This window comes from Platalea leucorodia, assembly GCF_965183815.1.
Source record: "Platalea leucorodia genome assembly, chromosome: 1".
In the NCBI taxonomy this organism is placed as follows: Eukaryota; Metazoa; Chordata; class Aves; order Pelecaniformes; family Threskiornithidae; genus Platalea; species Platalea leucorodia.
In genome coordinates this window covers 66449955-66594133 of record NC_138823.1, presented here as the reverse complement: position 1 = coordinate 66594133, position 144179 = coordinate 66449955, and the positions used below count along the sequence as shown (strand labels likewise).

General features: G+C 44.3%; 3 protein-coding genes across 8 annotated transcripts in view; all 3 read right to left on the bottom strand.

Moving 5' to 3' along the window:
- The window catches only part of GLIPR2 (GLI pathogenesis related 2), a 39928-nt gene extending 1359 nt beyond the window's left edge, over positions 1 to 38569 (bottom strand). The window contains exons 1-6 of one of the 6 annotated variants that reach the window (XM_082304875.1): positions 38482 to 38569; positions 35225 to 35357; positions 14002 to 14110; positions 10425 to 10528; positions 1942 to 2019; positions 1 to 873 (exon numbers count right to left, since the gene is read on the bottom strand). The exon at positions 1 to 873 is cut by the window's left edge and continues 1358 nt beyond it. In XM_082304875.1, coding sequence (XP_082161001.1) covers positions 713 to 873; positions 1942 to 2019; positions 10425 to 10528; positions 14002 to 14110; positions 35225 to 35288 — 516 coding nt within the window. In that variant the 5' untranslated portion in view covers positions 35289 to 35357; positions 38482 to 38569 and the 3' untranslated portion in view covers positions 1 to 712. Of the gene's footprint in view, positions 1566 to 1941; positions 2020 to 5721; positions 8489 to 10424; positions 10529 to 14001; positions 14111 to 20368; positions 20479 to 20662; positions 20751 to 22037; positions 22244 to 25305; positions 29003 to 35224; positions 35358 to 38481 lie in introns of those variants that run through there. The other 5 variants (XM_082304874.1, XM_082304873.1, XM_082304872.1 and 2 more) reach the window with 5 other exon arrangements.
- BLOC1S4 (biogenesis of lysosomal organelles complex 1 subunit 4) lies at positions 35645 to 44878 on the bottom strand. Its single transcript, XM_082304925.1, has 5 exons — positions 44646 to 44878; positions 44207 to 44278; positions 43063 to 43164; positions 42181 to 42315; positions 35645 to 38735 (listed from the first exon to the last, which is right to left on the bottom strand). The coding sequence occupies exons 1-5, from the start codon at positions 44850 to 44852 to the stop codon at positions 38637 to 38639; spliced, it is 615 nt and encodes a 204-aa protein (XP_082161051.1). The 5' UTR covers positions 44853 to 44878; the 3' UTR covers positions 35645 to 38636.
- Positions 44879 to 47773: 2895 nt separating this feature from the next.
- Positions 47774 to 115309, bottom strand: PARD6G (par-6 family cell polarity regulator gamma). The gene is made up of 3 exons (XM_082311151.1): positions 115196 to 115309; positions 101419 to 101641; positions 47774 to 48702 (listed from the first exon to the last, which is right to left on the bottom strand). The coding sequence occupies exons 1-3, from the start codon at positions 115265 to 115267 to the stop codon at positions 47843 to 47845; spliced, it is 1155 nt and encodes a 384-aa protein (XP_082167277.1). The 5' UTR covers positions 115268 to 115309; the 3' UTR covers positions 47774 to 47842.
- Between the last annotated feature and the right edge of the window lie 28870 nt (positions 115310 to 144179).

Sequence of the window (144179 nt, the reverse complement as noted above, 5' to 3'; positions counted from 1 at the left end):
CTTGAAATACACTCGTCTCAAATAGATTTTAAATATTAGCACCTAAAAGGTAACGCTAAGATTTGAAAATTTTTGGTAGCTTTCAGGTCCTGCATTACTTTTAGCTTGCTTGACAGATACAATTTCGCTAGCAACATTTTAGTGTTCCGTGAGAGCCTCTTAATAAAAAGATATAGGTCTGAATGACACTACATTTTACACATGTACCTTTCATACGGGAAGTTTTGCATATGTTCCATCTGCAGAGAGCAGGCCCCGCAGTAGCAGGAGGTATAGATAGAGCAAAGAAGTTACAGTTATTAAAACACACTGGAAAACTGGGAGTATGTGATATAATTACAAGCTGGTAACTTCAGTTTGCAGAAAGCTATAAATTTACTTGTTTAAAAAGAGACATCCAACATGTGCTTACTCACATGCTGACACAGAGTTCATGCAAACTATTAAAAAAACAACAACTTATACATTTTACCCTTCAGAAATGCTGCATATACTTCATCCTCAAATAAACTGAAGCCTCCTCAGAAACAACGGGGACCTAATGTGCAGATCGACTGAAGCAACACGTAATTGCTTCCTCTGTAACGAGAGGTGAACTGCAGTATCAAACAGGAAATTTCATTGAATTGTACTTCATTTCAAACACTGTTAAGTCCAAATCCAGGTTCACTTGTCATTAAGCAATAAGACTACCTTTTAAAAAAAAAAAAAGTTATTTTCTTGGAGGAAGGACATTTTCTTCATAATAGCCTGGATTTACTACATTTCCAGCTGGATCATATCTAGCCACCACAAATGTTGAGCCATCACTAGCAGATGCTTTTCCGACCCCCATCTTTTTTGTGTTCTTCCAAACCATTGCTGTGAAGTGACCTGAAGGTAGAGAGAGAAACGTAAGTATTCATTTTAGGTACTAAACCTGTAACGTCCCCTTTAACATGGGCGGGCGGGGGGAGAAAGAACAATACAAAACTGTTTCCTTCTTTAACAGGAGAACAAGCTAAGGACACGAAAAGAAAACTACATCTAGTGTTTTGTCTTGAAAAAGCCTGATCTGATCTGGTTCTACACTACTATTCCCATTTCCATGTCCTATATCCAAATAAGAATACCTCGTAAGAGAATAGTGAAAGAAGTAGTTTGATGAATATCCGATATAAAATTCAACAGAGAAGTCATGGTCTTCACTCCCTGCAGTGCGAATAGCAGTTCTGACAGCGACAATTATTCATTTGCTTTGACCATCTCATACTCCCCCATGTGTCTGCATGTGCAGCTATTCAAAATAACATTGGGTTTGTGGCTTCTTCTGCCTAGTTGTAATAGTCGCCCCTGCATTGTGCTGCTCCATCGGATGGACCCTCTATGCATAGACAGACCCCATGGAAGAAGAACATGATTTTCTCCATCTGAAACAAACTTGGGTTATCATCTCTTGCTTGAGCATTATTCAAGGAACAATGTTCTTATGTTCATTCAACACCAGATTGTCAATATGCAGCCAATGGCCTGTGGCTGATCTCCAAATTCTGTCTGAAGTTATCTCTGTGATTGGAGCGATATAACTTGGAAGAAGACACATGTCAATGTAAACAACAACACAATACATTTAGTAAGACACCTATATGATTCCAATTTAGTATTTTCTACAAATAAATTTCCCTTAAAAACACATTGCCTTTTAAAAACTTTGGAGTCCGAGGAAAAATACAATATTAAAAGAACCCACAAATTGTGCTTACTTCCTCATTTCCCAGTTTCCCTTTACCCTTTTGTGAATTTCTAACATAAAACTTTGAGGAAATTCTAATATTTTTTCCCTCTATTTTTTTTTCTAAGAAATAAAGGTAGTTTTTTGAAAAATACCAAAACAAGTTGGCTAGCCAATTTCTTAAAATAAAATCTGTGTTGTGGAAGAAACAGTCCCCAGTCTGAACTTACCTGTCCCGGAAGAAAAACCTGGGTTTTGAAAGCTGTAATTTTTTATTTCACTGTACCATCTGTCAGCCACATCCTTTCCTGAAAGACAAAAGAAATTGCAGCATAGACACAGAAGTGTAGCTCACTTACAGCCTGGCCAGCAAGATCTTCTGTTCATAGCTGGCAAGAACTTCTAGAATCATGGAGAAACAGTCTTTTTACTGAAAAGAGTTTTTGAAATGTAGGTCACATGTAACTTAGCAAATATTTATTGTTTTGCAATAGCTGTTGCTACTCAGTTACTAATTAGTCCGATGCTTTTTGTTAAGCACCTCACGCCATCAGTGCCATCAATGACTTGCGTTCCTCTCGACGCAGACAGAGTCCGTCAGTTCCTCCGCTGGAGCCCCAGGGACCGCGTGGCCGGCACAGCCTGGCTCAAGGCCTGGGCAGGCAACCCACGAACCAGCCGTAGAACCAGGTAGAGTTCATCCCCTTCAGGGAAGATCTCTGCAGCAAGGCGCTCGTCTGGTAGGACAGAGCTGATGAAGAGCGCTATACTATCACCAGGAAGAGCGCTATACTATCACCGACAGATCAGGAACCGGGACCACCCACCAATTCTTGCCTGCGGTTAAAACTGAACGCTGAAGTCAGAAGAAACTTTGGACAAGAGAGGTCTGTGCGGCACAGCATTTGGATTGAGTTGGGGCAGAAATCCCTTGAGTCCGCAAAGAAACCATCTGGCAATTTAACACATTGAGTTTACGTTTTTTTCTGCCCACAACCTTCTGTAACTTTCAGCCTAGAAGGTAGTGAAGACACATCTCCCCCACCCTGGATCAGTGCTCCTGTCATTAGGCTTCTACATGCAGCTTTCAGCAGCTCCTCCCTCTTGGAATGTGGTTGAAAAGACTCAAGGGAGCCGTGCCAGATTTTCTGAGCAAAGGGCGCAGGGACCTTTTCTACAGGGAGGCCTCCCACCTGTGGATGCAGGTGTATGAAGATATCCCCTTACAACTCCAAGCAAACCAAAGAAAAATGACACTTCTGACATCCTCTAGTCTTCCACGTTCTCGTCAGCATTTAATACTTCAAATTTCTGAACGCATTTATTTTTAGTGGTTCTTACTTAGCACTTGAGCCATGGTGGATGTCCACTTTGAGGCACTCTAACTTGGGGTACTAGAGTCAGACACCTCAAATATACGTGCCAAGGAGCTGCTGCTAGGTGGAAGTCCTTGCGTCCAGTGCATTCATCACAGGCTTTCACTGACCACAGCTGTATAAGGACTATGACTATGGCCAGGGATGTAGCACTGCATGCCTGTGGGTCTCTCAGGTTGATGTTTGCCAAAGGAATAATCCCTCCATCTTTTCTGTTGAACAGTTAGTTAAGGAACCTGAGAGAAAGGAGGAGATTCTGATACTCTGCAATGGATCCGGTGGAACAGGCAGCACAGAGGGCAGGAGCTCACACCAGAACTTGCGGATGCTATGTACTCAAAAGTCAAATGTTACTTCTTTTCCATTACTGGTTGTTAGGAAATTCTTGTGTCAAACGTTGCGGGGGAAAAGGGGGCAGGTTTTTCCCTGAGCTACATCAATAATGAAATTTCTGCTTAGCATTCCAGGAAGTATAACGCAAGGCCAGTTGATTTTATAATCTGTTAAGCCTATGGTCATGAAGAATGCTGGTCCCTGGTGGACCGTTGGCTGCAGAACAGCAGTGACTCATGTTTTGCTATTTTGCAGCAAAAAGTCTTAAACTCGCCCTGTTCTAGAAGCCGGACACTGAGCTGTTAACTCCTTCAAACTTCAGTTGCTTTATGAGTGCAGCCTGCTAAAAGGGTGGTGTCGTTAGCCTGGCAAGCTGGCTGTCAGAGCTGTCACTGAAAAGAAAATATTGAATGAACTGCCATCATCTCCTGAGAGGTCTGTGAACTGAGAGTACTCTGAACTTATCTGTGCCACACTGCTTGTTAGGAAGGGTGCTCTCTTAGGAGAGTCAATTTACATTTTCTACATAAAAAGGTAGCAAAACCTCTCTTGCTTCCCAAAGTAAATGTGTCAGGAATAACAGTAGGTTGCTGCTTTCCCTGCTCTCCCTGCACCAAACAGCAAACCCTGTAGACCTGCTTTATGGCTGAAGTGTGTAATGCAAATAAAATATCTGTTCATTTGTTACTCACACTAAAGCTAAAATGAAGACTGAAAAGCATGCAAAAAGAGCAGTCTTTATGCAATTCAAGGGAAAAAGAAAAAGCACATAGTAAAAAAAAAAAAAACAAACCGAAACATCATCCTGTTCCCCGCTAGACTTCAAAGCTATGAAGGATTTAGGTGCATTTGTGGCAAGCTGGGTGGAACAGAAGTACAGAATGTGACTGCAGACATGTCAGATCTTACGAAGCACATGTATGTCATGTGTACAAGTGCTTAAGTGACTCTGTTTTTACAGATGTAGGACTGCACTCCCACCGCTGCCGGCACTTCAGTATATCAGTGTGACATAGCATAAAGAGCAGTTCAAGAGAAAGTCATCCCCAATCTGCTTACTGTAGCTCTAAGAAGCGTACCCAGGCTCCACGTGACATGAACTTAAAATCTCCACAATGGAAATGTTGCAAGACACGTGGAAGTTTTGACAAACACAGTATCTCTTCATAATTTTTTTTTTTTTTAAAATTTAAAGAATACCATCATATGACAATTTCGTAACAGTTTAATTGAAGGGAGATGGCAATGGCATCCCTCAGTCCTGTAGAGGGAAGACAACAGGCATAGTTGGGTAGCACAATCTATGATGTGTTAATTCCCAGCCCTCGGGGATGAAAGCTTGCAACTTATTGCAGCCAGGCAGTGAAAGCCTAGAAGCTGATAGCTATGCTCCGTTTAGTCATGTGCAGGATCAGGTTATCATTATAAGGCATTGCTGTCATCCTCCCTGAATGAAAGAGTCATTGCATCATAGGCTGCGAGAAATTAAAGACTGACTTGTTCCCAGCAAAAAAGGTGGTGATCAAAGGACTAGGCAACTTTTGACAGACTTGGTCTTGAAATCATGTTGAAGAAGTGTCCTGGAAGTGAAGGGGATGAATTGTATCTGTCATAAGCTGCAGGACGTGAGGGGGTTCCTACGTGGAAGCTATTACCACGCGAGAAGACGGGCAGCTACCTAGTGATTAAACACACTCTCTTTCCTCTGAAATACTTTTCTTCTGCTTCTTTGCCCCGTGGGGAGCAGTACACAATGCAGTGGTGGGACACAAGCCAAACCAGCGCTGAAAGTGACAGCTGATACACGGGCGACTAAGGGAAAAGTCTGTTTTGAGCCCAGTGAACCCCGGGCTTCCCAGGGCCTGCAGAAGATGACCCCAGAGAGAAGAGCAGAGGGGTCAGCAGAGCACTGAGCCCACCTGCTTTAGCAGCAACTTGCATGCTCAGACCTGCTGGTTCAGAAAACTCTCCACAGTATTTTCATTTCAAATTATTACGGAATATGTGGTGCAGTTATATTTAGTGTCCGTTTCCCTTGCATTTGAATGTTTCAGTGAAAACAGTTCCCATTTCCCCAAAAGCCCAACCCCCCCCCCCCCCCCCAAACAGGGGTTGGTTATTGTTCAAAATGCATTTTAACCAGAAGGAAAGAAAAGAAGTCTTACTCCCACCCCTCATTTCCAGTTATAGCAGAAATGATTGAAGTTTACTTCTATCAAAAAGCATGCAGATCTGTCCTACAGTCAGCGCTGCAGCTTCTCTTCTGTTGCTCCCCTTGCAGAACCGATTAGTAGGTTGCTATTTTTTTAAAATGTCCTTCCTGTTTGCATTGCTGTAAACCACATTCACAGTTTCAACACTTTCTCTATGGAAACATAGTTTGACTCCACCCTTCTCCTAGCGATGGCTGCCTGATGACCTGCTCTGTTAGACTTACTAGATGTTCATTTCGGAACAGGCTGAATCTTGCTCTAATGAGTTTCATCAGTACCACGGCTCTCCGGACATATCTGCATTGCACAAAAACTTGGCAAAACAATCCTTGAGTGAGTACCCAAATATAGTTCTGCCCAAGACTAGGTCCACAATCAGCATAGTGATTTTATTTTATTTACCCAAGCCATGAACTAGTAACGTGGCCACACTAACTGTGCCTCAAGCCGCCTCATATGGTCAGAGGATTGACCATATGAGGGCAATCCATACATAGGACTAACAGTCCTGGTGTAAAGTTCTTCTGCTGATACCACTCTCGGAAGGGTACAGAGATAAAACGGGGCCACTGCGTGTAAACAGGTGTCAGCGCTCTTGCCTGGCCATGCCCTGCATCTCATCGGTCGTCCTGGCGTCTCATTAAATTTCACTTCTAACTGTTCTCCGGGGTGAGGAGCTCTATTCTGTGTGGAGGTGGGGGGGCGGTTCTGAGTGCCAACAACTGGTACAAGACCAAGGGTTGCAGGGACCTGGGTGTCTGTGGTGGCCGCAGTCGTGCAGGTGCAAGTGTGAGCACCAGCAAAGCGCAAGCTGGACTAGCTGGCGAGCAGGTGAAGTGGTCTGGAAGGAGTCGCCACAGAAGTGTATGGCCACCGCAGGGACAAGGGGGATCCTGGCCGGCGGCCAGGGAGCTGCGTGTGTGCGAGAGGCACTGTACCAGCAACTGGAGTGGAAATGCAGCCTCAGGGGTTTGTACGTCCAGGTGCCAGCAGCTGGGGAGACTGGGATACAGGGGCAGCACTGGGCAGACTGAGTGTCTGAGCCCAGCTGCTGCAGGGATCCACACTGGAATTTTACTTCCATTACTGAAATATCTATACGTTATAAAAATGTACATTTTATATATATGAATACATTACTGTAAAAATATGGTTTATATGTATATATTATTTTATTTACATATATTGCAATAACAGACTTCATCACGATCAGCCAGAAAGGGGAAGAGGATGAGGCCGCTGGTGCTGTTTATGCGAATGCTAACTGCACCTGGCTGTGCTGATCTGTGTGGCCACCTGCATACACACGCATGTGCATGCTGTATATGTGAGTTTGTGTGTGCAAGCCTGGGGATACGCTCTCAGCCTCACTCCTGGGGGCACAAAACTGTGGCAGCCCTACTACTGTATTCAGCTCCCCATTAATATTTAATTTCTCTGGGCCCAGCCTTACTGTTTCTCCTCATACTAAAGAATCCTTAAATCTTCAAGTAATCCTACTGAGTGAGTTTCTAAAAACATTCTAATAAATCACAGGACATATTTATGTGTGAGGATGGGCAGCAGCATGGCAATCTACTTAAAAACTAGGTACCCCAAACTTCAGAATTTTCCTCGAACGTTTTTCTAGCTTTTGTTATCACAACCTTCCTTCCACCAGTCTGAGGGGAAAGAAGGTAGAGGTAGATTTAAATTTGCCTCAGAAATAAAATATCTACCTAGATTGAAGTCATACTCATGGTTTTAGGAAGTAATCCTCTACTTCCAGCATTCCTCATGCAGGTCCTCATTTTATTTTACTTTATTTTATTTAACAGTACTGTATAAGCCTGGTGTTAGACAGCACGAGATGTGTGAAGGCAGGCTCTCAGTCAGGGCATGCTCCTCCAGGGCCGGGGCAGAGGGTGTCTGTGCCGCTCTGCCCATGAGTCCCGACCTGGAGGCAGACCCAGGTTCCTCCCGTAACAGATTTGGGTGATAACACACAGTGAATTTCTCCTAGAGTTATGAACTCCTCTCTAGAGTTCATAAGCTGCAGTGATTTCACAGGCAACACAGCACGTTCTTCACGACCACGCCAGCCGTCCCAACCAGAATTTAGCCATCCAGTGCTTGCCTTCCGCCTCCCGCCACGTGAGAAATGAGCCGAGGCATCCTGAGAAGCCTGACATACTACAGCTGCCAAGGCAGGCTGCGGTCTCGCGCATTAATGGCAGATGACGGCTCACTTATTTGAACACAGACAAAGAGAAGTCTGCCACAGAGCAGTTCCTGCAGGACTGGAGGGAGGAAACAGCTGACAACTATTTCTTGGATTACAGGGATAAACATATTTCCAGCGACAGCTTTAGGCTATGTAACTCTAAAATCCTGAATACAATTCAAGTTATTCTCGTACCAGGAGAGGGGTCAAACTAGAAGGCTCTTATAGTTGAAAGCTTCAATCTTCTCTGAAACAAAAATACATCTTCTGGCATTATTACAGAACTCGGTAAGAGCCAAAATAAACAATAGCATCACTTTTTTAGAAAGAATACAGAGTATGCTGGAGGTTATTGAGTTTTGCTTTATCTGGGAAAGAAACCGGAAGAGACTGCCTGCCTTTGTTAAGCCCTTGAATGGATGCCTTAATACAAATTTCAGCCTCATTGAGCAGGGTACAAATTAACTATCCAAAGGGAACTATATGAGAAAGAGAGGAAGAATGAACCAGCTCCACAGACATGAAGACTAAGCCCAGACAAGAGAATAACTTTCTTTGAAGAACTAGTTTTCTCATTCTGGTGCTTTGAATGAGAAGTGTTTTACAGAACAAAAGAGGACGTAGCTTAATTTTCTCACCAAGACATTCAATCCTATGGAGAAAAAAAAAGCAACAAAATTGCTCGAATCTGGCAAGTTATGTATGGAAACAGTGCATTGAAGACAAATGGCATCCAGAAAAAGATAGGCATTCGTCTTTTGTTTCCAGCTCTCTAAATGGGAATTCTGTGACTTTAACCTCGGGGGAAGGAGCACAGGCCATTAACACAAACAAGAAGGAAGAAGTAAGCTCAGTCAGTGAGTCATAGCCACGAAGCAGACTTTGCTGTACATCTGTGTTTTCCCATGCTGCTCTGAACCCTTGCCTCAGACTCTTGCAATGGACAGAATGCCAAATATGAGCAAATCAAATTGTATTTTTCCACCCCGGGTTTCTTTTTCAACATTTAAAAGTACCCATTAGGAACTAGAGCTGGCCCTTGCAGAGGAACCGAGCAGTGTCCCTGGGTCTAAAACTCACTAAAATTTCCAGGTCCTTCAAACAGGGCCTCCAGCTTGCAGAAATGAGCTTCTGTCTCCCCGAGACTGTGCTGGAAATTCCAGGGGTAGATGGGAATAAAGCAAGCAAGTGGTCACTTTTAATACATCCCACCTGCTGTCTCGGCAGGCTAAGGCATGAGCCCTGCCCGCTGGAGGAGGCAGGAGGGAAGAGCCTGCTGAACATCGCTCCGACTGAGGGCTCTGTGCTGGGTTTGGCTGCGATAATTTTCTTCACAGTAGCTAGTGTGGGGCTGTGGTTTGCATTTGTGCTGGAAACAGTGTGGATAACACAGGGATGTTTTCGTTACTGCTGAGCAGTGCTTACACAAGGTCAAGGCCTTTTCTGCGTCTCACCCCACCCCACCAGCGAGCAGGCTGGGGGTGCACAAGAAGCTGGGAGGGGACACAGCTGGGACAGCTGACCCCAGCTGACCAAAGGGACATCCCACACCGTGTGATGTCATGCTCAGCATAGAAAGCTGGGGGAAGAAGAAGGAAGCGGGGGGGACATTGGGAGTGATGGCGTTTGTCTTCCCAAGTAACCGTTATGCGTGGTGGAGCCCTGCTTTCCTGGGGATGGCTGAACACCTGCCTGCCCATGGGAAGCAGTGAATTAATTCCTTGTTTTGCTTTGCTTGCGTGTGCGGCTTTTGCTTTACCCATTAAACTGTCTTTATCCCAACCCACGAGTTTTCTCACTTTTACCCTTCCAATTCTCTCCCCCATCCCACCGGGGGGGAATGAGCGAGTGGCTGTGTGGTGCTTAGTTGCCGGCTGGGGTTAAACCACAACAGGCTCACTGCAGGCTGCCAGCATGGCCAAAATTCAGCTCCTCAGGCATCTAAAGCGAAGGCTGCCAGTTACGTGTTACATTTATGAACAGAAAATATACGAAGTATTTTTGTCTTCAAAGTGAAGGCATGGAAAAGGGCTCAAAGCCTGTTTGCTGACAGAGCAGAAGAGACTAGATGTCTGACACATTAGCCTCTGTCCCTTTGGTGTCCACCCCCCCCAGTTTTGCCCCCACAAACAGGAACTGCTGTGCAGCATGCAATGGCCGTTTTTACGCATTCCTCACCACAGGTGGCCTGTGGTCAGCCCTCTCTTTGGCTGGGACACACTAAGGATAAAGGTGAGGTACAGGGCAGTGGCGGCGTCCTTCTCTCCACAAGTAGCACTCAAGACAGCTCCACAGTTAGGACATATGGAGCAGGCTAGCTGCCAAGTCCTACCTCCACAGGGACATAGCACACCACCACAGTCCCTTACCCTTTCTGTACCTACACGGGCTCCTTGCTCTCAGTACACGTAGGTGACTGCAAACCACCACCCTGTCCCCATGGAGCCTGAGCTGGGCTGGGCTGTGGTGGACACATTTCTGAAGCAGAGAAAATGCCAGTACTCTTGCAACCAGACGCTCTGAGCCCAGAGTACATGAGACGAGCCATTTACCCAGTGTCTGTGAGACAACGAGAGAAGAAAGCTTACCTGGTTGGTCATAGGATGCCCATGCTAGGTTTTCTCCGCATTTTCCATTAGCAGACTCGGAGCTGTGTTTGAGGACCCTCGTGGTAGCCAGTTCTTCTGCATACCTAGCAAAGGAATCCACACGTTGAGTCACGGACCACGGCCACAGCGAGCAGAGAGGAGGAGGAGCAGGAGGAAGAGAAGGAGATGCAAGCAAGGAATTTTGCTGGAAGATGACGGTTTAAGCCAAGTTACTCAGCTGCAAAGCCCTGAAGGCAGGGATGCTTTAAACTCACATAGATCTAGGAGTTAGGCAAAGGGAAGGCCTAGAGGCCACTTCCCCTGTCTTTCATGAGCATCTGTGTCACTGCTGAGAAGGGCCTAGAAGAAATCAATGGGCAGATCTCCCCACACCATGTTTTGCCCAGCACCTGGGAATCCACCGGGCATCCTTAGATGCAGCTGCTGTGGGAAAGGGAAGTACCTGCAGCAATTGCTACTGGTGTCACCTCCTGACATTTCTAGGCCCCTCACGGGAGTAACTTAAATGTTCTCGGTGAGATGGAAAAAACACCGAAGTGGGGACTCATTCAAAGCAAGTGTAAAAAAACCCTACATTTACAAACGAAAAAAAAAAAGCCAAATGCAAAACAAGAGCAATGTGCCAGGCAACAGTACAGAGGAGAAGGGGACCACACGGAGAACCTGAGGCAACAACTGTGTATACCAACACAGGGATAAGCAGCACTGTTTCTATAGAACTCAACATGTGTGACAGCGTGGGATGTATTTTATTGTCTTACGACAATAGGGTTAAGAAGAACATCATGTGTAAAACAATTACTCTCCTTATTCAACATTGGGGAGGCTTCAGTACAGAGACAGTGAAATTGGAAAGACGATTTGTTATTTCTCACGGCACAAGAAATAGGAGGCAACACACAAAATCATCAGGTCATGGATTTAAAAGTCAAGTAAGACAAAGCACTTTTTCCACACTGTGCAGCAGAAGTCATCGCCACAGGACAATGCAGACACCGAAGCACATGTGGGTTTGAAAAAGAGCTAGACAAATTTGCAGTGTGTGTGGGAAATCTCCAGGAGTTATTAAACAATTGCAACAAAAAAACGAGGATACAACCTACTGATTAGGAAAAACATAATTTCCAGGAGAAATCTGTAATTTCTGGGAGAAGATAATGGAGGAAGGATCATCACATTTGTTTTTTCCTGCTACTCCTTCCCTAACCATGAATTACTGGCATCTGCCAGATAGGAAATTTGTCCAGCTGAACATTTTGGCCCAAGCTAGTACTTCAGTCATTACGTTCTCATTTCCTTCTGTCCTACTCCTCTCTCTCTCTCAAAAAAAAAAAAAAAAGGGGGCATTTAATTACCTCCATTAATTTAGAAATCCCGAAAACTTATCAGTTGTCAGTCTGCTAGATCCTGAACTAGAGGATCTGTAGATGATTTTTCACGCCCAATATCACTACAGTCCTGTAATTTTTCTCTTCAAGGATTCCCACATCCCAAGCAAGAGAGAAGAGTGGAACAAAGTACACGTTGCACACAGACAAAGTTGCCAAGGGTTTGAGACAAAGGGTGATTAATTCACTCTAGCTCAGGCAGTTGAAAGCATGAGATTTGCATCTGAGATCATCACCCTATGCTTCATTACAGTCAGAGATAAACAGACACCTGCTGAGGGTGAATCATCTCATGCTAAAGCAGGGATCCAACAGTGAGTTCACCTAACCTGTCGCAATTATTGGAACTGAAAATAGTAGGAAACAGACCATTTTCAACACAGATAGAGAAGCATGGAAAAGTACCCAGAGACAGACCAGGTATATAGCAACAAAAATATCAGATATACCTAAAAAAAAGGTGAAGTCCTTCTTTGAATTTAAGATTATGCAAATTCTGTCTTGACAAATAAGAGATTTCTTATATTTCACATCTTCTATTCAGATCAAACCATTTCTAGTTCTTGCTATCAACCAGTTTCACCAGTCTCCGAACATGTGTCTTTTAATTCTTACAAGTTAAGTTACAGACCGCAACCAAAGGTTTCCTATTGTTATTCATCGCAGCGGGGAAAGTCAGCTGAGACCAGAGAGGACTGCGAGGAATTCCAGAAGGACCTAAAAATACCCAGCAAGGGCAATAGCACACTTAGAGATAAATGTGGAGCGATGCATATTTGACAGAATAATCTAAACTATTCATAGAAGTTGACTTGTTCAAACCAACTGTAGCACTTTGGAGACCCAACAAATGTTATTGGAAAGTCAATGAAATTTCTTCCTTGTTGTGAGGCATCATGTAAAACAGAAAAAAACCCAACCCTTTGAAGAACAGAAGGAAAACCCCAGCAGATTACAAAGGTATGTGGATGAGTCACTGGCATTCCATCTCTTAGAAATACTGTTTCCAGTTATCATGGTGTCTCAAGAAAAAAAAAAAAGACAGAATCAGATTTTGCTTGTTGCCAGAGGGTGTGTCCACACGCCACGTACATGGTGCATTGTACAGCACAACATCTGGCGGAGATCTCTGGTCCAGGAGTGCGGGAGCTGGTGCATCTGTGTGACAGCGCGGCACCGTGCTAGGGCAGTAAATCAGGTTCTGGAAAGGCTACAGCCTCACTGGCTCCCAGCCAGCCGGCATGGAGAAGTCTGCACGGTTATGGTAGAAAGCCTAATGGGAGATGAGATCTCATGTCTGCAGGGGTCAAACTGGCCACTATTTAGCCGTTATGGAAAGACATTTATTTTCTGAATAGTTTAATCAGCATCTGCTCCTTCAGGTATCTCCTTTGTACTGTGAGGATCAGCCTGAAAAAATTGAAGATTTTCAAGTCTACTTTGAAAAAGGTTGCTGTAAAGGGAAAGGAAATAATCTGGTTGTCGTGTCTACAGCGAAGAGGACAAGCAATATTGGACTCAAATTTCTGTAAGGAAGACTTAAATCAGACAGCAGGAAGATGGATCCACTGTACGTTAGACTGACAAGAAGCTGTGCAGTCTTCAGCACTGGAGAAGAGGTAAGATGTGTCCCTCCTGACAGACTAGAGAACAACATATACTGATTTTGCTTTTGGAGCAGGGAGATAGACAACTTGATCTGAAATTACTTCCTTCGGATTCCATTGATCTTAGACCAGTCATCACTTCCTACCATAAAAAAGTTCTTTTCTCACTATTTCAGCAGCAGTGGATATTCTCCTGCAGATGACAATCCATCATCTGACAGAGGTGGTGGCAAAGCATGTTTTAGGCAACAACCCTCTGCAGAGGAGACGTACCAGTGTAGACAGAGGCAGCCCACATCTGGAAAAGGGGGCAGGAAAGATTTAAACAGTTGTGACGACAGAAGTGTCCATGTGACCAGCTGGTGCTATGTGATGGAGAAAGAAGGGACGAAAAGGGTTGGGTAGGGAGACAGAAAGAGCAGAGTCTCTTACTTTCCACCCAGTAAGTCTTCACTGAATATCAGCACATCAAAAGGCAAATATTTTTGCAGTATGCACAGTCAAACCTAACAGATAAAAGTGTCACAAATCTCATTAGAAAAAAGAAAGGACTGAACTCACTGTTGGGCTCCTCTGTTTAACTTCTTGCAGAGTTTTAATGGGGGGACTCCGTGTTTCTTCCTGTAGTCATTGTGTGCTTTCAAGACTTCTTCAGCAAATTGCTTGGAAGCTGAAATCACATCAAAAAAATTGGAAAGGTCTGTCAAATACAGACATTAGTGAAGACAGAAAAAGCATACCCTGTAACTAAGACGCTGGTGCAGGCTGGACTGAAGAACAGAAGAATACCACGCTTAATACCTGGGAGCAGAATGAAATGAACCGTTAATGCCTTCCATCCAGGAACTAACTCTAAGAGACACTCCCATTGGGAGGGTACAGACTCACTAAAGGTTGAAGAAAAATGCAAACCTTATTCCTTTCCTCAGTAGCAAAGTGATTTAAGGTTAGTTTGACTGACTTTCATTTTAAGATTTCAGTGCAATGCATCACCATTGCAAAGAAGTCTCAGAGTAAGCAACAAATAGGTCCCTTGAGGAGATGTACTAAAAATGCAAATTATTGTCACTTCATGCAAGAATTTTCTGTATTAGTCAAGACACCACCTAAAGAAAATGGAGATACTAAAATGTGTAGAACTATGCATATACTTTGAAACACGCACCATTCTTTTTATTCATTATATAGTACAAATTAATAGAAATCTCAATATGCACCTTTATTTGGCTCAAGACAATTATTCACAAACAGCAAGTGGCAAGGAAAGAAAGGACTGCTGGGGATGATTTTTTTCCCCTGTGCTCGAGCGCATTCGGTAAATATCTGAATTTCAAAGTTACTGCAAAGCTTTAAAAAAGCTCCTGCTTGTACCCTGATAAACTTGGGACTTTCAGCAGCACAAGGCAGAGGACAAGCAACACGTCACAGTGCAATTCACCTTGATGGCAATTTCATGTTACCTCCTTTTATGACTTTGCTGATTTTTTTCCCAAGAATCACAGAAAAAAACCCCAACTCTTCCCCAGCACTGGTCACCCTGTGGAATTTGCTGCTTTAGGAGAAATCTGGAACCTGAAGTTTACGTAGACAAAGACCAACAAGACATGGACAAAACTGAGTTTCTTCTAGCCACGGCAGGCACTGCTATGCTGTCCCTAGAGAAATTCCATCCTCCCCTTCCCTCAAAGGTGGCTGCTATAGAAACGCTTATCTACCATGACTCAAGCTCATGTGCTAACTGCCTCCCTCTGCACGGCTTCTCCTGTGCATGCTGATGTGTGGAGAGGGACGCCTAACTGCCAAATGTATTTCAGATTTGTTTTGGAAGACATGTTAAGTTTTTCCATTTTAGCAATGTTCCATACACGGAGAAGCCAGACTTTAAAAGTGAGAGTTAACGGGAGTTTTCAGGCTCCCACCCAAATGGGAACAGCTTCCCAAACAGCTTTGGAGACGTACTTTTTTCCCTTCATGTAGGTTGCTTAAGCTGCTAGAAAAAATTATTTCCTACTGCCAGGAAGTTAGGTTTGGTCATGAATCATTACACAGCTTAATAAGTAAAACAACTAAAGGTATTAGATACAGTTGCTTGCTTCTCATTATTCAATTATTTACCTCTATTTCGGATTCTTCTGGAACATTGGCTAAGATAATGACAGCATGTGACAACAAATTTCCAGGCTATGATGTGGTACAGAGCACACCTTACAGTTATGTTTTTGGACTTTTAGTTTCATTGGTCAACTTTGTGTGACCACAGAAAAGTAAGCAGAGGCACCTAGGCTGCCTTTTCCCATCAGATTTGTTTTTCTGAGTATTCTGTTTCTCCATTCTCTTCCTCTCTCTGAACAGTGCCAATCTATTCAGTCTTTCTCAAGTGAAGAGCTCTTCATGCCCGAATCCTTCCTGCCTCTTCTTTGAACCCTGTCTTCTCCTGCTCTGTTCTTCCCTTAGTTTGGACATCAAAACAGAAGCAAGTTTTCTGAACGTGTCTTCCACAAGACTACCTGCTCTGTATCATCTTTGCAGCCGTCAACTGGACCTGCTCCACTGGTCTTGCAGAGCTGCAAGATCATACGCGGAAAGAGTTACAGTAAAATATTCCACAAAAAACAAACATGAAACCTCTCCACCCAATACCTACACAACAGAAATGCTGCGGGCAGCCCTTATGTCACCACTCAGGACGCACGAAATTATACCAGGCATACACTTGACTAGCAAAAAAGGCATACTTTTTCTATGACTAACCATCCACCCCAGTGATTCGAGAAAGAGCATAGTATCAATTTCTAGAAGTATCATTGTCTTCTCAGTGTTCTCTGTCCTATTGTTTATGGATTTATCTTCACTGGCAATTTCGTACTTTCCATACATACTAATTTTTTCTGTTTAGCCTTCAGAAAATTCACATATTATGCAGTCAACAAGAAATGGACCTGATGTAGAATCCTACACAGAAGCGTACCATTATGTTTGTCTCAATCCCTCTTTGAACCATGACAGAGGCCTCAACTCCTCACCCAATGCGTGCATTACAGGTAAGTGGAGATAATGACCTCAGCTTTCAATTCTGCCCCAAAATAAAGAATTAGAAATGTCCTCATATAATGGCTAGCGCAACATATCTGAAGAAAGCTACAAAATACACTTCAAAGGACCCACCCTTTTGGAAAGAGGTAAACGCAAAAGCCTGATACCAACAACCTTGGCAATGTGACTCACGACCCAGGATACTGCCTATTACTTCCACACTCTTTCCTGCCCAGAACACAGGGAGGAGCATTAGTTACCCAGGCAGAAAGAAGCCAGGCACCAGAATACATGGAGAGGACACAAATGCAAAGCGGACAGGAAACACATAGAAAGGTAACCGGGTAACCATTTGAACACTGAGTACAGCTCTGCTTTAATACTGAAAGCCCTTCAGTCTCCCTTGCCTCTGCAGAATTGCTCTACCTTACTCTCATAGCAGCAATAGGGAGTGGAATCAGAATGCAGCAAATACAACTTTTAATATGCCCAACAACAGCTTTGTGAAAAAAATTCATTAGAGGCTTCACGGAACTGCAAAGTAATTACATCAAGAAGTCCTTCATTACTGTTCCAGATAACTGAAGATGCCTCTATTTCGGCAAACTTCTCAAAGTATATTAACAGATTGGAAACAAACAAAATTCTTGAGTAAAAGACATCCCAGCGTCTAATGAACACATTTTCATCTAGATCTTTCTAAGAGACCTGACATATTTATTATTAATACTCTTTATTAATAATCTTTGTCCTCACTTGAAATGTAATTCCCTGGAAACTAGCCCCAGCTGAATCTTTCACACTCTGAGAATAACGTTCCTTCAATGGCGAAGTGACAGATATTTAACTGATATGAGAAACGTTAAGCGGACAGTTATGCCTCTACTGCATTTTGACTCAGCACTTTGAAGTCCCAAACACTCCAGGATGGTCTTATACTGGCTGGCCTCTGCAGTGCCACAAGGAGGGAATATTCCGTGTGTCTTTCTCCGTGTATTTGACCGCACCTTCTTGCTCCCCACTTGGGACAGTAACGTCTTCAAAGACTGGCCCTTAATGCTATTGCTAAATACGTCATTTGGGAGCACAGATCTGATGCTCCAATTCGTGAATCACTTCCAGCCATAAAAACTGACTTCCTTCGGTGCTAAACTCCCCTGTACTCTAACAAAGCTGGCTGCTTGCTTGGAAACATACAGAAGAAATGAAATCGCATATGCATCCTGGAGGGAAGGAAAGATAAAATGATTGATACTATATTCAGAAAGCATTATATCCTGGGTGGGGTTTCTTTGTCTTCTTTTACACCTTTGAACCAAGAATTCGATAAAGGGGCAACATCTCCATCCCATACGATTGGCATTTATGGGAGATACCATAATTGTTGGTACACTATTTCGCTTCCAACCTGAATTATCCTATGACCCTACTAAAAGTTAGAAGGGAAAGTATTGCTTATGGGAACGAAAGGAATTGGGGGTTATAATTAGACATGAGTTTGAATGGCAATAGTTTCCTGGAACGTTGTTGTGTTTATCAGGCTGCTCAAAATAGCTTTCCCTTCAGCTCAGGAGATCCCTCTTCAGGGAGGAGATTCTCTGATGTCTTTCAGCATTCAGTTTTGACTGAACTTTTCTTACACACTTGCTTATCGCTGGGGTGAGCTGCAGGACAACAGTAAGATGTCTGAGTTAATTGAATCTGATGGACAAAGTCCCCACTCATTTTATTACCCGGGTTTCCTCTACAGCAAACTGGCGACTTAATAACCTTGCATTACCTGTGCCATATGACGTAGCACACTATTTTCCCCCATACCCAATTTGAGGCATATTGCCTGAGAAGATGAAGCCGTCGGTGTAATAATGTTTCAATGACATTAGTCGTGTCACTATTTGATTGCAAATCCTATTCTTGCTATAATAGACAGTGTTGATTACTTCCTCACTTAAGGCCTTTTATAAACTGTTAGGCAATTGACTGCCCTGATTAAAAAGGAACACCTGGTAAACTGGAAACTGCACAGCTCTAAGAGGCAGCAGAGCCTTCTGTGATACAAGCATTTAAAAAAAAAAAAAAAAAGGCGACACTAATCAGCAGTCTTGAGCACTGACAGAACCAGGTTCTCACTTTCATCGGAGGTCAGGGCGGGGGAAGAAGTCTTCTGCTTGCAGCCCCTCTCTCCTCCAAATAATTAGACCAATGAGCCTGTCAACAAGCAGTCACTACCCTGGAGTGGTCATCTTGCATAAGGTTGGAACTGACTGCTCATTATATCTAGAGAAGCCAGTGCTGGCTTTGCATGAGAGACAATCAAAAGTATTCTTTTTATTACTGTTCTTCTATGGAGGACAACTAAATATTGTAATCACGCCACACACCTACACAGACAACCCTGGCAGACAGTTAATGAGTAAGCTGCTAACCCTTTTAAAAAGGCTAAGGATACCCTCTCATTAGTAAGGCCTTGTATTCTTAAATCTAATTGCCACACAATTCCTAGGGGAAATACGCTTCACAATACAAAGCCCCACGCAACCCCCATGTGTTAGAACTGACCACACAATGCAGGAGGAGAAAGTGAAGCAATCCTCTCCATTTCTTCTCTTCCTCCCTCCCCAACACCATATCTGCTTAGAGTTTCTAATTACAGTTATTTATGAAGAAAATAAGGTGCAATTGTATTCACTAATGAGTAACACCAGAAATCAGAACTTCCCTACTACCAAATCTGAGCTTCAGCCATTAGGCTGTGATTCCACCTTGTAACGATTTGCATGACAGCAGCATGATACTATACTCTTCACCAAGTAACAACTCTTCTAAGCTCTCAAGTCATTTGCTTGTCTAACTTGAGTAATTTTTGCTGGTCACTTATTCATATTTTGGATGCTGCATATTCTCGTGCTCTGTGGATGTGGTGCTTCTAAGGGCAGCAACAGAGAGAACCCTGTTGGTACCCGGTGCCAAGTTCATTTTACATAGCACAGTTAGCTGTCTGGTGCCAGCCCGAGTCTTTGCAAAGTGAAAAATTTTGCAAAGAAGAACTGAAGAAAGGTAGAACTATCTCACGTCTCCTGGGATATGCTCTGCCAATTTATACCTCTACTATTTATGTTCTCCCATTGCTTGGGGCAGCCATACCTGAACTAGCTTTCATCTCATTAGCTCCAATACCCTCCCACCTTGCTTTTCTGCCAAGGACATCCAAGCTAGCTGGGGCAATGCTCAAATTATGTTGATTTATGCACCTCCCCGAGGCATGGAAATATGGACATGCACATTTCTTCTGATCACTGATGTGTAAACTCACCTATCCAGTAGCCCAGACCAGGCAGGCAGACACAGGAAGCTTTCTTACCCATGTTTGCTATCAATTACATCATTTCATTCTCATCCCCCTGCTCAACAGGCTAAACCCCAGTTCTCATAACTCAAAATCTTGAAAAATATGGTCTTTATTTCATAGAATCATAGAATCATAGAATGGTTTGGGTTGGGAGGGACCTTTAAAGCTCATCCAGTCCAGCCCCCCTGCAATGAGCAGGGACATCTTCAGCTGGATCAGGTTGCTCAGAGCCCCATCCAACCTGACCTTGAATGTTTCCAGGGACGGGGCATCTACCACCTCTCTGGGCAACCTGTTCCAGTGTTTCACCACTCTCATCATAAAAAGTTTCCTCCTTATATCTCAGTCTGAATATAATATATTTAAAGGATCAAATAGGCATATTGCCCCCACACTGCCCCCTGGAAGGTAAAATTCCACCTAAACCCCAGAATCTTGAAACCTCTTGATTTCGATGTTCTTTCTGCAGCTCCTGTTGCTTATGCACTGGCCCAGTGCTTGGGAGCCAAAGAAAAAAAGAGACTGCAGTACATGCAAGGAACGTACCTGCATGCCTGCACCAAGGGACCGCAGTTCCAAAGGGAAGCCCTTTGCATCTCTCCAGAAGGCCGGTGCCACACCTACAACGTTGTGTGATGGACATCCCCTCCTGTGACCTGCCATGGGGGCATTTGCATTTACAACAGGGCACGGAGACTTCAACAACATGTGCAGCCCCATTTCAGCTGTGTGACACACAGGTGTATATCCAAGGACAGCCCTCCCAATCTAGGTTAGAAGATGCCTCCCAAACCCCACCGCTACAACGGTGGCATGGCAAAGCTTCAGAAGGACAGTTACCTTAGCATTTCATGCAGCTCTACAGTGATCAGGCTTAAAGCTGAGACCAGGCAAAGCCCACGTGATTTCTGTTCAAAGCTGAGATTCGGTCTGGTTCCTCAGTTCAGTCAACATTAAATGATATTAAATAACGTTTATGGTGGCCTTAAACAGGTCCACATTGCCTTCCTCCACAACACCCCAGACTACTGCCGTCTCCTCGTCCCTGCTGGCACGGAGGGGTTGGCCCCTGCCTGGTCCCACCTCGCCCTCCTCTGCAGGGCCACCCAGCCCCGCTCTGGCACAGCTGCTCTTCAGGCCTTCAAAGACTGAGCAGAACTCGCTTACAACTGCCTGAAAAAACATAACATAGATATGCTCCAACTAATCTTTTGGAGAACAGCGCGGCCTCTACCAAAATAGCGATCTGAAATAGCCTTCTGGTCTGTGGAGATATGTAATAAACAACAAAGCAGCTACAATCAAGAGACTCATTTTCTCATACTTTTTGTTCTTGCATGTAGAGCAGCAACTAAGGCAAATTCAAATCTAGACAAGATAGATGCTATTGACTGCACTGAGAGAAAACTAAGGGTTTGGATGTTTTCACTGAATTCCAGTAATAAAAGCTTTCCTCCTGCTTATTTTTTTTTTTTTTCCTGAGAAAGATTTCTTGGAGGATTCAGAAAGGAGAGCTGATGTTTTTTTGATGTGCAACTCTGTGGCATGGGAAACCTCAGCAGGTATCTCAGTTACTACAGACCACCATGTTCCATCTCGTTCTTTGTGAGCCCTTCATACTTGTTTTGGTATTTATCTGCCTTGAGCAGGAGGAGCTAAGGCTACTAATCTAACAGTCAACAGGAGGAACCGCTCTTGCACGGGATGGCTGCTGCACTCTCCTCCTCTCCCCCACCAAAACCCCGATGGTTCAGCAGACAGGTAAGGATTGGGCCCAGGATGCTCTTTGCCAAAGCCTGATGCCTTCCCGGCAGATTTTTCTCTATTTGCCATTTATTGAACTTGAACCAAGTAATAGTGTCTTCTACACACAAAAACTGGCAAAGCGTGGGGTTTTTAATTAAATTGACTTGATTGCTGAAAGGCCCTTTTCCCACCAGGCCTCCAGTTCGGTTCTGATGTAAAGAGAAACAGCCAGTAACTTGTATTAACGGTGAGTTCTGCAAATGCCCCGCCGTTACCAAACACGAATGCTCGGTTGCTAGCAGTTTAGACTAATTCATTTCCTCTCTCCCCACCGGTCCTATAAAACCAGCCAGCATGAAATGCGTTGTCATTTTGGCAGCTTGCGAGCATCGCATTTCTCAGAAAGCAAACAGCTCACCCCTCTAGCGTACTCGTACTTGTGTTACAACCTGCTATGGCCGTCGCTTACCGAGATGCTAGAGTACAAGTCTGCGCTTCAGATCAGCTGAAGCTGTAGCTCGCTCCGCAGAAAACACGAGTCCTTTTCACTGTGCTGCAAAGGTGCATCTTAAGAGTTAAAACCAGCACACGCTTCTAAAGAAGATTAAAAACAGCACAGAAAACTGCACGGAGTTTAGTTCATGTCTCTTTTCTTTGTGTCAAAGCCCTTTCTCGGCCCTTATTTTTGTACTGACTCAACAAGCGGCGCAGTGGGTAACTCCCAGCCCTTGCTCTGGAGTCCCACCCACATTTGCAGAAGGGGAAAAAAAAAAGAAAATAAATAAAAGAAAAAGAAAACCAAACACTGTAAAAACATAGCCAATATTTACTGAGCCCGTCCTTGTCTTCAGCTGATCCCGTCTGCACCCACTAGCCAGAAGAAACAGGGCGATTCCCCTGCCTTCACCTCTGCCTGTTTTTTAGGGAGCGAGCGGGGCGAGCTCCCTTCCCCCACCAGGCAGGGCGGGAGGGGAAGCAGAAGAAATGAGACTTTTAGCAGCCTTTTTCTGCCACCATCCCAGCCTTTTCAGAGACTCCCACCGCGCAGGAGAAATCCCCGCGCTCCAGAGCGGAGGAGTGGAGCTGGCAGCCAGCCGCTTCCCCCGGCATCGCCGGCAGCTGCTCCCATGGATATCCCCTCTGGGGCGAGGGCTGCGCGCAGGACCCCGGCCTCCCACCGCGCACAGCTGCCGGGGGCTCACAGCCCCGCCAACGCGGTAGTCTCAGTGGCCAGCTCACCGTCACCTCGTTGCCCGCAGAAAATACTTACCCCAGGCTTTTCGGTTCGGGCTCTGTGGGGAGGGGAGCCTGCGCCACCCGCTAATCCAAATGCTGTCCGAAAAGAGAAGACCAGGGGGAGGGCAGAGGGGGTCCCCGTGTTTGGCTTAAGTATTTGCAGGTGTTATGGCCATGGGAGGCGTTTTTTCTAAACCTGCTGAGGGAGTTTCAGTATGAATTTGGTTTTAGCAGCCTGCAGCTTCCAAGGAAGAAAGCTGAGTCAGAGGTACCAAAGGCTTCCAACACTCAGCATTGGTTTTGCTTCACTGAACAGAGCTAAGTCTTTGTCTCTGATACTTGCGATGAACATCGCTTCAAATATAATCCAACAGCCCCTAACAACACGTTATTAGGGAGCTTTTATCAAAGAACTGAGATTTTCAACAGCAGGATTTCTTTGCCTGGGGATACTTAGGCCTCGAGACAGATTTACCAAAGATAAAAAGTTAAAGAAAGTAAAGACATTTATTCTAAAATAGCACCCCCACTTTACATAAATTAGAGCACCCTTAAATTTATACCTGCAGGTAATCTCCACCTTAATCTTTCTGACCCAGGAGAGGAGCAAGCACTCTGTCTGGAGGTCAGACAGATCCCAACCTGTTACATTTCCATACATCCTCGTATAGAGAAACCTGCCCGCCTCGTGTCCTCAAGAGCGCTACAGCAGGAACAGGAGGTATTTTACACAAAACACAGAGGAAGCAGTACTCTTTCTTTAAAAAAAATAGCTGCTTCCACCCATTCAAAGGCAAACCACACTGAATGATCTCAGAGAGGAATTTAAAGACTTCAATGCACTGGAAAGGGCAGATGGGATTTAGTCAATAAACCAATTGTCAGGACAGGATCTCAGTTTTATGATTCGTCTAAAAATACCACACGCGGCTCGAAGACAGTAGCCTGGACCCAGTTTACCATTGATTTGAAAAGCATGACACAAGTGACAGCATTTTTAGCAGGTACTTGGATCTCAAGCTCTATTTGTATAACTTCTTAGGGATGCAAACAATACACAAGCCTTGGCAAAAGCAGTTTCTGCTCTGTCGTTGCTCCTAAGCGTGGAACAACCAACTCATGTGCAGTAATAAATGCGCAGGAAATAACAAAGACAGTAATTGCCCGATGACTGTGTTAGCAATTTGCATATATTAAAACAAGAGGAGATTTTTATCATTTTGGGATTGGGAGGTGGACACTGGAATATCTCTACTGCTTTTGCCCAATTAACTTTGCTAACAGACCGTACAGCCGCTAGACTTTTCTGGTATTTGTACTTTTTAGGCTATTAGCAAGAAAGTGCTGAACTTGATACTTCTGAGCGACTCCAGGTATTTAAATTGTTGTAAGGTTATTTAGTAAATCCCAATCTGCTTGAAAACCCATGCAGCTTCCAGGACACGGGGCCAAACCCACCCACTGGCAGCTGCATGGTGCTTCGCCTGGGCTGGGTGTCATACCAGTAAGCCCTTTACAGTCACATTTGCAGACAGCTCTGATCTCATCTAGGATGCTGACCTTTTAAAAAAGAAAAAGGAAAAAAAACCACCCAGGCTGAGGCCCATTAAAGTGTTACCCACACAAAGCTTTTCCTCAAGTTTCTCTGGAAGAGGCCCACCTCTGATTTGAGTGAATCAAGTACTAGGTTTTGCCGAGTGTGTCCCACACGTGCTCTTTACACACAGGACAGACAGACAATATGCTGCTGGGCTCTGATTTCTCACAGAAATAACGTCCTAACCACAAGAACAAAAATAAACCATCCACTTTCGCAGCCGTTTCCAGAAGATTAGCACAGATTTTCACTCATGACTCTTAACAGGACAAAGATGGAGAAAGCCCCGGGCATGAGCTCTCTCTTCTTAAGGTCTCGGGCTCCTTGGCAGCTTTGGAGGAGTCTCCCCCAGCCGAGACTGTCAGAGCGGGGCACGCAGACAGCCGGCGGCGGCGGGGAAAGGACCAACAAAGCAGCCAGCAGCAGGGAGAGGCTTCACAAGTATCTGCACAGCTGGGGAAAGACTTAGGAGCTGAGCAAGGCTATTCTTGGTTAAACGGTAAACAAATCTTAAATCTAAATCCTCCCAAGGGAAAGCTTCCCCCCTCAAAGCATCCAGCTGCCTATCTGCAACGCAGGTAAGTTTTGTCAGACAGCTAGACACAAGATAAGCTTAAAGCTATAGGGCTTCTAATTATTTCATACAGCAAAGCAAAGCTACTAGCAGTTACAAAATGTAAACTGTGTATAATACCTCTACATTGTTCAGGCTGGGGACGGGGGGCCGTTTTTCTTGCTTTTTTTAATCTAGCCCTGTGTCAGAGAGAAAGCCCCTCCCAGGCGGTACCACGCACAAGTGAAAGCAGCTTTCTCTCAGGAAAGCCACTAACGCTTTTCCCCAGAACAAAACCAGGCACGGACATCGCAAGAATACACAGCCAACTGCATGAAGGCATTTGCTCACCTGATTTTCCCATGATCAAGTGGTGGGTTTGTTTTTTTTTTTTATATTTCACCCGCTGCCTCCTCTCTTCGCCGAGTTTCGCTGCCGAGTGCCGCGGACGACGCGTTTGCAATTGCAGCACAACTTCTTCAGTCGCCTGCGACCGCTGCCCGAGAACGCTCAGCAGCATGAACCCGTTACCGCCCCTTCTTCAGCACTGGAGTAAGCCTGCCCATGCCTTATAAGGCATAGGGACACCGCTTTTTTTTTTCTTAAAAAGATCCTGTTTAGGGTCAGGAGCTATTTATCCTCCACAGTAACCAAGCAGCTCCAAAACACCATATGGTTTCACATATCAATTTAGCTTAGTAATCGCGGCTCTCTTCTGATAAGAGGGGGCTGCGAAAAGAAATTCTGCTGACAAATAATTCTGCTGCCACAGTGGGCATAATCCGTGAGGTTAATTCATACAGCTAAATACTTATTAAAGTTTTACCCAGTTACTGTACGTAAAGTTGAAACAGGCAAGTGATAAGACAGGTCAAAATACAACTACGTTTTACGTTTAAAATAAATCACTTTTTCTGCACTGTTAGGACATAATCTGTAGAAGTTATTAGTAAAATGCTGCATAAGATTTTGCAGGTTAAACAGGAACTGTGCTGATGGTGTATTTCTGTAAAAAGACTTGGATGTGCGTATGCTTCATTTTATCTGTGCAAGCACGCCGTGCCACTGTTATCTTCACACTACATCGAAATAGCTCAAGCTCATCTGGCAAATATTAACTACAACCATGGCGAACAGGATACTTTGATTTAACTTCAGAAGCGCCGCATCTCTCCAAACAATAATTCAGTTACGTGTTTCCGACTTTCATCTTCTCATCATCACAGAAAATCATCTGAGGTTAACTCTTCCCAATTTTTTACAACGCCTTTGAAAGTTTCGAGGTTCTGCTTGGTTTTGTGCCAAGTCTGCTGGCTCAGCAGGTTTTAATTATCCTTCATCTACCTCTGGAGGCTGAGCTCCACGACGAGAAAAGAAAAGCAAACTCAGAAATAAAAAGATGTAGGGTGGTTTTTTTTTTCCTTTTTAAACAAGTAGCAGCAGCAGGTGGGGAAAGACAACATCCCTTTGCCAACACGCTGCTGCTCCTGAGCTTGCTTCCCTGGCAAGGCTGAAACGCGGGCCGAGGGGGCGTCACTATCTGTCTCATAGCTGATGGGATCACGATGAAGAGGTCTGGGGGCGACCGATCACCACCCAGAAGAGGAAACCGCAGGGCGTGAGATCACACTCACCTTCACAGCTGCCTGACGCTTCCCTTTGCGGGCAGCAGAGCAGGAGGTACAGGTCAGGGAGGGTGCAGAAGGAAACCGCTTCCCACTCCCTCTGCCACGAGTGGCAGCACCTGGCTGAGGAGCAGGAGAGACGGACAGAGAGCTGGTACTATCAGAGCCTTTCATCTGGAGGCAAAAGCTGCTGTTTTATTTGCTTGCAGGAACGAACAAACCATGGGCCAGTCTGTGAACCCTAGCCTCTAAAAATGCTTTGCTAAACTTGAAATACTGGGTTGTGCTACTTCTAGGACATACATCAGTGCTCAGCAACACCCTGTGCCATCCTATGGCAGTGACAAGGAGTAGAAGGGAATTTAAATTTGCATAGTTGGGAGTCTCTGGTATTTGAAATGTTCACTTATATCCTCATAGCTGATTGTTACATTATATACTGTTTATGTTTTAGATCTTTATAATATGCAGCTGCATTTAAAGCAACATCCCCTTGGGACCTGAACTGCTAGAAAGAAACCAGCATCAAGATCTTCAAAAGTGACCAGAGACACCTGCATGCCATTTTCATAACAGCCTGTGCAATCATAACTTGGAAAAGAGGGTTTCTCTGATCTGGCAAAAATCCCATGTTACCTACAGGGAAAAAATGGTGCTTTTTCTGATCAGCAAACAAGGAAATCAAAATCACTGCTCAGATATGAAACATGAAAAGTATCAGTACAAAGTAAATGCAATGAGTCATCAGAGACTGGAAAGCAATGTAAGCTGAGATAGATACACAAAAACAAAGAGGACGGGGGGAGCTGGGCTTTTTTAGCATTTTAACATTACTTGCTGAAATTTCTACACTAACGAATATTGCTGATCCTATCAGATGGAAATTTGGAGGAAGTATGTCCACTAATAATTAAGAATTAAGACTGAAAATAATGAAAGTGATTAAATAAAAGCCACTGCTAGGGAAATTTGCAGACTGTAAATCATTCATATCCTTTTACCAGTTTCAAGTAGTAACAAACATACTGGAATTTGAGTGGAAACAAACAGGATTTCCCATGTGCTTTATGATGTATCATCAGAGCACCTCGATTGCATGCTTGTTTAATTACTGCGTGGTTCCTTTACACAGAGAAAATACTAGGGTGACATTGGCATTACCCAATAGTGGGCACTGGAAACTGTCTTACAGCAACAGAAAGGCCCTGAGACAATCAGATCCGAGTCCAGCGTTCTGCCTCCTATAGCAACACCTACTATACGTTTCTGGAAAAGATGCAAAAACGTACAGTGTGGACTGACTCATTTTTAATTGTTCCATCTTTCCGCCAAAAGGAAAAGAGAACAAAAACAGCTGGCTAGAAAAAGTAACACTTAACTAGTAAAGACTGGTGTAATAAATATCCTTTCTGGAAAGAGGTTATAGAGCACATAAGAAGGAAAAGTGCAATTTGAAAGGAAGTGCTTGAATCATTACAATCAGGGAGTTGGAGATAATTCATCTGCAGTAGAGATATTTCACCTGCATCCTGAAAATCTGTGGCTAAAATTTTGGTGTCGAACTGAGTACGTGGCATTCAGATGACAAAACAGATTCCTCCTCCTACCCTGTCTTCCCTTTTCTCCCAAGAAAGCAAATCCATTTCACACGTCCGCATCAACCGCTTCTCTTCACCTTGAGGTGACTGACCCTCATGCTCGCAGTCTCATAACCTCCTCTGGTGCCACCATGCGTAAACCCACATCCTTCCCCTGCTTTGCTTTCCCGTCTCTTCTGGCAGCTTCCTGCACCCCTTCCCTCCAGCGGTTTCTCTTTGCTGTCCCCCCTGTGAGGCCTGCTGTCCCCACCGAGATCAGCCCTGGGCAGCCGCCGGCACTCCTGCAGCGCCCCGCAGACTGCCTCGGGGCCCGCGGACCCGGCAAGGCCAGCGTCGGGGAACGGGCACTGTGACTTTCCAGGCCCAGCTGCGACTGTGCTGCTGCCCGTTGTCTCACGCAGCTGAGTCTTCACAGCCACGTGCTGACAGCCTCTGTTCCTCCAGTAGCTTCCACCAGCCAGCCATAGATGGCCAAGTTGGTAGAAACTCCGGACTGAACATGTATCTTTTTGATGGAGCAAGAAACCCCAGGCAGAGCCCAGGTTACCCGCTGTCTTCCCAGAGGTCTGCCTCCGCGCAGCTGAGTACCCATCTCCAGCGGGCAGGAGAACCCACCTAAGCGGGGCTCTGCACCAGCGATGTGTCTGCTGCGAGGGCCCCAGCAGCATCGTGGGTTTCAGCCTGCAGATTTCTGTTCCAGCAGCGGTGCAAGTGATGCACAGCTGGCTAGCCGCTGCCTGGGCAGATCCCCAACTGCTTGCAGGCAGGTTCAGACACATCTGAGAAGGCCTGAGATGAACCTTTTCACACGTACACGCTCTGATGGGTCCAGTTAATGCAAATGCCTGTCATCATTAATGTTTTAAATCATTAATTCATTCCATCAGTTGGTATGAATCAGGTACATTTAGGTACCCGCACAGATGTATGACAACACTGCCGTACGTAAGCCCTGCCAAGGAGGTGCGTGTGCCTCCCAGCCTTCTTCTAAACACAACACTAAGCAGTTTCTCCACAAGTCAAACCATGCATACAAAACATTTGTGAGCAATACTAAATGTAACAAATCTGTTCTCCCCAGAGGCTCTTAACAAGTGACCCTAAGGACCAACAGCATTCGTATGAATATAAATACGTCACATATGAATAACGTCATATATGATGACAAGAACCATGAGTGAACAATAAAATTATGCACCAGACTATCAATATCTACTAGAAAACTGCATATTGAGGTGAAAGGAAAACGGGGCAAAAATGATGGTAGAATATTTGAGAATATTTCTCCTGTTCCAGTTTTGCCAGGCTTTGCTTATGGGACCCAACCTGGTATTACCATTTCACCTGTAAAGTAATCCAGGTTGTGTAACAGGTCACAAAAATCCAACTTTAACGCAGCCGGAGATGGCAATTTTTCTTGCAAGAGGAGATACTCATCTCTGCTTTCTAGTTTGACCATAACTCTCAGATGCTGAAGAAAATGAAAAGAACTGAGCTGAAAAGAGCAAGAGTATAAAAGCAAGGCTGTTCCTCTTTTCTCAGCACTGTGCTGTTATCAGCTGGCCACATCCACAAAGCCCTCACACAGAAAACAGGAGACTGTCACTGCAGAGTAGTCATTGACTTTAACTTCTTCCTACACATTGCAAGATAAAAGTAGCGCGTGATTAATCACCAACAACAGTCTTAAGGGCTGGACTGAAAGCAAAGGTTTGGGGGATAAAATGTGGGAATGCTGTTGTCCAAAGGAGAGTGTGGCACAGGCACTGCCGTCCTCTCGAGAGGCCCAGCACCCTCCCCAGCTGACATTCTTCAGGCTCAGTCCTTGACCATCTAAAAGTCTGCGAGCACAAGAACACAAATCTCACCAGAGCAGGGCAGTGAAATGCCCGCCTCAGCCTCGGGATGTTCCTCAACACGGGCCAGACTACTGGGGTTCTGGCTTCAGAAAAGGACCAGAGGGAAACCCTCGGCATGGTTGCTCTCAACTAGCTCCAAGCAGGAGCCTCCATAAGACGTGTCACTTCCCACCTCTGCGGATGCTCAGAGTGCTTCTTCCCCTGCACCCTGCCGTGGAGAAAGACGTGGAGCCCCTACGGCTCCGTAAGAAGCAGGGGCCACTTCAGCCTCAAGGTACAGAGGAGTTAAGGTCAAGCAGGGGAGGAAAGGGCACCCTGGAAGCAATTCTGGCACAAAAAAGGATTTGAGGGCATTCAAAAGGAAGAGAGTTTCTGTCAGTGCTACAAAGTGTTACCTCTCTCCTCTAAGGCTGGGGTGAGCCAAACAGTACCTGGCACATGGTGCTGGGACACTTTATGGGCTCTCTGCTTCAGCACAGTACCTCAGGCTGAGGTTAAACACCATTTTTCCAGGACCGCTGCTCTGTAGCTATGATAAGAAAAGTCCACTGACAGCCCAGGTGAGCACAAATACCCAAAGGAGTCAGGCGACGCGGCCAGCTGCTGCCCTCCAGTAGTGGTATATCCATACATACATACACTGACTCCGCAGCATCTGTGGTTTTGCCACCTTGTGCACAGCCCCGCAATCTCCTACTTTTTATATCGGACCCACACACGCAGTAACCTTTGTTTTAGCGAAACCTCATCCTACTAACTTGGAAGCACCTCCTGCTTAACAGCCATATATTTAGCCATTACATTAAAATATCCTTGTATATGAACCACTTTATGAGTCAGAAAGTAAATTTGAGCAGTTACTCATGAATGAGATCACACGATTATGATGGGTCCTGAAAACATCAGTTGAAATGTTCAGAAGAAGACAAGAAAGCACATCCGATATTGGGAATAACTAGAGAAGAAACCAAGAAGGCAGCAGATTGTGGTACTGTTTAAACCTCTGATTTGCTGGTGCCTTGAATTACATGGGTAGTCCTGGTTTCCCGATCTCAAAAAGGATAGAGCAGAAGTGGAAAAAGATCAGAGGAGGGCAACAAGGGCATGGAAGCTTCACAAGCAAAACAAGAGGGCTTTGAGGAACCTGATCTAGAGGAAATTATCCCTGCCCATGGCAGGGGGGTTGGAACTAGATGATCTTTAAGGTCCCTTCCAACCCAAGCCATTCTATGATTCTTCGATTCTTCAGCCAAGGAAAGAGATCATGGAAAGGGAAATTACAGACATTACTACAAGATGACGAGCAACACAGATGGCTAATGACTGTTGATTGTGTCCTCCAATGCAAAAATTAGAGAATTTTAAAATAAGCTTCTGGGAACAAGGTTTAAAAAAAAATGGATGTGGGATGCAACAGAGAAGGTGCTTTGGCAAGGAGTTTTTATTTTTGTGCACATTGCTTCTTGTCCTACCAGCGGGCACTGCTGAGGAGTGTCCGTCTCCCTCTCCTTTGCTCCCTCCCTTCAGGTATTTATCCATGCTGATGAGATCCCACCCGAGCTTTGTCTCCTCCAGGCTGAACAGTCCCAGTTCTCCCAGCGTCTCCTCATAGGAAATGTGCCAGTCCCTTAATCGCCTTTGTGGCCCTGCACTTGACTCACTCCAGTACCTCTGTATCCTTCTTGTACTGGCAAGCCTGGTAAAGACAGCCCGGTAAAGACAGCCCAGTAAAGACGGAGGCACAGAGGGCATCGAGTACCTTGGGCTTTTCTGTGTCCTGTGTCACCAGGCCCCTGCTGCATTCAGCAGTGGGCCACATTTTCCTGGTCTGCCTTGTGCTGTTGACTTGTAGAAGCCTTTCCTGTTGCCTTTCACATCCCTCACCAGATTCAAGTCCAGGTCAATCCTTGGCTTTCCTAACCCTGCAAGATCTAACAGCAGCTCTATCGTCCCGCTGGGTCACCTGCCCCTGCTTCCTTCCATCTCCTGTACACTTCCTTATTATGTCGGAGTTCAGTTGGGAGGTCTATGTCTGTTCCTCCATGTCACTCCTCCATCCTGCCTGACCTGTACATCAGGCTCTTCTCTTCACAATTCCCCTGCATGAATTTCATTTCCATATTAGTGACCCATTCAAGTCCTCAAATACAAATTGCAGCACCATCACATCTGCATTCATCACACAGCTTTGGTTCAGTCTTTGTACTCCTGAAGAGCGCTGTTGACCACCCTGGGGCTATGCCTGTCTTAGCAAGTAGTTCAGCACAGCAGAGGCAGATTTGTAAGGAGAAACCTGATGTTCAAGCTAAATGCTTCATTTGAGTTTCATCTTGACCTAAGACTAGCTCAAGGCCAGCAGCATGGAATGAATACCCAACAGCAGCTCTAGCATGCCAGATAAACTCCTGGAGCAAGTCTCTGGCTATACTCGATCCAAAAAGAATCCATTTCACACCCAGAGGCAGTTCCATGGTGCCAACCAATGAGTGCCAGAATGCTAACTGAGATGGGCACTGGAATATTATCTAGCCCTGCTTTTGCTGATCTCTTTCTATTGCTGATTCTGTGTCCCTCTCATAATTTCATCCAACTCACTTGGCAGAGTCTTGACTTACCTCATGGTACATGCAATGAGTTTGCAACAGCACTGCTCATCTACCTCGTTAGCTAACACCATCATAGTTGATTTTCCTTAGGCAAGATTTCTCTGGCATTACTGCCTTGTGTTTCCCTAATCAAATCCAGGAAAAGTCAAGCTAATAAATCCAGAAAGAAAACACAATTTTGGTTCAACTATATTGTTTAGTATTTTTCCCCTCAATAAATATTTTTTGCCTTAACAGTCTTCCAGTGCACTGGATTTTAGATGCAACAGGCACACTTACTTCCAAAAAAATTCCCAGCAACCACTGGCACCAAGAATGAGGGCACTGCTTATCCCCAGCAGTTGAACCACTGCATTGGAGTTGATAAAACATTGCTGGAAGTAATGCGCAGGACACACAGCACACAGACATCCCTGCAATGACAACGAGAAGGCTATTCCCAATGCCCAGTTTTTTTGTTCTTCTTTCCCTCTACGCTTCCAATCAAATTGCAAAGCCATGCCTGTAGTGGAAAGGGCTAATCAAATAAGCATGAGGAAAACAGATGCTAATTCCATAGTAGGCATCTCCCGGGCTGCACATCTCCCTGGTGACACCGCCAGGGAAAGCGAGTCCCACCAGCACGGGGCTTTGCTTGCCTTCTCAGGGGGGCGGCTGGGAGTGGAGGGGAGTCACCCCCCACCCCTGCGCCGGGACATCAGTGCTGGGGCTGGGCTGCTTCGCTTGGCAGGACTGATTTTTAGCCAGAGCAGTCTAACGGTCTGGGTAACTCTACCTGCAAGTCCTACTGCTTTCGTGAAAGGGGCAGTAACGGCAACCGCGTCCAGCCTCCTTTCACAGTTCTTCCAGTACAGTTAAAGCCCCTCCTAAAACTGTGTACTTGGGAGTGGTGCATCCTGACACAAAAAAATTCAAAAGGCTCCTAAACTGTGAACAAATAACAAAATCACATGTGTATGTCAGGTCTGTTGTGGATCTTCATTCATACCTCCCAGTCTGGGGATCTTGCCCTTATCTGTTCGTGCTGCTCAAAGCTCTGTCACCACAAGTTTACGCCTTAGCATTTGCCCTGGCTTATCTCCTGGCTATGCCTCTTCCATTGCCGCATGAGGCTCTTACCATTCCTTTTTTTCTTTTTTTTTTTTGGTATGAATCAATCTGAACCAGCTTTTATGCCAGTTTGCAGTTCTCTGCAAACCTAGATTGACTGATGTTCAGAGGAACATTTCAGATGCTCCTGTCATACTCAGTGCCAACTCTCAGTTTAAAGCCCTGGGATTGCAGGAATTTCAGCTATTGCTTTCTCTTTTTTTAAAGGTTGCTTTGTAGACCACTTGCTTGTAAAGAAAATCCTGACAGTGTCACCTGTAAGAAACAGATGGCAATTAATGTATTTTTAAATAATGTAGGCATCAAGCTATTCTCAAGAAACCTACGGTTTCTGAACAGTGGGAGATGACAAATAAAATTGGAAACTTATCTTTCTTTTCTTTCTTCATTGATACTCAGCAACTGCTTCCCTCCCCCCCCCGCCCATGAATTCTGTCCCTTTGTCTTTTCACTCAGAACCCTCTAACGGAATCCTCGCTAACATTCAGTTCATTTTCCTAGCTCCGGCGGCTCATTTATATACCTGTATTTTCAATATACTTTTTTTAAAACTATTCAAGATCCTGTATAGATAGCACATTTGACTGAAAACCATATTTTATGACTGTTTATGTAATTTTAATGTCTTTTTACTACTACTTAAACTAATAGTCCATCAAATAATGTACAGCCAATATTAAAGCTGACAATAATTAAATGATGTTTTGAGTCTTACATGTGGATTTTAGACAGGATACTTTGGGTTTCCTGTCTTATCCTTTTGTCTGATATAATGCCAAAGGCATTATTTCAATTTTTCGTTTTCAAACTATATATCTACAGGTGACTGCACTCTGCCTCACCAGCGCTGTTCAGTACTGGCCATGAGCAGTACCTTCCATTTCCCTGTTTTCTTCTTTGCTTGTTACTTAGCACTTTTAAGACATTGATCATCATGCATAATTTGGATACTTGTATTGTTTTGCAAAATCACAAAAATGACCAGCATTAAAAGTCTGAGTAGATAGCATCAAGCAAGAAGGTAAAGAAGATTCCCTAAAGCTCTGAGATCAGCTGGAGCGGGAGGCCGTACTCCCACCTTTAGGCTGTGCTACCACCCATCGGCTTAAAGCAGAATCAACAAAAGCAGCGGAGTGGACAAAGCCTCTGCGCTGCTGTTGCAGCCCAGCTGCCCCATAACCTAGCTCCCACACGGCTGGGAATCCCTACGGTTGAAGACCCCTCATTCCTGATGGATTCAGCCACAGTGGCTGGAGAGATGACCAACCCCCACTATGGTCCTCTGTGACCATGGCTACATCTGACAGGGATTTCGGCTTTTCAAGGCAGGGCTTCTGTCTGGGCACAGGGGATTTTCTCGGTAGCTGCTCCAAGACTAGAATTTTTTTCTATAAAAACTGAGGGAGCTTAAAAGTGTCATCACTTAAAGATACTTTTTTTTTTTTTTTGTAAGGGAACCTTAAAATATTTACCATTTTCAAATGCAAAGCTCTCTTCACAGATGTAGATGCAAGCTATCTTGCTCTTCTTTCTCATTCTGGAAGGTGTTGCACTCACTCAGGATCACTGTCTACAACTCAAGATCTTGGTATTTGAAAACAGTTCCTGTGCAGGACAGAATCCAAATTAAGCTTGCTACCGATTTCTTAGTATTGCAGGTAAAACTACTTAACCTTGAAGGTTATTGTCAGGAGTAGTAATGAACTGCTAGGGGTTTTGATGATGTCAATGTAATTCAGTGCACCTTTAAATCTTTAAACAATTTATTCTTTTATTTGGTCAGATAAATCATCACATCTGTTTCTTTTCATGTCAGTAATGTGCATCTTTCTATAATTTCTTTAGGCTTCATAGCACCTGCAGTGGCATTGCTCAAGAGTGGAACAAAATGCCTAGGTCCAAAAATAATTAAATACAAATATCAATCTTTATGTGCCTACTTCAGGCATACATAACTAAATATTTAGGTAAGACAGATCACACTGATTTTTGTCCAGGAGCTATGAAAAATGTAGACCTCTAACATTCAGTCCATCCTGCATATCTTGTGAATGAAGCTTTTGTTGTATATACACATACATCTCACAGTAAATAGGTATCTTTTAGTATGCCGCAGCATTAGTTTCAATTAGACGCTTGCCTAAAAGGTACCTAAGAATATAAAAACTTTTAGCATTCTCTCTGCTAGGATAGCTTTAAAATTTTTGCTTCATGTCATAGAAGAAAAGTAAGCTTTGCGTGTAGACTCTTCCATTGATATTAAACATTAGCTCATTTCATACACTGGATAACCAGCCTTGAGCAGCTCAGCTCATTAAACACGTCTTGCGTTACATCAGTTCTACCTGAGGAGCTCTTCATGTTAAAAACAGGTACTGTAGTGCTATTGTTACTGGCTTCCTATCTTGGAACCCAAGCAAGAGGAGGAAGATAAACGTTGTACAGAGAAAGATCCAAGTACAGCTTTCTGGGCACATGAGGATCGGTATCAGTGGATTTTGATATTTAGATTTTATTTGCAGCTGGCAAAAACAGTAAAGATTGAGCCTAATTCATAATATAGTTATTACTGGTTTCACATTAAGACAAGGTAACAACAGCAGACAGAATAAAGGAATATTCTGTGAGTCTGTCTTTACTGAGTGTGAACGCTTGGGATCTTTTTTATGTTATTCCTGCTTGGTGAGACTGACCACGAACAAGGAGACAGCCAAGGCAGTACCAATTCAACAGCAGAGCGCATGTGTGGATCTTGTCAGTATTGTGAGAACACCTTAATTTTATAACTTTTCTAGACTATAGTTCACGGATGAACTGTGACCCTGTTATTCTCCATCCTGTATTAAAAAAAGCCACAATTTATTTATTGTCTGTACTTCTATAGCATTGCCTTAATAAATCTTCCATATACCGTCCATTATTTTCAGTAATAAAAATATTTTGGAACATTTCCAACATAAAACTGTACTAGTCCTAAGAATTGCATGATTTTTGTTTGCGGTGTGCTTTGAAGATATAACTTATATTTTTCTGTACAACTATTTAACATAAATGCCCACTTCAGAATATGTGAATTTTTTCTTATTAATATGAACAATATTGTGTGACAAATGCTCAGCTGTATAAGCCTTCTCAGATCTTTATTTTAATATTTTAAATTATATCATGCTTAAAAATAACTGCATTTTAGCTCCATTCAGCAGAGGGCAAAGTTGTTATTTGAGCAATTGATTCATTTAATTAGAAAGCTCTTCTAAAGTTACTTTAAAATTTTTTTGTAACATCAGTATTAGTGTGTTTAAGAGTATTTGGCTGTAGCTTTATGCTGCTACACTAAGTTATAGGTATGTCATTTCATTAGATTTCACTGAGGAGTGATAAGCCTTCAAGGATTATTTATGCATAAACTAGAAAGGTACCGCACCTTTTTGAAATGCAACTGTTGCTGCAGTGCAACATCCAAATAGTGAAATATTTACAAAAGCAGGGAGTATGGGAGGCAGGGGAGGGAGACCTTCTTCAAAGTCAAGTGTCTGTTCCTTTCTGCATACTGACACGTAATTATTCTTCTAGACTCTTTATGTTAAAATTCAAGTAAATCTTACATTAGAACTGCTTTTGGAGCCTACTAATTTTGACTTCACAATCTTTCATTTTTACTAAATGTTGCTTCAGGTGCTATTTAGAACCTGGTCCCTGCTGCTGTTGGGAGACAAGACCATATGGTTTTCAATGCTTTATCTATTAATATATAATCCTTGCTCTACAACTGCAGACCTTTTTCTGTGCTTGCAACACAAAAATCAGCAGACATGTTGTTTCCCTAATGCATTCCTTATTCCTCTGAAATTTGAATTTTGGGTAGTTGTAGTGAGTTATATTGGCAGTAAAACAGCAGTGGTAAAATTGTTGTTCAGAGGAATACAACAATTTATGATTATATGAGGCTGTATGCAAAAAGGTTCTCAGAAACAATGGTGCAGTTTGATACCGTCAGGTGAAACGCCAAGACCACAACGGGGGTTAGATAGCTATTAGTTTATTGATAACATACTCACACTGCAATCAGCATGGGGAGCCCCAGTAACCGCACGGAGGGTTGCGAGGGAAAAGCAGACAGTCTGGTCAGGCACCTGATCAAGGCTCAGTCCAGGGACATCCCTGCCTCAACTTAGATACTTTTCCTTTTTGACAGCAGGTTATATATATATGTCTCTCTCCCTCTCTCATGCCCACCTGGTTACACATCAAACAATACAATGCTGCGATAATTAGATGCTCAGGTCACTGTGACCTGATGATCATCAGTGGGGGCAGGATGTTTGCTTTGTGAACTTGAACTAGATCCCGTGCATTGAGCCATGACCTTGACTCCTCGCCGATCTTCCCATTCCTCCCCTTGCAACTTGTACATCCCAACGTAGTGCATTTCTCTGTACAAACTGCAGGGACTAGGTTCCAAAACTTGGAGTAGATGATTTTATGCATAGTTTTTCTTTCACCTCAATCAGTACATTAGAAAAAAAAAAAAAATACATCCTTGTGGTATAGCTATTTACACTTGCAGCAGCACAGACATTTGTGTGTTAAAAGATTTATATATAAAAGTATATTTCCATATTTAAAAAAAAAAAATCTAATGCAGAAGTATTCTTAAGTTTCTTCCCCACTAGAATCTGAATATTTATACTGTGTTTTAGGAAGACTTGAAATAATGTACACAGATTACCTGAAAATACTGCCTGAAGGAAGACAATGAGAATCAGTATGGCAATATGCCACCAGTAATGCTCAGAAACGCAGCTATTCTGAGGTTAGCATTCCTTTTGTTCACTTGGCTGTCTCTGTTCTGGCTGATTCATATCAATCCCAAAGCAAAAATCATCAATAAGGTGCTTCATTAAGACATGGAAAATAGTCTTCAGTCTTGAAGAGGACTGGAGGTTCATAGAGGGTCTGTTGCTGTCGTGAGGAAGACGATTTCTGCAAATTAGATAAGTTTATTTTTCACCTCGTTAAAAAAGCAAGTTTTAAAACAAAGCCTACACAGCTAAAATGCAAAACAAGAAAAGTTTTAAAGGCGTATCTCCTTAGTCAGGTGAATTTTCATCATAGCTCAGATGGGTCTGGCATATTCTTAATGTCAGTGAAGAAAAGCAGCCTTTGACTTTTGCCATTCTGTCACCTGAACAGATGCAGTCCTGGGAAGTGTATGACATGCCAGCTTTGCAGGAGCCAAATGGGTAATCTTTTCCAGCTGATAGTATAGTCCTTGTAACCTTCATCCTGCCAGAGCCATATACCTTTACCTTTCCTGCTCCAGCCTTCGAGTTCTCCTCAGCCGCTTCCTTTGAGTTAACCCTAGCCTGTGTTCTCAGTTACTTAGTTAAAAAAGTCTTCATATGGAAACACACCTAGCAAATGTTTCTTTCGAGAAGGTTGCTGCTCCTGCTGAGCTTCTTCATCAAGTGTATGTTAGAATACACGCACTATAACATACCGTTAACAATAACATGGTAGCGGACTGGAAAAGAGCTGTTATGCTGTTTTTCAGGAAAAGTGTACGTGTTTCTTTTAAATATTAACTGTACAGTGTTTTGCTATACCAAATGGCTCATTTAAAAAGACAACAGCGAGGACCACTACTGACTATCCTGTCAGCCTTCCTGCACGTAAATAATGCTGCACCGCCACACAGAGCAAGTGTGTGTTTTCAATATACGTGGTCTTAAATAGAAGGCTTGAAATCAAGACTTCATTCATTCAAAATTCTTTTAGACTCATGAAAAGATTTTGATGAACTATTTTGCAGAGTTCTCAGTCAGTTTGTCTGCAGTTCTTCAGGTACTTTTTTGCCTGTCTGGGGTGAGGAAATTAAGAGTCTTCACCAATAATAAAGTTAAAAGCATACCAAGTATCATTAGTATACTTGGAGTTTGGAATGCTTTTACAGTACCAACAGGAGGATATAATTAAGCATACCTACAAAACAGCTAAGTGGAATTTTTCCAATATTCAGTTGAGCTGGTATACTTGTACTCCATATGAAATAAGTACATATTCTCCTGCTATAGACAAAATTACTGATTTATGACATTTAAATTATATTTGTCTTTAACTTTACGATACCATTAATTTCTCTGAAATACGTTTCTTTTGCCATTCAAGTTGTAATGAAATAAAAAATACAAAGATCAGATCTATAAATAGCGGATATTATCAATGTTCTCTGTATCAGAAATTTTGCCAAATGTAAAAACAATCCTTGAACTCAAAGTTCTGTTTTTAAAAATTGTTTCCTATCCTGTACTGCCCTATGAGAAAACACCTTGCAAGCAAGGGCAACTAAGGTCACGGGTATTCTGCAACTCACGACACCGACTGAAGAGGCACTGTATTTGCGTATGGGCAAGAAGGGGATAACTTCAATCCAGTGAGGAAATTCATAGGCAGGCATAGTACCCACAGTTCCCTAAGTACACATTTGTGAATAGTTATTGTTGCAGCTGCTTAGCAGACATTTTTACCTTTTGAGAGAGTCTACATCCTTAATGATATTAGAAGTCTTACAGTACTGTACTTTACACTGCCTGGTATTCACAAGGGAAGAACTTGGGGCAAAATCTGAAAGCGAGATTACAAATACACAGCTTAAGAAATACAAAAGAGATCCTTTGTGTAAAGAAGCAGATACATTTAAATGGGAAGATAGTGAGAGGACTTGACTGAATTAAAATTGTAGCAGGAAAACGTGAACTACAACTACAGTGAAAATCATGACGCTGGTATAGCCTTCTTTTCTAAAGGATTGATAAATTGAGTGAGCTAATTGAATGTCAGACATGAGGAGAAATCTCTCTCGGTAGGCATTTGCATCCAGACATGCTTGTGTTTACTACTGAAAACAGCTATTTTACTGTGCAATACTCAGTACCGCTATGGAACAGTGACCTGCCTTTTAGTTAATCAATTAATACCAGTAAGCTCTGAGGGGTGATTTCATTGCTATCCATACCCAAACTAAGAAAGCACCGGACATGCCAGGTTCAGCCTCCTGACACTTGCAAAGACTTTTCCACCTTCTTAATTGTGGAAAAACTGCTAAGCTGACAAAGTGTTCCCATGCAACACTAAAAAAGCACTTTGTCTGAACCTTCAAACTTTTCAATTAAAGATTATAATTCTCTGGTTGACAATTGGTTTTAGCAACAAAATGGAAAATACTGTTGAATATGCTCCAAGACAACTGCTGCAGTTGTTTGTTTCTGCAATTGGCCCATAAATAGCAGCTTTGTTTTTTGGGTTTGGCTGTTGTTTTTTTTTTTTTCAAAGAAAAAATGACATCACTTTAAAATTCAACACCAAAGAAAATGACAGAATGAGAAGCTCACTAACTTAAAGACTGCACAGGAAACAGCAGTGAAGAACAGGTTTCCTGAACTGAGTCTTACCAAGACAATACATATTCTTTTTACAACCATTTTTCTCTGCTGCCACATGTGCTTGCAATATGTAGGAACACAAATACTTCAACAATCACAGCCATCTTCTTCTCCTGCTCTGCAAACCTCCTTTATTTCAGCATTCTCACCAGTATTACGATACAGAAACCTGAGCTAGTACAGGATGAATACAGGAAAAGATAAAGAAAAGAATCTGGGAGCTGACAAGACACAAGGAGGAGTACTTATAAATGGTGTATCGGCAGGTGATGCCAAGAAGCATCAGGTGGTTCAGAAGATTAATTTCTTTTTTTTTTTAAACCAGAAGGTTATTTTAGAACTAGGGCATAGTGCCAGTATTTAAGGCTAGGTATGGAATCTCTTTGAAACACACTAGAGAGAGCACTTCAAGTCTTCTGCAGAGAAACAGTCCACACGCAGTAATGAGGAAAGGTAGAGAAAATTGCACCCTTAGAAAGTTTAACAAGGTGCTTACGTGATTACTGAGCTGTGTGGATTGAGTACAAACAGAACCTCTATTTTAAAAATACTGTGCAGTGTAGCTTTCATTTCCTTTTTTGGTAACATTTCTGCAGTGGTATTCTTAATGCAGTATGATTCTTTAACAGTGTTGTCTGTACAGGCTCTTCCTACTTGCTTTGCATACCATCAGAGATCAGGGGTGCTTTAATATAATGGCTTGTTCATTATGTGCTTGTTTGTGCTCTTCACATTCCCTTCTTTGTGTATTCAGCCTTATTTTGGAAAGTTACACGAATCCTTGTAAGAATTTGTGACTTTTAAAGTTTGGGTTTGTTTTTGGTTTTTTTTATTAAGCCTGAGAACTCTGCAAAATCCTAATACAGTATATGAAAGTTTTACAGTTAAATTCAGATATACGTGCAACAAACTTACTATTATTTTAACCACCCACTTTCGTAAGCAGAGCAACTGAGCTGGTCACATGGCAACAAAAGCTTACTTACATTAAGGAAGGACGGTATGCTGATTGTGTGCAAGATTTTCTTGAATGTGCTTGGAAAAGCTCCGAGGTCTGTTTCTGCCTTTACGACCCGTTCCTCCAGTCCAGCTACGCTATTTCCAATCATCTTCACAAAAGCCTAGTGTGAAAAAAAACAAAAAGAAATCTAACTTTTTCACTAACAAATTAAAACAGGATTATGTATTGCTTGACAGTGGTGAAAGTTCCCTTACTTAAATGAGAAGGAGTCGAGAACTCCATGCTCTACTTCCCTTCCACCTACGAGTCCATTTTATTGCTAAAAATTACTTGAGATACTTAAAAGGCTGCAAAAACAGGTTAAATCTAATAAAACAATCGGTCCTCCTTTTCCTATTTGCCTTTCAAATAACTAATTTATACTTCTATCTGCCCTTCTACTAAAAGTGGGACCAAGGATCTGGATCACCATTTTGAAGCTTTACCAGGGATCAACAGACCTCTCATTCTACTAGTCTCCAAATAGCTCCCAAGACAATAACTTTGAAAGATATTATAAAAAAAACAAAAAAAAAACCCCAAAAAACAAAAAAGAAGAAAAAGAAGTACTATTACTTTCCAAAAAAAGAAAGATGGCTGCCTCACTTCAAGCAATAAATACAAAAAATAAAATAATTTTTTTACAGAGGGATTTTGTTTTAGAATGCCCGTAGTCTCCAGAAATTCTTAATAAATTGTGTTCTCTCCATTAGCCCTGAAGTATTGAACCCAGATTGGACATGGAGAGCAAAATGGTTCTGAACGCGCTCTACGTGCATGCACATGCACAAGACACGCAATCAGAGCATATCATTGATTCTTCCCCCGTTGAGAAACAGAATGCATCTAGAAGATATCAAATACATACCTCTAGTTTGTCAATCTTCCTGTATATCTGTCTCATTTCTGTAGCTTTTGTGTAGATTTGAGGTATACTTTCATTAACAACTTGAGAGGAATCACTTCGAATCTAAAATGATTCGAAGAAATAATACAAAAGTCAATGAATAAAACAGAATGTCAGTAGTAGGTTTTATTTCCAAAACTAGAACTGTGCTCCAATTAACAGATGAAAACTCATCGTTTAAAAATGCTAGATTAGTGCTAGTACAAAAACACTAGATTAAAACTAATAAGATAGCATCTTAGTACAGTTTAGTAAGTGCCTTTGAACAACATTTATTTTGCATAGGCAAATATTCACCTTTGTAATTATATTAAAAAAAGGCTGCCTCAGCCTTATCAGAAGTAAGAGAGGGAACATTTCCCAAGAGACATTAAAAAAATCAAATACATTAAACCAAAGTTTTTACTTAAATTTTACTACCTGTACGTTTCTTCGACTTTGCTAAGAAAAAAACAGGCCACAGAATCTTATTTTTTTTAATTGGTTAAAAAAACCAACTAACCAAAAACCAAAACCAAAACCCAGTAAAGTTCATCTTAGAATAGTGCAGGTGAAACTCAAGTGCTACGCTTTAAAAGACAGCCTGTATACCAGCGTCAGCTTATAGAAACTTTCCGCTCAGTTTCTCTGTCTCCTCCCATGTGAAAGTGAAAACAAAGCTGCCTTTTTGATGAAAGGGTAAGAAAGGGTCCCCTGAAGACAAATCTGGCTTTAGAGGCCTGGCAACTCTGGTTAGATACTTTGATTACAAAATCCAGAGAGAATGTCTTTATGTATTTTAAAGGAGAAGCAGAACATCACATTGTCCTTTTAACCATGCATCATTACGGCATTCGAAATTGGATTCCACGTATGTACATGGACAAATATACAAACAGGATTATGTAAATATGCAGTTATATAGCTATATGGTCATATTTTGCTCTGACACGAAAGTTCAGTAGTTCTCATCCATGAGCTACCTAATTATCAAGCATGCTCTCATACTGGAACCTGTCTGCCTAGACCAAAGGCTGCTTCACACCTCATGTTTTTAAATGAGGCAGAGTACATAAAAAACTTTATGCTGACTTCAAAACCACAACTATATGGAAGTTACACATACCATGTCCAGCATTCCCACAAATTCATCCACTCTGGTCAGCAAATCCTCTAGGCTCTTGTCTAAGCTTTCTATCTGCAAAATAGAAATCCTTTAAAAGGTAGCTGAAAACACACAAAACCCCCAGATTCTCCCAAACGAGACCTCGGGGTACAGACATCAGCCAGAGTGAAACCCGCTTAACAGACACCCCGCAGCTCTGGCTACGTTAAGCGCGGGCGGCCGGGCACGCGGGTGCACCTTGTCCCGCACAAAACGACGCCGCGGCCCTGCAAGCGGCGCGGTGCCTTGGGCCTCCCCGCTCTCTCACGCCGCCTCGGAGAGCCGCCCTCCAGCCACGGCCCCTCTCCCCGGGGAAGGGCCCGCCGCTGCTCCCGCTCCCCGGGGACGCGGGCGGGCCCGGCCGCAGGGGCAGGGCGGGGCGGAGGCCCCGGCCCCTCACCTGCTCGCTGAAGAGGCTGCGGTCGGCGAGCAGGTACGCGGAATAGGCGGCGGCGGTGGCGCTGAGGGACGCCTCCGAGGGGTCCTCCTCCTCCTCCGGCTCCCCGAGCCCGGAAGCGCTGCTGTGGCTCTGGGAGACGTTCCCGCTGTCCGCGCCGGGGTAGGCGCCGGGCGGGTCGGCCGCAGCCCCCTCCGCCGCGGCCGCCATGCCGCCGCCCGCCTTCCCCCCGCGCCTCCGCCGCTCACGTGAGCGGGGCGGGGCCGGCGCAGGCGCGCTGGCGATGGGGGGGCGGGCCCCGCCCCTGCGGCCTCCCCTCAGCGCCGGGCGGGAGGGCGGCGCCGCAAGCGGCGGGGGCGGGGGGGGGGGGGGTTTGTCCTCGGCGGGGAGCAGCCTGCCGCTGCCCCCCGCAGCCGCGCTCAGAGCCCCCTTCAGCGGCTCCGTCCCGTACCCCAAGGGGCCCTGGGTGCGCGAAACCCGAACCGCTCCGCCGCCTTTCCACACAGGGGCTTCTGCCGCTGGACAGGGGCTCCTTCTGAAAAGGCAACGCGTGTGAGACAGCTTCGGTTATCAACGTGAACAGAAGCTGTTTTTTTCTCTTCTAGCTGATGCAAACGGGCACAAAAACGCTTGCAAGCCTTGAAAGTTACGTCGCGCAGTGGCAGATCGATAGCTTGCTCTTCTCGGCTCGCCAGCGAGCTCTTCGGCACAGTACTTTCACGCTAACGTGCGAGACGCAACTTAGGTTTCCTGCGTCCCGGGATGAGTTTGGATGTTTTGTACTACGGGGCTTTATTTGGACAGCCACGGAGCGGTCTCTGGGCAGAGGTCTGTCACGACGGTCACCCCGGCCTGTGGCTAAGGCGGAGGGAGGGTGGGCTTCTCCCGAGTAGCCCGAACTCCCCCCGCTCCTCAAAGCCACGAGGTTTCAGCAAGCCGCAGCCAACCCCTTGGTTCCCATGGGAATCGGAGAAACGGTACCCTCTAGTAAAAGCAGCGCTGGGAAAAAAACATTATGGAAAGAAACTTGGCATCAGTAACAACCACCGGAGGAATCAAAGTTGTACTGGTGGAGAGAAAAGCATTACTAAAATGGTTACGCATCTGAAGAGTCATCAAAACCAGGTATCTTGTTTCCCCAGGGAAGGGAGATACTTGTACAGAAAGATGTGCTTGAGCCTAGGGGAAAGGATATAGCATAGAAGCAAGACAGTGCACATTTTATTGCGGACAGGTCACATTTTCATCAATTAAATAAGGTAAAATCAGTAACTTCAGCCAGACAAATCCACTATTCATAAAAGTAGTCTTATTTAAGGTGTAACAAAATTTTCCTGATAAGATGGTCTGATTGACTGAAGCACATCCAGCTATTAATTTTTTTTTTACTGCACCAATAATCAGATTTTTTTTTTAAAAAAATGAAAACCTTTGGTAAAGTACAAACACAGTTTTAAGACGAACAGGATCAATGTTCCATTCTTACTGTGCTGGGAAAAACAAGTACAGCTCTATAACTGCTGTGATACCTAGAAGAGGTTTAATTAGAGTAAGTGAAAGAATTTTAAAATAAACTTTTAAAGAAAATCTAAAAGAAATAAACTAAGTTCAATGTCCCAAACATATTTAACAATGAGCAGAAGACTGGTTGTTCCACAGGTATTCTAAATTAGCGACAATGAATTAGTCCGCACATCCTTTGTCCAGACATTACAGATTCCAAAATGGAATGTAATTTTTTTCAAACCAAGACTTCTGAATTTTCATATCCATACACTATTTAAGAAATGTCTATTCCACCATATAAAAAAAGCTTTAATATACTACAAAGTTAAAAACAAAAAGAAAATGACACAAGCTAAAAGTAGAAAAATACATTGTAAAACATTTATATTTTGTTCCTTACACTGATCAAGATATAACAAAATACTTTAGATTAGACCACTTTCATAAATTCATGGCATTTTCAGAAGCAGACAGTTATCGACTCAACGGTCACTGGTTACCCACTAGCCAGCATCCAGTAAAGATGTCTGACCATCGCAAACATCCAGTATATTTTAAGTTTCTAGAAATCCCGTGTAGACGTTAAGCTTTACGATTACTAGAAGAGTCCAAAAATACCAGAACTATACTAAGTTAGGCCTGACAGTCAGTTAGCATCCCTCCTCTGTATAGCAATCAGCCAATCTTTTGTAAGGAAAGACCTTGCGGATTTAGGTTGCCCCAAATGTACAGCAAGGACCTGTGTCAGCTCTGAGGTGAAGGGGACAGTCCTAGCACACTCTTCCACTTTTGTTGCCTTCTTGCTTGCATCCCTAAAATTCACATGATATTGAAAAAACAGAGATGATGGGGGAAAAAAAAAAATTAAAAGAGAGGTATTATCTAATAAATATCAAAAAGAATACATTACACATAATGGTGCTGAACCTAGTTTTAAGCCCTTATTGTCATGGGTTTTTTTCCCGGTGCAGCTCGCATCTGTGCTGCAGGCAGGCCTGCCTCTGAGCAGCAGGTGGTGCTGATCTCACAGCAATAACAGCAACATCCTCCAACACTGCCTCCTTAGGCTTTTAAAAAAATGTACATAGATCATTTCATTTGGAAAATGTATTTGCAGCATCTCCCTAAAGCTGTTACCACCAGACTAGGAAACCGCTACCTTTATAGAGCTTGTCTGGATTAGACATAAGGTTGCAAATATGGTGTACACAAATTAGTGGAAGGTCTGTATGTAATGGTAGAAGATCGGATGGCTATTAAGAACCACTCTTTAAACTGGTATTAGAAGAAAACCAGATTCCACTTCAAATAGACATGTCTGTTACTATTAAAATCTAATTCATATACATGCATGTATAAATACATCCACCCATGCATTCAAACGCAAGTATGTAGCACTGCCATTGGTAGCCTGTAAGACTGCCTAGATTTAAACCAACTGAACCAAATTTGTGTTCTCACTTTAGGGCTGGGACATAAACCAGGTTTTACACTCTGGCTTTCTCCTGACTAATTTTGCGTTGCATGACAGTTTTATGTCTAGCTCCAGATGCCACGTTTCCTAGAAAGCAACAGTTTTCTGCACCCGTGAGGTCTATGAGAATATCAGCTCTCTGTTTTGTGCATAACATGTTGCAAGAGTCAATTGTCCCAATTGGCACTTAAGACTGAAAGGAGAGTTGCGGGAATTTCTACTAAAGTGTAATGACTGTTCCATCCTCCTCGATACCGCCTCTGGGGATAACCAGACTGTGTCGGGGATCAGTTTTTAAGGAACTGAGTAATTTGTGGATGTTGCCGTTGCTTTCTCGGCCAGAGTTGTTGTTGAGCACCAGGTCCCTTTGAAGTCTGTGGCTCAGGCTGCTGCCATTGATTCGAGAGAGGCTACTGGAAGTAAGGCTGTGCAGTTTAGGAATGTGCTGTGGCTCCAGACCGCCCTCGATGACAATGTCAGCCTCTTCGTCACTCTCCATTTCATCAGGGTGGAAGTTCTGCAGCACGTGGGATGTAGGCAAGCTATGGTGACTAGCAGTGCTGTCTGTAGACTGGCCAGAGCTACCAGACATCCTACTGCTTCGAATAATATTGTTCCTCTGGTTTGCCGGCTTGACCGTGATAATAAGATTATGGCTGTTGGCAATCATCATGTCTGTGACTTGGTCGAGAGTCTTTCCTGCTACTTCAATGCCATTAACTTCCAGGACTTCATCATTCACAGCCAGCAAGCCTGTGCTCTCCGCTAAGCCTCCAGGAACCATACGGGAGATGAAGATACCGGGTACTTTTTCTAGTCCATGAGGAGTAACCCTTACGCTGGTGCCGTCGCGAATGTAAAATCCCAAGGGTTTCTCACACCCATGCCGATACAGCCTCACTCTCCTGTGCGTTTCAGGAAGAATGTCCACATCGATTATGGAAGACACTGGTCTAAAATCATGAGGCATGCTAATGTTAATGTGGGGACGCCGGCGGAGGTTGTCATTGCGGAGTGTCACCAGAGCCTTCTTCTTCCTCGATAGCGTGTTGGTCCCAAAATTACTGTAGTCCACTTCATCTGAAAGAGAAACAGTACCAATGTATCAATTAAATAGAGAATAATTCAACCTACAGGGCATTTTCCTCTTAAATCTGGTTCAGTGAAGACACACTCCTAATAATTTGGAAAAAAATCAAATTAATTCTTCTGCTTACTCTAACCATTGTTTCATTTTATGTCTACCAGCACATCATTCAGAATAAATGAGTTGTTTTCAATGACTACCCATATTTCTTCCATATTTTAAGGGAAAAAAGACTTCTTATTCTCAACTCCTGTTGTCAGCTGTGCAGAATGCAATTACTTGCAGCTGCAGGCCTGGTACACCATCTTAGATGTGAGACCGTATTTTCAGAGTTGGACTGTAATTTTACACGCACATCTCAAGTGGGCAAGGAGCGTATACACATTCCTAGCCTAAAAGTCTGAACTGGGGAGTATTTTAATATCCAATACACAGCCCTAACTGATAGCAGACCTTAAAACATGAAAGCAGGGTGTGAGAGAGTAGTTGGATATGTGCTTTTAGCCTAGCCTTTTTTAGTAAGGAATTTATGTTAATATGCATCTCTTGGTACAGCATTTTGCTCTTTGGAATATTTTACTTCATTTCAGCTGAATTTGACAGCAATAAGAAGTGCTAAAAGCACCAGCTACCAAAAAAGTTCTGTGTAAGCAAGCGGCCCGGTAGGAAGAGAAGCAGGGAGAAAGAAACTGCTCTGCTGCCTAGTCCATATGTAAGGGATCACAGAACAAGACACAGACTCGCACACACACTCCTGCCCTTGAGAGGAAGATCCATAGGAAAGCAGCCTTTGTAGGGTCTACTGCTTAAGGACTTGTTTAAATATTTCTGTCTCTGTAGTGGTATCTCAAGGGCATGTGCAGAGTGATCAGCTTTAAATCAGCCAAGTAATATGACAAGTTATTCCATATAAGAAGCTCATGTTGTGTTTTGCATAAAAAATACTTAGTCATGAATTTAATGTAGAAAATGCGTCACTGCATTTCACATTAAAAATACTGTGCATATTTTAAATGTGAAGCATGCACTAGCTGGAGAATTATTTCACTGGGAGTTTAAGCATGCTAACACTTTTCCGATAAACTAACAGACTTTCAGTTTATTCTACTGTTGAAGACGAGCGGTAAAACACAAAAGTACAACTATAGAACTGCCACTAAGAAAATTTTATTTCTGACAAATTGACCCTGCGTAGTAATGTTTGAGAAAGTAAGACAATACCTCTACCTGATAAAGGTTAGGAAAAAAAAAAAGTATTAGTAAAAACAAGCTTATAATTACATTTTTATTTCTTGTAAGGTCTCATTTTCAAATCAGCTTTCAAGGCACATTATTGTTAGACTTCAATTAAGTGACATGAAGTTACACAACTCAAAGGACACGAAAAAAAGTACAAAGCAGCAACCTGATCTAACTCAGCCTGCTTGGAGCAGGGTGTTGGATTAGCTGGCCTCCAGAGGTCCCTTCCGGCCTAAATTATTCTGTGATCCTACATAGTCCTTTGGGCTGGAAAAAAATCGTTTGAAGACTTTAGAAAGACTATTTCTGCATTCTCCTATAACTTATTTACACTGGCTATACTAACACTTGACATCACAAGGCATCTAGAAGGTCATCCTGAAGGAAGAGCTTCTGAGAAATAAAGATACTCCTTGGACAAGTTTGTTGTGTTTAACTTCACACCTCACCTCTTGTCTCTCCTCCCAGGCTGTTCAGAGCCATACCGACTGCACAGGCCCTACTTTGTTATTTAGACTGGTGAGGCACAGGACTGGAAGTCCTTAAAATCACCCAAAGACGAGAAGCTCCCAACTGGTTCCTGGAAGCGTATTCACAGCCAAGACAGTGACTGCGTGGAGACGGCACCTTCTCGAGTCCACCTGGCGAGCAGAGTCGGTGCAGTGTCTGCTCTTTTGAATGCACAAGCCACCTGCGGCAGCCAAAGCCAGGTATTATTCCTTTTCTTTCATCAACAGGATCACCATCATCTACATTGACCTAGACTAAGTTTTGATGGACGATTTTGAAAGTCGGCAACAAGTGTTATTTCCTTGTAAACTATGGGTCCACAAGAGATGTCTTTCATCACCAGAGTCTCAAACACTGCGCCCTGCTCACCCTTACAACTCACTGATAAATTTCTGTGACAGCTCTACGAAAACAACGTGGGGATTCAGATTTACAATCGAAATTCTTCCTCACTTGAAACAGAGCGCTGTAGAATAGTATCACTGTACCTTAAAGCCCAAGACAACCTTTATCCCAAAATTTCAGTTTAAGACGGCACTTAAAATTACATGTGGGTTTATGTGTTTAAGACTGTCTCTTGCAGTACTGGCAAACCAAACTCAAAACAAAAGCTGCATCCCTGAAAGACTCAGAAAATTAGGTTGGCAAGTGCAGTTTATTGTACTGCCCGTAAAATGAAACGCATGCCCTAGTTATCCATCTATTCCCTGAAAGCACCCAGGTAACTGTTCTCTCCCTCTCTATGTTAGCGTATTAATACTGAACTACTTTAAGGCAGACTTGCAAAAGCTTTACCAAATAATTCACCTAGGAAGATTTGTTGACAATACTGTTTTCTTCCCCTTAAATTAACAACCACCCTGAGAGTTAATTCTCTCAACATGCAAGTTGGTGATGATCAGGTAGTAATGTCACAGGAGAAGTACGACGGTCCTCCTGACACACACAGGTCACTTTTGAAGCAGCTTCCTTTGGCTGAAGCACCACCAGGGCAATGGCACAAAAGAAGTGGTTGGTTTGTGCCTGTGACCTCCTCACCTGCGCTCAGCCCACTACTCTGTCTCCCCAGATGATTGCCAGCATTCCTAACCTCTGAGCAGCTTCAAAACAACCACCTCCTTTCACAACAAAAAGCCCAGCTTACCACAAAAATGCTATCGTATTCCTCTAAACATGAACCAGGCAGAAGCAGGGATTACATTACAAGGGATACAGGCTACTTTCAGTGTTGGACCACTGACCGCTCTTGGATTTAGTACTTCAGGGCTGGAGCACATTAAAAAATTAAGTCCGTGTCCTGTTGATGACTGGATTTTTTGTTTTTGAAACAGCGTCAGGCATTAGTTTCCAACTCTGACCCTAAACAGGATTACATATGAGAAGGATGAAGTCCCGATTTTAACAGGTAAAACTGTTAAAACCTATTATAGGTTAGAGAAATGAGAGCTAATTTGGAGAGCTTCTACAAAAAAATACCAATTAACTCTATTTTCTAGAAAAAGTTAAAGTACAGAATACATGCTCCTTGACAATACAGGGATTATTACATTATTTGTATTCAAGATGACCTCCTCACTAGCAGTTATGCTTGCTTGGGACTTCACCTTAAAATAAAAAATTAAAAAAAACAAACCCAGAACAAAACAGACACCACCCCCCCTGCCATTCAGAGCCAGTACTCTTGCTGCAGGAATAAAGCAAAGTATCTCCACTGAAGTTTAACATCAGCTGTTGCTGTAGCAGCAGAAAGTCATCAATTCCTAGCACAACGAAAAAAAAGTTTCCTTCCTCACAAGGGAACTGGGAGAAGTCAGCCAACATCACTCCCTTTTGTCAACTATGGGGTGGTCAAACAGTGGTGTATTGCCTGTTTCCAGTAGTATACTGTTCAGCTGGCACATGTCAGACTGAAATGAAAACTGTATCATTGCATAATTTACAATGACACACTTTTATTGAAGGTCAGTAACTTGGTCTTGGGTTTTGAGTTTCTCACCATATAGGATTGCAAGCTGGAATGCCACTTTAGCTAATGGAACAGACCGTGCTTGGTGCCAGGTCTCGTGAAGACCAGTATATACCGTATGGAACCAGACAGAGCTCGTTTTTCATGTTTCGTTTGTTGCAATATCAAATTCTCCCTTTGCAGGGCAAAGGGTCTATAGAAACCTGCATGCATACTGGCAGGAGAAGGGCCATCAAGTGGCACATCTGAACACTGCTTAAAGCCTCATATTTTATAGGGTGTCATGTTTTCCTATGTCTTGAATGAGGCTGGACTGAAATGTTACATGCAGGTGACAGAGGGAGAATTAGTCTTTTAGGTGCTGAATGTGACCCCCATTTCTTAGAATGGGGCAGATTACATGGAGCATTTTCATGTACAAGATGTAGTGCTTTCAGACGAAGATGCGCTATGAGCTGGACGGATAATCCTGGATAACCACTAAACTTCGGAAGACTTGGACCTGAATTTTACGTGTGCCCATAATTTGCATCTTACTGCAAATACTCTTCCTGTAAAAAGAGGTGAACAAGAACATTTACCACAGTTGGAGAAGGAATCCTCAGCTTTCCAGTTCTGTCCTGCATGAAACCACAACCCAAAGCTACACAAAAAAATACCTCCAACTTGTCTGTAGGCGCTGAGTATTATTGCAACTCTTCTCCCCAAAAGATTCAGTTTCCGGTACATTTTGAGAAACATTTTGTTATCAGGCAATGAGTTACATAAAACCTTAAGTATTTTGGCTGCATCCTTTCTGTTAATATGTGCTTATTTTCCTTTTTTTCTTTTTTTTTTTTTTTAGAGTTGTCACTACCCACTTACCCATGAGGTAAGTGCTAGAGATGTATGCTACAGATCTCTTCACACAGAGATGTACCTGTGCTCACTTTCTTGACAGCAGTGGTGGTAGTGGGGGTTTTTTGGGGGTTTTTTGTTTGTTTGTTTTTTAAAAACTGGTGGAACTACCTTCACTTGTCCAGCAACAGTAAAACCCATTAAAGGAAGTTTTCACTTCCAAGCATGGATATTTTACTATCAGAATATTACTATTTTTATATGTAGAAAGTTATAGATGGTAACATCTTCGAGGTACTCTTCTAACAATGCTGTAGTCAGCCTGTGACTTTACAGAATACATATACCTTCCTGGTGGGCATCATGAAGCCTATAGTTAAGTCATACAGTACATAACAGCAGAGCATATTTAAAGGGCTATTTATAAGGGAAAGAAAACTGCTTAGAGCATCTGGTTATAGCCAAAAGAGTATTGTATTTCTTTAATTTACATGAAACAAGAAATTATAGACCTTCTGAAAAAACCACCAGGAGCACCACTCCCACTGCTTGGACAGCTGCTTTTCATAGGAACTGCCTGCCAGATGAAATACCAAAGCTTAGCCAGATAAGATTGTATAAACAAGCTAAATTCCACAGAGAAGCAGACTGCCAGGCTCCTATAGGAACAGTTCATTTCAGACTCTACGTTTTCAGCTTACATGCACTCATGGCTTATTATTTCCTCTGGGAACTGTGGAACATTAGTTGACAGCTCTGGAAAGTACTTCAAAGACAAAATTACTTCCACTAGGGAGAGCTGCACTTCAGGCAGCTTGGGAAGGAGGCCAATGAGTCATTAATAGTGAAGGGCAACCCCTCCATCCAACAGATCTCTATTACTGAGCATTCAAATTAGCAGCAGTCACACAACCGTTTCAAGGGAACGTGTCGTGTTTAACCCTTCTACCTTTCTGTGTCCCAGCTACAAACACTGTCCCTGTTTGACGTAAGTTGCATTCAGTGTCTATTTTCTCAGAAAGATCAAAACCAAAATGCAATCAGGCAACAAATAAGCTGGCAGTCTCTCATTTGTGACCTGTAATGCTGACCACATGCAAAGGGATTTAAGAGGAAACAGATATGAAGTGAACTATGGCTTGGGGGGAGGTCCAGTGCCAATATCACTCATCAAGGAGTATTTAATGGAGGGAAAAATAAGGTTATCTGAATGCTAGCATTGCATCCTGTGTGTTACAGGAATATTAAAAAAATCCAGCTATCGCTGATGCCAGCAACCTCTGTGTGAAAAACACACACACACACACACACACACGTGTGCGCGCTCTTCTCTCTCCCCTCATATCACCAAATCACAAGGACCTGGACAATCTCATCCACGTTTAGAAGACTACCTAAATGTTACAGTTAAACTGTGACATTCAACAGGCCTTTTGAAGCACAAACAAGATCAAAAGGGACAAGTTCAAATTAACAAGAGAACGTTACCCTTAATATCCTTAATCTCAGTCCTTTAGTTTCTAAACCAAATGTTTCCAAACACTTGTTTGTAGACTGTAAACTCAATGACATATTTTTGAGAAGAAATTTCACCAAATAACCGCACTAGAAAGAAAATTTGAGAGTGACATCCTACTCTAGTCTAGCCCCTACTAAACCTAGTCAACTGCAGTTTCGCAAAAGGCAACCTTCCTTCTATAGCGATTCAGTATCAAAAAGATAAATTTGCCTTCCTACTTAGGAAGCGTTCATTAGCAGGTTCGGATTAAAATCTGAGGAACACAAATGTGTCTTTCTACTCCCAACATGTTTACAAACTCAAAATATCCTGCCCTCTTTCAAGAAAGTGGATGTTATTTGGTTCCTTGGTCTAGCGTGTTACAGCAAGCAAAACTATAACTGCATTAGGCTCAGGCTCTCTTTATGGTGTCAGACATGCATAAGAAACATTTTTAGGCTGCTTGCCTTGAGGATGGAGACAACCCCTTGGGAATTCAGCCTGCGCTGCTGGTGTGGTCTCCTGCACTTCTCACTGCCTGTCATCAGAGGCCACTGTTCCCTTGCTGAACCTCTGGCCTTCTCGACAGAAGGCCCTTTATTTTTGACTTGCTGCACTGCTCTGAAGGAGCAGAAGCTGTTGCGGGACCTGCAAGTTTGCCCGATGAAGCAAGTAAGGCATTTGGAGAAGGGTGCTACCAAATGTAAGGAAGTGCTCAGGCCTGAACCTCCCAAAGCTATCCTCAACCTCAGAAACATCCAAACTCAGCTCCTCAAACTAGCCCAAAAGCCAGCTATGGAACTCCAAATTTTAGAGGCGAAGTTGTGGATGGTGTTTACTAGGATTGTATTTACTAGGATTGTCAGGGTCTTCCTCCTCTAAGTTTCAGATGTGACTTCTTTTCTACTATAAAATGTGACAGAAACAGCCCTTCTCCCCTTGTTTCCCTCCACAAACTGCATTATGCCACGGTTACGTTATTGGAGCATTAGAAAATTGTGGGGTTTGACCTTTGGCTTTGTTGTTCATAGAATCACAGAACACCAGGTTGGAAGGGACCTCAAGGATCATCTGGTCCAACCTTTCTAGCACAATCTAGACGAGATGGCCCAGCACCATGTCCAGCTGAGTCTTAAACGCGTTCAATGTAGCGGAGTCGACCACTTCCCTGGGGAGATCATTCCAATGATTTCTCATGGTGAAAAATTTACCTCTCGTGTCCAATTGGGATTTCCCTGGGAGTAACTTGTACCCGTTACCCCTTATCCTCACCGTGTGACTCCTTGTTAAAAGGGAGTCTCCATCTTCTTTGTAGCTCCCCTGTAAGTACTGGTACATGGTGATGAGATCCCCTCTAAGCCTCCTTTTCTCAAGGCTGAACAAACCCAGCGCTCTCAGCCTATCCCCATACGGCTTCCCAGATCCTTGGTCATCTTGGTGGCCCTTCTCTGGAACCCCTCCAGCCTGTCCACATCTTTTTTGTATAACAGGGACCAGAACTGTACACAGTTGTTGTTCTGTTTTTTGGGGGGTTTGTTTGTTTGTTTGTTTGTTTTGAAGTATTAGTTAACATTCTCCTTTTCCTGCAGGGGACTAGTGGGAAGTTGGGGGAAGTCATGTTTCTCTTGCACATCTCAGCCATCAGTCATTCTTGTGTTCATCCCAAGGTCACAGGTGCTGCTATGGAGGCTTTATTGGCGAGTTGGTTTCCCAGGCCGGTCAGTGCTGAGCGGACACCCAGCAGCAGTAAAGGGTGGGTGATGCATGCAGAGTGATAGCATCCCCTGTAAGCAGCTCTCCTGCTGGCCAGAGCCTGACAAATCAAGCCTATCACCATGCACCCAACAACTCCCAGCAGCCATCAAAAATTGTATTCACTCAGCTGATGGTACCAAAATGGGAGGGCTATCAACCCTATTCAAAGATGCTCAGGAAGAAGCTCCCCCCGCCCCAAATCCCAACAACCACCACTCTCCAACCTATAATTACCTGCCATCTCTTCAGCAAATCATCATTATAAACTTTAAAGTTATTAAAAAGCAACCCTTTAATTATTTTATTTCACCTACTCCATTTGTGACCTGCAAAAAGCACACTTTTCTATTCACTCAGAAAATCAGGCAATTGAGGGGAGCACCATTTGCTCCCCATACAGGCACAAAGGGAGTCTCTTCTTTCCAAAAGAAAATGGGTACGTTACGCAAAGCAAAACAAAATGAAGCAAAATGACAGACCAAACTATAATGACTCTTACTACACACTGCAGATACAGGAAAAAAAAAAAAAAATCTTGTTAATGACACAAAAAAGCAGCATATTTTATCAAGTATTCTGTGAGTAATGAATGTAACTGTTTCCCAGCTGGTAGCAGAAAAATAGTTACTTTTTGCACAAGTCTAAAGTTTGGAAGATAAGAAAGGTAAACAGAGTTGACAGATTGAACCAAAGAGCAAATTCGTGAAAATACCATACTGTTTTTCACAGCTGAAATATTCGGAAAAAACACTGCAAATAATGAAAAAAAAACCCAAGTTCACCTCAGGATCATATTCATTCAGAATACAAATTTTATACCTCTGACAAGAAACAAAAATTTTTGTCTCACAGTAGTCTCAGAAGAAGCTGCAAACGAAGCTTGGAAAGGCAGCACAAAATAAAGGTAGTGTATTTGTACTAGACTATTGACACAGCCATAGGTCAAGGGAGAAGGTTTTGAAGAACTGCAGTACTGAACTTGATCAGAACCATCATCCTAAAGACCCTGCTATTAAAACAGAGTCTCTTCCTCCTTTCAGAAGTAACTTTGTCAGCATTGAAGGCCATTTCAGGGCTCTGCTCAATGGCCAGCAGAGGTGAGCCACGCTGGGAAGGCAGGACCTGTATTACCCAGCTAACACAGCCTATAGTTTGCCCAAGGGAAACTGAATCTAACCTGGTATTTCACACTCCCTCCTGCTGCTTTCTGCCACGTACCCTCTTCTTCTCTGCTGGGTGCTCTCCTCCCCTCCAGTCCAGCGATCCTCCCTCCCCAGCTAAAAGCAAAACTGACAGTAATCAAGAATTGTCTATTATCCTGTGTTCAGGTAACTGCAAATCGCATTTCTGTAGCATGCAAGTGTTTCTTCTATTTGGAAGGAAAAGACATCTCAGAGCTGGGAGCACCAGCTTTGGATGAGGTATACTTGCAGACTTCCTGGGTGACTGTGGCTGAGCTACTAAATTCAGTGGGCTTTATCCCCTGCACCTCCTTATGATTCTTTCCTACTTTCAAGAAAAACGGAGTGTTGCCAGGACATGCACACTAGAAGACTTGAGATATCTCACAGCCATAGCAGTGGGGACATTTGATTGTTGCAAACATTAAATCTGTGAGATACAAGGGTACTACCAAGAAAGAATTACTTCAGAACAGAAAACAGTCTCTCATGCATTCTTTTGCTGAGTAACATCTTATTCATCCCAAGCTAGTTCAGACAGGCAAGCTCGGAAGCGCCTTTTCACTTACACTTCTAAATTCCCAGTAAAAATAACTAAAAAAAAAAAAATTGCCAAACTGTGGAGAAGTTAACATTTAATGGTGATTTACATCTCAAAAAAAAAAAACAAACTATGGTGGTCTCCTCCATACTCTTTACCCTGGATTGTTCTAGAAAGTCGCTACCACAGCTTCTCAGAGAAAGATGTGTTCTTATGCAGTTAAAACTCTTCTAGGATGCATTTTCTCTCTTCAAAAAAAAGGACGCAATCACATTTTTATAGCTTCACTGTTGTGGTGTGATAATACCACATACATCCTGCAATGGGGAGGAGGGAGAGAAAAACATTCACAGTGCTTTACAAAGCACTTCTCTGGTTCCTGCCTCCAAGCCAGCAGATTGTAAACAAAGTCCAGATTCTGCCTCTTATCACGGAATTAAAAAGGTTTCAAAACAAGTGTGGCAGAAGAAATTAATTACAACACTTGTCTTTCAAGTCGTGACCTCTGGGAGTCTCCCAGACTTTGTTGGCTGGAGTCAGATCAGTCACACGATAAACACCCGTCCCGGGCCAGCCCTGCGCAGGGCTCCCACAGCTGCACCCCGACACCAGCCCCACGCAGCCGCGGCCCCGGATGCCCCGGGCCTTACGGCGCTGGCAGGCTCTCGCCTCCACCTGCGGCCGCCCGGATGCACCGTGATGTCCTCCTGCCTGGAGGGATGGGGGAGCTGTGGGAATCCCACCCAGTTTATCTCCCGTGTCCTGGTGGGACAGGAACGGGTGGCACTGCCCCAGCACAGACATGTTTTCCAGTCCCCTGCTCCCCAGGCTGGAGCAGGCCAGGGTGGGGAGGAGCAAGCCCACAGGTGGGAGAAGGAGCAGCACCGAGCCCGGCAGAAGGGAGCCAGAGCCAGTCGTCCTCCGCACCAAGGGATTATGGCCAGTGCAACCCCATGCTTCAAATGTGGGAATGACGGGATGGAAAAGGAGCAGCAAGAAGTGAAGCAAAAAAGAGGACCCCTCAGGTTGTGGGGGACAGGGGAGGAGCAACTTCAAAGAGCTGCTAGTACAAAGCAGAAGAGTTACAAACACGTTTTATATAAATCTATTTAATGGTCTGTTTTCTAATGTGGAGGAGAAGCAAGGTTAAGAGCCCAATCTAACTATTACAATTCAACTTGCGTCTGTAATGCTTGACTTGCCCAGCTTGCCCCTCTGGCATCCTTCCCTCTTCAGAGGACAAGGCTGCTCACCTCACAAATGGAAATCATTGCTGCTTCTAGATATAAACAAAGCAAGCCAGGCAGCCCTCTTTCCTGATAACAGACTGCAAACCAGTAAAAGCTGCCTGCAGAGTGCAAAATGAGATTTTTCCTGATTAAACACAAGGGCACGAGCAAATGCTACTTTTCTTGAGAGCTCAATTGCTCCTACGGAGGCCCAGCCCTGTGCCAGGCAGCGCAGAGTGGATCTGCCCTACCGAGAGGGGCTGGGAAGCACTCCCCGCTTGGGGAACAAAACACCGACCCCATCCCTAGCACACGGGTGCGCCCAGCTGAACCCTGCTACTGGGGGACCCCCAGCCCTGCCCACAGGCTCAGGAAGGGCTGAAAAAAGTCAGTCTGAGGAGGGCTGCCTGTCTGGGATTTGCCCCGTGCACATCCTCCCTACAGAACCAAGCACATGCTGATCATCTTGGTGGAGGGAGAAACTCCACAATGCACCTTTTTTTTGCAGCACAACAGTGGATATTTAAAAGTTAAAACCGTATCGCGCAAGTTCTCAACGCGAAGTTTATCATCATCCCTGTGGTCCTCACCCCCCCTCGTATGGCACATTACCACGTGGTACCCATGATCTCTGCTGCGATGGTGCACTCACCTGGGCTACAGCAGCACATTACCATCTTGTTTCCTTAGCAGCCATAAGAGCATGAAGCAAGAGGATCAGAGCAATATCCCCAACCCTCTGCCTCAAAACAGAAATAAAGCCTTGCCTAATATACAACTACCATGGCTTCTCCAGCTGAGAACAAAATACATTCGTTACTTTTAAGGTTAGACTAGCAATAGCTTTTCCTGGTCATCACCAGAAAGCAAGCAGCACTTAACTCTCACCTCTCCTCTGTCAGTAAAAACTGCATGTCTGTCTTAAAAGCAGCTTAAAGGATAATGGCAACTCTGGCAGAAGGGTCAGCTGCATAGATTTTATTGGCTAAAGTGATTTCCCTAACATTATTTTTATAATGCTATATTCCTTTCTCCATCACTGGCTAGCGCTCCATCCCCAGCTGTGTAGACAAACTAAGGCTGCAGCCTGGGCAAACTTTGCACCTGAGGGGACTCTCCAAGAGCTGCGGACATTAGCAGGACCTGTGTATGTGAGGGGTCCAGCCCTTAGATGGCCACTAACTGGACTGTGAAGCTTCTCTCTTCCTAAATACCAAGCACTGACCTGCACGACTGAAAAAACAAACAAGCAAAAAAAACCCCAAACAAACCCAAAATACACCACCAATGTTTATATCACTTAAAAAACCTGGCTTCCTTCTTCAAACAATTTGAGACACCCCATCATTATTTAAGTGTGGTAAACTAGTGGCTGGTGTACTTTTTCTTTAAAAAAGTGTTTCTTCCTATGAGCACATGATACAAACAAGGGAGTGGCAGACAGGAAGTGATTATTCAGAAATTAAAGAATTAGATCAGGTTCCATGATATCAGAACAAAACATGACACATAGCAAGTGAAGCTGACATTTACATTAGAAAACTCTTTCTTTATTTACTAAACCTAATTCAGGGCTCATCTAAGCATTTTGTCTCCTTAATGAACATCCGTGTTGGCAGCTGTGAGCATCGATATGCCTCCTGGGGAACACAAGTTACAAGTATTTCACCAGCAAAGTCACACCAAAGACTGCAGTACAGACCTCCAGCTTCTACCCAAACAAGTTTTTTGGAATGAAAGCATAGCTCTGAAGCAAGTTTCTGGTGGCACTGCTGCTCACGGTTTGACTGGCATGGCTACTCCAGAGGTGCTAAACACAGACACTGCTCAAGTTCAGCCCCTGTCTCCGCTAATAGCAATCTCCTGCCACTACGAATGGAGAGGAGGTTCCCAGTGCCACGCTTGGGTACATCTGGTATTCCCGCCACTGGGAATTCCGTTCATGATCTCAGTTTTTCTGTTACACAGGAGATAACACTGAGTCATCACCACATTTGCTTGTTAAGTGCCATTGTTGGGGGTAGGGGCAGACACATACCTGAAAGAACATACAGTATTCACAGCCTGATCCCTGCTCTGAGTGAAGTGCACGGACTATCTTGGGACATGGCTTTTCCTGTGCCTGGAAAAATTAAGTTGTGGCCAGACCACAGCTGTACAACTCCTTCATGTGCACTAGATGATTTACTACCATTGTAAGTTCCAGAAGAGTCACCTTAAAGAAAAGCATCCCACACAAGAGGGCTAATTATATAAAGCACTTTTCATCTGTGGATCCCAAAGTGCTAAAAATAAAAATTTACTGTTCACAAGAGACTAAGCTCCCATTAGAACGGTTAAGCTAAAAACCTGGAGAATACATCAGAGGTTACGCAAAGCTCAGCGGCTTCAAAGGAAGAAGGAGGGATTTGCACCGGTCAAAGGCAGGAAAGAACAGATGCAGTATGTTAGGACTTTTACTTTCACTACACTGCATAGCTCATTTCCCAGAATGCTTTCAACAGAAGCATCCTCCCAATACAAAAGTCAAGCACTAGCTAAGCAGACTCGGACAAGCTTCGATACAAGCTGCGTCCCAGCCCAGAGACTGAACTGCTACCAGGAACCTCGGCTCACTGCTTACTTCTTGCCTCTCGTTGCGAGACCTTCCTCCACCTTCAGTCCCTCCTTGGGTGCTACTGTGTGCAGTCAGCCCATGTCTTCGCCCGCCCATATGATACAAGAATGAATAAGACCCTTCTGCTTTCTTTAGACAAAAGCCCAGTGTTCCTTTTCCACGCCTTTCCTCACCTCCTTCTCTTAAATTGCTAGACAGCATCGGGAATTCCCAAGACTTTTAATAATAAGATCAGGCAGTATTACTAAATCCATACTAAATTCCCACAACAGGAGCCAAATGGTGACCAAGACAAGAATTTTTATTTGATGATGCGTCCTATCCTCAGAAAAAAAACAGTTCCAGGGACATGAAAAGCGAAGACAGTTATATAAAACAAAAACACTGGCACACAGGTTGATGTGATCAATGTGTCTTCTTGCTAAGATGCTCTTGGGGGCGGGTACTAATGGTCAGCACTAAGGTGTGCGTATTTTAACATGCACTTATTAACACACTAGCTAAAAAACCAGCTTATTCAAAGTCTACCAACTCCACAAAGTTTTGCGGCTGCAGCGTAGGGATCAACATTAAGAACCAACAACTCGCTCTCGGGGAGCGGGGGGAGAAGTGTGTGTTGTGCTTATGTTAAGCCTGACGGACAGGTTTCAAGGCAGCCAAGAACGGAAGCGCAGAGCCTTTGTGTTCGGTACGGCACTCGGAGGCACAGCATCAACGCAGGGCACCTCCTCCAGAAACTGAAAAGATCCGAGTGCTTCCTCCCATGCTGAGGGACAGATAGAGCATCGAGGAGACAGGTTAAACAGGTTTCAAAGTTAACAACACCTGCCTTTGGCTTAGCAGCTAACACCACATTAATCCAGGGAGTTGCAGTGAGGAAAAAAATAAGATAAAATAAAATAGAGGGGTAGGAAAATTTTTCCCCGGCTTCTTCTCTCGTTACGCATCCAGATCATATTTATCTGCTCAGCTCCAGTTTTTCCTTCCGGGTGGATGCAATTTAACATCCAGATCACCGCACTAGAACTCCACACAAGATAGCTCATCTTGGCTTTGTCTGTATCCGTTCATTTTACACAGGTCAGGCCTTTGGCCACGGCAAATCAAATGATAGGCTAGTTGAAAGGAATCACCTTGAACCCTTAGTCTCCACCTTTTAATACACAGATACAGTACTGAAAGTTTAAGAAAGAAAATGGGGAAAAAGAAAAAGGCTGTGGCTATGAATCACCTGCTTGTCTGGGCAAGAAAGAAATCTGGAAAATCCTGATCCTAAGAGTACCTGAGGTATACCGAAAGCATGGTGAGGCATTCGAGACCAGCTAGGCTTTATGGATATCAAAAAGCCAGTCAATGGAAGGGAGAATCTCGTTTTTAACAGACATGTCCCCTGGGAAAGCACCACCATCCTGTTTGCTTTTCTGCCTCTCATGTCAGATCAGTCAAAAGGCCAACATAAAGTTAACATGCCAGATTTCACATCAGCTGCTTGCCCAAACAACTGGGGAAACCGTTTTAGCTGAGCTCTGCTCTTTCGCTTGCTTCAGATTGTTGCGTTAATTAAAAAGTCTTGCTCTTGTGTTACGCAGCCCACAGGATGCGAGGAGGAGATTCCTCGCTTTATAATCACGTTAGTCAATAGCTCCCAGCGCTCTCACCGCTGCCGCGCACGGAGCCAGCATTGCGCTGTCGGTTTGACAGGCTGTGGGAGGATGCTGCGTAGGAGACTCGTCACATTATGCAGAGTCAGCCCAAGCTCCTTCACAATGGGAGCTTTCTGCAGAAGCGCAACATAAAAACCTCCCTAAAAAACTACAGGACCATCTGAGGAAATTTCCCAAACAGAGAGCTAGCCCCACAGAAATTCACTTGATTGATAAACAAAATGCAGTTGCTGGCTGGCGAGTTACTGGATATGGATGTGTCATCTTTGGGTTCACCCAACCCCTAACCTAAGAAGCAAGTAAAAAAATATTACTATTGTCACCTCCAAGCTTAGACTTAAGAATTTCCATCTTGGAAGCGCTACAAGAAGTGAGTCACTCTATATACCTTGGCAGTCATTTGCAAGCCAACAGGGAATATCCAGAAGGAAATAATGTCACCAATTGGTGAGGCAGCAGCTATGTTTACCAACTTAAATAAGCTTGTGTCTCAGTACCTCTAGTTAAGTATGGCCAACAGCGAATCTCCAATTCACAAGTCGTAAAACCTTCAATTCAGAAGTCATTTACACCTTAATATGCCTGAAAATCACAGATCTTTACAATTTACCCCGATTGCTTAAGAAAAATACTAGATATTAGGATCATGCAAAGTGCTGAGTTCTTTTGAATGCCTGTATCGCCCTTGCCTGATCTCTGCAAGGTCTTTAGCAGAGCGGGAGGTGTGGACACGGGGGATGCGTTCGGCGGGAGGCCAGAGCAGCTGCCGCCCTGCACTCTGGGCAGCGGGAGGAAGATGGGGCAGAGCCGTCAGAGACGGGAGCCAGGCGTGGTGGCACAGGGCACCCACGGGGGCAGTAACCAGAGCCGCTCAGCGTGGACAGGAACAGGGTGGGAAGCTGCCAGCCTGCCAGAGTGACTTTGACAGCCCGAGGAAGATTTAGCTTTCTGAAGCTAAAGCTGATTATTGTCAAGAAATTGCAAGGTGTGAACAAGCTAGTTAGAAAGAAAACAAACAAACAAAAACCCATCCAAGCCTATTCTGTACTGGTCAAACTACATTTTGAGGGAGATACCGATAAAGGAGACACTGAATAATTAAGAGGACTGCTTATGTGTCAAATGAGATGCTTAATACTGTACAAGATGACAACTATTCACTAGCTAAATCTAAGAATAAACTGAGGAATTAAGGGCTCTCAACACATCCATTTACTACATGACCTCTAGCAACTTACATTATTTGTTACCTCTCTGATGAGCAGTGCTAAAGGCGCACAGCAGTGCAATTAAGGAAGCCTTCTTTACTTCACTGCAAATAAACTCTTAATGTGACTTACTCACATTTTGAGCGAAAAGTTTACTTTTAAGAAGGGCTAGTGGAGGTGCATCAGCTGCACCTTTGAAACAGACAGCAAGGGAAAAGCACAGAGCCAGGCTTACGGCATGGTAGAGTTAAGATAAATGTCAGACCAAAGGCTGGCTAAGAAGCCGTGAGAATACCACCAGTCAGTCCCTTGAAAGAAAGTATATTAATTGAGCAGGGTCCTTAAGCTGGTTTTCCTCTGTCTACTTCTAACGGCTCCATTATCCTCAGAGGATTTATTCTTTCCAGAGCATGCCAACTGCCTTCATTACCAGAAATGCTTTATAAACAGTAAAAGCTGGGCATTTGTATAAGCAAGGATCACATGCAACAACTGCATGTTTTCAAACAAGTGACTTGCAAAAAAAATGAGGACACAAATCCCTTCTACTATATTGACTCAGAAAGCAGCAGACATATCTCATCACCTTCCTCCCATCCTAAGAAGTCTGTCATCAGATAGTTTTAACACTACACAAATATCCTTTCTAGTCTTTTTATTGTAAGTTATTGTAAGTCTTTAGGATGCTTTCATTAAGGCCTCAAATGGAAAAAAAGTAACTGTGAGTATATACTCTTCCCTTTTCTCCTCTGGAATTTATAGATGCCTTAAGTAGGCAATAAAATAAGGTAGAACAGTTTGACTACGATGCTCCAATCCTCAGGTTTTATCTCCTTCACAGTGTACAGTCTGTGCCCTATCAGCTGCCAGTGGTTAATAGGCAGAAGCAAAGGTGGCGTATGTTTTTAACACTACAACCCCAAAACCACAAAATAAAAGCCTTGCAAGACCCTCATTTTCTTTTAATAAAACAGTAGGTCTCCTTTGCCCACTTGGTAAGGCACTTTAAACATCCTTATTTTCTAAGCAGAGAGAAACTATGTCTTTGCAAACACAAGGCATCATTACAAGACCTGGGTTCATTTGTTCTCATGAAGAAACAGCTTTCTGAAAGTTGCTTTAAAATTCCCATTTTTGAGGTATCAGTGCATGGGGCAGCACAGAGAAAATGTCCCTAGCTGGCATTTGCAGTTATTGCAGACGGTACTAGTTGCTCATGCAGATATTACAGCTGTCAGCACACACATATCACCAACCACAATTATTTGCAGACTCTTCAAAAAAAGCCTGCCTTTGTACAATAGCGTTCTCACTACATGCATTTCAGGAAATCACTTGCAGTAAAATGGAGATAAATGAATTTAAGTGACCATCTTGCTAAAGCATTTACAAGAGAAGTAACTTGTAAAGTTTAAGAACTTGGTGTAGGCAAAACGTTCGCACAGCAAGTTCTCTTTAGATGACTAAGCTGCCACTGAAATGGGCTGAATCTGTGAACCACAGTTCCTCTCTCAGGGGGCTTTGCCAGCTCTGCTGCCTACTGCCAGTTTTCACCAGCTCAGCAGCAGCCACCACCACCTGACAAGCCACTTCCAAATCCAACATCTGTATTGAGCCTCGCGGTCTGGGGGCAAGGTAAGGCAGCCAAGCATGGCAAGAAAGTTCAGACTTCTTGCACTGTGGGGCACAACAAGGCAGAACAAAGGAGGAGAAGTTCTTTTGTTTCTATGAATTTACACAAGATCGATACTAACGATTTCTCTCAATTGCTGTAGTAGGGAAGGCCATGGTAAAAAAAAAAAAAAAAAAAGACAGACTGTATCAAGCATCTTCCCTCCTCCAACATTTTTATTTTCCCCTCTTCACATCTCTAATGGAGCATGAAAGCTGTTGCGCTGTCCTATCTGCTGTCACTCTCTGTGCCAGCAACACAGCCAAGAGGTTCTAGCTCTAAAATTTATAGACTGTGTTATAACCTGTCAGCACCTCTGATGTAAAAAATACGCCGGATTGCACCCTTCAAATAATTTCCATCAGAGGAAGTCATGCTGTCAGTGGGGTGGAGAAAATGGAGGAATTCCTGTTTACTGTTAGACTTGAAAACTTACTTGGGAGGGGACTTCCAATTAAAAGCTAACACCTGAAATACCACACCAATTTGTGTGTCATTAACACACATGTTCATCTAGAAGACCAGCCTAAAGTTTGTTGATGAAGAATCATTGCAGAAGGTGAGCAGCAACTAATGTGAGAGGGATGGGACATGCAGGAAAGCATTGCTCATTGCTTTTTTAGGGTAGGAAGGGATGCCAGAGGAGAGACGTGGTCCTGTCCTCTCAGAGGACACACGTGCAGAAAGGTGTACGCTGTGTCACGCTATTGCACTCCCAAATGTCACTGTCAGGGCTCAAGCTGCTATACAGATTCTGATACTGAGCTGCCAGGAATGCAGAGACTTCAGCTTACAAAAGTTAGGAGCTGTCATTTTATTTTAGGACAGGCTCAATTTTGTGATGTTCTGCATTTTAGACATGCTATATTACTCGTACAGGTCCGCTGTCCTTCCAGATAAATCGTGAGCTGTTAGCCGGATGTTGGCTCACTAAGAGGTACCTTGGACTTGCGACTCAAAGCTGACCATACGCAAATGTAGGCAAAGAGTCACTACGGTTTCCAAGTGCGAGAGTCAAATAATGTTGGCAAAGCTGGGATTGCCACTGTGAGAACATACCTTAACACCCAGCAGCACGCACAAGTGGCTTCCACGTGCCCCAGCCAGGGCTGAGCACAGCTCTGTCCTACCGTCAGCCAATTAATCACTGCAGAAGGGGAAGTAGACACACTGTGGGTCTTCTCATGAGCACTCCCACCTCCAAATAAAAGCCAGATTCCTACCTAGTGTTGGGAGAGATGAACAAACCTGCTCAGACTGCCACCACACCTCTCACGAGCAAGGGGAGCAAGACCCTCAGAACAGTAATTGGCTCATTACAGAGCTGTAACACACACACAGAGCAGATCTGAATTCTGGTTATTCACAGATGGCCGATTCGTACTGATAGCGCACCTTTGCCAAACCCACCCAACAGGCTCAGTCTGAACCCTCCAACGCTGCCAGCTTCCCATGGACGTACCTGATCTTTGCTCACTAAACTCCACCCCCCGCTCTTTCATCCTGACAAGCGCCTAGGTTGTCCAGGATGCTCCAGGCTGATAAGCAAACTCCTTTTGATTACTGCTGATTGTATTAATACAAGCAGCAACTGGCTTCACACAACACAGAAAGGTTGAGGGGAAAAAAAAAAAAATAACACACCAATAAAAAACAGGGCCATTGATGGGTGAACCACCTGGAGATGCAAATAATTTGCCAGCTATTGGCCTGATTCACTCTGCTCATACAGCAACCCTTTCTGCCTACTCTCTCCTGACAGACATCTTCAGGGCAGGGACTGCATCCACGTTTTCGGTACACTGAATCTTCAAATTCTAAACATAATATAGACATCGTTCAAGCTTGTGGAAGAGAGAATGCTTGCAAAGAAAGCACTGATTTGTAAACAATCCTCAAAATTTCCCTGTAAAAAGAATGCAATATTTTTCATATATCTATATGTATGAAATATATATTTTTTCATGTTCATACATACATATGAACATGCATTTCACAATTTTCAATCACACTTTTTCATTTGCTTTGGCCCACTGCCATCTGGAAGAGAGCTACACTATATTAAACAGTCCATAGTTTCCAAATGTAGGCAGAACAGGCCTAAAGACAATCTGGATTTAACTCAAAAAGCAACGTTGCCTCAACTGAACTTTATTGGTGATTCTGCTTGTGAAGAGGCAACTTAAGAGAAAGGAAGGCCCCCCTCAGCTTTACGTTCCACTTTGGCCACTGAGAGACTTTCAGTGTGAAAGCTTTGCTCCGTTCCCACCACCAAGGGCAGAAAAGCAGTATGGAAAACACACTTGAGAGGCAGTAGGAAAGAAGTATCGATATTGTTAAGTTCTGAAGAAGGGCTAAAAACAGACACGTGACTTACAAGGACCACATCCAGCCCGTTGGTAGTTTTGCTGGAAGGACAGGTTCTATCCATGAGCAATTCTAGCGTGCATCTCCATGCCTCATGCTGCAAGTTCGGGTCTCAGACTGAAAACTTTACACACCTGCTGTACCCAAGCTTGAGTTTGGACAGACTTCTTGTCCATTCTTCCATCTAGCTTTTGTGGCCAATTCAATCAGTCCCTGACTCTATCTTCTCAGGCTGCAGTAGGCCGTGCTATGGCATGACCCTAGCTTGATCTCAGGATTGGTACAGCAAGCCAAACTGATTTGGTTTCGGGGTTAAACCATGACACAAACCCACTTCTGTATCTTTCTCCAGTTAGGATAGTGGTTTTTGTGGCCAGCTAGAAGCGCTTCCTCCTTGACAGCCTCTGAGAACTGGGAGGAAGTCACTGCTAGTTCCTGCGGGTCACTGACTACGGCTTTTAGCCTCTCCCTGTGGGAATCTAGAGGTTTGGGATTCATCAGGTTAATGAAATAGCAGTAATGCTGCCAAGCAGTTCCACAGACCAATATTAACAAAATTATTTTCGCCTTAACCTTTTCTCGACTGTGGGATATCAAATGCATTAGCTGGTTCTTCTTTTCAGTTCTCCTAGCTAAACAAGGAGAAGTTTCCAGGCCAAGTCAATTCAGCCAGCCCTCTCTCAAAATTAGTACCATACAGTCCCCACTTCATTGTCCTCCGGCTCCCTTCCTAAGAAGTTCCTGGAAATCACATAAATATTCTGGGAGTAGAGGATTATTTCATGCAGTTTATATGCAAGTTTATAGCAGAGGGCTACCAACTCAGGACCAACAAGTTATAGCACAGGTTGAAAACATTGGTCCTTAGAGGTAAATATTTCCTATGTCGTCTCAGCTCAAAAGCCCGAGCCTAGCCTGCTCCACGTCTGATTTTGCAGACTTTGCTTTGGAAAAGATTCTTTTCAAGTCAAGAGAGGCCTGTTAAAAAAAGTCAAATATGTATGATAGCTCTATATCAACTGTTTCTGTATGCCTTTACGGTAATCAGCAATCTTATGGATGTTATCACCTGACTATACAGACACCACCTCTAAAGGAGCTACTGAGGAAAGGAGGCAGGAAATAAAGTCATGACTTTTGCTTTGGAGATAAGAGACTTAAGGAGGAGCACTTGAAGGCTCATTACCAAAAATCCCAATGATAGTGAGCTAGTAATTGGCTGTCCATCTGTCCTGGCTTCAGAATACATCTTTGAAACTTCTCTACCAATCCTCGAGGAGCCCCAGATCAAAAGGGCAGTGAAGAACCTCTGCTTCATCAAGCTCCTCCTGGGAAAAGAAACGTACGTGTACGCACACACGCTGGGGCACAGATAATGAAAAGCTCTGCAGAGTACTCCCTGAAGCTAGGCCATGTGGCTAACATCAGAGGGACGGTAAACTCTGTGTGAATATATCTGCATAGAAAAAGGCCTTTAAAGTAAGATTGCTGACTGCATGACATGCACTGCTCCTACCGTTACTGGCCAGCAACTTGCTCCAAAAGGATGACTGCTGTCTGTACGGCTGCTCACAGCCTTTTAGTGTGAAAGGGAAGCTGGCCTGTGGATTTACCGCTCACGGATGTTACTCCCAAGTACCCAAACACAGGGCTATAACCCAGATTCTGCTCTAAATGCGGGAGGCCCTCCCAGTCCGATCTGCAGAGCACTGACAGCAAGTTACTTCAGTATGAGCAGAGGGACCTGGAGAGGGGACAGGACCACAGCTCACTTAGACAATCTGGTCAAATTTTGAAGTGACATCTTCTAAAGGAAGGAACGGTTTGCATCTGACATCAAGTGAGATCTGGAGTAAGAGCAGATAAAAGACAGGGTTGTTTGTCCTAGGAGGTTCTGACATGAGCTTAAAGCAATGCTTATGTTCTGGCCAGCGTCACTGACGGAGGCCAGCAGAGCCATGGTGATGTGCCAGCAGATGAAAGCGGTGTTCAGTGCTACTGTGGAGGGAGCAGAAAGCATCTGAGTATCTGCTGACCTCACTAAAACAGCGGCTACTTAAGTAAAAGTCTTCCAGAAAAACAGAAACAAGAACAGCTTGTTCTTCAGACTGTCAAGCTTATAGATATCCACTCAAAGAATCTGGATTTCACAGCAGAGGTGTACAAGGCAGTAGTCCAGTGTACACATAGAGAGCCAAACGCTGTCATGGACACTCAGTCACAGAGATATTTAAAGCAGTACAAAAGGGGAAAAAGAGAAAGAATCAAAATGGGCAAGAAAAGGGGGGTGGGGGGTGGAAGGTATTAGTGCTGAGCTGATGACTACATTACAAGGAGCACTGACTACCAAAAAGAAGCACTAAGAAAGTATTTAGAAGAGTCAAAGTCTGTATAGTCCTAGAAGGTTGGCCACAGGGGAAGAAGGTTAGAAAACAAGAGGGTCAGGCTTCAGATCATGAGGTAGAAGGAGCACTGTGGCCATCACTGAAGAAAGCTGAAATTCATTATTTGGGAGAGGAAGGAACTGAAACCATTGCTAAAGACTGAGAGGACCTCTGTAAATAGACCTAAATAAGTTTCCTCAGTCATCTCACTTCAGCCTGAGATATGCTTTCCTGAATGCAGATTCCAGGAAGCATACGAAGGAGTTCACAGTTCACACCATCTAGACACAAACTGCTAATTTATTGGTATCTTACTCTCCTTCCACCGAAGACAGTATTCAGGCAGAAAACCCCATTCCAACCTGACACCAAAACCTTTTATTTTCTCCCCTAGAAAAAGCAGGCTTTAGGTTTTATCGTCAAATGATACATTAAGAACTCTAGTTTGTAAGGCATCCACCTGCTGTGACTAGATTTACAGGGCCACGTCATCAGCTGTCATATATCAACATCACTCCACTGAAGTCAGTGGAGCTGCAGCTGGATCTGCTTCACAGGCTTCACGGTTTAAACATCACAGTCTGATGTGCTGTCATGTTGCAGAAAAAAAATATTATGTATCTTTCAGAGAGTTATCTATTTTCTATCAAGACAGCGAATCCTGGCATTTGGTTTTGGTCAAGTCTTCAAGGTCTGGGCCTAGTCTTTCGTGATCCTCTTCCTGCTTTGTCTCTCAGCGTGCATCAAGGGAGTTGCAGGCCTTTCACTAAGCCAGGTTTGGAACACGGCACTGGGATTCATCATGAAATTCTACTTGCTAGGGCCAGCTTGGGCCCATTAACTCACATTACGTGGTGGAACTCCACAACGCCACGAAGCTCACTGGACATCCCAGTCCCTTCTGCCGCTCAGAGTCATCAGCTTCCTAAACAGTAGAGACAATTACTTCCACGCAGCAGTTAATTCAAGCTTCCCCACTCCATGAAGACGGGTGGCTTGAGGTAACAAGGACGGCCCAAAAAGCTTCCTGCTCGAGACACCTTTCTTCTCACCTTTCAGCAAAGTACCTCAGGGCACCACAATGCTGCTGCTTCTGGCCTATCCGGAAGCCTTCAAAGATAGCACCCACCTCAACTGTTCAGAATTTGGCACCAACCGTCCCTTGCAACCTTACACTGTTTTACCCTTTTTACCCTTTGCAGAAGCAAGTGCTGAGATGTCCTCTCTGAACAATCCCCAGCATCAGCTAGGCAGCAGTCCCCCAAAATGAAGATTTACTCCTTGCAACATGCAGACAGGTGGATCGCATGGCCCAAAGGCTGCATAGGTGTTCAAGGAACAGCGTTTTGTAAGCTCTTTAGCCTACGGGGATAGATCTATCACATCATGTCTGGGTGACTTCTCTGTGAAGACTAAGCATAAATTACAAGTGGGCAGGAGATAGCCATCCCACTTCGGTGCTGCTGAAAAACAAAAGCATTGCTTAAAACCAGGAGAAGACATGGCATCTCCAACTCAGCAACACGTTATGCAAAATAAACTTTGATCCTACCCTAAAAGCCATTTCATGCCTATTCCCCATGCTTCTCCCCTCAGCCACATAAGTCACTGAGTTGCACTGCTCCGCTTCTACAGCGGAGCATAAAGACAGCACTAAAGGCAGAGGAGGGAGGAGGCTGGGCCAGCAGCTGCGCTGCACCCGGTAGAGAATTCTTGCCCCCTGCAAAGATGAGACCACAGAGAAAAATCTCTAAGTCTGCACAGTAACATTAGGTGTTGGGAGGAGGGCTAAGGGTGGTGGGGGTGGTGGTAAAAGATGATCTCACACAGCTATCAAGAAAAACAGGAGGGAGGGAGAGGAAAGAAAGCACACCTGACAGACATGTTAAAGAGATGTCTGAACAAGAACAGGGCTGGCCCAAAACCGCACTGCAGCCTCTTGGGAGCAGTGGAAGTAGAAGCGGTTCTGCAACTAAAGGCTTATCAATCACTCGTGTGTGTGTGCTTTACTGAACTCCTGAAGAAAGTGATTTAAAAGACAGGAACCGAAGGATGACTCTAACAGGCTCTCAACAGACAGGAAGAGGAGAGCAGATACGGGCAGAGGGGACAGCACAGGAAGAGGTGCGGACACTATGTTTGGGAAAAGCCAAGACGTACAAAATGCCCACATGCCATACCGCTGCCTGGAATGATTCTTATCTCCCTTTCCTTCGGATAACCAGCGCTACATTGCTGACTCCCTTCATATTCCCACTTACTTCAGGCTCTCGCAAAACATCCTTTCTTCTTCAGGAGTGGTGACTGCTAAGCTGCAACCTATGAAACAGGCAGCTGCTGAAGGAAGAATGCACTGAGTCTTCAGTTGACTTACAAGTCATGCAACTCAGTCAAAAGAGGATAATTCACAGAGCCATTCTGTGGAACAGGAGACCAAGAATTAGATGCTGAACTATCACCATTAGTGTACTATGCACGTTTGGATCCGCTTTGTCCACAACCCTAGCAATCCAGAAGAGGTAGTCAACTTACTTCCTAGGGAAAAAGGCAAGCCAGCTAACACTAGGTTACAGACTTAACACTGAAAAAAACCGACACCACCTTGCGAAAACATATTCCAGCCCAAGCTTGCTTAGGTAATTAAGACAAAAGATCTTCCACCCTACCTTTGCTACAAGGTATTCCAGTACAACTGTACCCAACACTTAGCTTCAAAACATGCCCATTCAAGTTTGGATACTGGTTTCAACCCACTTGAAAATTCTTCTGCATAATTTGAAAAACTGTGCATGTACTTCATTAACAGCTGGTTGATTAGCATTAATCAGTCATTTCACTCCTCTCCCACTGTCCTTGTAGCCAGGGGCTGAAAGCATTCACTACAAAAGTCACTCAATTTATAAAGCTTTGACACACGATAAATATGGTCATGACTTAAGATTCCCAACAAGCCTTTCCTGAGTCAGCACCACCAGACCGACCCACCTCCTGCAGTGGGTGTCTGCTCAGCCACATTACTCCGTGAGTACGCACTCCAACTCTTATTCCTGGCAAAACAGTTCTACCCGCACCAGAGCAGGATTTCCCATGCGTTGTAACTCCAACACTATGGCACAGAAGAACATGTCTGTAAAGATGTAACTATAGCTGTATGTCAGCATTCCATGCTGCAGGAAGTGAAAAAAGTAGACAAGATGCTGAACTGATTTAGTGCTTGTTAATAGTTCATTCCTGTTTGCATATATAATTCTCTAACAACCCTCCACACAAGCACAGCACACCCGGTAGCAGCACAAGCCTCTCTCACACAGCTCTTCCTCAACTCAGAAGCAGCAGCACTAGAAGGGCAGAGTAAGGTTGTGTAAGCTTTCAGATTTGGAAGGAATTTCACTAAGTACATGTGTCCAATCCCCCACTACCACACCCAATATCATAGGGTGGTCTCCTGAAGCCAGTTAGATGCCTTTTTCCACTTTGCATCCTGGAAGGCTGAAAGCATTGATGCTCCATTGATTAGAGACCATTTGAGGTGCAGCACAGGTGTATTTCTGGCCAGTTCATAAGCATTTATTCCCATGCCAAAACAAGCCCTCAGCTTCTTCACCTCCTTCCCCTTCCACAGTCTCACCCATCAGTGCTTCATATTTTCCTAATAGGTTGGATATTAGGAAAAACTTCTTCACCAAAAGGGTAGTCAGGCATTGGAACAGGCTGCCCAGGGAAGTGGTTGAGTCTCCATCCCTGGAGGTATTTAAAAGATGGGTAGACGTGGTGCTTGAGGACATGGTTTAGTGGTGGACTTGGCAGTGATAGGTTAACAGTTGGACTTGATGATCCTAAGGATCTTTTCCAACGTTAACGATTCTATGATTCTATATATAGATATCTGTACAACTCCTCTTTACATGATTCTCTCACCAGGAGCGGTCACCTTTGGACTGGTACAGCCAGGTCTTTGCCATCTAATGAGCTCCCAATTTCTATCCTTGAGTATCTGGATTATTTCAAGGCATCTGCCTGCAAGGTCCCAGACTGCAAGGAGACGTATTTCAGAGCTGCTGTTCCATGATTCCACCTACAAGGAAGTCAGGTGTTTACAGGAACAGAATAAGAATGGGCATGTTTGTTTTGACAAGTTGGGGCTTGAAAATGTGAGTAGAGGGCAGGTAAAAAAAAAAAAAGTACAGTTCTCAGATTTTTACCAGAAACTTATTGAGAAAACATTCATGTTTTCTGGCTCTATTTAGAACTTCACCCTTCACTTTCACAGGAGTTAACAGAAGATAATTAAGTCCTTTGTTTACTGCATTTGCTTATGTTGCCCTTTTCTTGGGTGGGGGGTGAGGAGAGAGAAAAATCCAGGCTTTGCCATCTGTTTCTCTCCCCTCGGCTCCCCTGATATTCCTTGGCACACCAGACCTGATCATGGAAGACTCCAACAGATAGCTTGAGCATTTTCAAGTATGTCAAATCAGCATTACCACCCCTCACCCAGTCTGCCCGCCCACACCCCAGGTAAAGCTATTCATTGTATAAGCACCACCTGCTGAAAGAGCAGAGCTCACACAACTGACACGTTCTCAGAAGGTAGCGAGACACCTCCAGCCACTCACTTCCCTGTGGATCCTCAGCAAGGACAGTCTGCTGAAGCTCCAGGCATGACAGAAAAAACAAACCAACTAACAAGTCACAGGTTCACATCAGCAGAACCCAAGGTTTCTTCTGCGGCCAGGTAAGCGCGGAGAAGATATTTCACGACATCTGCCACTGGCCCCCTCTGGACTCCAGCAATTGCAGCCCTTCTAGTCAGCCCAAAGCCCCTTACTTCACGGGAGCGAGCGGATAAGAAGTCACCAGTCCCATACAGTCGTGGTCCCATGTGACCGCTGCGACGGTCAGCTTGCATCTTGCCAGCACAGACATATTTGTGAAGAAATTAAAGCAGCTTGAGAAACCCACTGCATGGCCACCTACGCATCTGTGGAAGTCATAGCTTGGCTCAGTGTGCTGAGGAGACCTACGTAATGCTGGCAAGCAGAAACAGTGGCCAAAACCAGCAAACCGAAGTGGCATTAGCATAAGAGGGAAACCAGTGGTTAACACCTGCTGCTCTAAGGCAGACCTACAAGCAAGCAAGGTTGCAGTGAACAGCTTTGCAAAGGCACATACAGGATTTAACCAAGTCCTAGAGCAAGGACAGGATACCATTCATTTTGGGTGTTTCAAGCATGACAACCTGTTCGTTTCTACTCCACCATCAGACAGCAAAGGCATTTTCAGTGAAGCCAGAAATAAAATAAAACAAACAATGAATTCTCCCCTCCTCATACATAGCAGGACAGGGGAAAGTTGCTTTCCTAGTTCAGCAGAGGCAACTGCCAAAGGAAGGCAGAGGCCTGTCCAGGGCGGAAAGAGTGGTATTGCCAAAATCAGCAACACAAACATCAGAACAGCTTCAGCATCTCCTCCCCTGCCTGCTGGCGAAGCAGCTCCCCTTCTGCCAAGGCACAGGGGAAGGCAAGTCATTGTAGAAGTAATTGAAACAGAGATGAACACTGGGGATAGATTTCCTCGAAGAGTCTCATTAGCAGAGCAACTACAGCCTGATCTCCTCCCTCTTTACTATAAAAACATAAAAACATACTCTTTATTAAACTCCACTTGCAAGTGATTTCAGAGAGACTGGGAGAAGGGCACACTTAATAATAGAACATGACTGGAAGGGGTAGACCTGATTTAAAAAGTCAATAAAGCGTGTGTTTTCATTTAAGAAACAAAACTTAGTCGTGGTTTTAATAAAAATCCAACCCTTATTTGTTCTGGAGGAGGAGAAGGGATATCAGTGTGCTGCTCCCCTTGCCTCCCCAGTTTTGAATCCATCCCACTGCTCCTGGCAACAACAAACAAAATTCAGCTCATCCCTAGGAGAGGTTTGCTCCTAAAGAGAGTGGGAAACCCAGGCACGTGCTGGGTGGAGAGAGGAAAACCACTTGGAGATTCTTGCATTGCTTCAAAGATTAATCTAACATTTTAATTTTAGACCAGAAGCAGCACAGCAAGATAGGGATTTTGTTTTTAAAGGGCAATTAGAGCCTTCCTCCTCCAGTTGTTCTTTCTTTAGAAGAAATGTTTCTATTGTCTTGACATTTTGGAAAGGAAAAGCCCCACTGTGATTCTTTTACAGCAGTTATGAAATGCAGCAGCCACACAATATGCAGCCCTAGGTTTGTGTGTTTTGGTTTTCTTTTAGGTGCCCAGCCCGGGCTGTGCAGGCATGAAATCATTTGCCCGACAGCTCAGCTACTGGTCACTTATCTAAGGAGAAAATCACTGATGACTGCAAACCAAGACAAACACCCCGACACACACAATGGAAGAGCTTTGAAAATCAATATGCTCTTTTGAAGAGAAGCCACACATTAACCACCCATTGCTTTTCCACCTTAGTCACTGCCTCTACCATAGTCATATCTTGGTATCAGCTTATTCGAGTTCATTTTACTCCTATGGAGGATATAAAAATATTTGGCTTACACAGACTAAGAAGTTACCCTGGAAAGCATGCTGCCAGATTTATAGTCTAAAGCACCAGGACAAACGACCATTACCTGCTCAACTGAAATGGCATCTGAAGAGCCATCTTAAAAGTCCTTTAATCTCTTATCTTGAGAAAACTTGCCAGTACTGAATGAATTGCAGTCATGTTGCCTGCTAGCTAAGGTCAAGAGTTCTGCAACACCTTGCTGTACGATTTTATCAGGCATGAGAAATGCAGAACTCCTCACATGTGCCAGCAGCCACCCCACACCACTTGCAGTGAAAACTGGCGTATACCAAGCGAGCAAACAAGGAAGATGAATTTTCTAACTGTAAGTAGTTCCCTGGCGACATCTCAGATTCCTGAAAATCTTGCTGTCCATGAGGTGCTTGATTTTTCTGCAGCAAGACTGCAACTTTATTTCAGAGTTTGAACAAAGAAATTTTGGGCAGACCCAGTCAAGACACCAGGACGGAAGCCCACCGCATATTTAAAGGCAGGGTCCTTATTTATGCCATACAGCAGTCATTAAAAACAAAACCAAGAATCCCCAGGATTTTAGCCTCAGTTTGGGGGGGGGGGGGGGGGGGGGGGAAGAAAAGTTTAAGTACTTGATTCTAGATTTCCCACAGTGATTAACACAGTTAAAAAAAGTTCCCCGGTAAGACACAGAAGCTGTACTTATCCAATCGATTTCACGCCATGACACTGACAGCAAGATGCCTTCCTGCCAACAGCTGGCTCTTACTAATCCTTCCATTCAACCTGCTGAAACACGATTTTGCACCCAAGGCCACATGCAAAAGTATCTGTCTCAGGAGCAGAAAAAGAGATGCTGCTAAGCAGGATGAGCTCCACTCCTTTCCTTTCTAGCCCCCTAAATGAACACAAACAACGCTTGATGCCAGGTCCCACAGGCCCTGAGATGGAGGCGACAGCCAGGAAATGCTGCTTTAAAAGTGGGGGTAGAAGCATATGCTATGAATAAGGTACGGCCCAGTGCAGGTGGCCACCAGGTTGTAAGGCAAAGCAACCTTAATTTCAGATTGAATTAATCCTAAACCCAGAGATTCATTGTACGTTGTTGAGGTCTCTTCTGCTTACTAAGTAGAAGAGACTAAGCAGTCAAGAGTCTGCTGTGAATTCCTTACGCCTTACGACCGCCAACTTAGATACGAAGATCAAGGAGGTGAACGGCAGCTTCCAACATAAGTGAACTCCAGCAGAGAGCATTTTAAGAAGTTAACAGAAACTGGGCTGGACAACAAAAAGTCTAAACCCAAGCAGGTCCAAGGCACTCCAGCCCTTTCCTGCTATAACATGCCATGTTTAAATGGAATCAAGTTTTTATGCCTCAATCCAGGGAGGATTTCCTTTTCTAGGACAGAGTAGCATACTATTTCCTTCCCTCAAATAAAGGCAGCAAAACTAGGTCTTCTGAACTTAACTCGATCCAGTAATGCTGGCATTGACTGCTGGTCAAACAAGGCAGAAATTAAAAAAAAAAAAAAAAAAAGTAACATAATAGTTCCCTCAGAGACTACCTAAGACTCAGGAAATGGATGGCAGAGGTTTTATTATAACTAGAGGGGGAGCATTTTTCTTTAATAATCTCCACAACTGAAGTTACTCAGGTGTGTCTCCAGCAGACCTAGTCTCAGACACATTGCATAGTCAAAAGATGAAGTCATCATCAGTGCAAAAACCAGTCTAGCCACCGAAGACGGAGGCTTTTCTCCCACTCAGCTACTTCACAGCGAACATCTGACATACCTGAACAGAGCAGAGCATGGCCAACCACCACTGCAAGCAGCAGGCTCCCCAAGAGGAGCCAAGATAAAGAGCACAAGCTACAAATTCAGTAACAGAGAGCCCTGCGAGAGACCAAGCCGCTGAGCTGCGCGACTGTATCACGTCACCAACACCCCCCGGGGTGTAAGGAATGCTGACACATGTCCGCCTCCGAGCTTCAAAACAAGACGACTAGCGAGCCTTTAATGCATGGCTCTCTCCTGTGTCAGGAGTACATCCCAGCCACACAGACACAGAGCAATTAATGGCTGGTTAATGGTCAGAATTGCTTCCCGAGCTGGCCAAAGCCAAACATACAGCATGATGAACTTATGTGAGGCGTGTGCCATTTAGCACACGGCATCCTTAATTCAGATTAGGTTTTATTTATTGACTATTCGCATCAGTCAATAATACTCCCTCCTCTCCCATCTTAGGCAATTTCAAATGTTGGGGGGAAGATGGAAGAGGAAGCAATATGCTCTTCTTTCTTCCGTTCTCCTAAAAAAATGACTTGCAGCTTTGGGGTTTCACTTTTAACAGTAAGCAAGTAGGTATATGGATGGCGTTGGGAATTGCAGCGGTGAGATCATAATCCAAGGACAACAGCATTCCACAAGTTTACTTGCATTTTCCAACCTGCCAGTCGTTCGTTACGTGAGGCAAATGGTAGACTTGGACTTCAGAGGGTCAGAATAACACACCTCTTTACATCAAGCATGTTTGAAAACAAAGTCATCCAAACACATGGAGGGCAAAGGGTGAAGAGATCCATCTCCAAGAACACAGCAGACTGCACCATGGGATCTCTAGCATATATCTGAAGTATGTTTTTTTGGAACACAAACTACCAGTGGGATTTAGGAGATGACAGAGAAGCTGACTTGTTATTTGCTCCACCCGCTCACACACAGGTAAGAAATTTGCTCAGCCAGAAACTGGCTGCAGACAAATCGTAGCACACACAGGACATACAGCACCAATTCCTCCTGCACCTCGCTGACATAAAATAGGCAGTGCCCATGAGGAAAGCTAGTACTTCACTTCTAGTAGGTCCAGTCTTTCTCATGCTACCCTTTCTTACCATGTTCTAGAGAAAAGCACGCCTCTTCTTCCCCCACTTTAGGTTTGATTTTCTCTTATTCACCTTCCTAACCATTTCAATCTGGGCAAAATACTCTAAGACTGCCACAAAAGCATATGCTTATGGTGAACAGTACACGTACATTTCTAAATAGCTCTGTGGGAGCACACAGCAACCGAGGAAAACTACGACATACCACTTGTACAGGAGTTTGATATGCAGGGGCTGGGACAGCACCTCCAGAGACCGCTTAGTGCTATTCTCTACAGTGAAACAACAGTCAATTATCTCCCAGGAGGGGAGAGCCAGCAAGGCGATGAGAAAAGGGCTCCTGGCAACTTTCAATGACACTGTGAAAGGCAATTATAAAAAATAACAATAAAAAACCCCAAATACACTGGAAGGGAGCACAGAAGTCTGCGACACATGTCCACTGCCACGTGGGGATCTGCAGCCACAGAAGAATGAGATTCACCATTTCCAGCCTTCTGTCTGGGCAGTCTGTCCTGCTACACCACCACACTAAAGCTAGCTCTGCATGACCAAGTAGTTTGGCCCACTTGAAGCAATCCAAGACAATGATATAGAATGTCCTGACATCAAGACTAAAGGTTTACAAGGCTTTTAACTTCAGACCAGGTCTCCTGCCACCAACCAAACACCCCGCACATGAGATGAGCCAGGTGGGCTTTGGGAATGCAGCCTCTGGTTTTATTTTAGGTAGAAGGCAGTTTGCACACCCTGACTCTGCTCTGCAATGCCAGCCAGCACACGGGGCAGGGAGAGGGGGAATTAGGAGGTTTACTTCACAAATTCCCTTCTGATCCAGCAGACACAGCTGTCTTCCAATGCCTTTACCCCACACCAGCATCAGACCTATTTTCATCTCCCTCAATTAATCTGTTTAATTTGGAGGAAAACAGAAGGAAAAGTTTCCTAAGCCTCTTCACTTTCTCACTGCTCACCTCTGGACCTTTCTTTCCTGAGATGAGAGGTTAATGGCCAAAAAAGGACACAGCACATTAAATAGAGTCTCCTCCTGGGCCAAAGTGCTTCTTAGATGCCAGTGTGCTGGTTTTATTGACAAATACATCCCACTACGTTTGTCATTGCAGCATGTTTTTCTGAGGTGTTCTCCAGTTTGCCATTGACCACGCTGGATGAAACTATTGACTTTAAGAGCAGCTTTTACAGCTACTTTTGAAGTGGCCTCCCCCACTTGCAGCATTGCTTAGGAAGCAGCTCAAGCCTGGGAGTGGTGAGGGAGGAGGAAGACGCTGCACAGAGGCGTCCATCACACCAGCAAGGTGCTGGGCTGCTACTGGAGCAGGGAGGGAATCGGTGGCTGGGAAGCAGCAGCCAGGGCAAGGACACTGGCGCAGAGGGTCCAGCAAGGCCACTTACTGGTGGAGTGGGAAAGGCGGCAGCTGCCGAGCCGATCTCCTAACTCAGAGCTCCCCAGCGGAGGAAGCTCCCCCCCAAAATGGGCCTTATCACCAGCTTCCACCAGGCTTTCGGGACATTGCTGTGCAGGGCCATGGGACAAGAAAAGTTGAATGCTTTGCTAGACTGCAGGGTCCGAAAGCACAATTTGGCCCTTTATTATAAACTCTCCTTTTAAAAGAGATTGTAACGTGTGGGAAGCTTTGGCAGAGAATGTAAATTCCTCCCCTCCTTTTATATGCATCTAAGAGCTTCAAGCAATAGTCAAAACACTCCCAAGACTTTCGGTTGCTGTCTCAGCTTAATACAGGACCATATACTTTTTCCCCTCCCACATGCATGTCCTCCCCACTTTTCCAAAGATCCACCTTTGCCAGCATGAAGACAGGCACGGGTTACGCTTCTGGCAGCCGGGGGAACAGGCTGCACAAACTACACAGCGGATCTGCGGCAAATCCTCACTGCACGAAAGTGTGCTTGGGAAAGGGGAGAGGACAGCACAAGGGGAACAGTGTACTTTTCTCCAGATTGAAGATACTGAGTGGGAGTGGTTTTGTTCATTTCAAGGGCAAAAAACAATAAATTCTTATTAGCATGCATACTATAATTCAAAGTCTTATGAGCCTTAGTGCAACAGTGATATGAAAGACGTTGCCAAGCAAAGAACTGCTGTGCTGCAGAAAAATGGGTATAAGTGGAAAAACTTCAGCAAATAAGTTCTCCTCCTCTTCAGAAGGAGTTTTACCTCAACACACTGTTTTTTCATTTCTTCCCTCCATCACGCCAGTCACCAATGCTCTCAAGGCTAATAGCAATTGCCTGCAACATTCTCCCCAGCTGGTTCCGGATGCAATGCCCAGGGTAACTCGGCACATGCAAAGGGGGATTGAAATCCAGCTAGGAAAACAGTGTGAGTAACAAAGCCAGACCCCCGTGCTTTCAGGAGGGTTTGCTTCTCTGCCCTCAAACAGCAGCCTCCTTCAGTCCCACTCCTCACATAAAGACACTCAGTTTTCAGTGAGGCCACCTTTCCTTTTAGTCCCCATGGTTGTGAGTCATCATGGAAGGACTGAGGTTAGCCTCTGGAAACCACCAATTTTCTTCCTTCCTGTAATGCTTTGCGATAGAGCCCATATGAAGTTTTGAAGAACAACCTGACCCCAGAGGGCATGCATTTGTTGGCTGTCACCTAGCAACACTTTCTGGTGCACAGATACCTGTATTAACACTGCTAAATAACTGTTCACACCACATATGCTAGAAAAATCTAGGTGTAGTAGAGCAAGTATCTGTTTATAGTATAGTTAATATCTGCCGCTAGCCACGCATTGTAATTCTCTTCCTCCACTTCCTCCCCCAAAAAAGAGGGCACAGCACAGGGAAAAAAAATAAATACACGTAGTTCTGTTAGTTTACCCCTGGAGCGCCAAGGCCAAGGGCACTGCTCTCCCGTCCATGGCGGACGGCTGCTCTCCCAGCCCGCTCCAGACACTGGGCACAGGAATCCAAGCTTGGCACCACACTAACCCAGCTATGTGGCTTCTGGAGGAAAACCAGTTCACGTCCAGCCAAGAGAGCACAGAAGCAGCCAAAATGCAGCTGCCTGTACCACTGTCTGTGCAACTAGGCCCTTAGATACTCGTTCTCCTTGTGTTTTCAGGTCGGAAGTTATTTTCCTTGGTAACCATGAAAACTAGACAACTCGCAGAAGCGCCTCAGGAGTCAACCACAGGCTCTAGAAGCAAGGGCTTTGCAAATAAAAACACCCAGCACTGCCAGAGCTAAACAGAGCAGCTGAAGTTTACCTAACTAGGAGTATGTTAACTATAACATACTTTCTCAGGAATCACTGTTTCATTCTTTGAAGCTATGAGCAACAGCATGCACCACAGTGCTTTCTCCCCAGCCTGGATGGAGAATATATCCTCTGCTACTTTAATTTTCTACTCCTTGCGTTTTTCCTTGGAAGTCTCCACCCCCAACACTGCATTCCCATCTATCCGCCCCCAAGCACTTGGACTAAATTAAGCCAAAAATCAAAGCCAGCTGATTATTTATTAAACAAACAGGATACATTTTGTCTTTGGTAGAATCAAGCACTCCTGGTGGCTGCAGACTTTAAACTTCACTTTGGGGGGGTGGGGGGGAAGGAAGGAAGCTGTGTTTCACTTTAGGAGAGCACACTGAGAAGTCGTTATTTTACTTAAAAGCCATCTGCCTATAAAATGAAACTGTACACGAACGTAAGACTTAACAAGCTATAAACAAGCATCAATAGCAACACTCATATTTCAGTGATAATAGCCGGCTTTGATCACGTTTCTTTAGACTACCCTCCCCTTCAAACCTTTTTCAACTCTCTCGACTCCTGTCGAGCCCATCTCCCACATCTGCTGATTAAAGGAAGAGGCAGAAATTGAAACTAATGGGGGTGCAGGGAGGGAGCTAGTGCGCTTTGTTTCTGTGCCAAAAGCTTTACCAGGATGCAGAGGTCCCTAACAAACAGGGGCCAGCAACACGTGCAAATGAAAAAAAGCCACACAGTTATGTACATGGAAAGGCATTCCTAAATTTTTCCAGAGAAATTCTGAATACTTTGTTTCCTGTGAGAAAATGAGCATTTGACTAGAGATCTCCTAATCAGGAAACAGACACATCAGGTATTTCTAGAATGCTAATGAACGTACAGAACAGAGCAGGGATTATCTGCCGCCTGCCTCAGCTGACACCAGGGACTCCCAGCATCTGAACTCCCTCCTGCTTTTATTCAAGTCACAGTTTGCAGAAAGATCTTTTGCATGAAAACAAAACAATACACAAAGTCAGTTCCCAAATGGATACAGAGAGCTACATGTGGAGCTACAGGAAGACGGAGCTTAGAAGCCACTTGCATCAGGGATTGTTTTCTTCTTCTGGTTGGGGAAAAAAGAGAAAACATATCCAAGACAAGAATGTGCAATAAAATCAGATTAAGGAATGTTAGTCACTCCTGGCTTCCCCTCAAAACAGAAGTCAAAAGACTTTCCGCCATTCATTCACAAGATGTCTAAACAGTGAGTCTTGCTGAAAGAAGAAAAAAAAAAAAAAAAGGGAAAAGTGAAAGGAGGCAAAGAAGGTTGCCCTTCTCAACCTACTAATAAGCTCCCAAAAGTACTTTTCCTTCGTCCATGTGCTAAAAGCCAAAGCAATCCCTGCAGCATCAGCAGGCGCTGTGGTCAGGGCTGGGTCCCAGCCAGCCAAGAGTGCAAATACAGTATTAAATGCATTCATACTTTCCCACTGAGACAAAGCCTGAAAAGCCTAACCACTGCTCCATCCTCTGTGCTGCTTCTTCCCAGTCAAGCCTCCTGATATTGCTCCTAAACAAAAATGTCCCTGACTGCTTCCATCCATGTTTACACAAGGAGGAGGCTGAGGTTCATGGGCTGGAACAGCTGAGAAGAGCAGGCACATTGCTGCAAAACGTGTCCACTCTTCTTTGGATTTGGCTTAGGTACTCAGTGGGTTTGCTGTTGGCAATTCAGCATCCATTTACACAAACACCAGTGCGGTTCTCAGAGAAAGGAGGATTGTAATTGAAACCACCAAAAATAACCATTGGCATACGACACTTGTTATTTAGCACAGACCCCCTTCAGCAGTTTTCATGGTCATGATTCAGCAGACACGGTGGCAACACTCCAAAATAAGGTCTCTTTCTCCTTTTTCTGCAACAGGACCATGGAGCTGCACAGAGAAGCCTAGGAGAGGATCTCATGCCCCAAGCTTAACCAATTTACCACCACACTGCATCCCAACCACAAGAGAAAATACAGACTAATGCAGTTGCAGACAGAGAATTGTGCTAAGCCTTCAAAAAGCGTCTCCCAGGGAATCCTTTCCCCACAAGCAAAATGGACCTGGGCTGCTATTCCCAGCAGATGATGAGTCAAATAACTTCATTATGAAATGCTTGCTTAAGACCAGAGTTGTTATTTAAGGAGCAGGTATCTCACCTGCCTCACAAAGATAATACAGGTACATAAGACAACACACCCAGAACGTAGCTCCTCCCTTTACCTACAGAAGTGATGTGCTCTGAAGCAGCTTTTCTTTGACTGTTTTAGATGTGTCACGCTAGCACAGGAGTTGTTTACCCAGCTTCTGCTGAGATAACAAAGCTAGCCATATAACACCTCCCAGCAGTGGGAGAAGCTAGTGAATATACAAAAAAAGCCATTGGTTTTGGGTTTGTCTGGGTTTTTTTTTAATGAATTAAGATAATTTAAAAAGAAAATTCTTCATCTCAAAGTTACTGAATGGCTATATGAGGTGATGTTTCTCTCCAAATTTTGCCACACAGAGAGCAGCAGGGAGTAACATATGCCCTAGACTTCTCGTAAATGTATCTCAATAAAAAAAGCTTGTAAGCCACACAGTTTCAAAATAGTCAAAATGAAACTCCCTTCCTTCCTATAAATCTGTGCTTAAACTTCAGGCACAGGGTACCATATTTAGCCTTTCCAGAGGGATGTACACAGAGATGACCACAAGGAAGATGGCTGCAGTTGTAGACTTCCCTTTAAACATCTTCTTTTGCTTTGCAAACAGATACACACACACACCCCCCATGTCTGAAAAGAAGTTGTTTACCAGCACTCAATTTACATATCCATTGGGCAAGTGAGCTCCCACAGACATGAGGGTTTTTGTCTTGCACAGGTCACGTCAGATGCTCTAAGCAGTCAGACACAACCGCTTTCATATACGAGGACTCAGAATCTCCTAAACCAATGTAGAAGAACAGCTCTGCTCCTTGGAGTCTTTATAGGGTTTGAATTGAACCTGGCACCTCAGCTTTGAATCTCATCATCCTCCAAAGGTCCTGGGCTGCTGCCTATTCAGGTTGTTACTGGTCATTGCCCCCTTGGGAGGGCTAGGAGTCAGGGTGCAAATAATAAGCAGCAGAGCCTAGCGGCTGCATCATGCTGGTGCATGGAGAGACAGAGAGAGAGAAAATGACAGACAGGAAACAAAAAAAAAAAAAAAAAAAAAAAAGGTGAAACTGTGCATTTGACAAGTTTTTTTTAAATCAAAGTAAACTGCCCAGAAATGTATACATGTATTCTGAGCAGATTACTCATTGTAACTATTTTAAAGCCATTTGCTGGCAACTGTTTCGCAGCTGATGTAGATTCCCAGTTGAAGGTGCGCTAGACAACACACCCAAACTCTTCAGTTCTTTTTTTCCTCATTTTATCATTAAAAATAACTAGAGTGGCATGGGATCTAGGTGTCTTAAAAAGACTTCATGATTTTCTTCAATCAAGAAAAGCTTATCAGGCCAGTGCAAAAGCTGTTCACCCAGCTCTTAGTGGGATGATAAAAAGTTAGGCATATAACTTGCCCATCACAAAAGAAAAAGAATTTTAAAAATGAAAGCTTACCCACCTTTGGCTGTTGGGAAAGCAGAACTCTGCAAGTTGCAAAAGCTCCCACGCTTTATCATGGAAATGATTACATTATTCAGGAGTGGCTAGTGGCAGTGACTGTGCCACCACACCGGCAGACGCACCACTTGTGTGAACTAGTAGCTTGGTAATCATCAGCCTCCCACTCTCCGTTTCCGAAAGAAACACCATTCTGAACAGCGAAAAGAAAAGCTCCCCATAGAAGCACTACAATGCAAGCAAATTCAGGGGCTGTATTTCAGTAGCTCTATTCTGCCACATCTTACACCAGAACTTATTTTACTGACATCCAAGCTGCCAAGAATTGATGTTGAGATTTAGATAAACATATTAAGTATAGATAAATATTACATGCAACCACTCTTTTTTCCAAGTGCCAATATTCTCAGTGCCACTGACACAGATAAAAAGCCTAAACCGTATTCTGTACTTTACAACCCGAATTCAACATCCAGCCTCCTTGTGATGTCCTCCCTGGCAGGGTGTCTCCAAAAGCCCTTCTAGCCAGACAGCGAGATATCAGCTCCTTAGGCCTCTCAAATTGCTGTCCAGAACAGCTACTCTTTCTGCACATGCATTTTCAAGCCAGCTGGTTGCAAATGCTAAGTGCTATAAAGAAATAGTTAAACTGATTGTTTTAAAATGATTTATGTTTTAACTACATTAAAAAAAAAAAAAAGTCTTGAGGCAACAGATCTAGGAAGCGAGGTTTTGCAGACAGAGTATGTGAATTCAGAACCCAAGTCCTTCCCGGGTTCCTTTTTAAAACCAGTGAGATTTTGCCAGGTTTTTTTAGTTCTTTCCCATAGATGTTTATAACTTCCTGTGCATTCTCTCTTCCTCTGCTTTTTGAATTGTACTAAAACTTTCTGTTTGTGGGTAGGTAGGTTCTGGAAGACACCTCAGCGATATGAAGACTGCAATCTCAGAACCGTCAGACCCCCTCCTGCAAGCTAACGAAGCAGCCAAGTACACAGTTGCAAGTTACGTGCAACGTGAGCCCAGGGAGACCCAAAACTGCACCTGCACAGGGACAAGACTTCCCCTTCGATCCTGAACTCTGCCCCCGTGCTCTGCACCAAAGCGTGCCGCTTCTGGTATTTGCGCGTTGGATCAGCTCGCAAAGCCCATCCACGTGCACTGTAGCCAAGCACCACATTCAAGAGGAGAGGCATTCATTCACTGCATTGAGTAACAAGCATTCCAGATTTATTTTAGGCTGTGTGAAAGCTAATAACATAAGCAAATCTTACATTTTCCTTGAAACAGTACAAACACTAAGAGTCAGGAACCGTGTCTCAGCAAGACAGCAGGAACCAAATCTGAGTAACAGACTCCACAACTGCACGTCACGGAGCATGAACATGCTCTGCTCTGTCAGCTACACCAGTCCACGTGAGCTGACACAGCCCCATCACGCAAGAGAGGTGCGAGGCCATGCCAGAGCCTTTGTGCACCTTACAGACACAGGACTGTAGCAAGCTGCCTTTATGAACCTTCGGACCTCAGCACAACCCCAGAAATACCTCTAGCAGCATTCCCTCCACCGTGATCCCTCCTCAGCAAGGATGCAACTTCTCCTTGTTATTTCTATGTGCAAGCAGCTATCCAGCAATACATGTTGCTGACACTGACATGCCTTGTAGTGCCAGGAGGTCTTTAAGGCAGGGAGACCTGGTTTGCTGGAATTGCTCAGTTACAAGAGAGCCACCACGGAAGGGTACCATTCAGCAAGTGCTAGTGAGCAACCTAGCTAACCAGGTTTACACTAGGAGGGAAACAGTTTCCTCTCACGGTTGCTGCTGATGGACATACAGAAGTATCTTCTTCACACTTCTCTCTTTCAGCTCTCCTAGGACATCCACATGGAACTGAAGTGGTCTGAGACAGAGGCAATAACATTTCTGAAGACAGACAGAGCTAGTGACTCTGATTTTCCAAGATAAGCACAACACACCCATAAACCAGACCAACAAGACTCAAGAGCATGCTACCCACACACTGTATGACACCCATCAGGGTAGAAAGGCACCTGCACCACACTCTGCAGCTCCATTACTTCCTCATGATGCAACATGGCTCTGGGAACTCGGGATGCAACTGGTGAGAGGAAGGGTGTGGGACGTAGCCACCACTTACCAGCTGAACTGGGACCAGCTGAGGTACAGCACTGAAAAAAACCACTCAGGGAAATACTGCTGCCCAGCCTTACTCCAGGCATCCAGAGACAGGACAAGTTAGTTGCTGGAATGCTCTCCACACGGTCTGGGCTTCAACACTGGTGAAGCCCACTGTAAACCAGGGCTTTGTGCGTACCTCCAACAAAACCCTTCCTCTTGCTCGCCACCACTATGCGCTTCCCAGAGCTGATGCAGATGACACATACCCTTGCTGAGGGTCATCTGAGCAGAGGAAGCCCAGTTTGTTGCGGCAAGCTGTTTCCTGTGATCTGCAACCCATGAGCTGGCTCCTGTGGCCAGCTGCTTCTGGGAATGTTTCAGGGAGGGGAGATGGGTTTTGAGGTACTGCCAAGCCACTTTGCCCACAGCAGCACTTGTTAAATCACAACGGATATCCAGTCTGCAGCTTCTCACAGTGCTCCCCCTCTCCTCTCCATCTCCTCTGGATGACATGGCATGCCTGAGATAAGCTTAAATACCTGCCCCTACTCCAGCATGCCCTGCAGTGCTTGTACAACAGAGATCGGCATACAGCAACGAACAACATCTAACATAGAGCCTGTATTACAACCCACATGTACCATACTTCTTCGTTACACCCTACGTCCCCTGTAAGGTGACTGGGAAACTGCGCACATGGCAGGGGGAGGTGTGCTATGGTATGGTAGCCAAACAGATCAAGGAAGGAGAAATGAAATCCCACTTAAAGCGAAATACAGCACAGGCCAGTGCTCTTCTAGGGGGCAGGCTGGGACCCTCGGGGCAGCCTGCAGACAGCTGTTCGATTCCTCTCTTTCAGTGCAAGAAACGTTAATGCACCAAACTCTACACTGTGACAAGAGCTGCCAGGTAATGCTGTCACACAGCCTTTGAAGTCAGCCAAAAAAACAGGGAAGGGGAAATTCTGCAATACTCTCACCAGCACCTTTGCACTCGCAAGCATAAGGCAAGAGACCTGAACAGAAGACTGAAGTTAAAGTTTCCTGTTTTTCATAGTCATGGCCCAGTGCAGGCACAGATACCCTGAAGAGGTCAGAAAGGCACCAGCCACACAATTACTGAAATCAACTAAAACAAAAAAGAATCTGATGTGCCTCTGGGCTTGGCCTATTTGCACAAGGAGAGATGCTAGCCAGATCTAGTGAAAAGCATGGCCAGAATTAGCATTTTCAGTCACTCTTGCAAATGAAAAGTTCACTAGCAAATCAGCAGCAGCACTGTCTGTGCCACAATTATTGTCTGTCCAGGGGAAACCCTTGGCATACCACCTTTCAGGTACAACAAGCTGATAAATGGAGACATCATGTGGTTACCCACATGGAAAAGTAACTCCCTCATGAAGCAACCTAACGGATGAAGAAGCGACTTTTCAACCATAGCCCTGTAGGATCCAAGTTCAGTTTAACACTGGAAACAAGAACCTCACATTTTGTGAGAGGTACAGCTAAAACCCACCATGAAGGGGTCATCTGTAGCTTTAAAGACAATTCAGGCTTGAGGAGAGATCCTGTATCAGGGCTTAATGCATAGATGTTAAGTTGGCTGCCTGTACGCTACCCTCTCCTCTCTCTAATACTCAGGCAGAAGTTCTAAAAGCAACAAGTACATTGCATATGTGTCCAGTGCACTTTTAAGTGACTGAGTAATGGAGGCACAGCAGACATTGTCACTCCTCCTGCTATTGATAATCTTTGTCTCAGCTAAGAATTGCTCTGGAACACAATCTTTAAAACGTCTTGCTGCATACTGTACTTCTAATGTGCTATACTTTTTTTTTTCCCTCTACAAAGGATAAGTCATGTCAGAATTACGCAGCTTCAAGGAATGCAAGCTTAGTGAACTCCATTTTTTCTTGTTGCTAGCCACAAAGACACTACCTCTGGACTTACTTATGATGTGCTCTATTATAAAGCATTCATTCATTCATTCAGATTCTTGCAGTTTGAGGGGAATTCTTTCTGAAACTTCATGGTTTTCTGGTTAACACAATGTGTTTTTTCCTCCCCTTTACTCATGCCTGCTGCATTTAAAACTAGACCTTAGTAAGTACACAAAAGCAAAAATTTAAAGATTACATGACTTTGTAACAAAATCACTGTATCTGCTGGATACATACTACTAAAACTACCAAGTTGCTTGGCAGAATGAAAACGAAGCAGCAAGAAAGCAGGCTAATAGAGCGAACAAACTGGTTACCATCAGTGTCCAACCCGAGGTCATAACTGACAGGCCTCTTCTTACCACACCTCAGTGGCATTCACGGATGAGGAAAACAGCATCAGGCCTTTTCAAATCCTCAGCTGGGACCTCAGCTTTAAAGGAAACAGTCGTGTTCACCTGCAGCAGCTGAAGAGGTAGAAGCGCTGTCTCGGAGCCCACTGCTGCCAGCGGCTGGGTAGCCTCATAGTGCCCTCGCCGTGCCAAGACGGTGACTTCCACCAGCTCCGCTGGATTCCAGCTCTCCAACTTCCACAGACACCAGGCAGTACATAATTTCTTATTTGGATGCAAATTCAAATTAAATAAACATTCTCCTGCAAAATTTCACATTTATTTTTTAAAAAATTCTGAACTCCTCTGTTATTTCTAATGCGAAGGGATAATCAGAGAAGAAAACAAATTGGTCTAAGACCCATGGTAACAGGCAGTTTTTCCTCACTAATTGCTATTTCCATACCTGCTTTGTCACTGCCTCTCCACCCCACTGGTGCCAATGCTCTCCAAGCCGCCTTCTAGCACTTGGAGTAGAACAGGCACCAGCACCCGCACGCTTTCACCCAACGCACGCTCTCCTGCCCAGTGCGCGACAGCCTGGCTGAGCAATTAAAAACCTAAGGCAAGGAGTGGAAAGCTGAGAGCTGAAAGGAAGAAAAAGCAATAAATGGGACAAAGAAGCAGAATAGAAAAAATACAAGAAAATTAAGGTGGGGGGTGAGATGAGTGGTGTAGAAGTTGTTCATATGAAGTTTTCAGAGGTTACTTAATGTCAGCATATGGCAGGGGACTGAAGAGCAAGAACAACAGTGAAGTTTTCTAGGTTAATAGTTTCCTTAATATTCCCACAGGATTCTTTGCTACTCTAAACATAGCGCAGAGGAAAAAATAAGATTTGAGTAGATCATCATCAGGGGCAGGTTCAAGAAAGAGTTCTTTCAACCTCCCCCAGCCCACTTTCTCTCTTGGAGTTGAAAAATATCCAGAGTTCTTACGCAGTATTAATGCTGACACTTGTGTTTAAATTTGGAGTATGCAATCCCAACAACACAGGCAGTCTGAAGACAAAAGAGGAGCTTTCAGTCACTTAAAAAAAATGGTTTGAGTTGAGTTGTATTTCGAGTTAATTTTTCAATGCCTGCTACAAACACCTAGCAGAAACATCCTTCACTGCATGCTTGCTTTCAGTGCAAGAGTCGACCGATCAAGCTGTCAGAAGCCCTTTAGTGTACTTAAGAAGTTTAGAGTACTTCAGAAATTTAGAAAGCCTATTCCTGAAGACCTGAATCTTGAGTTAATGTTTGTATTTGCATTGTGCTATCTACCCTCCCTCACTACATGCAAGCGACTTTGAGCCTGTGAGGTCTCTTCAGGTAAAATCCGGTGTCAAAGATGATACTGTCAAGTGCACTTCGTTATTATCTGCACATCCTACTTGTTTCCATCGCTCACAGGAGGGAAATGACAGCTAGGCACAACAGGAAAAAACCTGAGCCATGAGCAGGAAACAGAATCTCTTGTTTTGACTACTAAGGTAAGGAAAGACAAATAGTGGAAAATTCCCTCATAGGGACCTTAACAGAGCTGGATCATCTGACAAGTCTTCCTCACCACAGTTTTTATATGGCTAAGCCACCTGTTAGAGCAGCTTCACTATATTAAATAAAAAGGGTCAGACCAAAGAAGAAAACAAGAAATAGTTTTACTTGAGACTATCTTTAAGTAGACATAATTGAGGGGTTCTTCTATTTTGCCTTTTTAAGTATGGTCAGAGCCACAATCTGCAACTATAAGACAACAAACAGGAGTTTGGAGGGACAGAAAAGAGTGGTTATTTGCTTGTTCTTATGTGGGTTACCAGCTAAAGCAAAGCATGGAGTTGAGTAGAGGTTTCTATTAAAGGCTGCACAAATTCCCACTGTAAATAAGTCTCTTTAGTCTAAATTCAGCAGAACGTGTGGTGCAGGTACCAGCTTGATGCAATTTTTAAGAAGCATCAACTGTTAAAGTTGATTTTTATTATTAATATATTTGATTATGTGCTTTTTATTATTAAGTTATTAAACTTTAAAACTGAAACTAAATCCCATGTAGCTTTAACACAGAAGTGCAACAAACATTTGCTGCCAATAACAGAACAGCAGCAGCGGTGGCATTTTTGCCAGGCTTCTGTTCCATGCTTACTGCACACTACAACTGCTAATATTTACGCACCACATATTTCTGCAACAGTTCCCACTACCAGGTATCGACCGACTCTACAAAGCCTATCTGTAGGCTATGGTATTTCCACACGCTTTCCCCTCCTTTCACTGAAAATTCTTGTTTACCAGGTGTTCTGACTGCAATTAAAGTAACCAGTGATGAAAATCAAATATCCTCATACTCTAACAAGGGAGTTTTCAAGGAGAAGGAGAGAAGCAGCCTCATGCTGGCTCTGCTCAGCCACCAGGTATCACTAACCGTGCCAGCAACAAAATCCAAGGCTGTTTTGTGTTTATGTCTGACAAGCCAGATAAAACATAATGTTTTTAAAGATGCTTAATAAAGTAGTTGAAAGATAATGATTACCCAGTCTCATCATTTGCACATGAAAGGTGGAGCAGAGAAGTTACAGTAATTCGTTGCCAGACTTCAGTGGAACAAACAGCTGCATTTTACTTATCTTCAGATATCAAAGGACTTGAGTAGGACAAAGATTACTCGGCTTGACAAGCATTCAAAGACCCCTCCAGCTCAAAACCAGAGATGTTTCTGAGGAAAATCATGAAAGGATTTAATTTAAGCCTAGCAGCAATTCCTATTATACTAGCATGAAATCTACCACCATCCCCTAATCTTGTCAAAGCTAAGACGAGATGCTTTTGCCTTCTTTCCAAATACAGTGGCGTTGCGCATTTCCAAAGGCTGCAAGCAGAGAAGTTCTTCCTCCTAGGAAGCAGAGGCTTCATGGCAGTGTTAAGTTGCTTTAAACCTGCTGTGGGCCTGCCCATCACATGCTAGCTCCTCATTCAAACAACTAGTTTTCTGCCGAAGAGCCGGCTCAGAGAGCTCAGCCCCTGGGTCACACCAGCGCCAGGGCAGAGGAGACAGGGTAGGAGCCCTGGGACAGCCTGACCAACAGCAGAGCCGCATCTTCCAGCGCGCCGATGAGCTACGACAAGTGTCAGAAGAGTTTCTTCTCCCCCATCCCATACAGGAGCAGATAAACTGAAGACCTCAAGTCACTTTCTCTGCACCCTTAAATTTATCTTACTCCCTCAGACTCATATAAGACCATTGTGAAAATCTACACAGCTCAATCAAGAGCAAGACCAGAAGCAGTTCAGTATTTTCCCTCAACATGTGCTGCAACCTGCTTTATTATTTAATATATCAGATACCTTTACCAAGAGCAGTAAAATCACATTGTTCTTGTTCGGAAAGACAACATTTTGAGAAGGTGAAGTCAATGCCTGTCCTGTAAAATAAACAGGAAGGTTACCGAAGAACCAAAAAGATGTGAAAGACTTCAACTCAAACTTTTCCAACTCTACCCGCTCTAGAAGGCTGAGCAGAGAGTTAAAGTTTTTAGGTAGCTGGAAACAGGTTTCATTTTAGTTGCTGCCTCAAAGCCAGTTTTAGTGTTTAACACATGCGGTTAAACAGCCAACCACCATTCCTGGGGATTATCTGCTTAGAGTATGAAAGACAATAAAACAACCCACCATTGGTTTTTCAGTCAGACGTGGGCATGATTCCCATTAGCACATTTTTATTTTAAAACTCAGTGTGATTGCTATGATTTTTATAATACAAGAAAGCTAAGCACAGATGTTGGTACTTCGAGCAGAACAGAGCTTTGCCAGGTAAATAACAAATTGCAGAGTTATGAACTGCTTCTGAACATGCAGAAATATGTTGCGTGGCACAACAGTTTAAATACATTAGTCACTGCACGCAGTTGAAGAAAAACAGCATCTTCCAATCTTTAATTTAATGTAAATTAAAACAAGCCAAATCCAAAACCCAACCAGGTAAATGCACAATTTTCCCCTGTTGATTTTGGATCAAGCTTTAAGTGAGAACTGATGGTAGACAGCAGCTCTAACCACTCAAGGAGAAAAGCAATGACTGGTGTTCACTACTGGTTTAACTGTTCACAGTAATGGACTGTTAAAATATAACTACAAAAGAAAAGATACTTATAGCAAGTTTCTGAAGATGGTACTTAATTGGGGTTTTTTGTTTGTTTTTTGTTTGTTTGTTTGGTTTTTTACACACTATCAGTTTTCCAGACAGCAAAATGCAAGACAATACAGGTAGCAGAAGACATCAGCCTCCTCCAACTTCAGGCCACCTCAATTAACAGCTGCAGTTCATTTGTGGCATTTGCTAAATTATTATGTAAAGGCCTGTTCCAGTTAGCTGTAGAGAGTGTCTTAGGGTTATCTGCTGCTAGAATGCTCTTCAGCTTCTTCAGGTTTTGTGTCTTTTACGTTCTTGCAAGAAGTGTGATATGTGACAAAGATACGCTGAAATACAGATCCAGCATCTGACACTTCAGCATTTCACCTGTCTCCTGCTTGTAGACACTTACCATGAAACCATGTAAACCTTCAGAAAGGTTTAAAATTAGTTTTATTGATGGAAAGATTGTGAATTTGATCTAGAATCCGCTTTAGGATTGACAAAGTCCCCCCCACATTCGTTAATTTACTGTTATTTTTATGGAAGTTGCTTAAGAGCAATAGTAATACACCTGCTGATTCACAGGAACAACAGCTGTACTCACGCAACAGCCACATGCACAATCGCAGTCCCTACTGACACTCTATATGCCTTGTCAAGACTGCCTGAATATTTAAGTTTGTTATTTCTCCAAACCCCAACTCCTTCAAGTTCTCCTTAAGAAATGTTGTGCTGAGGGATACGTTTTCATCAACACTACGGATTTATAGGAACAAAACCACTTGCTGAAACTCAGGCAAAGCAAGTAGAGGTCCAAAACCTCAAACCACCATCAGGACACACCTCCAGTTGTGATGGGGACAAAACAAAAAGGCTTCCCAGAAGAAGAGTTCATTTGACCTCAGTCAGGGATCAAGATGAGGCCTGACAGGCTGCTCACCACCTCTCTCATCTCCTTTGCTACTGGAGCTACAGCAGATTTTCTGTTACTGCCCATTACTCTATAAACCCTAAAGAGCAGTAGGAAGTGAAGGTCTGGTCATCAGCAGCCTCTATCACCTCTCCCAGAATCAGAATCATTAGTCTGGATTTACAGTGGTGCGCTCAGCTAGAATTAGAGCCAAATACCACTCCATTCACTATGCTTGCTGTACTTCAGCATCTTGGTCCTGGATCTACCTATTTTCCTTGGAAAAAAGTGCTGCACAGAGTACTTACATGGTGATCGGCATGTTCATTTTGCAACACTTCCCTGAGTTCCTGAACTTCCTAGATTAAACACACCATAGCAGGTAGCCCAAGCAAAAGAGGCTAAATCTTGAAATCTCTGTTACCTGATAGACTGCCATTTACATCTTTATGCCCCACTTGCAAAGTTCAAGGAGTCGTTTCAGGCAGGTTTACAATGAAGTAGTCGTTATAATTCTGCTATTTGTTCCATTCTATTTAAGAGCCTCCAATACAGCACGGTTTGAACACATACTCTGCCTCTGGGAGATAGGCATTAAAGTGAGATTTGATAACAACATCATTCCATTTAATCGTACAAGGAAAAATGTAATGTATTCACAGCATGTAATACTAACTCAGTTTTTCTGTTCTTTGTTTCTGCTTGAACTCATAGCTTACACTTAAATATTTTTGCAGTATTCAAAAGATTGCCTCAAGCGCTGTAGTTTAAATCAGACACAGAACAAATGAAGTCTTGAAGATATGATGACCAACTGCATCATCGGATAAGCTCTTCCTTCACACAGGCCTTGGCTAGGGTACAAGAGTTCAGTTATTATGGAGCAAGTCAAACACATCCATAATTCCTTGCATTGTTCTAAGGTCTTTGGGGCATCCGTCCCTTCCCCAGCAGCAAGCACCTTCCGTAGAGAGTTCTGGATATGTCTGATACCAGTTACAGCCAAGTGAATAAATTCTTGGCCTCAAAGCATCAGCTGATATAAATCACTACTGTGCTAACGAAGCCAAAAGAGCCACATCAGTTTATGACACAGGACATGACCCATACTTGCAGCCTGGGAAAGCAAGTCAAAAGAAAACTGCCTTTTCTTTTTATAGCCTGGTTCTCTAATTAGGATTTTTGTCTGCACTGTAATTTGGTATTGGAGAAAACTAAAAGAAGAAAAGAGCACCACATACTTTCAGCAGATGGATCACTAGGAGCTATAAAAACTTGTCATAGCTGAGTTTACTCAAACATAAGCTGCAAACGTCCAGAGCCTTCAAGATCTCAAAAAGCACAAACAGTAATTGTTGCAAGCACACTGGGAATGGCAATTCCGGTCCTTAGTAAAAAGGCTGGCTAACAGGCACTGACATCCCCTGCCGGGGGAAGGAATGGCTACTGTGATCCTGAAAAATTTGGGGCTCAGGAGACTTGAACACAAAGGAGGAAGTAGAATAAAACAGCCATCCCATACCTGGACACCAACCTAGCATGTAAGAGTCCACGTAGTGTGCACGTGGTTTGCCTCTGGGGACAAGCGAAGGAAGCGCTTTTGAATTGAAAAAGTGCAAGACTAAGCTCAGATAAAAAACAACTAGGCAAACAAAAATCAAACTAGCAAATTGTTGCTTGATTATTGTGCAAAGAGTAAGTTACCTATTTTGCCACTCTGGGAACAAATAGTTAAGCTGTTTTAACATGATTGTATAATTCACTTGACAAAGATAAAGGATAACCCAGCTGGTGAACTGGGAAAACAGATAAGATGACTAATCATGCAGTTGATAAACAGTTTGCTCTGCTAGAAAGAGACCTGAACTTCAACTATTCAGTCCTTCCATGCCTGCATGCCTCAGCCTAGTTCTCTCAAACCCTCCCTACTCTATAACACTGTGAGAACAGCCTTTGGCAGCCACCTCCCAGGACTTCTCCCACTGAAGGGCAGCTATCCCTGACCCAGCAGGCTAGAGAGCCCATGCTCCGCAGCCTCCTTTCAAAGTCACAAAAGAGGACTGGCCTCATATTTTACTGGCATCCCTGTCAGCTTAATTTCCTGCCTCTGAAGTCAGAGTTTAGGGTGTGAGCTGAAGCACTGCAGACACATCACATTCCTCTGGATGGCACAACGATTTCTTGGTGGTAGTCACCTTGTTCTCTAGTGCAGACCTCCCGCAGAAGGATCAGGATTACTCTGTCACCCCAGTCTGAAGACAGGGAAAACAGCGGGGGTATGGTGGAGCAAAGGAAGAAGGGACAAACAAGATTTCAGTAATTCCTATTATGGAAGGGAACAAGTTCTAAAAGCTTCCTCTCAGGAAAGAAAATGGACATGACTGATACTTGTGGATGCTCCCAAACAATCTCAAATGTTAACCCCCAGGAGTCCCTTATTAAAGGTGCCATTAATCAAAGGGACAGGCCAGAATTTACTGTGCCCTTCAGCTTTATAGAGGGAGAGCAGGAGAATGTTGGGAAAGCTTTCAGGCTTTGCCACACATGAGGAGGCATGGGCCTGTCTTCCCTCTTGTATGAGCTTTCTTACTCATCACCATGATTCTTTCTCTGAGCAACAGGTAAAAGAAAAGCTTTTTTAAAAAGGAAATACTGCACTTTTCCATTAAGGTTACAAGTCTTAAACCTCCACAACTAGCATACTACTTCTACTGAAGGAGAGGAGGGAGCATTTTTCCACATGTAGTCGACAGTTTTCTCTTATTTGCCTACTTCTGCGATCAGCATTTCGATGGCAACCCCCCTCCCAACGCAGAGTTAGGGATACTCTGGCTTCAGCAGTCTGCCCAAGCAGGGCAAGGACAGCTGCATTTTGAACAGGATCGATCCAGAGACATGAATAAACTCGAACTGATGCAGGCATGACAAAGTCATGCAAGCGATTTCTCATGACCTGACCCACCATGAGCATTCACAAGCCCTAACAGGCATTGCAGGAAGGAGACTTAACAGGACTTGTCATCCACCTTTGCATTTTCTGCACAGGAAAGGAGAGCTAGCAACCCAAGTCCTCTCCCACAGACATTTCCACTCATCTGACAGACACACGAACAAAAACTGCTCTAGACCCTCTTCTCCATTGCCTCCTTGAGCACTTATTCCCATCTAAAAGAAGGCGGCAGAAAACATGCTTTGAATGGGGAGGGCCACAGAGCCCTGGCTATATCTGATGACACCGAATCGAAACACACGCTATAGCAGCTCATACCAACGAGCAGGCTGAAGCCTCCTGCTAAATCCTTATCAGTACAAATGCCCACACAGCAGAGAGTCCAGGTCAAAAAAGCTACATGACTCACTGAAGTCTCAGATCAAGTCTCATTTCTGACTCTGCTACTGACAAGATTTTAATTCCAAAAGTCCCGTGGAATAAATCACTACATGATTGAAAAAACGTGGAGGTAGTGTTAACACAGTGTTAGGTTCCCCTGGGATTTAAGAAGCTCTGTGGGGAAGACACCTTGTTATAAAAAGCAATCTTCATCTGAAGCGACTGCCAAACATGGTCTTTAAGGATAAGGTTTCAGATATCTGCAATAAGAGTTTGACAAGAACAACACACAGCCACTTAAACCTGATGTCATCTTAACATTTGGGCAATTCTGCCCAACGTTCGCTTGATGATTCAAAATGGGAAGATTCAACACTCTTTAGTGTAAGGACAGAGGGGAGAATCATCATTTGTCTGTCTGCCAGGTCAACATAGTCAAACAAGATCTCATCTGTGACAGAATTTTTTTTTTTTTTTTAATAACTACATATCTATGAGCATTCACACACTACACAGGCGTGAATCATTTGGGTATGACACTGACTATGAAGATGGATAGACAAGATTTCTGAATGTGAGTAGTAGTACAACACTAGGATCCCCTCCCTCAAACAAGTGGAGCGGTGCAGTTGGCATGCTCAAGTGATGACCCAGTACCAGCAGCACAAGGTACGCTCTCCTCAGAAAAGAAGGGGCTCATGGTGATTCTCAGCATGTTATCCTTCAGATGCCTTACAGGCAGCAATGCAGTCCCTATACCTGCCCTGAAGTCACGCCATTCCTGCAAGTTGTAATGAAGTGCCTGAGAGGAGGAGTGAGAGAGCTCCTAGGTCCCTCTTACATCATTTCAGCTTTTAAATGGGGGCCACAAATCAACTCTTCACCTTGCCCCAGCACACTTCGAGGCACCAAAATGAAACTGCATCTTACCTTGTCTTTGTATAAAAACCCTGAGCAGTGGATGAGCACTTGAAACAGCCTTGAAGAAGTTGTCATCGTTATTAATAGGGAGAAGGTCTCCATGCACATCAGCATATCCGATCATCACTTCCAGGTTGGCTATGTGATGAATGTGAAGAATTAGTTTGTAGAAGTCTTCAAACTTTCCTGGCTTGTAGCGATCCAGGGAGAACCTTCTGAACTCTGCCCCAAACTGCAAGAGAAAACAAACAGAGTGTCTGCTATCAAATGTCACCACAGCCAATGCTCTAGCTTGGCATTTGAACATGGTATACATCACCTCTCTCTTTCTATGATGAATATAGTCACGTATCGGTGCTTTCAAGTCTACAAATGACCTTTTAGGTCCTCACATTAGAATATAACCATGGCTACCAAGACACCACCCTGCTTGACAACAGATATGCTCAAGTGTGCCACCTTAAAAGAAAGTGTCTTTTTTAAATATTAAGTTTTCATTAATCCTCTAGAGGATAATTGCATTTGTAGGATTTAACTTTGAAGCTCCATCATTCATTATCATCATCTCAGGCATCCACAGAACCATTCTTCTCCAAAGCAGAAGTGTTCACTCTACTGCTTTCAAAAGAAGTCACTCAGCTATTCAAACAACCTTATAAAAATTCTTTGCACGTATCCCATCAATACCACTGGGATCCCAACCACAAGACCTTTAAAGAAGTGTGGTATGCGAGCGCACAGCTTGTTATTAGGAAATACACTCACTCTACATGCCCCTTTAATTTCCTGGTATCCATATAGGAGGAGGAAAGTTCCTATTCTAAGTTAGTTTTCATGGGTTTAATTTTTTTGTCACTCCACCGGTTTTTATTTTTGAAGCTTTACAGACCAGTAAGTGGCTGGAAAAAAAAAAAAAAAAAAAAAAAAGGGTGTGATTTGGCACAAGACAATTGAAAATGTTATAAATCCATGAAGTTATTTTAAGTAAGTCAGAAAGTGATTGAGGAAAAGATTTGGACCTTATTTCTGATATTAGAAACCAAATATGCTATTAAGAGTAGGAGGAAAAATATTAGATTCTCTAATGAAGGAAATGATGAGTGTGAAAAAACAGGCATCTAGTTAAACTAAATAGCTTAAATCATCTTTCTGGTACATTTAATTTCATAATTCAGATTGTATAGTACTAGCAAACTACTGTTCAGCCACTGAACCTCTAAATCATGCTAACTCAATCCTGAAAGCATAGACCATGTCCACAAATCCAAGAACAAGGAAGGCTGTGACTAGGATCTCATGGAAGTTCTCATCTGCAAAGTCAGTCAATACCAGGCCAAGAAACCAAAGACAAAAACAACTAACAAGCAGCAAAGAAGGGGGGGGGGGGGAGAAGAATTTTCTGTAGATAAATTCTTTCTCGAAATGGAGAATGACTTGCTTAGAGGTTCTCAGATGTTAAATCAACTTATACATGCAAGCCACTTTTGCTGAGACTTACAAAAGTATGAATCATCACCATAATCATCTTCAAGAAAAAAAAAAAAACAAACAAAAAAAACAAACAAAAACCAAAAAACCCAACCCTACCAGCTTTGGGTGCAAGCATGTTCTCAAATTACTTCTGCAGTTATGAAAATCCCACTCTTCAGCATCAAAGCCTAGTTGCGATCATCTGAAAGCTAGTTTAGTCAAATTATGCTGCTTGTTTGTAATATTAACTGCTAGTTCCAGTTTGGATTTCAATTCAGAGTGCCCATCCAAATGCACAAAAGCCGAACAAACCACAGCTGGTTCCAATGGAGGAAAAACAGTCCTCCTTTGTCCTCCACCCTCTGCTCCTCTCCAGAAAAATCCAAGTGGCAACTTACTTCTGTTGACACATTTCAAACTGAAAAAAAGCTTAAGTCTTTTTATTTGTAAAGTATCTTAAAGTTTTCTTTTTCCTGGATTCAAACAAGAAGCAACCATCTTCAAGTGACAAGTTTAACATCTACACGGCAAACTACAGGGGCAGGAACAGGATCTTCGTAGGGTTTCTTCGTAGGGATCTTCGTAGGGCTGCATCTCCTGCACACCTGACCAGGAACAAAGGACTCCGTTAGCCAAAAAAAAGCACCAGGCCAGGGTATTCGGATGCCAATCCCAGTAACCACTTCTTTACCGGACAGACAACTTGTTCAGGACCGTTAGCATGCACAGTACTTGCAAGGAGGCGGATGCTGCGCAGTCTCACACCAGGCAGTACAACACCCGTCCTACACAACGACCCGGCCACCTGCCCCGCACGGGCTGCCGGGGGAGCCCATCGGTCCTGCTCTGCCCGACACACGGCACCGAGGCACAGCCCAGCTCCCGTGCTGGGGCATCACAGGCAGCAGGAAAGCGACATGGGAAAGGAGAGAGGAAAGAAGCAAGGATGGTTATTTACACCTTGGTGTGACCCAAAGTTCAGCTTGAGCTGCCACATGAGAGGAGGACAGCTGGTGAAAGGGCCAGGCCTCCCTCCCAGCCTAACCCCCGAGGGCACGCTAGGCAGGCTAGTATCAGTGGAGGCTGACACGTGGGTAGCAGTCCACCCACAGAGATGCAATTGCAGACTCGGGGTGCTGAGATCCGATGCGAACACTGTATAGTCAAATGAACTCGTTCACACGTTCAGCCTCAGGAAAGCCCAAGAGACAATTTCCTTCACCTAGGCACGGGACGACGATAAACGAATGCAAGCCATTTCACTTGCGCTTTGTGCTTTTTGCATGACGCAGCCCTTTAAGGCAAGGGAGCTAGAAGGTGATTCTGCAGAGAGGAGGAGGAGGGAAGAGTCTCTTCAAAAGAGATTTAAGCAGATAATGCGGATGATGTTTTGTTGTTTAAAGGTTAGTATTACTGTAGTAGTAGTTTAGCTGATTAATTCAACCCGTGCATACACACAGGCAGCAACCATTGTCAACGGGTCTTTTCAGAAGAGGGGAAAAAAAAATGCTTCAGCAGTGACCGTTCATTCATCATCCCTAATGAGGCTGATAGAGAGTATCACAGTAATAATAGGTTTTGCAGTACCGCACAGCTTGGAGACTGGGTGCTCCGCATTGTATTCAGACAGGATTTCAAGATAACATCCACCACATATCTTCCAGAAACTACAAATTCTGAGGGCCTTGCAGAGATAGCCAAGATGACTATCTGCTTTCCTAAGCTAGAAACAAAGTTCATCTTTAGTATATCCCTCCACAGAGAGAGACACAAGGACTGGTGTCTGCCAGCAGAGTCTCTGCCAGAACAATACTGTATTACACTGCTTGATAAACTAAGTTTTAACAAGCAGATTAGTTTTCCATAATGAAGTAAATGATTCTGACCTATTTATCTAATCCAAATAGTGCATCTATTTTTGCAGAAGTCAGAGGACAGGAGGGTCCAAGGGAACTTAAAAGAACTTAATCTGACAGAGCTAATTATGACTGAAAAAACCTAGAAAGAACTGTACATTGTGTTTCACAAAGAATAAGCTCTGTCCTAAGATCCTTCGAAGTCTCAGCCAGCCACTAGCTGTCTGCAGCTAGATGACGAAAAGCACCCAACAAAATCCTATACATCAAGCAGGAACTCTGAGCAAAAACAGATGCCAAGAAAAATTAGGAAAAATAAAAAGAAAAACCAAAGTGTTCTGATAAAAGTTGTGTTAAAGAAGAAGCAAGTCACAGCTAGCTGACCAAAACTTACACAGGCTGACCAAGAGCAATCAACTGCCTTTTTTTTTTTTTTTTTTTTCCTGGCTAGGGGAGACCAGAGGTCAGAGAAGAGGAAAGAGCAGGATTTTGAGGTTTGTTTACTTGGAGGGCTGCTATTTTGTGAAATGAAATGGAAGAGTTATTTGCAAGCATAAGAGACCAACTTTTTTTTTCTTTAAATTTTAAGTTTCAAAAGTTTACAGGGTCAAAAATGAAGCCTATGTTTATGAGGTGCCATCCCTCTAGTTTATTGCTGGCTTTGAGTTCAGGCTATTGTAATAAGAAAACATCAAAGAGCAACATTTAGCAATAAACATGAATTATGTTAGCCACCTACTTCTCCCATGAAGTAAATATCAGGAACAGAAAGAAAAACAAACACTTTCATCCTTGCATAGACTGTAATTTCTACTTAGCTACGAGATTTTCAAAATGGGGAAGACCTGATCAGGGCTGCTTTATCAGTGAGAAGGAGCAGAGGCCAAGACAGAGGAGTGAAGACTGAATGTAAGTAAGTGGTTTTGTGCTGGCTGACTTCATCTGGGACTTCAGAGCTCTGCTGTCACATTCACGTCTGTGTTTCTGTCCCCTCTTTCTCCCCCAGCCATGTCTTCTCCAGCTCACCCAGCACTCTCTTACTCTGCTCCCAGTCTCACAGCGGTTGTCGCTAGTGGCAAGAGGCCACAACCAAGCAGATGTTCTCTGCAACAAGTTCTCTCTTCTCCCCTTCGACTGCCTGCCCCAAAGCAGCTCTGCTCCATCCCAATGATCAAGCTGGTGGGAAGCGTGGGATTTTGTGTTCTGCTCAGTCCCCTGCTCACCTCTTGCTATTTCTTCCAAGAGATAGTCACAAGAACAAGACATCCTCTCTTCTATTTGCCCTTCATAGGAACACCATTACAGACATGATTTCACTACCTTCTCCCTCAAACTTTGCTCCTGATTGGCATTGTGTCATACTCCCATCCTTCTCTTGTATTCTCCCCTTTCACTCCCCCATAAAAATACAGCCATGCTCAGTATCTTCAATTCTTAGAATAGTTTATCCCCCCCAAAGAAACCCAGTGGTTCCCCTTCTTTTTCATGCTTCTTGGACACAATGCTTCACGTCTCTGTTTTTCATCTGAAGAACAGCCTTTGCGACCCCTCCAGCAGTCTGTAAGGCTCAGTCCATGACAACACTTTTCTCTCATCTTCATCTACTCAGAAGACAAATTCACCTTCTTCCTCTGTCCCCATCACTCTCAGATCAACTTCTGTTCATGCGATGCTCCTCCCATGCAAGTTCTTATTGATTTCTTCACAGATGCTCAGCTGCCAGCTCAAGGGCAACTTAAAGCTAAGCTTTCCCTTTTCCCTGCTTCACTCACCTTTTTTCATGACTATTGGGCACAAGACCATTGCACTGCCTTCCCCAGCACCTGTAACTCCAGTACCACCCTTCATCCAGGCAGCTGCATATATCTATATGTTAATTACCCAGTTCTTTTCTGCCCAATATCTTAAATCCATGGACACCATTCAGCTACTCATCTGCACAGCTGGACTTTGCCTTGAGTGCTGCCCTGTACTTTTCCCTACCTTCCCTAAACACTATTTTGCCTCACTGCTACCCAGGTATTTCTTAGCACAAAAGCTGTTTTCCCAGCTTGTTCTTCTGAACTCACCATCCTTTCTTTGCCAGCCCTGCTCCAGTAGCTCCTCTCCTATCAGGTCACCTGCGTAGCTGCTTTCTCCCTACCATCTCTCTCAGCCAGTACTACCTCCAAGCAGCACACAGTACCAGCCTTCCTCACTGCCTCAACTCTTGATTTTTAAACACACAGTGCTGTTCTCCTTCAAGGAGCAGTCGTTCACAGCAAAGCCTTTAAAATAAATCTTTGCCTTAAGTGGCTGGTCTACCTTTCCAAAAGCAAATCTCTTCCTTTTTTCTTCCAGTCCCCTACACCTCTGGGAACAAACTAGAGTCTTTTTGCAAAGGATGTAGAACAAGTTCATCCTGTATTTTCAAGGGAACACCGAGCACCACACACACCACGTCACCACACAGCTTTAGCACGAATACTGCACGGGATACATACACCCATGGCATGTCACCATCAGCACAAGGGGGAAAGAACATCTGGCACCTTGCTGCCCAGAGAGACAAAGGGCCACTGAATCAGGAGGTCTGGTCAACACTGCCAACAGCAGACAAACCCGTGAGCCGAGCTTCCTGCAGAAAGGCATCCCTGCACTAGTACAGGTCCCTAGCAAGAGCAAACCATTTTCTGAACATTTACTAAGAGAGATACCAGTACGATTACAAGACACCTGTAACCAGTAAGGGCTCTGGCTGGTTGCAAACTTAAGACTCTCTTAGTTTCCGCCAGAGGTTTCCCCATGAGCTCAGGGCCAACAACAGCTGCAGAGTAGTTGTTTGATGCACACAGACACACACACACACACGCACACACCTAGCCAGACCTGACCGGGGACTGGGAACAGCTGTGCAGGGCGGAAGCAGGAGGGATGGCCCCAGGCCCGGTGGCCCTGGGGCTGGTGCACCACACCCTGCCCCAGACATTTCTGCCTCAATTAGCTTCAGGAATTTCCAATGGGAACGGGACTACCTCTGTACTGGGCGATTTTGCCCTCGTTTAAAGGGAGGGAATGTCTCCAAAGGTACGTTTCATCTCTAACTTCTGGCCTGCGTTGTAAAGGTAATTAGGAGCAAGCAAGCAATCCTTGGAAGAGCACTTCTTGGTTACTAAAAGCCAAGATTAAGTGCACACCAAGTCTCTTACAAAGGGAACGATAAGGGACTACTGAGGAAAGCACCATTAATTGCACCCCTGAAGAACTCCTTGGAGGTGGCTAGTCCTGCAGCCTGCCAGATGGAGCCTCCACAGGTATTTTAACCTCACGCTGGAGACATTCCTTTCTGACTTGGCTGTAAACAACTTTTCAACTTTAAAGAGCACCTCGGCAAATTAAAGGACCATTGTTCTGTGTTCTTTAGGACTGTTTCAGTGTGGCAAGACTAAAATTCAGAAGACTACTTACATAAGACAGACTGGCTGGACGAAATTGTAAGCAGATCAGAAATTCCCAAGTTACTAGACTAAAAATGATTATGAAAGCAAAGGTGAGAACCTGGAGGCAGGATCAAGGATAGGAGGGCATGGGAGGTGCTGAAACACAAGGTAGCAGCCCTAGCCTCCTGGTCAATGTATTCATAGGGATATTGATAACCATCTGGTTAGCACAGCTAGCACCCAAGCCTGTAACAGATAATTCACTTTGGGAACATTGTCAGAGGAACTACCATCTTTCAGTAACTAGGTTTTGACTTTTTTTTTTTGTTATGCAGGACCTGAGACTATACCCCTAGTAACCAGAGCATATCCTCCTCCATCCCATGCTCTGTGAAGCCAGGTAGCTCAAAGCACGCGTCCCAGCCTTCCCTGTATCTCCCACAGGCACCGCTGCTCACATTGTGCCAGAGCACAGGTCAGAGAAGATAGTTACACTGGGCCAGTGCTTATCACAGCTGTCACCTGAACAGAACTATCGCAAAATGACTTGTCTATGCAAAACCTTTTCAGGTGAAAAGTTTGGCCTCTCATCTGCGAAGGGCAGCAAGCAAGCACAGGGCCAGCTGTTGTGGCTCGGCCGCTGCACGGTAACTTGTTCAGCTGTGGTCACTTTCTCTCAAGTCACCTCACCATTTAAAGACAGACGTGAGTTTACTAGGTATGACCGCTTCAGAAAGTCATCCTACTATGAAAAACAAAGATTTGTAATAACAGAGGAACCAGGAGTTGAGTAGATGCTATTTAGCACATCAGAATAAATACAATACCTACTGTCAGAAGTGCAGCAAACTGGGAGGGAAAGGAACAGAGGCAAGATTTCTGAAGAGTTTAACGTTTTACGGTCTCTTTCCCTTGACACATTTTGCAACAATCCAGACAGTCTCAAGTTGCTATTGCTGTGGCATACTGTCTTCATTTGAGAGGGGGAAGCGTTGCGGTTTTCTGAGTCTGTGCCACATTTGGTTTGCATATAATCAAATATGTTTTGAAGCTCAAAACCAGAAGTTAAATCAGCTGGTTACAGGCCTTTTCACTGCACTTATTTTAGTTTTACTCTAGGTATGACAAGCATGATCTTAACTTGGAAGAATCTGAAGTACTGCTTAAAAACTTAAAGCAGACTTAAAGTCTGTTTTAACATCCTGTAGGTTTAAAGAGAGTGATGCTTTTTGATCCATTTTGAAGTGTGCTACACATGGAAAACATTTCTTAAAACTTCATAAGGCCCATAAGGCTTCAGGGTTAGAGTGAAATCAAAGTACAAAAGGCTGGAAAACACAATTTGTAGACCTCTCTCACTTAGTTAACACCAGGCAGAGAAGAACCAGACCTTTAAAATCTCTTTACAGGGGTCTGCTAAAAGCAAGTTTGCTCTTACTGCTATTGCTACAGTTATAACGCTGCTTGACGATATACTTTATACCTTTCAAATACACAATGTGTGCACATGTACTGTAATAGCTAAACAGTCATGTGACATGCAATATTGCTAAAGTGTCTGAGCAATACCAGCAACTTTTTTTTTTTTTGGGGGGGGGGGGGGGGCGGGGGGAAGGATGTGAAAGGTTTAAAACAGCTGTCTTAATTTAACAAGCACAGGTACACTCCTCCTAAGAAGCAGAGACGACACATGAGCAGGACAAACCACCCACAAGCTGTTTGGATATTACATCAATCTAGCAGTTGGGCAGGCTTGCTGAAGCACTGACTTCTACACTTGCCCAAGACCAAAACACATCATTTTATCTGCTAGCGACTTCATAAGAGGACAGAGCATAGCTGATCCCAAACATGTTCTCTGTCTTCAAGGCCCAGAACAGCATCACATCTACACTCTGCATCCATCAAAATATGATTGAAAATTTATTAAAAATCCATTTGCGGCATCCATCTGAACACCAACATTTACTGGAACAAAGTCAAACAGGATGGGAGAAGGGGAAAAAAATATGGTTATAGTTAACTGGATATATTTATCTTAATGGGTTTGTTTATAGTAGTAGGGTGTTAGTCAAATTATTGTTCATTTGTAAATCAGTTTGTAACGCAAGAAAACATGACACTGTTCATAAGGCAGAAATGTCACAGTCAGCACTTGAGTCAGGTAGCTGCATTTTTATAATCCTCAGCCATGATCAAAAGTTCCTATTGTTCAGCAACAAAAAGGGTTGTTTTTTTTTTCCAAAGGACTATTTTTCAGGGAACCACAAGTGCATTTACCCACTTTTGAAAACATGAAAATGAATTCTTACTCGTACATACAGCTTGCAGGAAATAATATAGTAGTAGCAGAGTACTTTCCTGCTGCTTTTAAGCCAAAACCATAAAACTGTCAGTTTCAAAGTACAAAAAAACACACTTTCACAAACAATTCAAAGGGCTACCATTTAAAGGCCTGAGGCAATCTTATACTTCTACTATTCCAGAATATCCAAATGACTGGAAAAGAAGTACACACTTGGGCAGATAGCTGCCCTCCTATTTGAAAAGCTGTATATACAATCGAAGGAAAAAAAAAAATAAAAAATCTCTTTTCACTCAGAGCAGGACAAGAGAAGATTGGCTACATGGAGCTATAATTAAAGAGAAGTCTCACCATTAATGTAGGAATTCCTATTTTAAAAATATTTGTTCTTCTGTAGACTTACACTCATGGGGAAAGAGGCCTGCAAACCCTCTGTAAAGCTACGGAGAGAAAATGAAAAATAGGTTTGGGGTCTCGTGGCCACAGGCAGGACTCTTAACAAAACAAACAAAAAAAGCCCCACACATCGCATGCGCTGGAGCTCTTGGTAAAAGGAAGACGAGAGAGAGAAAGGGTCATCTGGAAACCTTTTTCAGAGATTAGAGGGAATTTCTCCAGAGGGGACAGATACTTCACTTGTCACCCGATGGGGGAAAGGAGCCAGTGAGTACTAGACACATGAGAATACACAGTTGTTTTAAGCCAGCAAGATAACGTGTTTTCAGATCCTGTCTAAAAGGGCTGAAACATTAATCCTGAGCTACACAGACAACACCTAGATAAGAACTGAGCTTCTAATGTATTCTGTCATGAAAGACGGGAGAAGAGGGATAAAGTGTAATTACAATTCAATTACTATTTTCCTACGACATGTGCCAATTTCTAAGCAGGTTTCTCTTTATCCTTCTGCTTTCCTAACTAGCAATAAACTTTTAAGTGTTTTGATTATAAGGCCAGCTCTCAAGGGAGGAGACAGAGGAAGGGAGGAAGCCTGAAGGAGAAGGACTTCTTAAAGCAGAAGACTACAGCAATTCCCATCACCGCCACGTCTGAAAACAGAGGTGCACACAGATGGCTGATGCTGTTCTCCCCTTCAGTATTTGCTGCAACACAGTGATTCGAGAGGCTTCTGCAGCACCTTACAGTCGCCCAGAGAAAAACCAACCTGAGGTATACCAAAAGGTGTTACACAGCACCATAAAGCTGATCCTTCTGCAAAGACGTGCAGCCAAAGAACAACATATCACTGTGAATGTTCCCACCGGGTAGTCACAAGGCATTAAAATACCCACGGACATGAGTGTTAGGAGCTGAAGCATGCTTCTGGGCCACATTCCCAGCAGGGAGTGATGGGTCAGGCGAGGTCCAGGGAAGGTACAGGCTGGTTTACACCAGCTGAAATCCTATCATCCACAGAGCTCACACGGCTGCTGGACAAGGAAAGAGGAATACCGCCTGCAGTTTTTGGCCCTTCAGCACAAGAAGGATGTTGAAAAACTGGAGTTGAGTTCAGCCACCAAGATGCTCCCTCACTCCTTCTCCCCTCTGCCCCCCTTTTTTTTAAATAATTCTCTGACACACTCCAGGAATCTTAAAACTTAAGGATATTTGGGGATTGCCAGAGAAGTGTCTTAACCAGTATGGTACTAAGGATCTGACAAACTCTCCCCTTTCAATAATCATGGGCACAAACTAACTTTCAAGAACTTTCTTTTGGAGAAAAGGAAGGAAACACAGAAAATCCAGGAAAATCTTGGCCAGTTTTCACAGAAGCCATTTCTGAATCGTGACTAATGCAACACACCAGCTGGATGGTGGTTTATCCTGAAGGAAGGAACCACCTGGTTATCATAACAGAGGCAGGGATATCAAAAACCCAATGTTTGCAGGTTATCACCTATCCAACTCCCCACAGCTATTTTTTCCAGAGCTCCTTCACATCCAACTCAATCTTCAGAGAAGGAGAAAAGCTATTTCACGACGTTGTCTAAAAGCAGCGTGCTCTCACACCCGGCTTGTCTGCTAAAAGAGATTCCACCTGCCCACGGCCTGCCACTTCCCCAACCTTTGAAAAGCCACCCGAGAATCCCTTGATCGCCGGCCAGCAGCATGCCCCGGCGCAGAGGCTGAGCTGCACCCAGCTCTGCTCACCTGGCAGCCTGCGCACTCAGGCGATAGCTGCAAAATCATGAGTTCTCAGACTCAACTTTCGAGTTCTCAGGCAAGTCCAGACAGGCCTCGTACTCATAAAACACAGGCAACTAAATGTTTAAAAGGCTGACTACATGCGGCTACCAAAAGCAGCACTATTGAATCTTTTTGTTTCCCCAGCCTTAAGATAGTCCACCCAATCAAAAAAAAAAAAAAAAAATCAATCCATATTACTAGATGATTGTAGCAGGACAACCCAGTGATCCACAGGGACAAGACATCATCATAACCGAACCTACAAGATTACCACGTTTTAACAGGAGGTATAAGGTCTTTATACAGTACCTTGCCAGGTACCACTGGCCAGAGCTTTTCATTGGATCTACTTCTAACCATTGAAGAGTAACTCCGGGAGAGGGAACCTACGAGCTTTACAGACAAAAGAAAACCATCTTGCAATGTCAGTACCAACGTCTGTTTGCCAACAATCCTGCAACAGCCTGCTGCATAAACAGTCTAGATGTTATTGCGCACAAGTCATGCTAACAATATAATCCCACCAGCACCAGGAAATTCAACACCTCCACTGACCCACGCTGCATGTTCATGGATCATCACTGGGTGTAGGCCCTCAGCAGAATATTTTGAATTTAGCCTCTATTTTAAGTTTCCTTCTAATGCAGTACAGTTCTCTAAAGTAACTTCTGCGCTATCAGCAGTGACAACCCTCAGCTACACAAAACCTCCACAAGTTTATTTTCCTTCTCTCCAGAAATCTGCAGTCATTCGTACACTTACAACCTCCCTAGATCACTCTGTGTCTATACAACTAGGTAGGATTCACTTACAGGATTCTTGCAGCTGTAAAGGAAGCTATGAGGTGTTCATTATAAGGTTGCTTTTTAATTGTTAACAGAACAAACTCAAGCTATGGCAATATTAAAGTAGAAGAGAGAGGATGAGCTTATAAAAAATTTCTATCTGTGGTCAAGGTTTTAGTTTGAAGCTCATACAGTCCATGGGGTGTAACTCGGTAACTAGAAAACAGGATCTGGAGCATTTGGGGGCCACAATGAACGTTGTGGGTGGGTTACACCTCAGAAGCAGTACAAACGGAACAAAACTTTCCAGCAATGGAAGCAGGACTGAACTTTTCAGGCCAGCTGAGCCCTTTCAAGTGGCAACGGGAGGTTAGGAAATAAGGGCCCCAACGTGTATTTAAAGGTGCCACGTTTAGAAATTATTTGAGAGTTCCTTGGACATAAAGCAGTTCTCCCACTGAAGTTATCTGACCGTCCACAGGTCTGTATGTTGCTCAAGGCTGTTTGATCTGAATGTAAATATTAACAGCAGCAAGGGATCAAAATGGGGAGCACCGAGCACAAAGACCCAAAGACACCTCCTCCAATATCATCTCAGCAGGGGATCAGGGCTGTGCACAATTCCAGGACATGCTAACATTACTCCGTACTCTCTTCACTTTAAGCGTTGCCTACCCCTTTTTTCTTATATGTGTATAAAACACGGGCTTCCACGGGGATTTCTCAGTTTTGCTTAAATGCTACTTATTTTTGCACACAGAGGTGGCAGGCAAGATTTCGGCGTGCTGGTTCAACCAAGAGCGATCCGAGCCTCTTGAAGAGAGCTCAGCGAGACCAGCCATAGCCACAGCCAACTGATACCATCATTTTAAGAGGCCAGGCTCCGGCAGACAGCTGTTTCTGCACATGACAGCCCTGCAGATCACAGCTCCTTCCCCAACGATACAAGCGTGCAAAAGCTGCCTGGCTTATGGCGGTGCCGGCAGCCCCAGGTAACACCTGGTAAAACAGCCACGGGTGGGTGAAGCTCCCCGCAGGCCTCGCTCTGGCTTCTCCGACTCGGGTCTGCAGCCGGATTTCGGCGCTGCCAGCACCGCCCGGGAGGACCTGGCCCTTCTCCCCGCTCCCAGCCCTCCCCTCCTCCGTGCCAAACCGCGCCGGGGTACCCGACCCCGGGGGGTCAGGAGCACCCCGGCTGCGGGCGGCCAGGAGCACCCCGGGGGCGGCACCGGCACCGCCTCCGGCCTCCCCCCCGCCCACCGGCGCCCCCGGCCCGAGCCCCAGCCCTCCCCCCCGGCGAGGCGACCGCCGCTTTCCGAGCTGCCCCACGAAGTTTGCGCCGAAGTCCCCGCGGCGAAACAAAAGATCGAGCGGGAGCGGCGGCCGCGGGGCCCCCGGCGCCCGCCCGCCCCGGCCCCGCCACCGCCCCGGGGGCAGGCGGGGAAGGGTCCCGCCGCCACCGCCGCCTCACACCGGGCAGGGGCGGCTCGCCGGGGGCGAGGCCGGGAGCCGCGCCGGGAGCGGGGATCCCGCCTCTCCGCCGGCTGCCGCCAGCCCGTCACCGCTCTCTGGGCTGCGCCTGGGGCACGGCTCCGGCAGCACCGGGCGGGGAGGCGGCGGGGGGAGGGGGGGTGGCGGTGAGGGATGCCGGGGGCGGGGGGGGCTCCATTCATTTCGGGGAGAGCCGCCGGGAGCGGAGCGGAGCGGGCCGGGCAGGGGCGCACCCGGCCGCCGCCGGTCGAGGCCGCGCCGCGCTCTCCTCACCTTACTCTTCACTTCCACCGCGCTGCACTCCAGATACCGCAGAGTCTGAGATTTGTTGAAACTCCGGTTCATCTTCCCGGCCCCGCTGCCTTCCCCCTCCCGCGCCGCCGCCGCCGCCGCCTCCCGCCCGCCCGCCGCGGGCCGCGCGCCCCCGGGACGCCCCCGCGAGCCGATCGCCCCGCGCGCGGCAGGCGGCACGCGGCGCCCCGCTACCGCTCGGCTCCGCTCCGGCCACTTTGTCCCGGCGCGCCAATGAGAGCGGCCGCTCCGCTGGGCTCGCGCTCCGGCTCCCGACAGCCGCGCGCCCTCCGGCTGGCGGCGGGCGGGGGCCTGGGCCGGCAGGCCACGCCCACGGCCACGCCCACCCTCCCCGCTTGGCCACGCCCCCCCGCGCGCGGCCGGCGGCGCCCCCGCCCCTCGGCGGCGGCGGGGCTGCGGGCCCGGGCGCGGGCAGCGGCGGTGGCGGCCGGGCGCGGCCGGCCGGGTCCCCCGGGCGCAGGCGTGCTCGCAGGTGCCCGCTGCGCGCCGCCGGGACCCGCGGGAACTTTGCAGGCGGCGCCGAGTATTCGTAAAGAGTCTCGGGGTCCGGCAGGCGCTGCCGGCGGTTAACGTGAGACCGCAGGCCGCCGGGCTGGGGCGGAGAGTTTCCACCGCTCCCGCCTTGAAATGAATCAGTGGCCTGCCTCCCCCCGCCAGCAGCCCCTATTAATTAGGCAGGTTATTAATTTGAGGATCTCCAAGGAACTCATTTCCTTCCATCGTCTGCCAAGGACCTTTATAATTCTAACAGACCTCTTCCCTTCAGCCAGTTTCTTTTGGTCACTGCGAGTCTCTGACAGTGCTATTTTTTCCTATGCGGTCCTGCCCAAAACATCAGTCGTGATGTAAAGAAGCTGAGGACAAGGCACGGACCTGTGCAACCAGTTTTCCTCTGCTCGACATCTCCTAGGATCGTCTGCCCGTCTGAGGAAGGAGCACAGAGTCCTAGCAGACGTGAAAGGCCACCCATCTCCGCTTCTCCAGACCCGCTGGGCAGGTGACAACGGCAGTGACGGGGAATACCCATGCATTTAGGGGGCAAAAAAAAAAAGAACTGAGCTGACTTTTCATGCGACTCCAAGTGGGAGGATCAAAGCAGATGCCCCAGCTACAAACCAGCTCCAGCTTATTGGAAAATGGATCTGACATGAACATTTGCCACATGTTCTGGGCTTGCATTGTATTTGGAAGGCTTGCTGTAAGTTAAACTGGAAAAATAAAGTCTAGAGAGCTGAGAAGGGAAATGTTTGTATGAACTTGATCTTTCCCTCTTTTTATCTTAGCATGAGCAATGCAGCGGCTTCGCCTTCCTGCTGTGATGGCCGAGGCCGAGCTGTGGAGATACAGCATCCCCGGGGTGCTCAGGGGCCAAGCATCCCTTTTGGGATGCTTGCATTTAAAGATGGACCTTGAAATCCACCAGCTGGATCCATATGGTTCAGTGGTTCAACATCTGGAGCAACAAGGCCAGTTCACTGGAGTGAAGTTAATCAGTAGCTAAAGGACCGGTCTAGTCACGTAACCTCCAACGGGGGAAATACTGGTATTACTTGTATGGCTGGGAGCATTAGCAGGGGCTTCAGGTGGGATGTTATTCCAGCCCACCTGTCCTCCAGCTGACCCTCAGAAAGGGCCCTTGCTGTCTGCATTACCTCCTGGGTCAGGACAGAGCCCCAGGACTGCTCTTACATGTTTCAGGCACGTGGTGATGTGTGTGGATGAATTCAGAATCACAACCGCAGAGAAGGAAAGATCTTAATTTTTGTTTCAAGTTTTTAGTTTGTTTATTTTTTCTAAGAAAAAGTAAGTTCTCAACAGTTGGCAATCAACAAGCAATTTAATTTTAGTCTTAACTTTAAATTTGGTACTTATTGTATTCGTGATATTCATTTGAGAAGTACAGATTAAACTCATTTGTCTTTTTTTTTATTATTATTTTATGCTTCTTTCAGGGAGTGCATATGCTTCATTACCATCTCTTTTATATTAATAAAGACTCTTCAAACTAATAATGCCTACCAAGCTGTGTGTAACCAGAATGGGAATTCAATGAAAATGAACAAAAAATACATATTTTTGGATGAGATAAAAGCTGGTAAGCCATGCTCAATTCGTAAAGAATAAAGATACATTTTTCAAAGTGTAAGACGGGTTGATATACCGGCAGGGCTAAGGGGACTTCCACTCTCCCTTCCCTGTCAGCAGCAGCCATTGAAGATACTGTTCATATTTCCACCACCACATGAATACACAATTCTCCTCATCTACCCTGTCTTTGAAGCTAACAGCTGTATTGAGGACACAAATTACTGTATTTGGGGAGTGGAGCTAATGTTGTTTCTATTTCTTCTGTCCTACAAGAATTTAGAAGTGGTAGATCACTGCATCTCCTTTTTTTTTATTCACCCATAAGAAGAGCTGCTTTACTGCTGTTCTGTTCCTGCCCATTTTTTCAACCTTGCATTAAACACTTTTAGCGCAGTAAACAAGGTGAATACACTAATATGAGGAAATATGCTCTTTATACCTCCAAAGAGGATATTGCTAGCAAAGGTTCTTTTCAAACTACTTCAACAAAATCTGGTTTCTGATGGTTTTTCTCAGTTGATCTGTTTGCCTCTTTAAAAAAATTCCATCGGTAAACCTGAGAAATGTATGTTAATTTCAGTTATTTTTGTTCAGGTTTTAATATATGTTGCCATGATTTCAAATGTAATGGTGAACAGACTTTTAAAATACAAGTGTTTTACTTAAAAGAAATCCAATTTGAGTTGAATATCCATTCTTTTGTAAATTAATATAAACAATTTTTACCCACTCTGATCTGGGGAATGATCAGCTTCTGGATAGCTCGTTGATTAGGCTAAAAAAAGGCACACGCATGGGTAGAGGGTTACAATATGTAACACTGGCTGTATACTTTAATTAGTAGAAAAATATAATAATATTATATAAATAATTAGTAAATACTATAGTATATTATTTATTAATATCATGTATTAGTATTATTTATTAATATTATGTAATAATTTATTAAAAGTGAATCTTCTCAATGAAGCTTCACTGAAATCCAGTTCACTCCATTTTTGTAAATTCACTAAGATACACTTTTTTTTTTTCGATTTCCAAATTGCTTCCAGGTTTAATCCCTTTCCACCAGAGCAGAGCAGCGGCGCGATTGAGGCAGCTTGGGAAAACTCCTTCTTCCATTGCCTCCCCTTCCCATGCCCACGCTGTGCTGTAATGAGCAGTGGCTTCAGCTCCGTATACCACCAGGAACCAAAACACTGCATGTGCTCCCAGGCTGCCCCGGCCCCAGGTTGCACCAGGCGCTGCAGCCCCTACCAGCTGTTTTCCTCCTCAAACTAAGTCACAAAGATGGTTTTAATTTAATCGCTTTTGCTCAGGCACCTTTCAGGTTTTTTTTTTCTTTTCTCATCACGTGCCAAGGGCACTGCATTCCTTTGACAATTTCTATAAATCTTCATCTGTTTTGGTAATCTGTAGTTAGTTTACCCCGTTTCTGACCTGCAGAGCCTTTAAATCACGGTTTCTTCCCGGGTGCCCGTCTCTCAGCCCTTCCTTGCAGCCTTGTCTCCGGATGCATCTGGAGCACGGGGGCACGTTTGCTTTCACCCAGCCACCTAGCCCCTTCCTGCGTGCAGCACTGCACCAAATACCCTTGTTTCTTGCCCTAAACTGGGCAGGAATGCCACAGCCCAGGGATCCTAACAGGCCATTTAATAAATACTCAGCTAGTCCTGCTTTCAAAGCTTTTTATTTAACAGACCAATGAAAGGTGCTGCAACATGTGCCTGACTCGCACTCCTGCAATGCTGTTTTTCAGCATGCAAGGGGCTTCCCTCCGACTAGCTGCATGCCTCATTAGTATTAACAAGTTGTCTACGTGCTCTGAGAGTTGAAAACATACCCCAAACTCACATCCAAGGATCTGTTTTTCTCCCCCGCTCCTCGCGCTGAATTTGCAAGAGTTAGTTACAAATAATAGCAAGTCCTAAGGGCTTGGGGGAGCTGCTGCAATGACAGGCTGGTTTTGGTTTCTTTAAATGTAAACCAAAATGAAGCATAGCATGAGGGAGAGAAGAGGGGGGATGACAACTATTGTTTTGCTTGTAGCGAGCAGTGTTCCTGCCACAGCGAGAATGGTTTCTACTTCATCAAACGCAGGAGACAATGCCCGGGAACATCAGTTGCCCCAGTGCAGGCGCCTACCTACAGAGGAGTAGGAAGAAGAATGCCACCAGCCACGGCAGTAATGGATGCTCCAGGACAGGAGACCAGCTGCTTCAGTGGTTTTCCATTGTCCCATCCCTCGTGGTGGTGAAATGTCTTCTTTTTCTTTCCTTTTAAGAGCTTTCGCCTTCAGGCCTTCAAGAGATGTATGTGCATTTAATAGGAAATAGAGCAAAGAGAGACGGGTGTGTGTTCTCAAGGGGTGGGGAAACCCGATGCTTCTCTTCTGCCAGGATGATGAAGGATCAAGGAAACTTCTTGCATGACTTTACTACAAAATACTCCAAGAGGAGAGGCCAGAGCTGTAGCTGAAGGAACAGCACCTGCTGAGCTGCACTGCAGAGCTCACAAGCGAGCTCGGAGATGGGTGGTCACTATTGCAGCTCCCAGGACTTCTCCAGAGAACTGCTCTGCGCTACCGATGTCCTTTCCCTCTTTTGTTTCTCCAGAATACTACTCCCCGCCCCACTCCTGGGCTTTGCCGTCACCATTTGGTGGCTGGCCATGCCCCGAGAGGTCTCAGGATGGTATGCAGGGCAGCTCTGTCCAAAAGCAGGGGGGAAAGCCACTCTCACCTTCCCCCTCCGAACAGGCATGTGTGCTGAAAAAGACCAGACAAAGCACTGGGCCACGAAGGAATGCCAGGAGCACTATGTTTTAGAGCTCAATTTTCTTCTGTTTTGAAACAACGCAGGGAAGGGAGCAGCGTGAGTGCTGCCGATGTGCTGGGGGGCGCGGGCAAAGGTGCCCAGGCCATCTGCACGCAGGTACCCTGGCTTCAGCTGATCGGATCAACGTGCGCTTGTCTCAGCTGAAAATTTGCCCCTTTGGCTTAACTGGTGGATATCATGTATCTGGTTACGTACTGACACGTATCGACGTGCAAATAATTCAGGAACCAAAGCTGCTGGGATACCACAATCCCAGCAGCCAAACTCTCAGCATCACCCGCTAGGGAGTAGGGTGGGTTGTCAGACCGATTGTCCTCTTTCCAAATTACACCTAAATTGGGGTTAAAAGCAACAGTGCTTTACAAGGATGGCACAGGTGAGTTTGATTTGCAGAGGTGAATTTGGGGGTGGGAGGAGGGAGGATCGTGCTCCTTATTCTGCCCCCAAAGTATGCTCTGGCTATGTGAACTGCCAGGAGAAGACATTGCCCACAAAATATAGAAATATTCAAACTATATTTGTTCTGCACATGTATTTGCTGAATTTTGTGATTTTTTTTCTCCCTTTCAATGCTTTGATTCTTGGTTTTCCATTCTTAACTGAGGAGAAAAGCATGAAAACCCGATAACGTTTCCCAGATGTCATTCATTTCGGCAGAAAATTGATCTCATCCTCCACCAGTTGTCCAGAAGGTCCTTCTGTCCAGTACGTCCTTCTACTTCCACATGGGGTAAAAATGTTGTTTACAATGTGATTTCTTGCCATGGAGCGTTGGAATCAACACGAACTTTACGTGTGGTAGCTCATACACCACACATAGCGCAGCAAGGTTTCCATGTCCGCTGTATGCTTTTATGGCTTGATAGTAAGTATAACAGAGATTAATTAAAAAAAAAGTAGGGAGAAAAAAAAGGGGGAAAGCAGAGGTTCCAGCAAAGAAGATGATTTTACTGGTTGTTAGTATGGGTTTGGGACATTCAGTGGCTGTTCAAGAAGCACTGAGTTGATTTTTAGAAAGCTCTTTAAGTCTCTAGATGAAAGCTGCTGTGCAGATAGCAGCTACTTATGATATTAGGATGACAACTGCAAATACTTTTAAAATATAATTGATTTGAAGGCAGCACTGCTGATCACAGGCCTGGGGTGTGGGAGCGTCTGCCTGGTTCTCTTCCCCAAAGAGAAACCTGTGCTTCACTTTGTCCCTTTATTGTCGGTCCTACTTCTACAGTAAATTGAAGCATAATTGTAAGTTGGCAAGTGCAGGATACATCCTCTAATTAGTCCAGTGCTATCAAATAATTTATGCAGTTGGCGTTGTCTTTATCTTCCCAAGCACCTTTTCTGTGTGAAACTGTGAATGGGCTATTGAAACACATGCTATGACACTGGAGTAATTATTCTGCAGTAGTTACCAAATTTTCTAATGGAGTTAAGCTGTCCAGATCTTCCTTAAATTAATAAAATGGAAAGAAAAGTAGTACTGTTAATTTTCAAAGTTAATCTCTATATGAGAAAGCTGCTATCATGAAGATATAATCATGCCTGCCTTCTGCTTATGGTCCAAGTGCTTATCCAGCTGGCTTAGTGAACAGAGAAACCTGCCTGTGGCACCCCTCTGCAATTCTTCTCAATCACAAACTGAGTTTAATCTCTTTTGGGTAACCACTTCACTCCTATGTATGCCATCTACCATCTTTGTTAGCCCTGGCAGCTGAAGCATGGTGTTTGGTGGTAAGGCAGACTATTACAACTTTTGCCCAGCCTAAGTCAGTCCCTCACCAAAAGCACGATAAGGTTTTTAGCCTGCCATGGGATGCAATTAAATGGAAAGAGCAACTAGAATCTTAATGAAAGTATAATTTATTGAGAACTTCCATTTGGGAAGTGACTAAAGGTCACTTGAAATAAACAACCCCAATATTCCTGGATTTCAGCTTTAAGCAATTTATAAGGTACTATGTCTAGCCATTAAGCCAAGCCCTCTCAGAAGTGGTGGTTAGTGGTCTCACCTGCTAATAAGGGAAAATAATAAGAAACTAGCCATGCGAGTAGTACAACATACGAATCTTGACTGTTCACTTACTAACTTGAATCCCTAAAAAATGTAACACACTGCAGCTGAAAGCTTCTTAGTTAAAAAAAAAAAATTGTCAGATGACTTTTTAAGTCTGCAAGATTTTTTTGGCAGATCTCCTAGACCAGTGGCAGTGTTAAGATAAAGACAGATTCAAAGATGTAGTTCCTGATTAATAATATTAATAAAAAAGGGTTAGAGGGAAAGGTCCCATATATTCCCATAGCAAAATCCATCCGATGTTTGCCAAAGCATTGCACATAGCTGTACCAGGCTGAAATCACCTGATCCTGTTAGAACTACTGAAGCAAACTCCTGTATGGAAAGGCACTGTGAAGCTCTTAATTGCCTGGGACTGGACATAATCTCTTCCTCACCCACCTGATTTGCAAAGAGGTTTGCCAAGAAGCGGCTTACTACGTTAGAGATGTCTTTCAGCATGTCTTTGTGCCCTGCAAACACCGAAGTTCTAAGTTGTTTGTGCACAATCAATCCTTTCCAGAGCTTTTGGCGAGGGCAAACAATCTCATGGGAGGCTTGAAGGAGTCCTTCAAAGCAGCTGTTCAGAAATGCATGAAGCGTGAGGCACATTATATCCTCTTCCCACAGGCTGAGGGCCAGATGTTCAGTGGGTGTAAAGCAGCAGAGGCTCAGTGTGACTTTTTTTGGGCCTGTGATGATTTATACCAGCCAAGAATCTGGCCCTAAGTGTTTCAGCCAAGTGGCTTCCCCCACCTCTGCTGCTGAAGGGCCCGTTTTTTGTAATCTCTGGTCTAACCTCCATCCTGCACTGACGTCCTCTGTGAGGTGAGAAGGGACGGAAAGTGCTCAGGATTGCCAGCTCGAGGTGATGAAGAGAGAAATCTCTCAGAAGATCCCCGACACCGCTTCTCCAGGCCAGTTTGTGGAAGTCATCGCAGGTTTTCGGTTGTGGTGCACTTGCATATTTTCCTTCCCGTGTTTCTGCTGCTAGCAGGGTACGTAGGTTCTTTATATCTGTTTCATCCTAAAGCAAGTTCCCTTTTGCACCGACTTAAGATCAGGAAATGAGAATATTTCAATGCACAGGTGATGTTCCTGTACTTTTTTTTTCCTTCATAACTTGCATCTTCCTGAAACATGAATGAGGATTACTCAGGGGGTATGGATTTCAGAATCAGGCCTTTTGGCCATTTTGATAGTGTCATGGGAGGAAAAACTGTTTCCCAGAACCAAACAATTTTGCTGCATTCCAGAATCATGTGCAAAACAGGGATCCCATCTGTTCGACAGCGTTCCCGCTAAGTACGATTCTGCCTGTAGCTCACCAGCGTAAGCAGTTCAACAAAGGAGCCTCAGTTTTCAGTGATAAGGTCTTCTTCAAAATGCAAGACATCAGTAAAAAGGGCTTCATAACAGTTTGCATGTTTGTCAAGGTGTATTTTCTTAAATACTGTTTTGACCGGTAAGGCCACTGCAGAGTAGTATAGTGCTACAGCAAGTGCTCCTAAATTAAGCCTTCTCTGAGATCAGTTTTGCCAATTCCTCTAAATCTGCAATAAATAAATAAATAATAAAAACATTAATCTCAAAACTGATGGATTAAAATTGGTCTGAAATAGACTTCCTTATTTTTTCCCCTGACAGCTTGAAGAGTTTTGAACAAAGGATGCTTGAATGCAGCATTCTAGGTTTAGCTCAGTTTACCAGAGTGATTCTGCAATAAAAGGATTATGAAATAAAAGAGAGATAATTTAATTTATGAGATTCCTTTAACTGTTGGCTGGTGCCTGGGATTTTTATCATCACCATGAACATCAGCAAGTTTTGCTTAGCAAGTACAATGAAGGACTTCTGGAAACTGTAGGTGAGGGTTTTGTAGTTGCTTAATTCTGCATATCTCAATTTCTAAGTGTCTGCTTTGAGTTACCTTAAAGTCCTTTTAATGATCTCTCCATCTGACTGTTCAAGATTCCTCTAACAGCTCTGGAAAACATAAAGTTTCATCCTTGTGCTTTTCCTTTCAGAAACTGATCTGAAAAATAAAATGCAATTTCAGGGGATGCTTGCCCATGGAAAGAGATCATTGTTTGGCTGGGAAGTCAGCCTTGCTGGTGGGCATGGTTTGCCTGCAGGCAGGGAGTGATGCCCACCAAGCCCGCTCTGGCCCAGCCTCCCTGTGTCCAGCCCTTTCCCTGCGGTTAGAGGAGCCAGGGATATTTGTGTGGCTCTCAAAGGACCCAGCTTATGCGTAGTGGCAAGACGGCTGGAAAAGAGATGTCTTCTAAGACGGGGGCTGAAGTTGTTTTCTCCTTTCCTATGAAGGTTTGGAGGGAGGGCAGGATATGTAGGGAGCCTCACTCTACCTTTTCCTGCCCAAAGTCCACCTGAGCACCTCTGGTGCACCAGCACAGCTCAGCAGCCGTGCCAGCTCTTTCCTGTAGTCCTCCTATACACATAGCTCTAGGATGCATCACTGGAGGGTGTCAGCAGCTTCCCGGATCTCCCAGGATGTCTCTTACAAGGCGTAAGTATTACAACTGTCATGCATTGCCTAGATTTTCATGCTGTCTGGGATCTACCACAGTTCAGCCTGTGTGGCCTGTAGGGCGTAAGGGAGACAGGTCTGACTTTCACTCCTTGGGTTCATCCATAGCTGCAAGCATCACGAGGGCCAAGTGATGGGCAATTACAGAAAGATACAACTCATGGGCAATTAAGAGTCATCCCTTGCCTGAGTAATGACTCATATAGGTATGGGTGCCTTTGGGAGTGCATCCATGACAAGGCCATGGCTGGCCCTTGGGTTTTTGAAAGGGGGCAGCCCGGGCTGGAGGTGCTTCCAGGGCACCAAGGTAGGGAGAAGTAACAAACATTGAAACCCCTCATGATTTTCATCTTTGTAAGAAAACTTAGGATTTTGCAGACGCACAGTACGTGATCTGTTAATTTTATCAGCAACAGGTCAAAACATGTTGATCTTCTGGCAGGTAGGAAGGCACCTGGCAGCTAAGGAGGAGAGGCCAGGGGAGGGCGTGGGCTTCAGGACTGAGTAGCAGGTATCAGCTGGTCCCTCAGCTTCCTCATTTGTAAATCAGAATGAAAAAAATAGCTGTACCTCTGCATCATGGGGTTAGCACGAGGCTTAATTAACTTGTGTTTATGATACCCTGCCGGAAAGGTGTTAAGATAATTAGAAACATAACTCTTACCATCTGTTCATACCTACTCTGCTGGGGCCACAACCCATGATTAAGATTTCTAGCAGATGTCACAACGCAAATGGTGACGACTAGGAAGTGGGAGTACAGCAACGAGGAGCACGAGCAGCTCTCCTCCCTCTGAGACGCTCAAGTCGTCACTGCTGTCCACACGCCCTCACGTTGGGTGAGGTCCCTTCGAGGGACCTGGCCCTACACCACCGTGCCACTCGGCTTGGTGTCCAGGGGGAACGGGAGTCTATGCTGAAACATGGTGTTTTATGGTAAACATCTAGCCTCTAAAAAGCAGACTAATCCGTTCCATGCCTTCTCCCCTCACCGCAGGCAACTGCAGAGAGAGGCACTTGCCATTGGAAAGGGTGTTTTCTTGAGGCCGTTAAAGAGTAGAGTGACATCATTTGAATTTTTTGGAACAATGGCCTTTTTCCCACAACTGCCTTGGCTTCTGTTCACTCTGCACTGGCGCCACGCGACTGGCTGGGACCTGACGTTATGCGTGATGCTGGGTGCCAGGAGCAAGCAGCCTCTGGAGAGTGGGTGATCGGGAGGAGTCAGCAAAACGCTGACGGGCCATGGTTGTTTTTTTGTCTGTCAGGGGGAGTGATGGTATTCGGTTTTGGCCTGCTCCATATTTCAAACTTGTAACTTGTTAGGAGAATGCCTGCCTGCAGAGCAAGGATCCAGCTTGTTGGTATTTGTTGGAGGTAGTGACACACATGGTAAGGTAAGGGCTGGAAGCTCACTGGACTGGAATCAGGCTGAAGGACAGAAATAAAACAGGATCCTATAAAGAACAACTTCCCTCATTACTCTCTTCTCCAAAGCAGGTCAGTCCTCTGCACTGAGGTGAATCTTGGTTTTCCTGCTCTTCCCCTGCTGCTTCCCGTAAGTTCCTTGGCCTCCTTTGCTTCACTTCATTCCTCCTCCTCAGGCTGACGCTTTTTTCTTCTGGTGCAACCTGGAGCTGTTTCCCATCGAGCCTGGGGTTCCTGCTATTCACAGGAGTGACGGGCCTCCTACCCTGTTTGGGTGTCCGGGCCAAGCGTGACCTGCAGGAGCTAAGCGTGACTAACCCAGGGAGGGTTTTCTGCATATTTAACCATTCAAATCTAAGAAGGTTGTACAAACGAGGGCTCCTCACAGGCTAAGGGTTTGGAAAAAATTAGATGCATGTCGGTGGCGATGTCAGAAGTCTCCTACTCAACAAAACGCTGAGCAAATATCATCTGCACAAATACAATCTTTTTCTGAAATCCTGCTAATATTAGTAATTTCCAAATGAAAGATCACACAATTTATTTCTTTTAAATATGGATAAGAGGTACATTCCCTAGCCTCTTCCTTGGCAGTGGTGGAGCTGTTTTGCCTGAAACAAACAATACAAAATAATCCCGAACAACCCCCTCCAAACCACAAAAATCCCAAACCGAAATCAACTCCCAACAAGACTGAACTAGCCTGAGGTAGGCACCCAGGGAAGATTTCAGCTTGCTCACTTTTGGCAATGCCGTAAGAAAGCAAAGGCAGGACCTTGTGCCAGGAAACACCAGGCAACCTGAACCCGAGGCGTGCTGCCCATCTTGCCCGCTGCAGCTGGCCTGGACACTCGGCACCCCATTTTGGGTGCGTGGGCAGCATACGGCAGGTAGTCTCTATTAGGAATTCCTGCTTGCAAGCTTGCACCTGAAAAGCAGCTCCAGCGACTTTTTTTTTTTTTTTTTTTAATGCAAAGCAGTACAAAATATGTGAGGCAGTAAGGACTACGTGAAGCCATTTGGGTAATCTCTGTGCAGAGACTTAGTACCATTTTCTAAAACAACAGTCTCCTGGGACATTGGTTCAGCACTCAGAAGCAGTTGAAAAGACAAATCACCTCTTGGGTTTATTAGGAGGGGAGGGGCAAAGCTTCACCAATGCCCTTATAAACCCACAGTGAGCATCTCTCTTGAATATTTGGTGTGTGGTTCTAGTCCCGCCTCTCAAAGATGGCATAGCAGAATTAGAAAAGGTGCAGAAAGGGGCAACAAAGCTGGCTGGAGGTGTGACACAGCTTCTCTACTACAGAAGATGAACTAAAGCTCCACAGTCTGGGAAAAAAAGAGACTGAGAGGAGAAACTATAGAGGTTATAAAATCATTAAATGAATGAAGAGGGTGAATAAGGAGTAATTATTAACACTTTAGCATAGCACAAGAATTAGGAAGCTTCAGATGGAGTTATCAGATAGCAGGTTAAAAGCAAAGAAGAGAAAGTATTTTTCTCCCATATCACATCATTAAACAGTGGGATGCTGTAGGGTGCTGTGAAAGCTAAAAGATTAAATTAGTTCAAAAGCTCTTAGACTTATGGAAGAAAGGCTATCAGGGCTAATAAACACAGAGCTGCAGATATGTCCTTTGACTCTGGAAACCTCTGTGCTGCCAGCTGCTAGAGGCCAGAAGAGCACACTAGGAGGAACAGCGCTGTATGCTGGTCCTAGTCCTTGATTTTTTTTTTTTTTGTTCATTTTGTATTCATTCCTAACCTTTTTCAGAGACTACAGCCTGAGTGGCATTACATGCATGATTGTTATTCTACTTACGGTGCAACAACTGTGGAAATACACCATCTATCATTTGAGGCGACTGGGAAAGCAACGTGGTGAAGACGAGGCTCTCTAGGCTGGAAGTTCATTAACACAGCACCAGCAGAGCTACATCAGGGATCAATTTTTACTGTTTGTTTTCAACTACAAACAACTGCTTGGGACACTCATCCTTTCCAGCCAGGTTTGGTAGATTGTGCTTCCTTAGAAAGGTTACAGTCTATAAAATAGCCATAAGCAAGACAAGTACAAAATACACTTTAGTTGGATGCTAGTCTTCTCTTTTCATAAAAAGTATGAAATCTGGAGTAATGTGCAGCATGTTTTAAGTTATATTGTAAAGTTGCCTCAAAGCCACTTCTTAGGGAAACAAGAATTCTTGGGGAAAAGTGCCATCTAAGAATTAATACTGGTAAAACCTACGTTTTTCTTCCTGGGGATTCTAGGGGGAAATGTCTAGGTTTGCTATTTCAAATCATTTCAGAAAATGTGCTACCGGTTGTAGGTGTTTTGGAAATAGATTAAGTGAAGGAGGAGGTGACAGGCATAAATATAAAGCGAGAACAGTGAACCCTGTGTCACTGAGCTTGCCACGTGTGATTTGAATACCCCTGAGAAGATATCTTGCAACCTATTGGTTTTTAAGCCAGCCACCAGATTGCAGGAGCAGGTCTCCTCCCAGCTTAAATCAGCTTCAAGGTGGATGAGCAAAGAATGTTCCTGGAAAAAAAGGAGAAAAAAAATCTCCAAAGGTATCTTTTCCCTTTAATACACTGCCAAGGTTTTTCTTACAACAAGAAGAGTTAGTTCACAAGGACTGGTAAGCCAGGATTTGGGCCTCAGACATAGTAGCAGGAAAGTTAAAACATGTGCAATTATGCTGCTAATGAGCCTAAGACAATTGGCAACTCATTATCTCCTGCCAGCGAAGCTGGAAAAGCAGTGTGAGGAAGAAGAGCCTGCACTGCCCACAGGACAATTTTGGCTGCTAATGAACCTGTATGAATGAAAGAACATCAAATTCAGGCCAAGAGTCCTTCTCATCTGTTTATTTCTTCCTGTAGGAATTTGTCTGAAGCTGCTTAATACACTGCTGTCTGACGCCTTCAGGTTTCATCTAGTATCATCCCACGTTTGAATAAAGGGCCTCAAATCTGTTGCTGATGGAAATGGGTAGCTTTAGACAACTTCATCTTTCAGATCCCCCACATTCTGCCTCCTCTGCTGTGCAAAATTGCTTCATTGTGAGGTTGCTGAGGGCACCATGGCTGGGCACAGCTCCTCGCTTTTACCTCGGCGTTCCCTACAGTCCTTCTTCTCCGCATGGGAGCCTGGGCAATTCCGATTCACTTCCTTGTTTCCCCAGCTGGGGATAACCTGGTGCCTTTGTGACAGGAGTATGCTTCCTCCTAGAAAAGAAAGCCATAGGGATTTTTTTTCCCCCTTTTCACTGACAATGTGTGTTTGCAACTTTCAGATTAACGGCATCTTCCAGTTTAGGACTGAGCTTTTCTGTTACTACTAGCGTGTCTGTGCTGGTATTTTGTTTGTGATTGGCTGCAACCTGTTTTTCAGCTCTTTCTTATCTTCCTCAGCATCAGTGGTAGGACACCAGACTGGACTGTATTCGCGTCTTCAGATTTCAGACTGAGCCTTTAATACCAGACCCCACGCCACGATAAAAGATTTTCCTCTGGCCTTTAAGAATATACTACCCCAAACCTCATCATCTCTTCTCCATCTGCATTTACACATCATCTTGTCATTGCCTGATACAAGGTTTTATTTCTTTCAGGCCATAGACCACTTTTACTCTCCAAATGCCTTGTATTCATTTCACCAAGTCCTAATAATTTCTGACTGTTTTTTCCATTTCCCTACCTATTTGGGCAATCTGGTATTAAAGCATTCCCAATTCTGTTTTTAAGAGGAAGGCAAAGCTCTCCTATGGTTAACGTATTGCCTTGTTTTAGCACTTTTACATTAACCTACATTAGGTCCACCATGGAGCAATTAACTGTCACTCTAGCTTCCCTAACAGTTAGAAGATGGCTAGCCTGTGTTTCCCACTGGAGAAGAGGAAAGACATCCAGGGCTCCCACGGAGGATGAGGGACCTCTTGGTAGGCAGTGAACCCTGCCCTGGCTTTATGCTGGGTTTTATATATAACAGGATTAAAAATTTCACTGACCTTTGTCAGGCATTTCACCATTGGTTCTACCCTTGACAGGGCAGCAAAAGCACCCTTACACCCAAGAGACCCCACATTCAATATTCGGTGTGTAGGGGAATAGTAGATTCAGCTTGCCTTCCTGGAGCACAAACTCACGTGGAATAGCTGTTTATTTCCAATGACAAAGAGGGAAGAACTCTTAATTTCTTGGAGCTTATGGAAAAAAAGAAGCTGACAAGGGAGGGAAGAAATTACGGAGATGAAGTAGTCAGAAAAACTTGTTTCGCATCCAAATAAAATACACAGGCATAGTATATTTTTCCTAAAAGAACCTGATAAGAAAAATGTTATCATTGCTGGGGTATGGGAAAGGAAGCATTTTGCCTTCTCATCTCAGCTTGGTTTCAGTGGATAGGCAGAGCTAAAGCTGCCTTGCACAACTCACAGAAGATGAATTTGCTTATCTTAAAACTGATATTTTCCAACTGGAGCCTGAATCTTGACCATAGGAAGGCACCTGTGTATCCAGGAAAGCAGAGCATCCACAGAGCTGTACCATTGCTCTGTACCATTGAAGTCAATTGAACTTTGGTTCCTGAGTTCAGGAGAAAGTTTTATGGGTTGCCTGGGAATTGCATGTGCTTGGTACTTCATAAAAAGGGCTTATTTGTTAAGGATGTTCAAAGTATAGTCCCATGATGGGCTGACTGATTGAAAGACAGAGCAAGGGGGTGAAGTTTATGCAGTTTGTGGATGACACCAAGTTCGTGCTGCCTGGCTATGAACACCCAGCTCTGGGAGCAAAGAGCGTGAGGCTGGGACTCAGGGTGGGACGCACAAGCGGAGCTTCAGCAAGCAGCAAGAAGAGGAGGCACATGTAGACCTTGGTTTACTCGCCTAGACACACCACAACTAACGATGCCAGGGACCGTTCCCGGGAGACAGAGCTTGCTTGTCCTGCTGTTAAACAATTCTGTTCAAATTGTTGAACAATTGCAAAGTATTGTTAAATTGTTAGCATAGCGCTTGCCAAAGAGCATCTTTTAAAGAGCTCCTGGCCCAGGGACCATTCCCAAAAGGCAGCTTGGGTTTAGGCACACTCTTTGGTGGGTAGGAGAGGTTAAATATACAGTCATGGGGCACTTAATGTCAGGTAATGGTGCTGGGCACAATGAATTTACTCTACAGGCATAGCTACAACTTATACAGAGGAGAAGGTAACAGAGCTTGATTTGAGTGTTCCTGCACAACCTATTTGGGAACCGGCAATGATTTTAAAAAGGGACTTTACCAAGCTAAAACAAATGCCTGCAGCGATGCTTGCTCTGGATGATACCAACCCATGCAGGTGCTCTCCTCTGCTGCCCTGTCAAAACCTCACAGGAATAAGCGAGCAGCTGTCCGCCGGGCGATGGCCAGCCTCCGAAGTGATACTCGCTCCGAGCCAGCGAGTTTGGATACCAAGTGCTGGCTTTGTGGAAGAGAAGGAACTGAAATCACACGTTACAAACCCTGTTTTTAATAAATAGTTTTTTGCTATTGAGTTAAAACATCCACACAGACAATTCTTTCGGGTTGTAAACATTTGCTTCTGGTAGATTAACTTAGTTGTTGCCCTATTTGTCATGCTGGTACTTGAGAAACTGAAAGCGGAAACGAGTAGAAAACAAAGGGAAACAGCTGAGCTTGTGTTCACCCTCCGAAGTAAATCAAAAGCAAATGAATAGCATAGATAACGTAACTGATGATTGTAAGACTACATAGGATCCTTCCAAATCGTGGAATGAAATGAGCTACTCTCTCAGTGTGCCTGTTGCTTATGCTGTTCTTGTTTAAATGTCATTGAAGTAACAGTGTGCCAGGAAATATAAACTGCAAACACAGCATTTTAATAAACACAAAGTGAAATAAAACAAGCCAGAACAGATCTGTTGGCTCTGGCAGTTTTTTGTTTGCAGGATGGGGAGGTTGGAGGTGGGGGGCACGCAGGGAGGGTATGATTTCTTGCACATGTTTGCCTGGTGCTGATTAACAGGGGTGATGTTAAAAACTTTCTGTGACTTTTCACAGGCTATAATCTTCAAATTTAGGGCCTTGTACTGCTCTCAATCTAGTCACACAATCCCCATTAAGGAGTGTAGAAAGCCCTGAGGAGTTTGTGTAATAGGCTCTAATAGTGTCTAAGGAACAAAAATCTTCTTCTTAATTGTGCCCAAACCATCTTTTCTCACATTTTGCAGAAGGACCTTGGGTAATAATGTATTTTGCAATCATGTAATCTGTTGTTCTTTAAGAGTGTTCATGTAAATATAGGCTTAAAGCAGATCTAATTAATAGATATGATTAGCTGACTAGTCAGAAACAGTGTAGAAATGTTAAGAACCTCCCAAATGTGAAGAAAGCTGAGTGACACCCTTCCCTCCCCCAAAAACTAGCCATACACTTGTCATTTTCCCTGCTACATGCTCCACTGTTTGTCAGTGCCTTGGTTAGCAGCAGCATCTCCGAACTCACGTTGCTCAGTTTTACTTCTGCTTTGCTCAGCTAAAATCCCTGTGAACTTCTGAGCTGAAGCTCACGCTTCGAATCCCAAAGGATCGAGGCTTTTCCAACATGTGGACAACCTACTGCACCTGCGGTAGCTTCCCTTTCCCTAATCACAAATGTCATGAGCGTGACCGTCCTGTGCTGGTGCAGACATAAGGACCTCGCGGTTGGAAAGAGGGGGAGTGGCTCGGAGAGCATCTCTCTAGGCAAAAGCACAGCCTGCCCTCTGAGCAAGCTCCCGCCTGACATTTTAGAGAATTAATGCTAAGTAGAAAATGATGAAAGCATATTACCTGTAAATTACCTGACTAATCATATTCTCTCTCTTGGGACCTATTACGCTTCCAAGCCTTCAACTTAGTCATCCTTGCAGGCAAGCTCTCCCCGTTTCCCGGTTTTGTTCATCAGGTTCATCCAGAATATTTGCTAATTTCTTTATTTTCCTCCAAGCTAGCAGTTCAGTCCTGCCAGGCGCTCAGCCCTTCAAGCTCTCTCCAGGAAAGTAATTAAGCACATGCTTGACTTTCAGCATGTGAAGCTGATGGCAATTAGGAAAAGAGCAGGCTCTACAGCACACTCTTTTTTTTGCTGGCAGTTCCTTAGGTAGGTGGGATGAACAGCTCTCTAGAGACATTTGCCTCTTTCCATTGACTTATGAGGAAATCCTGACAGCCTGTACACCAGTCAGAGCAGTCTGAATATACCAGCCAAGGCATAGCATGTGCATCCCTTGGGCAGGGTATTTTGACTCACACGGAAGATAAGTCAAATGCTATTTTTAGCATCCTTTATTGATTCCTGTATAATTTCCCTTGCTCTTCCTGTGGAAGTTCCTTCCTTTCCAGTAACAGCAGCATTTGAAGTAGCACATCAATCCCTATTATGTGTCAAACCTGACTTTTTTTCCCAAGCCTCAGCATGATGCGGAAACTCTTAAACACAAAGTCTTCCTGTAATTTAAACACCCAACTGTATGTGTAATTCAAGTAAGATGTGGTGAGTACTAATGAAGTTACCTCCGGGCTCAGCAGATAGTACTTTCTGGATTATTCGTGGGAGGGTCGTTATAGAGGCACAAAACACTTTATCTTGCCAGAGAAATGAAGGAACGGCTCAATGAAAGCTAAACGCTAAATGACTTTGTCTCTGCTGACTCTGTAACATCCCATTTGTGGCCCTGATTAATTCTGCCTTTCTGAAAATTGCAGAAGAAAAGCGGTTATTCACAATTTTATTACACTTGCTCTCAAGCAAGCTGGCTCCCTAGCTCCTGGAAACCTCTTGGAGGAGTTGCTTCTTTTAAAACACTTCCACCACCACAAAGAATTGATGTTTAAATCTAGCCAAAGTAATGGACTTTTTGTCTGGCCACTAGTTATGAAAATCAGAGGATTTAAAGGTGAAAGCTACACAGCAAGTGCCAGCACCCACTGTGTCTCGATAAAGAAAATCGGGCCGTATGGGATGAAGAGTACACATGTATTTTCAGCCTCAGCAGCAGTGTGTGTTGCATCAGAGCTTTTTAGGCTACAATCTGTCTATGTGTGTTTATCCATAAAGAACAGAGCAAAGAAAATGCTATGCAGTTTGCTCATTAACTGTTTTTTCCTCACGCCTTTGGTATTGGTATGCCAGCCATTGCCTCAGGATGCAGCAAACACTATTGATTTTGCATGGGATGACAGCAGACAGAAAGGACCTTGATCATTTTCGCATTTTAAGCACAAATAGCAGGAATCTGTATTGCTTCCACCAAAGGTCTTAGGGCCACATTTTTAAGAAGCATTCAGCACTGTGAAAATGCCAAGGGACACCTAATGGGACTAAAAGAAAACTGAGCTGATTTCTTTGCTTCTGCTATGTCATGGTTTGCTGAAACCAGGACAACTAAGTATAAAATATTCAGCCCTAATCTATTAGAGCTATATGCTAAGCTCTCATTGCAGAAACTGTGAACAAAAGCATTGAACACAACTGTATTGAAGCTAGATGAGTGGAGGAAGATTTAGCTATTTATGCTTCATGTGTATAGCAGGGAAGCCAGCTACGGGGCGTGATGCTCTGAATTCATGGCTCTTCCACACTGGGCAAAATCCGCCCATACACTGCCGTATTCGGGAAATGAAGGGGTAACCAAAGCGATGATGCTTGTGACCCTGCCCTGCTTCCCAACAAATACTACTTTTTGACTGCCACCTGGGTACGGGCACCCCAGGTCCGTGCCGAGCTGCTCAGTAAAACAAGGGGCTTCTTTTGGCCTCCCACTGCCCAGATTTGGTGACAAAAACATGGAGCCGATACACACCAAAGAAAGGAAAGGGGCCATTTTTTCCCTCCTGAGGATATCATGACAGCCAGCAAAGTATGGGAAAGCTGGGCAAGATTTTCATTAAAGCTGTTTTCTGTCCAGTTCAGGTGAGCCCTGTGGGGATGTGTGAACCCCAAAAGGCTTTGAAGGAGGCTTGAAATATTTGGTCAATGAGGACAAACTCATACACTCAATGTCACAGAAGAGTTTTCTGTCCTCGTACCTAGGTGACCAGTTTGGGTTTTGAATGCCAAGACCGGATGCTTAACAAATAATTCACAGGCTGCAATATTTTTATCATTTTCTTCTAAACTCTGAATAGTTTTAAATGCTTCATGAAACTCGAGTAAAAGCTAAACTCAACAACTGCTAAGCAGTTTCCTCAAAAATGTAGTTGTCTACCTTGCTTCACAGTTCTGAAATGCTTTAGATGAATGTTCTTGTGCAACACTAGCTCTGGCTTCCACGGTGTGCATTAGGACTGTTATAAATAAGTTGCGAATTACCTGGGCCTGACATGGTATTTATGAAAAGATCGTATTTGCTCCTTTGAAATAGCCACCCAGCAGAAAGTCTGGCTCTCGTACAAAGGCATTTATTTGGTGCATCCCCTTTAAAGGTCAGGAAAGAAAACTGAGAAGATGGGTAATTGCAAAACTGGTTCTGGAAATGTGCTCTTATCTCCTGGACAAGAAGGGAATGCCAAGAAGGCAGCGAGGTGAGCTAAAACAGGCTGGGGTAGATGCAAATTCCAGGACCCTCACGTAGGCAGATGTTACGAAAGGAATTCCTCCTGCCTGTGCCAGCTCCGAGGAGCGCTGCGACGTCTCTGGCCAGCAGCGGAGGCATCCAAGGGAGGAAAGAGCTATACACCATTTACCCCACCCACCAACTTTTTGCAAAAGTGGGAACAGGGAGGAAAAAATAATTCTATATTTTAACATGGCATTTGGGCTACCCTGTTTTGGTAAGGACTATCCTTTTAAATCCCAAATCAACCTTCCTATTCAGACATGAAGTCTGATCTGGCAGACGTTTCAATGCCAGACCCTCTTTTCTGTTGACTCCAGTGGATTTAAGGAGATATTTTGACCAATGTTGCTGTTAATTTCAAATAGACACTTGGCCTATCTGGTAAATAACAACTTAAAAAATAACGTAGTGTTATTCTACTTCCCTCTTCCTTAGGATTTTTTTCTCTGAGACTGATATTACTCTGTTTTGCCTATTCCAGTACTTTCTATCCACATTCTCACTGGTCCTCAAGTTATGTCCATGAAGCACTTGCTGCACTTTGTTACATGACAGTGAGACTGGTGTTTCGCTCCGTAACGTATGGAAGCACCTAACTAACTTTTAGCACATCTCTCCTTGACTTTGTTGGGACTTACAGCCTCTGCTGAGTAGAGCATTACTGCACACCTGAAGCACAAGCCTTAATCCTTTGCCCTGTGGCTGAGCTTGTACCAATGTATTGAAGGGCTCGGGGTGGTCCATCACCAAGCGTGGTACAAGCTTTTAAACTGGGCTCTCTGGGGCAACTCCAAATCAGGCAGCACAGTGTGGGATGGAAGGATGGGCAGGACTGATCACCTTGCGAAGTGGAAAGTTTCTTACTTGGGAGGAGGTGCTCTTGTTGCAGGTGCTGCATGTTCTCATGAGTAAACATAAACTACAGTTTCTGAGTTTCTGGCACTGGTAACTTACAGAGCAGATGGAGAGCCCAGCACAGAGATGCAGGGAGGCACTGGGGATCACCTGGATCCACAGAGCCTCAAGCAGAAGATGTCCAAGGGCTCCTGAAGCAGCAAAACTTCTCATCCATAAAGACCAGATGAAGATGTAGTTCTTTTGAAATCACAAGGTGTGTGTAATTCCTCCACCATATACACCAGTGGTTTTGCTGTTTTATTCATCTAGAAATAACAAAAGGAGACGTCAGAGCTTGTCTGGAGTTAGATGACAAGCACCGTGTGATGGAGGTCCACATTTCTTACCTGTAAAATGCGACAGGCAGCGTGCCAGTGAGACCACAAAGTAAAGGAAAATAAATCATCATTTGTGGTAGCACCCTAAAGCCTCCACAATCCCACGTCTCCCTTTTATTTACAGTATTAGTGGGCTGGTACCGCTGCATGAATCGGAACCAGTCAAAGAAAGCAAGAATTAAACCCCGAAGTCCTTGTTTCTGAATCGGGGTGGGCCGTGTCACCTGAGAGCGGTGCCTGCCCCGTGCTCCGGTCGGTGAGTGCCGTGCTGAGCCGGGGCAGAGGTGTCCCAAGCCAAGCCCTGGAGGGGAGCGCCGTGGGCTCTGCCGCCGGCATCACCCTGGCTCCGCTGCAACCTTGGGAAGCCTCCGTGTCCCCACCGCCGTTATTCCTTTTATTGCCCTCATGAAGGCGTTAATTGCATCATGCTTCCAAGGGGTGTTCTTTTAATAAGCTGCTGCTTCATCTGGTGTACACCCAGCCAGCTGGAAATGCTGGGTTTCGCTGGTGTTTGCACCAATGCAGTGGGAGAAACGAGCCAGCCACAAATCAAGCAGCAAAATATGTAAGCACTGAACGGGCTGGGATATACAGCTGTCTCCTGCCAAGTGAATGAAACATTAGCATTCTGCTCTCCATCCGACGTCCGCGATTGTTAGGGTAAGAATAAAATATGAACTTAAAGCCTTTGCACAACAGCCATCAGGCCGTAATGAGATTTCTATCTTGTGGTCTCTTGGATATTTTAGACTGTCAGGCCCAGCAGTTCACAGCATATGGTTTAGATTTATATTTTACACATATCAGACTTAGGGCACGCGTCTGGAAAAATGCATTTATAGTGGATAAAGGTAGGCCATTGTGGAAAAATCTTCAGTGTCTCAAACCTGAGCTTCGCTTCGCTTCGCTTCGCTTCGCTTCGCTTCTATTCTATTCTATTCTATTCTATTCTATTCTATTCTATTCTATTTTTTTGCCTTACTGTCTCCCACCTAAAAGCACACCTGTAGGATCATACCTCATTTCTGTCCCTGGAAAAGTTACGGTAATTACTAAAGTACAAACCTTCTCTCCTCAGTGCTCCTAAAGCAAACCACAGGAAAAATACTGGAATTAAGCATAAAGAAACCTAAATGCTGTGATGGCTATTTCAGACACACATGCCAGAAAAATGTTTATTTGTGGATAAAAAGCCAAATACTCCTATTTACCCCTCTGCACCTGGCATAATAATGTAATCATCACTTCCAGCAACTATACGGATTTGAAAAGCAGAGCTCCACAGTAAACTACCTGCCCCATCTAACAAATTGTGAATAACAAAGGGGAAGCTGGGGCTGACGCATGGGGAACCCTTTTCGCCACTTAACTTTGGGCCTCTGCAGGAGCACAGGCTGGTGCTTTGCTGGAGCACAAATCTTGTAATGCTGCGACGGCACAACGTTCATCCCTCACAGCTGTGCCGGAGGTGGTGGAGTGTCCATGTTGTTTCAAGCCAAATGCATGGCTCTCGAGACACAGGTCTGCGATCCACCAAAGGGGCACTAGCAACTGCTGTGATAGATCCTGACATCCTCCTTGCACTCGCTTTCCTTCTTTTATGAGTTACACTCATTGCGGAAAGACAAGAGGCAGGGAAGACAAGCAGCTTGTGCTGCTCAGAGGAGTCTCCTCATGGTTATCCCTGGAGCTCCTTGTGGAGCTATGCGATGAGGAGGAGCGCTGGCACTCATTTCAGTACAGGTGGTAATTATCATTTTGTTCTTTTAGGTTTTTATTTCCAAGCAGTGGACACCCACAATCTTCTCAGTGGCTCTGCCCATCACTGAAGATCTTCAAGAGTCCTATCTGTATCCAGAAAGCAACACCAGATCCTTAATTCACTTATGAAAGGGCTTTGAAAATGCATGATGCTGTTGAGAAGTAGCAGCCATGGTAGGGATGCAAAGAAAGTAATATGACCCTGGAGGAGAGCTTTCAGCTGTCTAGGAGATTAGAGAAAGCTGAATATTTGGATATGCATATGAGCTGAGTAAGAAGCTGTGCAGAAAGTCGGCATGATTTAGACACTGCCAGCGTCTGAGGATGTGGAGGGAGAGAGTAGCAGGTCAAAGATGACAGATAAGCTGTAGGTGTATGACAGGAGCCTAATGGTGGTGGTGTCTGTGGCCAGCAAGGGAGCAAGTACCAAGGGTGACTTCAGGAGAATCAATATTACACTTTGCTGAGGAACATGTTTATTCAGGAACAATTAAATAAGAGTGCAGAGCGGCTGCCCCCTGTAGATTAGTTTGCTATTTATAGAAACCTCTCACACACCTTTAAAACCTTCTCCTTTCAGCCTTGTCCTTCTCTTTAGTGAGTATAATTGACTTGGTCAGTATTTCTCAAGGCCACTAACCCCAAGATAGCATCACTGGGAGCAATAACCGAGAACCACCTGGAGGCTGGCTGAGGAGGACATCTGGGCTTTGCATCACCTCTGCTCTGAGGGAGCATCCAGTGAGCCACACCAGCACGTCAGTGAAAGTGAAGCTTAGTCAAGAAGGTGGCAGCAGATTTAATTCAGAGGTTGCTTATGCCTGTGGCGTGAGCAGCTTGAGTGTCTCTGGCCTGGGGCTCCTTCCTTTGCTTATTCTTGATGTCTTGTCTCCACTGTAAAATGTCTGCTAGTGGCTATCATCTCTTGACTAGGCTGCATTTTCTACTGCATGACTTTTTGTAATATTTTTTAGGAAATAGATTCTGAGCATTATTGTTCCCCATGAGGATTTGGGGACTTTTATGTTTGTTTTTGTTCTGGGAACAACCTTTCTGGCATTGGAGACAAACCACACAGTCTTAAGGCAAACTCTAATGCAAAGCAACAGGCTCATTCCAGGAGAGACTTTGCTTGACATACTGTTGATAGGCAACCTCTGAGGAGCCAGTAACAGCTGTCCTCTTTGACTTGAATGCCTAGAATATTTAAAAACCTAAGTTGCTTTCTCTTGAGAGGTGCTGGACAGACAATGTCCCTTCATTTGTCAAAAGGTGCTAAATATAGGTCTCAGGGCCTGCACCGAGGATTCCAAATTTGAAAGCGCTGGCTGATATTCTTGTTGTCTCACTGGGTCAGTTCCTGGTGGCCATGACATAAATTGAGATGTGAACCACTTTCCACTCATCTCAGTCCATGATGTGTCTGTTTTTATAGGCACGTGTAACTGAGAGCAGAATTTGGGCCACTGGGTGGTGTGGGGAAGTGCAGGCCCAGAGATGTTAAGAGCTGACCACAGATCATGCTTGTACATAATGACTGTCCCCGTGCATGCTCTAAGCTCGAGACAAATTTTAAGTTATTTGAGTTGATCAGCTAGCTGTCTCTCATTGAAGGTTAACTCAAATTACCTTGGGCTAAAAGCATGCACATGGGTAATTACCATGAATCACATGGAGCACTGACTACTTCGTGTGCGCAAAATCTTCTTTTCTCCTCCGGTCTGTCGCTGAAGTGCACACCACAGATCAAGGCCAGATTCTGGCTCTACTGATCCTTGGGCAGCTCCAGTGTGAAAGGCAGTGAATCCAGCCTCATGACTATTAGTCGGTCCCCTCCTAAATACCTCTCACTGCCACTGAGGTTTGGTTACATACAGTTACTGAGATTTCTCACTGTTTGTCGTGCTGTGCGCTTTCAGGAAAAGCTTTCTTTGCGCAGACCCCTGTTGGCTGTGTCTGAGGTCTTCACCTTGCAGCCTTTTATCAGACAAAATGGTGTTTTGCTTAAAAAGGTGCTGCCAGCCAAATGAGCCTTATTTATCCCCGAACGTGACTTTGAGAGGAGTAACAGAGAATCCAACTCTGGTCTTAGGCAAGCTCAGGCTGGCTCAGCAGCCAGGACTTTGGTAGGATCTGTGTGAAGTTGGCTGTAAATCCATATGAACAACACATTGATACTTTAGCAAAAAAAAGCATCAGGCGAGTTTTTTTTCCCTTGCTCTTCCTTTCTATCCCCAGTGTAAAGTGCTATTGAACAGGACACAATCAATATTTGCTTCTTAACAGGAAGCACTTGCATGGCGTGCAGGTTTATATATAGAATGGGAGTGGTTTAAGATGAGGGCTAGGTGTTGCCTCCAAGCATGGCCATTACTTCTTTAATGAAATATACAGCCTGCCTCCCTGTTTAAATAGCAGAACAGCCTTGTATAACCAATTATTAAAGCATGCAAGCCTTCCTCAGGCCCGTAGATGGCATATTCCAACTATTTGTGAAACCAGCAGTGGGATGGAGAACAGAACAACCTAAAAGGCAAGATTAAAACTGAAATGTTTCTTCACAGGCACAGGGGAATGGGAGGGATTTTTTCCTGAAATTCAAAGGCAGAGAAGTGAGGAGCTCAGAGGAGACTCAGTGAATGCCCACAATGGATTCTCACCAGTTACCCCTTGTCTAATGATAGACGAGAAAAGCAATGTGATGGTACAAAGCATTTACGTTTTCTTGAAAACAAAAGCAGACTGGAAAATGAGGCACAAAATGTAATGCAGATGGGAATTACAAAAAAGCACACCACCGACGAATCCTGGAAAAACCACAGACTCTCTTCCATGCTGGCTTTACAGTGGCCTCAGTGCTGCAATGGTCCTTGTCACGCTGGCTAAGCATTTGAAAGCTGATCAAGTGTTACGCTGGTGAGTGGCCTTCCTGGACAAGAAAGGCAACAGAAAGGTAAGAAAAAGGACCAGGGCTCAAGTCTGTTCTCTGAGAGAGCTAGCTGTTAAAATGCCTGAAGGGGATAAAAGACAGGCAAGATGAAGTGGGATCGAGCTGACCCTTCTGGGCCTTTGGCATTGAGCTTCCTATGCCAAAGTCTTAACCAAGAGCTTGCGTAAAATGAAACTTGTGTCTTCCTCTCCTGTCTCAAATTCACACAAATTATGCATGCAGATTCTGTATAAAGGGTAAGGGAGCTGGGGACAAATAGTGAAGTCATTTGGGAATTAATTATGGATGAGCAAGCTGGTTTGTGTGAAGAGAAGAAAAAGATCTTACATTCTCAGAGCATTTTACAAGCAGACCTAATTATTGGCCTGATGTGACCATCAGTGCTGCATTCTGGAACTGAAAGGCTCAGATGGAAACAGAGGGAACAAACCAACCCAGCACACCGCAGCCTTCAGCAGGGGTAACCTGTTAGGGAGGATGTTCAGAGCTTTTCTGATTACCTACGTGCCCGCCACAGAAGCCAAGTTCACTCCCAGCTCAACAAATTTGATGCTCAGGGCTGTTACACATTTCGCTGCGCAATAGGAAGGAATAATGCTGCCTGGCATCACTGGTGGGGCAGTTTTCAATGTCTTCAGACACATCTCTGCAGCCACAACAGCATCTACAGCAGGATGTGATCCCCAGTGCCCAGGCCGAGTGGCACAGAGAAGGGCTTATCCATGCTGCTCATGGTAGCCACCCCCAGTGCAATCTCATGACACCTGCCCTGCAAAGTACATGGCTGGGTCTATTGTGCCCGATGTGGCACCCCAAAAAAAACCTTTATTTTTTGGTTCAGTGCACCTGAAATGGATTTATTACAGCCAGAGTGGTGGTTTTAATAGCAGAATGCTGAAGTTGCCAACACATGGCATGAGGAGCAGCCTGAGTAGGACTGGAACCTAGTGCAGTCCCAGTGTGGTTCCCTATGGGGGTTAGTCCTTTAGCAGATGAACTACAGATGTTGTCCTGGGCAAAATCAGAGAGCTTGTTCCAAAAGGGACCCTGGGACCTCAATATCCCCCATGCAGTGTGGATGGTCAGAGGACTACAACCCAGGAGCAGACCAGGCAACAAATTTTTCTGGCATTTTAAATGTACTCTGACCACTTGCTGCTTCATAGGTTAGTTAGGCTAGAGTCAAATAACCCTTCAGCTCCATCCTTAGAAGAAAAATACTGCAGAGATCTGCCCATATGCTTCTTCTATGAGGAACACGCTATGCTAGCGGAGAGCTCAGCAGCATGTCATTTTAGTAAACCTGTGCTATGCTGATGAGTCAACCTTTATCAAGGTTTGTCACACTTTTTTTGTGGATTTTGGCACCTTCTGCACTGTAAACAAAAGAAAAACTTGGGTTTTACAGAGCAAAATCTGCTGTGCAGGGTTAAAGGTACCTTTGTAATCTAAACTGCAATCCATCTGGAGATCTGCAGCAAAGCTCACCAAAACCTAATAAAATAAACAGTGATGGAGAGAGTTTATCTTGGAAATTATATCAATAACAGCATTAGTAAACCAGACCACATGCAAGGGTGCTGAGAATTCATCAGAAATTGTTCTGATGATCCTCAAACAACAAAGACTTATTCTTCTTTGGTTTTGTAACACATGGGATGGTGAAGTTTCCAGTGTCCTTGAAGCCTGCCAAGAATGAGAAAAAGGAAAGGAAAATTAAGGAAAGAGAGGAGAATGTACTGCAAATATGGGATGACAGAGGGCAGAGAAATGTGGAATGAGCTTTGATGTGGAGCAGATGTACCCCTGCATTCCACAGGCAAAACCGATGCTGAGGCCGCTCTGAAAACAACGAGGAGCGAAACGTCTCATGTCTCCCTTTAGCTTTAACACAGAACCATTTCAGAAACTAGGATGGGTAGCAGAGACATTTCTAATAAAACCCCCAAACTTTTCCCATCGAAGGAGGGGAGAAAAAAGCAGGCAGAGAGAGCATTACGCTCTGAGGTACACAGCAGCGCTTTTCCAAATTACTTCTGGATTAAAACACTTTGCAAAGTGCCCTATGTTACCCTCAATCTGGGGATATTTGCTCTGTCTCCTAGAGATAAAGCTAGAGAGTCATATTTAATGCGTTGTAGAAAAGTGTTCAATTGACCTAATATGCAAATAAGGAAATGTATCTATTTGTTTATATATTGCGATAGCAGAAAATACAAGACAAAGGCATAAGCAATGGCAAATTACATTATTAGTTCAAATATTTTCTCTTTTTCTAATAACATTAGAGATGATCCTTTCAAGCCGTTACCAGTATTCAGAAAGGGATGGGGGGCGGTCATGGATTATTTGGTATCAGCACTGAATCTGAACCCACGTGGAAAGCCTGTGATGTTAACGTTTCTGTTAATTCGTTCTGGGCAGAGATTGGAGTA

What these genes read in the sequence shown, in the direction of transcription:
- PARD6G (XM_082311151.1), bottom strand. Translation starts at nt 115,267, where the DNA reads ATGAACCGGAGTTTCAACAAATCTCAGACTCTGCGGTATCTGGAGTGC. An exon ending in CGGTGGAAGTGAAGAGTAAG is followed by an intron (nt 101,642 to 115,195) that starts GTGAGGAGAGCG and finishes TTTCTCTTGCAG; the next exon opens with TTTGGGGCAGAGTTCAGAAG. An exon ending in GGTTTTTATACAAAGACAAG is followed by an intron (nt 48,703 to 101,418) that starts GTAAGATGCAGT and finishes TTTCTCTTTCAG; the next exon opens with ATGAAGTGGACTACAGTAAT.
- BLOC1S4 (XM_082304925.1), bottom strand. Translation starts at nt 44,852, where the DNA reads ATGGCGGCCGCGGCGGAGGGGGCTGCGGCCGACCCGCCCGGCGCCTAC. An exon ending in GCAGCCTCTTCAGCGAGCAG is followed by an intron (nt 44,279 to 44,645) that starts GTGAGGGGCCGG and finishes TCTATTTTGCAG; the next exon opens with ATAGAAAGCTTAGACAAGAG. An exon ending in GGAAGATTGACAAACTAGAG is followed by an intron (nt 42,316 to 43,062) that starts GTATGTATTTGA and finishes TTTTCACACTAG; the next exon opens with GCTTTTGTGAAGATGATTGG.